The sequence below is a fragment of the Echiichthys vipera genome (assembly GCF_963691815.1).
Source record: "Echiichthys vipera genome assembly, chromosome: 20".
NCBI lineage: Eukaryota > Metazoa > Chordata > Actinopteri > Perciformes > Trachinidae > Echiichthys > Echiichthys vipera.
The window spans coordinates 14854976-14999154 of NC_139845.1; the positions used below are offsets into that span (position 1 = coordinate 14854976).

General features: G+C 39.5%; 1 protein-coding gene across 1 annotated transcript; it reads right to left on the bottom strand.

Moving 5' to 3' along the window:
* Positions 1-26664: 26664 nt before the first annotated feature.
* On the bottom strand, positions 26665-118781 carry tafa5a (TAFA chemokine like family member 5a; the record flags this gene model as incomplete). The annotated part of the gene is made up of 4 exons (XM_083934727.1): positions 26665-26763; positions 36517-36644; positions 79428-79577; positions 118691-118781. 4 exons carry the CDS (start codon positions 118779-118781, stop codon positions 26755-26757), a joined length of 378 nt encoding a protein of 125 aa, XP_083790853.1. The 3' UTR covers positions 26665-26754.
* Positions 118782-144179: the final 25398 nt, after the last annotated feature.

Sequence of the window (144179 nt, forward strand, 5' to 3'; positions counted from 1 at the left end):
TATTAGATGGATTACAGTAAGATATTTCACTGACATTCATGGTGCCAAGAGGATGATACCTAATGACTTTGTCATTCTTTTGGCTTTTCCTCTATTTCCAACATAAGGTGGTCATCTGCAATTTTGAGAGAAATAATTGCTTTGGCATTTGTTCTAGACATTCTTTTTTCTGTCAGGATGATTTCAAATGACTTGACCTGACTTGTAATGATCCATAAACTCCATTCATGAATTTCTCCAGCACTTGCAAAACTACTGACAATGAGCCTCAGCTGTACTGCACTAAATTAGCACTGATTGTTAGCGTGATAAGATGCTATACTAAAATGGTAAAAAATTATACATATTATGCCTATTTAATATCAGCATGTTTGTATGCTGCTGTTAGCTTTTAGATCTAGCCTAACAGAGCCTCTAATGTACCTGTATGTCAAGTTGCTTGGTTTATTCAACTCCTGTCAGTAGATATTCCCTCTTTGTGCTTCCCTCAATCACAGCTCAGCACTGAAACACAACAAGATACACCAAAAACAAATTCTGTGACTGTGAAAGACACCCACTCAATTTGATTTAAGTCCAGTAGTGTAGTGGCATCTAATAGTCAGGTTGCAAATTGTTACAAACCTCTCTTCCTTTTAAAACTATAGTTGCCGAGGCATAAACACCAGAGCCAGTGTTTGGTTTGTCCATTCTGGCCTACTGTAGAAACATGGCAGACTCTGTGGAATGTAGATATAGCCTCACATTAACATCACTTAAACTTTTCATTGTACTTTTTCCACATAATGAGGACTGAATTAATGCCTGCATTTCTTCCATTGGAAGCGTGCAGCAAGCAAAAGCTGTTAAAATGTATATATGAACACGTAATTACTGTTTTGCTGCTGTGACCATATCATTTTAACTCTTTTGTCCCTCCCTTTTTGGCCCCTTTTTGCACCACATTGCATGTCACAGAAAAAAAAAAACCCCACTGACCTGCCCATTCTGCTTTCCTCTGCATATATGAAAATACCATGAATGACATTCAAATTACACACAGTTAAACTCTGCTTTATAATTTTATCAAATGGAATTACAGCCATGGAGCCATTAAAGCAGAAAGCAATCAGAAGTGATTGAAAAGTATACTTCCAGATAGGCTTATGATATACGTAGTTTTACATAAAGCCCTGTGTTTTTCTGACAGTCTCCAGCAGTGAGGGATATGATGATGATTATGATGGTGTAATGATAATGATATTGGATCTCTGTACTCTGTTATTTTGTCAAATAAATAACCCAAACCCTGTGGCTTTCTCCTATCAATTTAAGCTGAAAAACATATTGTGCTGAATGAGCACTTAACTACCAAACGTCCAGAGGGCGGAGAGTCTCGTGGCTTTGCACAAACCATCACGACAACCGAGTGAATTAAAGTCTGATATGAAATTTCCTGCATAGCAAGACAAAGCGGAGAAACGTATATGGAATTACTGAGATAACCGAGGCAAACAGAAACACGGACTGCCTGTCGCTCTCGACGAAGACAGAAAACAGCCATTATAGTCTGGCTGATGGGCCATTCTTCTTCATAAGCCATTACAAAGACAAAATGCAGAGATCCACTTTGGTGCAGTGACACAAGACTTCTATGTTGCTGTGGAAATTACAATTTGATGCGAGGTCGTACTTTTGAAGTGATTATGGTGGTTTGACAATGCTGGAATAGAGTTGTCAAGCTCCTGACCCCATTATGGCTTGAAATTTCTTAACAAACTTTAATCCTTTTGAAACATTGGAGAATGACAGTGCGATTTAAAATGCTTTGCCCGTGCTCATGGGGATTATTGACAGTAGTTGAAGCTTGAATTTATAGACTTCTATTGAAGTAAAGAGCTCATGCTGTAGCTCCAGGTCTGCTTTTATTGAGCTGCTCCTTCCATTTTAACATTTGTGTTGCTCTCTTGTGTAAAGTAACATTAGGTCATAAAACTGTTTAAAGGTGTGTGTGTGTGTGTGTGTGTGTGTGTGTGTGTGTGTGTGTGTGAGGACAGACTTGCGCAGAGTCCTCCTCATGAGCAGTTCCATTATAAATTAGCAAAAATAACACATGTAACAGTCTTGCCATTATCTCAAAGAAACAATTAAATCAGCTTCAGAGGTTTTGCAGGGAGACATTTCAACTATTCAAGAAAGGTTGTCACCTCATGAGATCTAATTATAACAATACCTAATCAGGTCACCAATAAAACAAGTGTCTGTTATCAGATGACTGCACAATTGATAACAGATTTGGAAGGGTCTCAGTGCAGCTATGCAGGATTTTATGTTAGCTTTCCCTAGCAGAAAGCTTTTATGAGCCTCAATTAAATCTATTTATATGTTTGCAGTCACCTGACAGCTGAAACACAAAAAAAACCCTGAAATCTGTGATCATCAGGAGCGTTTGTGTTGATTTTACTTTCTTAAATATAAGTACAATTTAGATTCTATTAACTGTAAATATTATTTTTAAAGTTGTATTCCATAAGAATTGAGACATGCTGTTTCTAGTGACCTCTTTGGCGGTAAAATGAAACTGCAGGAGAGTCTGTTCTTTCAGAGCCCTCCATTTTGTCACGTTCATAGTCACTATGTGTGTCGACTTTTTTTTTGTGGTCTTTGGTTAACTTTATTGAAACACATTCACCTCTATACTGTACTTCCAGTCCGTCCCCTATATGTTTTTCCCTCATAAATACACATGCATGTTCCTATAACACTTCTGCCCTTACTGCAAGCCAGACTCAGAAGTTGGAGGTTTCCGATAACAAGTGAACGCAGCATAACCATCTGGGCCGACAGACCAACCGCTGTCAGCAGCGTCACTAACATGGCAGCATGTTTACATCAAAGCAAAAAGGCAAGTGGTGCTTACATTAGTGGGCCATATAATCAATTGTTTAAACTCACTCTTTGAGAGATAGTAAATTAAAAAAAACAATGATATAGATGAAAATTACTCTAGCCATGGAAACTGAGAACCTACAGATAACATCACTGACATATTACAACTACAGTATGACTATTTGGGTGTAAATGTAAGCCGATACTAGGTCCCTCAAACATTTTTAGGTAGAAAATAGAAGCTGACGTTGCACAAAAGCCCTTTGTATAACTTTAGAGCGTAAATCAAGATAGTCGACTACATGTTCTTACCTTAGTTTCAGATATCATATAGTAAGTAAGTAATGCAAGTATACAAAATATACAGATCATAAAAATCACATGTCCATACTGGACTGCTCAAAGCCCAGGATTAACAACTAGATGGAAATGGGTGTGAACCGCTGTATCATCACCTGTAACAACGGGAACAGCCGAAAGAAGAAGTAATAAAGACCAGTCATTTATGTAGCCTGTTATGTTCTGTATAGAGAGGCAAAGACACAAATTATCGTTTGAACTGACAAACATCACATGTGTAATTCATGGTACTAACAGGATTTAAAAAAATACCGGAACATGACAAGATGGAGGGCTCTGAAAGAAATGCCAAAGAAGTCACTAGAAACAAGTTATCTCAATTCTTATGGAGTACAACTTTAAGTACACTTCTTGAATAAATGTGCTTCATTACTTTCCAGCCCTGGGGGACATGCTTGTGTGATTTGCTTCTCAAAATATTGATTTTATGCTCAGATAATTAGAGATAATTCAGAGGAGACACTGAAATATGTGATTACATTGATTACTTGTTATGTGTTGTTTTGTTGTAACTTTGTGGAAGATGTGTTCAGTGGTGCGCACACATTATATTAAAGAGGCCAGACTTGCACACTCAGACTTTCAGTGGCAAACATCACAGTGAGGTCGTATAAAAAAAAAGAAGTAAATAAATAAATATTTCAAAGGCTTAATCGATGATTTATCAAGAAGTTGAATACAAAACTTGAATCACTTAGTGTTAATCTTACTTATACTAACGTATGATTAAAAGAACAAATTGAACAGAAATATGTTTTTGCTTCTGTATTTAGCTCCCAACCTGCCTGCAGTTCTTCAGTATATATTCAACTTGCCCAACATATGCTCAGAAAAATGCATACACCACACTCTGTAAGAAAATCAATGAAGTATTATGTTAATCCATAAAACATGCACCTGTAAACCATCATGTTAACACTAAGGGTATTTACTGGTAGACTTGTCAACAGCAGTGGCAATAATATCCATGACATCTTTTATTTGGTACAAGTCATTTTTGTGCTGCAGTGGGAGCTTGAGCCTTTACATACAATAGAATCTTGGACAGAGGGTACGCCCTGCAGCTTGGATGTCCTCCATCTGCAGGTCCCTGTGGCTCTGTGGCAGAGGGAGACTCGGTGGTAGGATCGGGCAGCAATTATTCTCACTTCTGTTGGTCAGTCATATTTCATATACACAGGTAAGATCAAGTTGTAATTCACTCAATAAAGACAACTTCTGATGGACATAGTCAAGATAAATTAACGACAAGGATAGTTGGTGTTGGATGACCTACTTGTGCATTACACCACCCCGTCTGGGCTTTGGCATCCCTGCCTTGTTGAGCGCAGGCTCTTCTTGGTTGATGCTCAAGGATGAAAATAGCCTTTTTGTTCAAAAGGCAAAAGCTCAGATACTTACATCTCTTGAATCTTGCAACCTAATCAATAATCATAACTAATGGGAAGTGATGAGACACCTACCTGATGTCCTCCTCTGACAAGACATTGTCCCAATGTCTTATTTTCTGTGGCTTCACCTGGGCACCAATGGACAGTTGAGTGGTTATTTTGGGATCCTTGTGGGCTGGTGGATACAGCTGCTCACTTATGGACAGTCTGGCCATGGCAACCACACATGCATCTATAGGATCACTTGTATCATGGTGACAATCCTAAAAATAGAGGTGGTTTGCATATTAGGTCATTTCATCTTGCAGAACTATATAAAATTAAATATTTGCAAAAATATTTTACAAATCAACGAAATGAATCAGCTTACCATGTTATCACTGAAGTTGTCCTACTTATTTCCAGACAAATAAAGGTTTTTAATGTTTTTGGAAAGCTTTATCTGGTGTGTACACACAGGTCCAACTTTTCTGTTTTCCTGTACTGTGAACCACTGTAGCATCGCTTTTATTCTAGAACTGTCATGTCATAACATGGAACATGAATGGAGCCCATCCAGACAGTAGAATAATTAAAGTCTAAAAGAGTGAAAACAATATATCAACCAATTATTAGGTACATTTATAGAATGAATGGAGCTGCTTAATAAGTACAGGATCAGTAGCAATATTGCTAACCATCTAGCTAGCATACAACTACATTGGTTGCTACTGCCAAATAAGCCTACTTTTTATTTAATTGGGCTAATAAAATGATTCGAGTTGGCTTCTGATAATTAAGGTTACTTTTTGTAGCATTTGCAGGGTTTCCCTTATGTTCTCATCCACTAATAGTAATACGGTGGAGAGCTCAACAGTCAGTGACCTTTAGATATATATGTTCATACATTTTTTTCATTCATTCATCTTCAATCGATTATCCCAGGGTCTGGGTCGCGGGGGGGCTGGAGCCAATCCCAGCTGCCATTGGGCGTGAGGCGGGGTACACCCTGGACAGGACGCCAGTCTATCATAGGGCACATAGAGACGAACAGAGACAGACAACCATTCAAACCTAAGGGCAATTCTTAGAGTAATCAATTAACCTAACACGTGCATGTCTTTGGATTGTGGGAGGAAACCGGAGTACCCAGAGAAAACCCACGCTGACACGGGGAGAACATGCAAACTCCACACAGGAAGGCCCAGGCCGGGATGCGAACCTGGAACCTTCTCGCTGTGAGGCGACAGTGCTAACCACTATAAGTAAAAACGTTTTTTAAATTACCCAAACAACATTTTGTTGTTGTAACAGTAACAATACAACAGAGGACTGCAGGCATCTTAAGACTAAAAACATTTTCCTCTCACACTTATATCCAGCTAGAGAACACAACTAGGAGGCTCTGAGGCTTCAGGGTAAACCCAAAGGCCATTACTGATAACTTATAGTGTTACTGAGGTAAAAATGTTAACTACAGTTAGCTTAAATACAGTCAACAGTCGTTAAAGTAAGTCCATGTAACATCCTCCCTTTAGTCCTGTAAAAAGTTTAACATTTTAATCCTGTAAAAAAAATGTTTTAATAACACACTGACAGGGAGGCACAGCCATGGCAAAATGCTACATGATTACACTGACACTGCCACAGCACAAAGTACTTTCAAATCCTAATATTACTACCTAACATAGAATATATTGCTTTCTAACCCTCAAATGGTAAATATTAAAAAAGACTATAGGAACAGCACTGCAGTCACCTTGGCCAAGAAACACTCATGGAACACTGATTTACAGCTTTTCCAGTACATACGCACATACAGATGTAAGATAACACGAAAATATAACGCATTTCCATTTTTGGCAGGTAAGGGAAATTAAGATTCTTTATAGCAAAGACCAAAGCTAAACCCTTTTAAACAGTATATAAATTATAGCCTTAGCCTATACACTTGAGCATGAGTAAAGTGTGGACTAGCACCAAAAAACAGTTCAAACAAAAAGCAACCAGCACCTTCAGTGAAGACGCTATTGTTTGAGGGAAGTCAGCAGTGTTGCTTTGGGGTGAAATACGTACATGTTGACTGTCTTTTTATCCAAGCTCTAATTAGCCGCAATAGTAATGAACAACAAAGCACAGTAACTAATTGATGAGTCCAAAAGTTTGGGCTGTAAGGTTTATTCACATTATTGTGCAGCAGCTTGTCAAGCAGCTCTTGTTTTATTTTATTTTGTTTTATCAATACACTCTGTATTGGTAATATTTATATAACTAAAATGGAGGGTGTCTCTGTCTCTGTTTCCTGGACAACCGTTCACCCGGTTGACTTCACACTTGGTAGCTGTATTGCTGAGGACCCGAGGAAGTGCAGTGTGCAAGTGCAAGCTCTTGTGGGAACTATTTATCAGCAGTGTGTTAGGTACATACTGTGTAGTGTATTGAGAAGGGACCCTGATCAACTGTACTGCCGAACGGCATGCTGGGTACAGCTCGCTCACCATCGCTCAACAAAATACATTCAAGAACAGATGAAGAGGGTGAGACCAGAGATGTTACTTTGTAGCAAACTCAAACATTTCAAGCATCAGCCATGTCTCTGTAGCAGCAATACTCGAGGCCAAGCAATCGGTCTGTTGGTTGGCTGAAAGTAAAAATGTCAGTCCATTAGTGTCTGTAGCATTTCTATCTTACAGTGGTATATATTACAGTGAAACTTGATTACAGTTGAAGGACCAAATGAAGAAGCCACGCTCATCTTGAAATTCAATAATGTTTATATTGAAAAGCTGTAGGTGGTTTTACCGAGCTTACGGTGGTGATAAATCCTACACTGGTGCCACTGACAAATGTTGTCCTGAGCCTATAAAATAATCAAACTTGTGTACATCACTGACTTTGAGTAATATGGCTTCCACAGGTTGTAGTTTTTCAGTAATACAAAGCTTTGGAAGAAATCTATTTTCCCCACAAGAAGAGCAGACACAATGACTTTATTTACAACAAAGACACATAGCAGTGTGCCATGCTAGATGTTTTAAATAACCGGACAACTGAATGACTCTAATAACCAAATAAAAAGCAGGCTGTTATCTTGAGTTATGTTGAAGGATGGGGCTCATGCACCACCACTATTATGCCTGGGCTCCAAGTCATCAATCCTGCCTATAGCACTAAATCCTGGCCAGGATCTATGAACCCCTATTGGTATTGGATTTCAGGACAGCCATGAAACCCTCAGTCAAAGCTTTAAAGCATCATCTTTGTCTTAATCCACTGATCGATAGGTCTGACAGGTTGAAATAACACAATAAAGTAGATTTAGTGGTCGAGCAATGTGGGGACATTTCATACTTCAGATTAAAGGCTGGTGCATTGTGTTCTGAAAGAAGAGGTAAAACACTGTCACTGCTATCGAGAACATCCTGAATTAGACCGTTCTAGACGTCCAGCCTTTGAAAAATATGATGCAGGATGTTCTTTAACAAAATGATTAATAGGACATAATTCAAGAAGAAGTAGTGGCTGTGCATTGGAGAAAAGGTTTATGTTTCTATTATACTACATATATTAAACTACAACTCAACTTTATATCTTGAAGCAATTCTTAGTCAATATCTGACAAAGGGAAGATAGGATAATGGGCTCTCAAACAACCTATTTTTTTCCAATAAACTTTCCCCATTTGTCCTGAGCAGTTGACTGTAATTATATTTTCAGAAAAGGTGTTCCATCAACATCTTGCTACATGGTACATTTACACTGATGATGTGACAAAAACATAAACATTTCTTAAATAACTGCCTATATCCTAAGGAAAAAATAAAACTTACACTTATGACTGCATTAAAAACACAAAAACAAGACATTTTCATATCTAATCAGAATATTCTTAGTAATTAAGTGAAAGGAGTCACCTATAGAGGACAATTTGTCATCAGATAGGGGTGCATACTATTGTACATACAACATTAATGATAATCCATAGACCAACTGTGTTGATATTCTTACATAACGGTTGACCAAAGGCTATAAAGAGGAAAATAAAAGCTCAATGTTTTAGGTGCCTATAACATCTTATCTAAACCTAGGGACCAGCCCATACTACATACATAAAACATATAAAATGTACTTTCACATTTTTGATGGAGGGATTAATCAAATTAAATAAATTAAATCCATAAAAGTGTAACCAAGACATGCAACAAGGACATCCCACTGTTAAAAAAACATACCTGCCAATGCTATATTGTTACTTAAACCTCCTTGAAGCACATGGGATCTGAGAAGCAGTACTACAGGAAAGGCAAAGGGCTTTAAAACACTTCAACTGATATTCTGCCTTAATCCTAAACAATCCCACATAACGGTATTCTTGAATGTCGCACTTGACAAAGCCTTTTCCGCTGTGACAGAAAGCCAAAGAGATTATCCGAGGAGGTGGTCTGCTGCTATTAGCAACAAGCTGTCTGTCATCCATGTCTACTTGATCAATTCACCATATACATTCCAGGCGACATAACGTTGACACGTAATCTCACGTAGATGTAAGTGCCGCTCAAGAAGATGGATTGAGACCGGGGCCCCAAGATGTTTTTTTCATATAAATTACCCTGCATGACAAGGTGCCACCACTGATAAAGGCCCATTTAAATGTATAGAAGGGCGTCATGTTGAAATTTGTCGCCGGGAGGTTAGGGAAGTTACTCTATCAGGAGGGTTCCCCTGGGGGCAATAAGAAGCTAAACCACTGAGTGCTCACCCTATGAAGCCTATTGTTAGTCTAATGAACAGACAGGATTTGATTAAAACATTTCAAACATCATTTGGCCCACGATGCGGTGCCGAGAGGCTCCCCCACCAAGCACACTTAACACCCCGATGATCTGAGGCGGGTGGCCTCTTACTCCCCACTCAAAGGTGAGCCCACAAATCACTGTAATGCATTCAGCAGGGGTCTCTCACATTGCCTCGGTTTCCCTGCTTCCCTTCTCTTTGCCACTCGCGATGCTCGTCGTTAAAAATTCATTAGACACTGTTTGTATCGCCTCTTCAAGGATGTCACCCTTGATGGCCGACTGTGTAGGAATAGGCAGTTTCCGCAGGCCGGAGGGGATTGATGGAGCTCTTGGTGTGTGCTGGGGTACTCTCTGTGGCTTTGATGTATGCATCAGATCACAGTGTTACATACATGCTTGGAGTTTGAATGAGACACACAAGTGGTTTAGAGCATGACCATAGACTGCCCCCCCCCCCCCCGTGAATCAAACACTTTGACCCAAAGTGCACTTGTAGAATGTTTGGATAGCAGTGTTTTGGAATGACTTATGTCATGGTGGGTTGTATGCACTGTCAATGTATGCAATTGACAAATAGATGTCAGATCTTCAAAGACAATGGTAAAGTGTGCGATATATGCGATGATGAGGAAAGTAAATCAGTAACTTCAAGAGAAAAGTTGAACTCCTGACTCATGCTTTTTCTAAATTGAAGAGAAAACAAATGCTAATGGGAAACACTCTCACTTGTGTTTAGGAAAAAGAACAGAAAGTAAAGTGTAATTTGGACTGTATTTCTATTTTGAGAAGCTGAATCCACTTGCTTTTTCTCCTTCCCTCCTTCCCTCCCTCCCTTCTTTCTTTAAATTCTAACCCCCAGCAGATAATTTATTCAAGGCTCAGCATTTAGCAGGCCTAATCCTCTCTGCTGATGCTTTTAGGTGCGCATACTGTACAGTAATTGTATAAAAGAGCAAAAGTGGGGTTTCAGGCACTCTGATAATCACCTACTCTTTGCCAAGAGCACACCAAAGGTAGTGTGGAAAATGGGAGGAAAAAAAGAGGGAGAGAAGCCAAAAAACCTTGACACAGGAGAATCAGCTGTCTACTGGACCGGTGAGCTGGGTCAGGCTGATAGGAGCTCGGCTGGCATGGTCGGTGCACTCAGGCTCAATCCTGTCCGGCAATTCCAGTGCAGGTCTCCGGCCATAATGGAATCTGACAGGATGTAAATTAGTTTTTAAAAGAGCTGGTGAAAGCTGGTCATTTTTCTCATTTAGTGGTCCAGTGTGTTGGCTAGTTCCCCAGCTGTCACCCTGCATCCATGCCTTTCCGGGTATACGGAGAGGCACTCAGGGTACAGTAGCAAACCTTGATTACTAAAGCCATTAAGCAGGAAATATGCATGTCACACTCCTTATGTGTTTTTATTGAGTCATTTATTATTTATTTTGATTTTTAGGAACATAGAGCTGTGGTTTCTAGTATGAGGTACAGGTACATATAAAGTACCTTTATACCCCTTTGACACCACTCAAACATGCTCCGCAGATTAATTGTATGGCTACTATTTAACGCTATTAATTATATAAAATTGTATATTCTTACAACCAACATTCAACAATTTATCAATTACTTTCTAAATTTTTAAATAGTCTAACTGTACATCCAATACTTTTAGCTAAGTATATAAACTGTTTATCCATTATTTTTAATCTTCACATATACACTGTTCTTTATTTACATTTAACTAACCATATAAATGTCATAAAAAACGTCATGAAGACCATCATAAAGATGTCTATAAAAAGGTGATCATATAATGTCATATGAAATGTCTTTTTAAAAAAAAGTAAAAATATATAAATAGGTTTGTTTGTTTGTTTGTTTGCTTTGCTTTAAGTCCTTCCCTTGAGGGGTTCTCTGAATTGTCGCTTGGTCATTAAAACTTTGAGAACACTTGATATTGTAGTCATAAAAATGTCATTAGAATTGTCAATATGTCATGTAGAATGCCATAAAAAGTCATAACACAACAAATTGTGACAAAAAAAATTGTTTAGTATGCCATAAAATTATAAAAAAAAAACAAATAAAAGTTCCCAGTAATATGTCATAGTAGTATGTCATATAAAATGTCGTAGTATAGTATTGGAGTGGAGAAATAAAAATAGCATTCCATTAAAGATTCACAATATAGCATGCCAAGTTATGATGATATAAACTGTATACTTTTAGCTACGTTATATAAACTTTATCATTAGTAGTTAACTTTATCATTAGCTGTTTGCTAACTGCTGGTTAACTACTTCACCTTTTATTTATAAATTACATTATTTCATCTATTATTATTTACTTTTGGCTAACTTTCAACTTCTCTCCTTGTTTTTTAACTGACAGTCCCCACGCACTTTCAATTTCAACATAATCTTAATGCTGTTAGGCAGCTGAAAAATGTTATATTTTGATTTATATTTTCTCTTGTAAGACATTTCTAAGTTTAGTTGGTTGGTTGTTAATTAGTTGATCTTTCCACGCATCCCCCTGGCAACTATAAAAGAACCACCCACCACACCCCCGCCTGGATGGGAATGACTGGCATTAAGGACTCTGTTGTGAGGCTTCAAAGATTCGCTGCTGTCCTATATAGAGGAAAATCAACAATAGCTCTTACCATGATTACAGTAGTCCTCATTATAATAAAGGTTTATGTTAGCAGATAACCTCAATGTGACATGCTATTACGATTATGTTTATGCCATTAATTGTGTAACAATAGTATTATCAAACCCCTGCATGGTCTTATCAGTTATACATGGTGCAGTCCCCTCACCCTGATGCTCTCAGGGCTGCTCAGCAGTACCAGTGCAGTATTAATGAGCAGCGATAATGACTAAAGGCAGTTAGTTAGAGTTAAATGGAGCTTGAACACCCTGCTGACAATGAACCATTCCACCACAGAGAGGTTGATCAGGGAGAGTAAAGGCAGAGCTCAGGCCCGGAGCTCTGGAGCTTAACCTGAGACTTCACATGTCAAACTCTACACAGCAGCAAGGCTCTCAATGGATCCAGAGTGAGGACAGCACTATTGCTGAATACATACACTAATTAAGGTTCTGATACCAAGTGTTTTAGGGACAGTTTTAAATAAAATAAAGTTGTATTTATTCAAGTTATTAACGTTGTGTATAATGTGGGTTTATATATATATATATATATATTTATACATTAATGGCCCTGTCATTTGAACAGTCATTATTGATTCTTTCCAAAAATCACATTTAAACAAATATATTTAGAGTACCTTTAGGGTTTTTGTTATTTAACCCAATAAAAGAGAATATTGCAGCATGTCATTGTTTGAGGATATGTAAACGTTGAACCTCAATGCCTCAAAGCAACCAGATAGAACCTCCAAAGTCAGGAAATAGTGTTTTCATTCACACATAAAAACAACATGCCATATCACCTTTTAAGTTGATAAATGGCACATTTGTAAGCATACAGCATACGCATCCAGCAACTGAATAACATAATTAATAACCATTATTTTACAAGTGCTCAAAGCACAGCTATAAGTCTTCTGCCTGTTAATGACACCGGCAAATTATTTTCTAACTCTGTGACAGAAAAAATCAGCAAGGAGACTGTCGGAACATCGGCAGGTAGCTAGGCTAACGTTACTTACCAACACAGTCTCACTCCCAACGCCAAAGGCCCTGACCAATCTTCAGTATTTGACGCGTTGGGAGTGAGACTGTGTTGTACTTACATGTTTAGGTTGTAGGTCATGTTTGTCGTGGACGAGTTATAGTCAAAGTTTTTCTTGCAAAGTTTGCATTTGACCTTCTTGGGGTCATGCTTGTTCTTTTCCAAGCGATCCCATATTTTAGACATTGTTCCCGACATGATTTCCCAGATTTTCACTAAATTTCAGATTTCACAAATTTTTTTTTTCCTGCGACCAATGGACTAATGAAATTTTGGTCGGCTAATGAGTTTTTGGTCGACCAGTGCTTGGTTGACTATTTGAGGGTAGCCCTAAACGGTTGTCATGCTGATAAATTTAGTGATCACAAAGAGTTATCTCCAGGTTTCCCAAAACAATCCACTGTCTCGCAGGCTCAACATGCACTGTGAGAAAGGTGCCTTGGAACACAAAACAATGAATGCAGCCAGAGTTCACACATTACGTATATAGTGTTCTGAATTTTTTCATCACTACACTAACTCCTGAGTGGAATGTCTTGCTCTGTTAAATGTTCAGCAGCCAGCAGCTAGCATTGTCTTCCTGCGGTTTGGTACACTTTGCAGGTGAGCATACAGCGGCCTTCTCAGGGCTTTTAAGCTGAAAACAGATGAACTGCAGAGTTGGGTGATAATTATCTGTGGGATTGTCTCTACGAGCACACCTTTTCGTATTACTCACAGTTATTTTGGCATAAAAAATATAGATTTTAACTGCTTTAAAGCGTTTCATGTTTTAATTAGCATTCATTCTCAATCACAGTGAAGAAACAACAATAAAACCAAAATGAAAACACAGCTGACACCTCCAATAACTGCCATTACAGGAAAATAAATTATGTATAAACCCCGTCTTAAAACCAAATGAATCTGGTTTAGTCATTTGTACTTATGTAGCCAGCATGTCACCCACTGAGGTAATGTTTTGTCTCTCATTGCCCTAACCTTGACAGATTATTGGCCGTGCTGAGAAAACCTGAACCGTTTTATAGGTTGAAAATATTGGCAGGGGAAGGCATCCTTGTGAGGTAAGCAGCTGTGCTGGCCATATTGTGTATCGATCCACCTTGTGCCGTGATGGCTGCACTTAATTAGATTTATATTGTAAACAAAGACTCACAGTATGAAATTTGAATTAGCAGATAAATGCTATCCATCAAAGCAAATAATAATATTTTGTGCAGTGTGATGCAGTATTGGTATTTCTGAGATTTATCTGGGCTGTAAAGGGAGGGAGAATCTTTACCCTTAGGGTTTACTGCCGGCTGTATAGCTGCATAGCCTCTGTAATCACTGCAGGCGTTACTCTTTGACAGGCGCATCGACCGACAAGAAAACAGAAACATGCTGGAATGCAAACGCATAGGCGTGCTCTCCTATTTTTTCCTAGAAAAGAGAGATATGTGAGGCTTTGAAGCTTAAAAAAGGAGGGAAAATCCACCCCAGGCACCAATCTACTCACTCCATAACAGTTGCCCCGCTCTGACTCCCCCATTGTGTCATCATACTCTGCAGGGCTCCTTTTTAACTGCACCTTCTTGTAGTTGTGGCTTGAGGAAACCCCACATTGTCCTGTTCTAATCAAATTAAAATGTGTAGAGGCTGACTCCAAACACTATCAGAAAAACCTCAAGGATATAGTACAGATTATTGGAATTCAATCTGATGTAATTAAACACTTTGACTAACCCTAACCCCTCAGTCTCTTACAGAGACTCAGTTATTTTGATTCTCATTTCCGGCTCCAGATTTTCTTCTATACACAAAGTTATAGAGGGTGAAACGTGTGAGAAATGATCCTGCAAGATCAGTCTGTTATCTCTCACAGTATAAGTCATTTGTGGGTGAGCATAATTTGTCAAACTAAGATTTTGCAAGAGAGGCTGGGGTTACGACCTTTGCTTCTCTGTGTTCATAATGGAATCAAAGGAATGTTTCCTGCATGAAGTCAGAAGGGATTCCGATGGATTTCCTGCTTCTTGTTTTTTTATAACTTAGATCTACTACTGCGTTGTAGAAATACGAGGCTTGGACCGGCTTGGACCTGCAAATCATATTTTGAAAGGGCGTTACATCAAGACTTAACAGCTGGACATCTGAATGGGCATTTTGATATCAAGCACGGTTCTCACGTAAACACGGTTTTGGTTTTGTTGAATCTTCAGGCTGTTTAAGATTTTATAATGGTTGTGTATGTGGTGGAATGTTCAGACCTAGAGTGTGTGACATCACAGCTAGAGTGCGGAGGAGCCCTAAAATATTCTGAAAAATAATCTCAACAATTTTCCCTCTTCTTACATCAATTGAAGTCAAAACATAGGGAATGTTGTGCTGGTCACAGACATGTTACTATAGGATTAAACAGGTGTACACATTTGATCCTATGGGCCTCCAAGCAACAGGACTGCCAACCATAGTCTGCCAAAATAGTCCGGATGACAGCAGAAAGCCAGGTTTTTAACCTGGTGATAATAATATTTTGGATATTGGATATTGGGTTTTTTTATTTAAAGATGTTGTTTGAGAGGTGTAATCGCCATTAAATGAACTTTCTGACCCGTCTACATAATTTGCTGTCTACCTGTCACCATGGAAATCAGGGCTGCAACAGGTGACTTTGATTGATGGAGACAGTGACCCAATGACTTAACAGTTGCTGGGAAAGTGGAAGACGGATTGAATCTAATTTGACATTTCCAATAGATCTCTGATTGGCACTTTGTATTTTTGCTTGGACTTTATATTGCATCAGGCTGATGTAAACATTAAAGTCAGCATCTTCAGTAAAGTCTCCTCTCATTCACAGTAAAATAGGTTTTTTGATAAGACTTTTGGATTTTGAGCCAAGAAAGTATTGTTGATGATGCCTAAGTGCCACAAAAGCTATCACGTTCTGCGTCTAGACAGATTTCTTAAAAGTTAAACAGGGGGTGTCCAATCCTGCTCCTGCAGTTTACTGTGACTTTTTTTTGGACTATTTTTCAAGAAATTATGCCATGACTGCTTTAGACAGGCTATCTTAGGACTGATTCAACCATTTTTTTAACCATTTTTAGGACATATTATATTTAGACTTTTTTTGGCTTATTTTTCGGACACTCTTTTCTATTACTTTTTCTTACTTTTTTAAACAAATTATGTCATGACTCTTTTAGGTAGGGGATCCTAGGACTGATTTAGATTTCTTTTTAGCACTGTAGCCAGACTGACAGAGCCACAGCTCTATTGAGCCATGTATTCCTATACCCTCATTAGTAACGACTTCATGACCTTCTTAAATGACAAAATTATAACTATTAGAGACAAAATCAAGTCGCTTGGCACCAATTTTTCTTCAAACCAAGAAACTTAGAAACAACCGTACAACCCCATATAATATTGGACTGCTTTTCTACAGTTGACCTTAACAAATTAACCTCATATGTCCTTCGATTCTCACATAAAACTAGCGACAAGAACTGCTTATTTTCACCTGCGTAAATTAGGAACATTGTGTCTCAGAAAGATGCAGAAAAACTAGTCTTTGCATTTGTTACGTCTAGGCTGGACTATTGCAACTCAGGCTGCTCTAATAAGTCTGTTAAGAGTCTCCAGTTGGTTCAAAATGCTGCAGCTCGAGTACTAACTACAACAAATCGAAGAGAAATATTTCTCCTGTATTAGCCTCTTTGCACTGGCTACCTGTAAAATCTAGAATATAATTTAAAATCCTTCTTCTTACCTACAAAGCTCTTATTGGTCAGGCTCTGTCATATCTCACAAAGCTCATAGTACCGTATAACCAGACGATCACGCTCTGAGAATGCAGGGCTACTTGTCGTTCCTAGATTCTCAATATGTAGAATGGGAGGCAGAGCCTTCAGCTACCAAGCTCCTCTCCTATGGAACCGACCCCTAAGTGGTATTAGGGAGGCTGTCCCCATATTTAAGAGTAAACTCAAAACTTTCCTCTTTGATAAAGCTTACAGCTGGGGCTCACGAGCCCTTAGCTATGTTGTCAATTTCAAACTGATTTTGTCAAGACAGATGTCCGTCCTCCACAGAGCTGGGTCTGTCTGACGTTCCAGCCTGTTATAGGGAAGGTTTTCGTTGCCACCGTACTCTACGTACTCATAGTTTTTCTATGTAAATCATAAATAAGTCCTAGAGTGTAGTCTATACCTACTCTGTAAAGTGTCCTGAGATAATTTTTGTTTTGATTTGGCATTATAAATAAATTGAATTGAATTTAAGCATTTTTTGGACATACTGTATTTTGACTTTTTTTTACTTTTTCAACATACTATACTATGACTTTTTAAATTAATTTAGACAGGGTATCCTATGACTGATTTAAGCATTTTTTGGACATATTTGACTTTTTCCTCATTTTTCGACACACTATACTATGACTTTTTAAATTAATTTAGACAGGGTATCCTATGACTGATTTAAGCATTTTTTGGACATATTTGACTTTCCCCTCATTTTTCAACATACTATACTATGACTTTTTTTGGCTTATTTTTCAAAAACACTTTTTATGACTTTTCCTGACTTTTTTCAAGAAATTGTATAAAGACTCTTTTAGTCAGGGTATCCTATGACTGATTTAAAGATTTTTTGGACATATTATATATTGACTTTTTCAACATACTATAGTGTGACTTTTTTGGCTTATTTTTCGGACACACTTTTCTATGACTTTCCCTGACTTTTTTAAACAAATTATGCCATGACTGCTTTAGACAGGGTATCCTATGACTGATTTAAGCATTTTTTTAACATACTATACTATGACTTTTTTTTCTACTCATTGTGTGGATACACTTTTCTATTACTTTACCTGACTTTAAACAAATTATGCCATGACTGCTTTAGACAGGCTATCCTATGAGTGATTTTAAGCATTTTTGGACATATTGTATTTTGCCTTTTTTGGCTTATTTTCCGGAAACACTTTACCATGACTTTTGTCCAAGAAATTATGCCATGACCCCTTTAGACAGGGTATTCTATGATTGATTTAAGATTTTTTTGGACAAATTATACTATGACATTTTCTCCCCCTTTTTTGAGATAATATGCAATTACACATCGATTTTCTACTGAAATGTATGATGTGCATGTGTACTCTTTTGATACAGGTGTCTCTTTCAGTGTGTACCAGGATTGGCTGAAGTCCACTGTGACTGTTGAGCCCACCTTCCCTCTGATGGTCTTCTCTGCTGTTTGGTTGTTGAGAAAATAGTTAGCTTTACCTGACTGAACCATCTTTTTTTGGCCTTTGTTAGGCCCACAACCAGAACCACTTTTCAGGTGGCTTCCTTCCAGTAAGTTAGAATAACAAAAATCACCTTTAGCATTTGACCTGTTTATAATGGTGCTATAAAGAGGTCACAAGCTTTTGGAATAGTTCAGTTATAGAAGGTTAACAGGACATAATTATGTACATGAATACCCCTCAAAAAAGGAAGACCACTTTGTCATATTTTTTTAAAAACACGTTCTCCTAATTGGTCGAGTTGTTCATTAATCCTGTATGCCCACCACTCATGAGAAGAACCACTGGGGTTGGGTGGATTTACCCTCTCTTGGTTCTGGAACGGTATAAGGGGTTGGACCCTTTTCTTCTCTGTTGCCCAGGGTGTCAGAAGCTGGGTGGGTGTGGGGATACTCACCAACTGCATTGTAATTTACCCCGGTGGATGAAGTCGTCACCTCGCTATGACAGCTGTGTCAGCGTTCTCAGTAGTAACTTGTACTCGTTCCAGGTGGGGATTGGCCTCCAATAGGGCTGCGCTACATTACTAAGAATATTAATACAGCAACTAATCAGGGAATCCAGAGTGATACTGGTAAAACTGATTAAACAAAGCAAAACATACGCACAAAAACAGTTATGTACTTTGAGTACTTCCTGTGCAATCTGGACACACTCAAACTAGTACTACTTTTCTTGTTTTTCAAGTCTGCAATTCTTTTAAGAAATCCACAAAAAGAGCTTCCAGTTCACCAAAAGATGCTGAGCAGGTCCAAGCTACTTCTATAAAGATCACCCTGCATGTTACATTACTGTTTTTGTGTTTTTCTATGTTACCATCACTTAAGTTTTATGTTATTCATTTGCCCGAAAATAGACCAAGCCACAGCAAAGTGTGGAGAGAAATTATTTGTAACATAAGTCAACATCACATTAACATCAGTCACAGGGCTCTGTTTACTGATTGGCTCGCAATGCACCATCAAAAGTAAAACTTTCTCCACCTTTTAGTTTAGCTGCAGCTCGGAGTGGTGGATGCAGGTTTCCCTAGATATTACATGGCAGTTCACCCCAGGCTGCACTTGGGCACAGTTTGGTGTGTTTTTGGCGTGGGCATTGCTGTTGTTGAAAGTGCACTTCTGTTGTAAATGGACGTCTCAATGGTTTGGTAGAGGCTCAGGATAAAAAAAAAAAAAGTGGATAGTTGAAAACCTTTTTCCCCCTACTGTTATTGTGCAAAAGAACTAAGAAGATATTTTCCCACTGAGCTTCTAAGGACAGTCCAGGCATATGGTCATAGACCCACCTGAGAAAGAAAAAGTTACTTTCATTGTGACGGAGCACATAGTCATTAAAAGTAAAACAAGAATAAAATCATTTGAATTTTTGTTTGATGACCTTGAACACCAAGACCATCAAAATTTGCAGGGGACGTTTCTTTTCATGTATTTAATTTATTCTTAAAATATTTCATGATAAAAAATGTATGTAAATGACTCTAATACTTCTGCAATGCTTCCTCGGCTTCTTCTTTCTCTCCTCGTTGTATTCATTGCCATCGGAGAGAGGCCAGATTTGTGCCAGAACAAACACGAGCACAAAAATAAATTAAGAGATCAAAACCCATAGAGAGGAAATGAGTCAGTATTCCACACCGTGTACAATACAATATCATAGCAAATTAGCAGATTTCAATGGCTTTCACTGACTACCATAGATTTACAATGTTCAGTTGGCTGCAGATCAGTCCTCAATAAATTGTGTCACTTTCCTTTTTTTTCATTAATGGTTCTGATAGACAGTGACTTGTAGATGACCATGAAAATAAAGCGGCTACTGAGGTGTGAACAGAAAACCTGGGACTACGAGCCAGCAGTAATGAGAACAACAGCATTTGTTCAAATCCTACTAAACTGCCATTGTGACCACATTTTAAGTCCAATAAGCTTCTCTACAAAGGTACAACATATAAAACTGTTAAATATATAACTTTTTAGGACCTTTCAAAATACATTTAATGACATTTCTTTACTCCTTCTTTTCAGACTTGACAGCATTTATACTCTCTGTAGATATTCATCATCTCTTTGATATGATTTGCGCTCCTGATTCTTTACCAACTCGACATTGCTTTCTGCAAGTTGTCCAAACCGTAGCTACTGAAAAATGCAAATCAATTTTTTTTTTTTGATACACAGTTATACGTATGTAGTATCTATATCTCCAGTTCCAAAATACAGTGGTGGGCTTAGTCTGAGAAAAAAATGTCTGGAAAGTTTTAAAAGTACTCCTTCGACATGTGTACGGTACATGTGCCACCGGACACTGGGTTCTGTTTGCATCGGTCCACTTGCACCTTGTCACTGAAGGGGCAGTCGTTGGTCATGGCGACACAAACAGAAAGTTCATAAAGTCTCTGTGTGTCTTTGCCACATGGTCCACTCCGTCATAATGATCATATTTGTTGTTTTGCTCTTTGGTCTATAAAAATATGGGAGGTTTACTCCAGCAGAAGGCCTATTCACAGCAGAGAGTGCGCAGTTTTTTTTTTTAACTGCCTCACGAGGTGGTCCAAGAAGCAACAGGGTCCAATCCGTAACTATCTCGTCTTTGCTCTGGAACTTCTGCTCCAGAGGCATGTAGAGAGATGTGGGTGAAATCCCTTATTCAAAGCAGTTTGACGTTTCAAACACAGTCCTTCCAATGATGCAAAACCACTCATGGGATTTTAATGGTGTCCGATCCTCCGTGGCACAAGCAGGCGCTGCTATGTTCACAGAGCAGGCAGACACAGTAGAGAAGAGGTGGACGCAACATTTTGACCCAAAGACAGCTAGCAGGAGGGAGCAGTCAAAAACCCGGAGGGGCCAGTCACAGGAAATGGAAAGTGTTTTACAGTGAGTAGTTTGTCCAGTGTCCAGGGGAGAGTTCGCTCCCTCAAACAGTCACTCCCTGGTTATGTCATCTCTGGCTGTGTTATGAGACCTGTGAATCAACAAGAACAAAGCAAACATGAGATGATTGTTTTAGTACTCAGACACTGTCACAGTCTTCTCAGCTCCTTCCAAATAAGACTTTCTTCCATTTTTTCTTAACAAAAGCGTACAAAAATAACTCTTTACGCCGACTTTATCAGTAGTGTTTAAGTAGAAAAAGGTTTGCGTGTGTGCAATAAAAAAGAAAAAAAAATTATAATGAACTTTTATTCTATCTGCCTGTATATTGACTTTGGGTATAAATTACATGTATAGAATATGATTGTGTGCTGTAATATTTCATGCAGCACTGTAGATCTGTTGTTCATCAATTCAGTCATTTGACATTTAGTTTTTAGTCTTTGGAATGAAAGTTTGTCTTTCCAGAATTAATGCAACTTCTCTCTCTCTCTTAAGTATCCCATGCTCTTTTTACATTTTTTTTTATTTCTTTAACATTTTGGGAAAGATGCTTACTTGCTTTCTTGGCAAAAGTTAGATGACAAGATTGGTATCACCCTCATTTCTGTATACTAAATATAAAGCTACACCCTGCAGACAGTTAGCTTAGCTTAACTTACCCTTAAAACTGGAATAGTTAGACAGAACAACTAGCTTGGCTCTCTCCAAAGGTTTAAATGCCTACCAGCTCCTCTAGAGTTCAGTTTCAAAAAGTACAACAAATGTTTTTGAAGGAGTTTGTGCAAGCTATTTCCCCAGTTCCCAGTCTTTATGCTAAGCTAAGCTAACCGGCTGCTATATTTTAGGGGCTTTCACACAAAGGGGCATTGATTTTGATCACAGTGGAGGGACATGAAGCAGTTGCCACCTACATGAATGGATTTTGCTCTACCATCTAGAGTTGCCGTGCTGGACTTGCAACAGCAAGACAGGAGACACTGTTGAAAACACTTTTGCTTTTTCGGGAAACACTCTTGAGGGTATGTGGTTGTCAGGGCCATTGACACATGGTGAGATTTGAAAGCAGCTTTCTGGTACATGCAGAAGAGTTGTATCAACCTTCTCAACCAACTCCTGACAAGAATAAAAAATGTACATATCACTTGTTTCTTCCTGTTTGAAGTCTTTATGCTAAGCTAACTGGATCTAGCTTAATATTTAACAGACAGATATAACAGTCACCAGTCTTTTCCTACTCTCAGCAAAAAAGAAAAACGTTGAACTATTTTTCAAATTAATAAATAAATACTCCATTGCATACGTACACTGTGTGTTGCTAAAAGCCTTGTGTATACCCATTTCTCCTTAATCACATCACTCTGACAGAATCGTAACAATAAAAACTCAACAGCTTACTCGCTGTCAAATCCACTGTTTTGACAGTCAAATATTAAGACTTCTTCAGCGGGTGTAACCCAGTAACAAAGTGAGTCTCGCAGAGCAGAGATTGAGAAACAATAAATCTACCAACAGAAAGACAGATCTGGAAGCCTCCTTACCATCTGGCCCTCGCCAGTCACACAGCCAATTTTGCAGAGGCACCGATGCCTTCCAAGACTACTGAAGTTTAATTCATAATAATGAACTCTTGATGATTTCACAGGCTGCAAATTGCCATGAAAGGGGCAGGTGTTGGATGGAATACTAGCATGTATCACAGACGACAATGTCTGATGCTAAGGGAATAATAAACATCTTAATGAGCTTGGGACTTAATAGAGGTAATGTCATAGGTTTAGTGAAACTTGGCAAAAATTCCCCTTAGTTATAACATCTTAAAGTGGGGGCATGCCTAGCTAACTGCTCAGCTGTAACTGCTGTCCAAACAGGTGTTTGATCCCAATGTTCCCTTTCTCATTGCCTCCTAGTGAGCACATTGAGATCACAGTGGCACTGAATGGTAAAGGGGCTGCAGGTAAAAGGAAAGATGGAAAGAACACAGCTGTAGGAATCTAAAGAGGAATGGAATGCATCCATCCATCTGTTATCTGGAAACGCTTATCCCAGTTGGGGTCGCAGGAGGCTGGAGCTCAGCTGACACAGGGCGAGAGGCAGGGTACACCCTAGGCAGGTGGCCAGACTATCAAAGGGCTGATATATAGAGACAGACAACCATTCATGCTCACATTTACACCTACGGGCAATTTAGAATCACCAATTAACCTCACCTTTGGACTGTGGGAGGAAGCAAAAGAATCCGGAGAAAACCCACAATGACACGGGAGAAAATGTGGACTCCACATAGAAGGACTTGCTGTGAGGTGACAGTGCTTACCACTACACCACTGTGCTGTGTCTACCATGGTAATTTTCTTATATTCCCTCCATGTTCCTCACACCCACACTGTGGCAAATGGTTCCCCATAAATCTCACACACAAATCTCATCTCAGGGAAATGCAGGCCTTCTATTAAAAAGAGGAACGAATGTCAGATGAATATGAGATGAATTTGCCCCATGAATAAAATTCACAGGCCCTAGGTGATTATTACCTCTGGTTTATCAGGAAACGACCATATTACTCTATTTTATATCTTATAACAGCGAGGAAATATTTTACAATTTTGTGCCAGAGGAATGCAGAGTTGAGGGAAATGTGCTGCAGAGTCTGTCTGGCTGTAGAACACATGGACAAACTGTGAATACAGTGGGGTGTGGCTATACAAACAGGACCAGAAAGAGAATTAGACTTTTCAAGTGAGACCGATAACTGCTGCAAGTGTCATAGTAACAGAAGGGGACGGAATCCATCTGTGCTAATGCCCAATTTGTGCAGACTACTCTTGTTATGGAGTGAGCAGGCAATCCACTCAATACATATTGATATGTACCAAGCAGCATTAATTCGAGTACATGGAAAACATTAAACATTTGATTTCAGGGGCGCTAGCTTCCCATCTCCGGGCAAAGCTGAAATGCTTTGATGTATAAATAAACATGCATTTGTGCTGCCTTTCATATACATTTTGCATGTGCATTCAAGTAAAGGTGCACACAGCCACAATTGTTGGAGCTAAGGGAAAACAATTATATACGGAGTCACTCTCCGACTGGGAGTTAAAGCAAATGCACCCGAACACATGGTCGCGGCTTGACATTTCCTCTCTGCGTGAACTCTTGCTGACTCCCTTCGAAATGTCACAGTGCTGTGACCCACGGTGAACGTGTGAATGGGCACGCATGAGGTAAAATTGATCTGCTTTTCCTCTCCAAACTCTTTACTAAGGCTCTGATGGATGTGAATAATGCAGAATCTTAAGGAGTATGCGGTTGATTAATTGATTGGGTGATTCTGTACATTCAAAATGTCAGCTAAAGGAGTAAAGTCTTTTATGCTACTGCTTTTTGCATCAACTTTTTTTTTTTTTTTTGTTTAACAGTCATTACTGACTTTCCATTAAATCTGAAATGCATGTGTTTGCAGTGTATAATGAGAATTAGAGTGTGAACAATAAAGATAGCTGCATTTTTTCAATGCGATTACAATTATAAAAAAAATACCCTATCAGTCGCTCCCACCCCAACCCTCCCCACTTGTCTCCTTAAGTCCAAATCTTCAACGATTATCCACTGAAACATTATTCCAATCAAGAATTTCAGATGGAGTAGATGCAATATAGCTCAACATATATAAAGTATTTCTGATTCTGATTCTAAATGAAAAATAATTTGCACAGAGGGAAAATATATTAAGAAATAATGACTGTTATCATATTAATTACTTAAATAACAATAATAGTAGCACAAGAGAAGCAACTACTACGCTATTAAATGCTGAGCCTTGTGCAGCTGAGAGCGCTTCCGTTTGGATCGGAGGATGCAAGCTGCACAATAGCCCACCCGATGAATATTCATAAGTGAACTTGTAGGTTAGGAATGATCCACAGGTTAATAAGGGATAGGAAATCGCTCATTACATGCTGTGAAGTCGGATAATGCCCCGAAGCAGACGCTGAGATCAAAATACATGAACATGTATGCAGGGGGGCCTCCAGACACTAGGCCCCATTCCACATTAAGAGAGAGTTCAAAGATATCTGGGGTGTTGTGTCATTATCAACCCTTTCATATTGCATTTCTTCAGAACATCAAAGCTAACACAGTTCACTATCTACATTCTACAATATGATCAGAACTTTAATGCTCAAGAGGGAACATTAGGACAGATTTAACAGCTTACCTGAAAGGAATAACAAAGGCTGTTAATTTGTTTTAGATACAAACAACTTAAAATGTCCACCCCACCCCATGTCTCGCAATACACTTATGTATAGATTATATCTGTTCATGCAATGTGAGCTATTGTATTGCAAGCCACTGCATGATGATTGACGGCTATATGGCATTGTTGTCCTTTATACAGCACATTAAAGCACACAGCAACATAAAATGTTTAAATCCAATCTTAGATAGCCTTAGCCCTTAGTAAATAGACAATAATCTCCTATAGGATGCACTGTGCGGGGATCTGAGTTCACAGCATGCATTCCACCCTGTGTCTATTTATAGTTTAAATCTACTGAAGACTTGCTGTCTGGTCCGAAAAGCAGCCGGATCAGATTTTTTTTTTATTCTGGAAAGCAAACCATGGTATTGGCCATAAATGCTGACAATATTGACCGAGAGGGGAGCCTGGTTTTTGAGACTCTATGAGACCAGGCATTTTTATGACTTTGGCCTCATCCCTTTTATTGCCCTGTACGTTAAATTTACTACATGGCTACTCTCGGTTTCCCAATCACATGCATTAATATCTGTCTGGCGCCTTTTTTATTTCAGTGCAGAGACGTCTTCCAAGGCAATACAAAGCATGGCAAAAAACAAGCTGAGAATGAACCGATGGGTTTTACTGGTATTGCTGCACACATGGATTTTCTGTGGTTAAACACACACTGGGGACCTGGCGAGCTTACGGAAAAATGAGTAAGCCAAATAAAAACATCAAACAAGCAGACGGTTGTTAAAATTGATTCTGGATTTATATATTTGCTTAAGTCTGTGCTTCCTGTTTTTTTGCATGTTCTACACAATCTGGAGGATGGTGTGTTTGTTAGTTTCAATAAACCAAAGAAATAAATAACAAATAACAGATATACCTCAATTGCCAACTCTATCAGCCCTAGCACATGAGGAAAATTGATTCTGGAAAATTGTAATGAAAAAATATGGTATGACTAATCCCCCTTACCTCACTATAAGAACTTCAGTCACAAATCAAGGGGGAAGGAGCTGTCTGTTGTACCTTGCTGCCTCCATGAGGCCCTGTGTGTTCTGTAGCTGCTTATGTTGCTTCCTGCCTTTGCGGGACCAGGGTTTGGGTAGAGTTGTTGTGATGTTGGTGGTGGTGGTGGTGCCGGAGGTGGTATGGTGCTGTTGGCAGATGGTTTTTGGCTGTCTGTCAAGGGGTCATCAGTGCTCTCCATAGTGCAAGAGTGTTGAGAGGGACTCTTGTCGCGTCATAGAGCCTGGGGGGAAAGAGAGGGAGAGGGGGGCGGTATGGTTATCAAGCTTATAATGAGGATGCAGTGTTTTATTTTAGATATTTTTTTTTCCAGATTTAGACACAGTCACAGCACCACCGCCATTAGCAATTTGTCTCACTAAGGTGTCCTGACAATGTGCCGGTTTGGCTTTGTACAAACCCAAATGAGCTGATCTGTGCTTATGTGCTTAAAGGAAACGGTTCCGTTCATATTAAATATAGAAGCGTGGGTATAAAACATTGTATGATTATGCAGTATTATACAGTACAGTAGCCCAAAAGGAAACAAAATAACAAAGATGCCTTGTGTTTTAAATGACCATTGAATTCTTAAGCAAATAAAACGTGAAATAAAATAGCAATAAAATGAATCATTAAAGCGTTCATACTTCATTATTTTGAAATAATTAGTAATTTTCCATAACTACTGAACTATTTAAGTTACCTTTCCATCTATAATGTTTGGAAGCCACACCAACAGTTTCCTCCACTCTGAATAACACTAAAATATCTAACTATTGGATGGATTGACATGACATTTGGTACAAACATATATGCTTCACAGATCATGATCCCCTGACTCTTCCTTTAGCTCTGATCAGGTAGAAACATGTATTTGTCTAATACAATGACCAATATCTACAAAATCTCCCTCAGCCTCAACTGTACTTTAGCTAATTAGCAAATACTAGCATCCTAACATGCTAAACTAATATGATCAACATGATAAACTTTGTACTTGCTAATACAAGTTAGCATTTTTAAAGTGAGCATGTTAGCATTCTGATCAGAGCATAGCTATTCAATAGAAACAATGTATTATTAAAATTGGGGGGGGTTTGAATTTTTTAGCTAACAATTGTTACATGACGTCACATTATGGAATGATACAAATATTTAAAAAAGCATTGGGTTATCTGAGGAAAAACGTGTAATATTGTCACAAAGCTGAGAACAGTGCTGTTTTCTTACGGACAGATAAACAATATTTCTTTCACATTGAACATTGAACTTTTTTGTTTCAATTACTTCCTACTTCATGAAATCAATTACCTCTTTGGCCACATGGGAATTGCTTAAATTCCGTAACTGGCAGAGTATTACACTTAGGGGTGCTTTTGTTGGCTAGCAGAGGCTTTGGGTTTGAGCAACACTGCTCACTTAGCAGATCAATCCCACAAGCTCTTAGGCTGTTAATAAGAACGTAAAAAAGGCAGACTTTCTTGTTTTTATTGTCTATCCTTCTCTCTTGCAAACAGTCCAAATATATCTCACAGCTTTCCAAAATGGAGGATTTGTTTTTTTTTTCTCCACGCCAAGAGATTTTGTGCTGACTTGGCTCCCTCTAGAAAGAAGCTGGCAGTCACAGCTAATGGTTAGCAGTAACATAGTCCCCTTCTTCTTTCCCCCTCTTCTCTGTTGGCCTGTCTGGGGTGGCCAAGCAGCTGTCTTCTTAGTAGTGATTCTGTTCAACCCACTGTTGGATGTGACTGGAGGGCCCAGAGGGATCAATTACCAAGGACGGTACTGACCCACAACCACAGAGGGGGCGTGGTGATGGTGGGACTTTGGGGGGATCCCATCAGGCCCAGCCTGAACCGGATCCACAGAGAGAGGAAGAAACAGAAAGGAAGAGATGGGAAAGAGGGGGGGGGGGGGGGGGGGGGGGGGGGGCCTGAGCACTTGTTTACAAACCCACAATCGAAATAGCTTTTTCATACTCTGCCGAACACATGCTGTCACTGGCAGATGTATAAATGCGTAAACACTCTGGGAGCTTACAGGGAGACATGGACTGGCCTGGGGATTGTCATGTGTAAACTGTACCCTTTGGAGAAATATTCTGTTTGAGAGAGGGTGAAAACAGCATTCATCTTCATGCATATAGTTACACACATGGCACCTCCAGAGTGTATATAGCATGCAAGAGCTCAGAGTTTCAAATTTTATGTTCATGCTCAAACATTTTCCCTTATTCCTTTATTCCCTCTCTCCTCTCCAAAAAGGTCTTGATTACAGTAATCACATTCATTCTCTCAGGAGGTACGGCTCCTGACATTTGTCTTCTTTCAGAGCCCTCCATCTTGTCACGTTCATGGTCGCTTTTTTATTGACACACATTCCCCTCTCTACTTCCGGTCTGTCCCCTATATGTTACCCTCTTAAATCCACACACACACACACACATACACACACTCACACTCACACACACACACGCACACACACACACACACACACACACACACACACACGTTCCTAGTACACTTCTGCTTACAAGCCTGACTCAGAAATTGGAAGTTCTGATTACAAGTGAACGCAGCATAATCCGTTAGTGACGAGCGCTAACTGGCAAACCAAGTGTCAGCAGCGTCACTAACATGTCGGCATATTTACATTTAGAGAGGGAATGTCGCCACAGACACTCAGATAGGAATACTCGGCAAAGAGGCAAGTAGAAGTGCTTTCATTAGTGGGTCATATGATCAGTCACCATTGTTTTGGTCATAGATAGTACAGCTTTAAAGATTTTTGGTCATTTCAATGTTTCTAATTTCTGGGATTTTGAGTCACTGTTTCTTACAATGTCTGAAAAAAATGGTAATGGATGCTTTGTATACAGCATGGCAGCAGTGAGAAAAAGTATCTTCCCAGTTTTTTCCTGCAGTGGGAGTTTGAGCAATTACAACTTAGTGAGAGAAAAGCTGCTTATACTGCTTTTTAACAAGAGCCACTGCTTGATGCACACCAGCTGACTGATATAATGTTTTACGTCTGACTGGCCCAAATCTTTCTCTGTCTTTCACTCACACTGCTCTTTTCTTCCCTCACACTGCCTTTCTGTCTCCTTTCTTTAAATTGTTCGTCTTATCGGGCTGTCACAAAAGCCTCCAGATAACCCGAGGTGATTCCGTTTTCTCCTCTAATGGCGCACTCACTCTGCCTCTTTCTCGCTGAGCTCCCTGCGTCGGCACATGTGGAGAGAGATAGCTCCTTGCGCCTGTTTCATCTGCCAGTTTAAAATGGTGGAGGGCACAATGCAGAGCATCCTCCTCTCTGGAGAGAGACGGCGGTAAGCCTTTCACTGGGAGAAGGAGGTATAGGAGATGACTGCTGTGACTACATATCGCTTTGCCAAAAGAGAGTGCTTTAGAAAGGCAGCAAAGGCAGCGATTGACAGTGGTAACTGTGATAAAATGTAAATTCAAATAGTTTAGTGTCATTGAGGGAGGAAAGTATATTGGGAGTGAGGAGTTAACCCATGGTTGTTGCTTAGGTGCATTGGTTGCAAGTGTTTCTCTATCTGGCAATTTATTGCAGATGATTTTTCCAGGGAACATGGCATATTGTGTCGTCAGGAAGCTGTGACTTTCACCCGAAACACTAACAACAACTTTAGATAAGAGCACAGTGCTTTGTTCGCACTACAAATGATTTTGCAGCTTTGGCATAGAAAACTGAAGATAGATGTCATATAAATATGTTCTCAAGTGTTATAAACATCTGATTCGTAAGGAATTTTACATTAATTCAGCAAGACCTTCCTGATCTCTTAGTTTTAAGTTTTTTATTTGACCTTTATTTAACCAGGAAGTCCCATTTAAAATCTATTTTACGAGGGAGTCCAGGCCAAGGTAGCAGCAAAACAAAATAAAGTATGTACAACACCTACATGATATACAAATGAACAACAGAACAGAATGATAGCTATTAAAGCCCAATGGCCTCAAGAAAAACAATGACATTCCTCCCTAACTGCATTCTTTATGATACTCTTAAAATCATAAATAGATATGAATGCTTTTAGTTTTATTCCATGACCATGACCATAAAGAAAACACTGTTTTGCTGTTAGTTACTTTCATAGCTTTCAATTCCAATGTGCCATGCTAGAATGGAATACACCTGAAAATGATACTTATGCCACTGGAAATTTATTTATTTATTTTTTAATCAATAGGTACTCAGTCTCACACAAGAGTACCGCTTGCTTCTCCCCTGTAGCCCATTAAACTCTGTGAGTTGTTTAAAAATGTCTGCATTTCCAGCTGACTTGATTTATAATGTAAACTTTGTATAAGGTTCTGAAATATGCACAATGTGACTTTACAGTAGAACTAACATTAAAAGACTGAGCTAGTTAGCCCTGCTAATACAGATGTTGCATAATTTGAAAGATTACAATACAAGAATGTACCTCCAGATCTTATTGACATTTTTATATTAATGACATGAATATTTTCCTTCACCAAGGGCCCAGCAGTGTGCAGTTGATCACTGTTACAGCGATCACAAGCGGTTTCCACTGTACTTGGACAGGCAACACAGAAGTATTTCAATGCAAGTACAATGCTTTATTTTTACAACAGAAAATGTGTCTAATTATAGTTGCCATGCTATGATTGAACAATTGCTTTTCAGGCGAAAGGTTTAGTCAACTACCAGAACACTTGAACATTTGTTATGTTTTTTGACAGATCCCTCCAGCCAGTATTTCTGTAAGTGATTATTTATCATTTTTATGCCCATATGGGCTGCCATAAAGCATGCTTTTTGGCAGACATCAGCTTTTATGTAGTCGGGTAAAACAAGAAAATAAAATAAAGTGGTTACTGATGTACATGCAATTGAGTGTCCCTGCACATTTTATTGTTGCATTAATACAGTTAAGTGAACCTACAGAGCTCATTTATGATCTTAGAACTTGATATGGTTCATCTGAGGAATTCCATTTTCTGTTAGGTCAATTGTTTAGAGGAGAAACTTGTCACTGTACTGGCGAGACTCTTGATGCTGTAATAAATTATGTGCCATGGCTTCACAAGTGCACCTCTGTTTGATATGTGTCCTTTTCAGCGGTCGTTGTGCGCCACTGATAAAAGTTACCTCGCTCAACACGTCACTGTCAACAATAAGCAATGTACATATCAATCTTGATATGTTTTTTTCTGGAGCCAGCCCTAAAAAAAAAAAAAAATCCATAATGTGTTTTTATTGACAGGAACAACATGTACTCTGTAAAGTAGGGTCAGACTAAGATGAATGCACGGAGAGCGGGACAAGAGAGGAGAGAGAAACTAGAGACAGGGAGGGATTAAATGTGATAGACTGAGAAGGAGTCAAGCATAGGTAAAACAAGTATGTAAGGAAGTTATTTTTGAACAGAAGCACATCAAATGGTGGCCACTGAGAGGGTGAGATGAGGGAGGTTGAGGAAAACCACGCAGACTACATCCTATGTGGCTCATACCAAGCCGTGCTGCAGACGAAATGTGGAGATGAGGTCAGCGGTGTCACCCTGAACAACAATCTCCCTCTGTTTGACAAGGAAAACACAAACTCTCAAACATTTGACCAATACACGCAAACCGCCTCCTGACATTTGTCCAAAATAGCCCTTTACGGGGCTATGGGGCTGAGTCAGATTGACTTGGCTTAGTCAAATGCCCCGAGGGACATGTCTGTTTGTCTGCATTGATGTTTTCGCACAAACACCTGACAGACAGGTCAGACATACTCACTGGACTGTGGACAGTCAGCAGTCACCCTACGGCGATATTGGGGCGGCTGCAGTTTGGGTTTAACCTTGAAAAGCCTTAGGGAAGGGGCCATTTGTTCAAACTTAACCAGAGGGAGGCTGAGGAGTAAATTGTTTGTTTTGTTTTTGCCCATCATTCTCCCTTGGGTCAGTAGATAACAAGAGGTTTATGTAATCTTTGTTTTGGGGGAATCAGCCTTAACCTTTAATGCATTTCAGGCATTTTTAGGCTGCATGCATGGTTGTGAATTCCTGAGTTTGGCCCAGATTAAAGGGAGCGGTCATTAGGCCATTTAATCCATCCCATAATGGAGATTTTTAGAGAAAATTTCGACAATGACCCCCAAGTCTGCTTGTTGCCAGTTGTTAGAATTCTTGACAGTGAAGGCTGCTTACACACACACACACACATGCGCGCACACACACACACACACACACACACACACACACACACACACACACACACACACACACACACACAGACAGGCACACGGACAGGCACAGATGATTGCACATAGCTGTCCAGCCATTTGACTAGCTGTCACCAAGCTTAAAGTAGCCAATGAAGCAAGCAAGGAATACCTGTCACGTCTCACATATTGTCAGCGTAAGCCGATGAGAGGTACATTGACTGACGTTCTAAGCGGGATTTGAAATGTGCATGTAGGCCAAAGTGTACATGGCAGGAAAGCAGAGACACATATCCGTAACTTTGAATTTGCACACAGTAAGAGCATGTTAACATACATATAAGAATGCACATGCATTGCCTCTATTAGTACAGTGACCACCTCATTTGCATACTCAGCCCTGTCCAACATGGACACACACACATATATATATATATATATATATATATACAGTATATACCTGTCAAATATAACAAATGGATCCAGCTATATGTTACCTATGAGTGTGTGTGGGGGCTATCTGCCTGCCCAGATAACAAATTACATTGTAGGTGGAACATGTCACGGCTGTCACCTCAGTCTCAGCAACCAGGTATGTTCAGGTTGGTGTCAAGCCGTTGAGAGACTCACAACACAGTAAGAGCACAGAGGCAGCAGCTGACTGATAACGAACCATATCATCTGGGTTCAGCATTCAATGTGTGCATCTGCTACACATTTGTGTCTATGTATGTGTTTGCCTCTCAAAAGGAGGGCATAAACAAGTTAGTCAGCTGATGACTAAATCATGACAGATGCATTAATGAAGCCCCAACGGTCCTCAGTGGTCACCCATTGACATTTACAGATAGGGCAGATGTGCTGTGTGTGTGTGTGTGTGTGTTGTGTAACATGTTTCTCAGCTGAGACTTCTCTAATTGCTGGAGTATAGATTGGGCATACAGGCGTGCTTACACTGTTTACGGCTCTTATAAAGCAGTGGGAGTATGGTAGGGCAGTGTGTGTGTCTGTTTGTGGGGGGTGAAGTAGAGAGGAGGAAACTTCAAGAGCTGAAAATAGGGTTTGAAGGACAAACTTGAATGAATGGGCGCCATCTATGCAAATACAAGTGGTGGCTCTCCATCTGCTGCCGTCATTAACATTAGGAACGTCCCTAATTTGAGCTAATTGCTGGTGACAAGGAAATAAACAAACGGCGTAGAGTTTGTAGAGATAAGCTGAAGACGGGAGATAAACAGGGAGGGATTGTGAAGTGACAAAAGGGATTGTGAAGTGAATGTTCAACTGGTTTTCTTGCTGTTATCATTGTACTCGTGGCTGACAGTGTGCAAGCTGTTACAAAGTGAAGTGATATGGCAACAGTTGGTGATGGGGCTCAAAGATTCAGTCAAAAAGAAGTAGCAATGATGGTATAATTTTCTTGTATTGCTCAAGAATCTAGCTGCACTAGCCAGGACGAATGTTCTGAATGATGGTGTAATGTAAAAAGAGAACTTTAGCTTCTTGTAGCTCAATGTTTTGGTTTATCAGCCACACATTTCCAGTGAAAAAAACTTTTAAACACACATATGCTGCCAGCCGAGCACCAGACAGCAGATAGACAAAGTTAGGAGCTATTTGGTGATCATCGCAAAAACATTTATCGATCAATTTTGAGGCCAAAACAGACTTAAAAGAGGAGTGAATGGACATCGGGTGGCCAAAGACATGCTTACACGCTAACACACTTCCGCATCAACATAAAAGGTATAACAAGGGATGTCGGCATAGCAATATTTAGATTTTGCTAGCATTAGCTAACATTAGCCACCACAAGCTATTGGTCATTCAATTCATTACACTCATTAGTGATTGGAATTACGGATCTTTGATGGGGGCCGGATCTCATGGCTCGGTTCCTTTTCATGAGCCGCCAAAAAGAGTGTTTCGTTCTTTTTTAATACTTCTTACGGGGGTTACTATTTATCTGCAAAAATGTATCAGGCATTGTGCACTTGTGCCTGCCTGTCACACATGTTGATAAAAGTGTCAATAAAAGCATCTTTGGTGTGCTTTCAGTGTAACAGCTGTTTGCTCGTCCTGGCGCTCGTGTCTGCTGCTGTCACTGTCACAGCCACAGCAGGAGGCAGAAATGCCACAAAGTGCTTGCGCAAGCGTGAACCCAGCACTGTGGCTCTTGACTGGATCAATCTATGAATCGATTTTGGGCTAAATGATAAATAGAACGGCTGTCAAGTACGACTTCATTTCAATTAATAAATGAAGGGGACAATGTACAATATTGGACATTTCAATTAATTAAAAAAGAATTGCACAAAATTTATAATATCTGTCCCTTTGCCAGATGTTACTAGCTAGTTTCTAAAACAAAATGCTAAAAAACATTACACATATTATCTATAGGTGAATACAATAAATTGAAATTACAGAAATAGACGGAGGAGAGGAGGGTGGGGTCTGTTTTCTGTGTGTAAATGGAGTTTGAGACTGCAGCAATGCAAGGTACAGTATAGACAGACCATTACTGCGGTGGCGTCTCCCTCCAGTATGCACGATTGAATGGGAGCTGTCATAAGTGTATCTTTTCTACAACCTTCACCTCAAAAAGAGTACTTGTGATTACTTACGTCCATCACTGATTAACTCAGCAACTTGATGCTATTCATTGTGAGATTGACAAGTGTTAACCAAAACACCCTCTGTTAATATTCTTGATCCACCTCTGGCAAACATCTGAACGCTCAGGGAATCGTTGTAGAGTGTACGGCCTCAGACCAGGGTGCTCTTCATGAGGTAAAGGTTTGTGTAGTCGCATTCAGTATTTTCCCCACTGCTGTTGGAGCAGCCTAAAATTGCACAGGTTCTTCCCGACTTCCTAGACATTGTTTTTTAAAAGTAATGCTCCGTAAAAAGTACAGGTAAAAGTAGAAAAGGTACACTTCTAATGACAGCTCCAATTCAAGCGCCCGCATACTGGAGGGAGAAGCCACCACAGTAATGGCAGCGCTGCTAGATGGCAAAACACACAAACAGCTCGCCAGATTCGTCCATACAGTTTGTGTGGTAGTGGTGCTTACATATAATGCATGATTGGTTGTCATCGATGGGGGTTAAAGTGTTTTGTACCAAAGAACTGCTCAAAAGAACCGTTTTGTTTGCAAACGTCACATCACCAACACTCAAGGGTTGGAGTAACAAAACCCATTAGTGTATTGAATTGAGTAAGTTGCCTTTTATTGCTTATAATTTAACTTTTTTCTGTGAAAGAAAACTGTGTTTCTTTCATCTTTCAAAAAATGGGGCATAATCTCACTTTACATTGTTTGAACAAAATAGAGATTAAATAAATTTATGTTATTAAAGCAACATTTTGCAATCTGTGATTACACACTGTCATGTCAGGCAATTTGAGAATGAAAATGTTTTAAACCGAATACATCTGTCATAAAAATCACCACAAACTCAGTAGCAAAACCAGCACAGTAAAAAGGCTTTTATACTGAATGCCTCAATGAGAGCTTTTTATGAGGGCCAATACTCAAAAGTGTTTTTATTATCCTGAACAATGATTCGGTTTGTGAAAATGTCCCCTAAAGAGTATTGTTTGGCAAGAAAAATGGGTTAATCATTGTTAGAAATACAGAAAATGTGTCCTTAGTTTGTGATTTACATTCCAATTGAGTTTCTATGCAAATGCTTAATTTTCAGCACTTGGTAATGTTGTTCTCAGTGCTACTGGTTTATGAGTGGTTTGTGTAACATGGGGTGCTAAAAGAGAGCATGAACTCACCGTGGTGGTTTTGACTCGGCCTCCGGGCTGTGTACAAGTCCAGCCAGATTTATTGACTAACAGGTCACAGCCTTCGTCCTCCAAACATGGCACCATCTCACACCACTGCTTTTTCCGAACAATACCAGCTGCAGAGAACACAGAAAAAGAGAAAAAGGTTGGTTAGAGAGGTGAGAAAAATAGCAGGAATGAACAGATGAAGTGAAATGATAGCAGAGGTAGATGCTGAGATGTAACGATTTAAAATAGAAGGAGTGGGTTGAGGAATGACAGACTACAACAGATATGGCCAGAGATCTAACAAGATGGAAAATGATGGAAAACAGGAGATTTAAAAAAATACCGAAATACATGCAAATGGATTGAAAAAGGGGTGGATTGGTTGAGAGATGAGAAATACAGGTGGATGTGAAGCAATAAGTAAAAAGACAATGGAGAGATATGGGATGATTGAGAGATGAGGGGAAGATGGAAATAATTAGACAGATGGAGCAAGCTGTGATCAGTCAGGTAAATAAAATCAAACATCAAAAATGATATTTAGAAGGTTTAACTACATTTAACAAAGGAATTAAATATGTTGTAGCTTCTACAACAAGGGACAAAAAGGACTTTCATATACAGTTTTAGAAATCTGTGAAAGATTTTGTCATAACATTTTGTAATCTAAACTCTGTTGAGTAGTCACATCGTCTGCTGTAATTCAGGTCTCAGTTTTTCCTCAAACAGCTTTAGGCTTGGGCGTACTGTATTACACTCAAATGTGCTGTAGGCTTTACTTACAGTCTCAAACAGGACGATACTGATATATACGTCTAAAATCTAAGTTCTTTTTCAGTTCAAGGAAAGTAATTTTGTAGCTGCAATGCAATCGTTCAATTCCACACATTTATTTTGGTTTCCTCCAATGTTTGTGTAGGGAGGATGTGCATTGCCATGTGATTCCTACCTTACACACCTTCTTTTCACCTAACAGCAAGGCGATCCTTGGCCTACCGAAAAGGTACCAGTTGGTACCACCATACCAGTTGTATGTGTGATTCACGGCCAAGCTAAATGCATGCAAGCATGTAGGCATCAGTAAGCTTACGATTCTGCCGGGTATGAGACCAAATCATCATTTTGTTGCTCTCAACACTGTATCTGACATAAGTTATCAAACATAACAACATGAGGCCATGCAGACAACTACATTATCTTATTTTAGTTTTCCACATTAACGAGAAAAACCTAGACGGACCACCAAATATTTTTTTAAACTCTGATTAAATGATTTAGTGTATTTTATCCTTTAGGAAAAAGGTATATGGTGGTTTAGTGCTTTGCTAAAGTGAACATTGATCAGTATTTATATAAGTGTATAGGAGTGGATTCCTTATTATGAGTGGATTCCTTATTTTTTTCCCTGCCCAGATTTTAACTTACATCTCAGAACAGTCCTAGTGAAAACACCTAGCTTCTAGAGCAACTATTTCCAGGGGGTACTCCCCAACCAGAGCAATTGCCAGGGTGTCTATGGAACAAATCAATACCCACATATGTGTTTAAGAGAAGAAGTTGAAATAGAAAGCTAAAAGCAAGGGTTACAAGGTTTAAACACCCAGTTTCTGCCTCTTCATGTGGTATTTATAGTACTGTTAACTCAATCAACATCGACAATTGAATGATGACTTGCATAAAAAAAAATTACAGTAACAATTTCCACTTTTATAAATAGCACATAATAACAGTAACAACAGCCAGAAAGAAGGCACAACTCTAAATATACAATAAATCATGTTGCCTCTTTAAAAACATTAAAAGGTACCATGTGGATATTTTATTATTTAGCATTTTGTTGAGTTGATGAAAATTAAGGGTGTTGGGGGGAAAAGTGAAAGTACATTTAAGGGTCATTATGTATAAAGGGAAATGAGGCGCTTTTGTGATATGAGAAACCCTCTCAAGATAAGGTGTGTAATCACAGCCAGTCTCGGTTGACTCATCTTGACAAATCATGAAAATGCATTAAAATCAAAGTTTTAAAAATAAAAAGTAAGCACCACATGACCACCTGAATAGGTAAATCACAAAGACAGAAAAGTAAAACTAGATTACCTGAGATGGAAGGAGAGACAATGAAGACAAAGCACGGCCCAAGCATATCCAGATAACATTCTTGACCATTACAGAAAATGTGCAAGATAATGGAGGACAGATACATACGTGCATGTTCATATTCATATGCATTTATGGATGGAAAATGTATTCTTTAATGGATAACAGTGAAACCCAGAATGAATTATAGGGCATACATTCATCATATTATCTTTGCCATGAAGTTCATAACAGGCTGGCTCTGGTATAAAGCATATGGGAATTGTGCTTGGTTCCATATCTATAAATTTGCTCTAAGGGCACCTTCAATAGCTGTCATATAAGATCATCAGTGAGCAATGTACCCAAAGCTAATGTATGTTCACCAGAAACAATATCTGTATATCAATCAATCCATGAAATATGTATACCTTCTCAAGCATTACATGGCTAAATAATAAGAGCACTATGAACACTGTCAGCCCAGTGAAGAGTGAGCTGGAAATTGACCAATGTTAGGCATTATTATTGTTGAGTGCATTTTGCTGACAGGCTACTTGAGGTTGAATTGCTACTGTAGTTTCCCTTAAGGCGAGCCACACAAAAACAATTTAAAACGTGTGACTTGAATATTCTCACTACAGGGCCCCATGAACCCAATTCCCCTGCCAGTTCCAGATAGACAGAAAGATTTCAAAATGTATTGCTATGGATGCCATACAGTCTACTCATCAAGTGGTTGGCTGTCCATTTCTGGATATCCAGAAAGTCTAAGCAGTTGACTGTCCCGAATATCAGCCCCCAAGTGGGCTTTACGGTGTGTTTTACGTCCCTATGAAGTTTGCATCCCTAACTGCTTCGGTATGCTTGAAAAAATGAAGCACAACGCCTGAAACACTCTCTCATTGCACCTTTCTAACAATGAAATTGGAGAGCTGCTGTGACAATCTTTCCTAAGACAAATGAGAAAGTAGGAAAGAGTTGAGTTTCTCTTTTTTTTTTTCCTCACACAACTACTTCCCTCACTTTTCATGTATATAACTGATTCCAACAACATGAACACTTTCAAGAAAAGATTGTCCAAAAGTGTGCGCTTATCCACATTTGAACAATTGTACTGGGCCTCACCCCTCTCTGTAATGGCCAGCTTTTCACTCAAGAGTGGCCATTTGAAACAACTATAAAAACATTGACCTTCAGATATGGTTAGACAACACTTGTTACAAACGACTTTGTTAAAAGCATACTCTGGCCTTAATACCTTTCTCTGACTAGCTTTTTCCAAAAAGGTGGTCCTCAAGAATGCGTTCTACCCTCCTCTACTTCTCTCCATACACGTTGATGTGGTGTATTGTAAAACTAGTGATGTCTCCCTCATTATGTATGCTGATGATATTATCCTGAATCCCAGTGGGGTTGCAAACAGAACTCCTGCTTGCAAGACATTGTAAGCCTTCCTATATCCTAAAGGTCACAAGGCGTTGTATCAAGAATAAGGAATGAGGGTAGTAGGTTCTACCTAAGTGCAAGCCAATCAACATAAAAGGACAGGGAAAGGCAGTTTTCAGATGTGACCATAGATCATTGGCCAAGCATTTTCTTATCTCATCATTTCATAATATGGAAAGACAATCAAAAGAGCAATAGAGTTTTCCAGTGACCCATTGTTTGAATTAACATATTAGATACTGCCTTCAAGACTCACACTTTCAAAGTTCAAAACACCCTATATTCCATTTATTGTGACTATTTTCAACAAGCATCTTTCAAGCACTACCCCTTGAATACATCCACACTCACTATGCCCCCCTCATCTTTTCCCTTTTTAAAGAACCTTTTTTTAAAAAATAATTTTAACATTTTATCACATATTTATTCATCTATTATTTGAAATGTGTCTTTTTTGTGGTTTGTCCTGATGTGTTATGCCAGTGCCAAAGACAAATATCCATTTTATGCAAATCTAAAGGACAAGAAAGTGTTGTGAATCTGCATTTACAATCAGATGTACTTCACCAGCGTTAAGTGGTGGTGTAGGGTCGAGGATGTAAAGCAGGCTTTGTAAATGAAAAAAAGGGAAGCAAGAAAGCACAAGAAAATATTAGAGGACATGAGGTGAAAGAAGAAAAAAACTTGTAATAGCCCATGGTTCGTCAGCTTTCTCAATATTTTTTTTCTTCCTTTCCTTATTTAATCCATTTCTGTGAATTTATCACTTTGTAAGCAAGGTCACATATACAATTCACTAAATAGATTTGTTTCACATCTAAATTACCATCTAGTGGGGTGACCCTCAGTTGATGAAGATATATTGCAACGTCAGGTAAATAAGAATAGTAAGGGAATGAATTATGTTATGTGTATGTACAAGTTCTCCTCTATGCACTTAGAGATGTCATTTTTTGACTGAAATAACTATAACAGCTCTTTCTACAATGACTTACGTGATTCAGTATTTTATTTAGTAACAGTCTGCTGTATTTGATCCACAGTTTTATTGTGGTTCTTAGATGAAGTTCCAGTTTTTCACAAAAACTAAATGAAGAAGGGGCTCACACAACAGTGTGAAAACAACTCATTAGCTTCAACAGATTGTAAAGCTAATTTTTTTTTTTTTGCATGATTACGACTCTGTAAGTCTACCAATAACTTGACTCTCACCATTTCTTTTCTATATCAATGATGTGTTTGTGTATATTGCTTTGGACTTAATTGTCAGATAATGTGATCGAAAAGGCAAAGGAAGGTATGCTTTTTTCCTGGTCCAATAACTGTGATTTACCATATGAGCAATACAAAAACGTAAAAAGACAGCCCTTATCTGTCACATTATTTGGATATGCGCCACTAACTAAACTCATCTCCCAGCAACATCTTGGCTGATAGTGACACTATTTGTTACCATTCGGCCATATCACTGCTGTGCCGGTGTGGGGGCAGTGGCTTGTGTTGAAACTTATAAGATTTGAGGTTGATTTGAAATAAAAATATCCCTTTTAACACGCGCCTACACATCCAGGCAACCAGGCACAAACACAACAGTGAGCACAGTTAGGCAGGCCTGGACAGAAATAAACATGCACACAGGTTTGATGCTATGTGTAAGGGGAAGGTATCTGCCGTGGTTTCATCAGCAGTAGATAAGGAGTAGAGAGGGAGAGAACATTATTACACCCTCCATAGGACACTTATCTTCCCACCAAATGGTAGATCACACTCATGTCAACAGCCAGCATCTTGGCCTAATAAATTCTCTCTAATGCCATGCCAAGTTTGAGATGGTAGGAGAAAGATGTGTCTGATTGTGTGTGTGTATGTAAGAGAGAGAGAAAGAAAGCACAGGCAGAAAGAAAGTAAAGCAGCAGACAAGGAAGACAGAAAGTAGACCTAAAGACAGATCAGATCTTGTGTAATAAATGTTGTGCAGCACTCTTCAAGAAGTGCTAAGATAAGAAGATGTGCTAAGATAATTACAAACTGTACAGATCAGATATGGCCTGGGCAGGTAGCAGAATCAGCAGTGTGTCAAGGGCTACTGATGTCGGACACCAGATACAGCTGGATTGCACATTTTATTTTAAAGAAACGCAACATTTTCAACAAATTTTAGTGAATGAAAATGTGTGCATACAGCAATTACTCAAACCATTTTCACCCAAATAACAACCTTATATGTCAATTGTGCAAGGAGGTTATGACACCCATATTTATGTTTGTTTGTTAAGTGGCAACCTCTAGTGCATGGGTGTCAAACTGATCCAGTAAAGGGCCGTGTAGCTGCAGGTTTTCATTCCAACCAAGCATTACTCAATCACCTGAACTGTCTTCACACAGTTGATTTGTTGGATCAGGTGTGTTTTTGATTGGTTGGAATGAAAACCTGCAGCCATGCTCTAGTGGCTGTAGTAATTATCACCGGAGCAAACGTGGAAGTAGACCAAGACCAAGAGGCCCAAGACCAAGAGGCCCAAACTCCACGTAAGGAGGAAGGTCGAGGTGGTGGATGGGTCAAACAAACACAGCACTTTCACCCACAATCCGCTGAGTTTGTGTCCCGTGTGAAACCAGTCAGTGGCCCGATCGGGCATGAAAGTCAGAAGAAAACTCCAAAGCACTCACTTTTAATTAAATGCAATTAAAACGCCTTTCTTACAATGACAAAGTCATGTTAGATCTAAAAATCCAACACCGGCGCATTTTTTTAAGTTAACTGAAGTTGGCTGTGACATAGTTCCTCCTGTAGACTGGTTTTAAGCTAATCCATGATCTTTTTCGAACCCTAACCAAGAGTTTTTTGTTGCCTAAACCTACATAGTTTTGTTGCCGAGGCCTAAGTAGTGCCATTTTGCAACATTAACTAGAACAGTCATGTCCGGGATCACATTTCATAGCATTAAACAGATATGTCTTATATGTTGTTTTTGGAGATCACCTTTATTCAGTTGTTTAGGTATATGGTTATGTTACAATACTTGTTTATTTCAGTCATGTGCGGGATCCTGACAGGGTTGTATTTTGAGTCCCATCAGCTAGTGTGGTGGTGCACAACACTCTGTATGCCTGTGTGATTCTGTGCAAGGACTGAACTGCTGTCTGTCAGAAGATAATCAACATCACTCCTGACTCACTACAATGAACTGGTTACAAAATGGAGCTCTCACTCTCTCTCGCATGCACTCACACACCTCATACACATACAGTAAGCATTCATATGCATTTTCTTTCTGCTATTTGTCAATTCGCTGTCACTTCCGCCCACCTTCCCCTCTGTCCATGCTGCTCAGGCCTCCCTGTGCTCAATAATGGCAAGTCAAACAGCCTTTTAAGCAAATTCACTGTCTTATTTCGCAAATTAGTACAATGAATCCGTCAAAGTTTTCTCCCCTATGTATATTTTCTTCATTTAAACTGGTGGGAGTTAGGGTGTCGGCTACAACACACTTTGCAATTTTGCAATCCACACACACACACACACACACACACACACACACACACACACACACACACACACACACACACACACACACAGAATAATCTCTTTGCAGACATGTCAGGCAACAAAGTCAAACAAAAGACGGCTTGAAAAAGCCCAGCTGAGTGCTATTAAGACTTCAAGATTCCCCTTCATCATGGAAATCCCCTCCCTTGTCTCCTTTTACAGTGGATCTACTATCTGGATAATTAACTTTACTATCTGACCGGCCGTGGTAGGCAGACGTCCCCTAAACCTGAATTGAGCCTGGCAGGAATTAGGAGGCGGCTCAGAGGAATGTGAGAGGAAAAAACCCCAATGCAAAGAAATAAATCCCTGTGCTTTGTAATTAGCCACCAGCTCTCCATCCCCTTTCCTCTCCTCTCAGCTAATTTTCCTTCGTCTTGCTTTTCTCTATCTACCCCCTCCCTGACAACCATTATTCTCCTCCTCCTGCACTTTTATGTCTGCCCTCTATCTCTACTCTTACCCATCATCTTGTCTCCCTCTCTCTTCTGTTTTTCTCTCTTCACTTCTTCTTTCCCTTCCATGCTTGTTCCTTTCCAGTCTATTGCCTTGCCTGTTTTTCACAAGATCATTCCACCAGTTTGGCGGTCCTTATGAGTATCTGCACACTAAAAACTGTCAAGCCCCTTTCTTTAAAAAAAAAAAAAGCCTACGGTTTTTTGTTGAAGTGAAGTTGTGTCCCAAATAGCTTCTCTGCACTCATGAAACTTCAAGAGGCAGAAATAATGAGATAGCATGCTGACTGACATTTCCAGACCTCAGCTATGTGTGTGTGTGTGTGTGTGTGTGTGTATGTGTGCTTGTGTCTCCAGTTATGTGGGCTTGTGTCTCCAGTTATGTGTGCATAAAAGAGAGTCAATTAATAATATTTTACCACTATGAATCTTACATCTGTTGTAATGAACGAATAAGAGTATGTTATATATGTTCTTTATGGATCTTTGCTATTTTAAAACTTTGATATTTCAAAGATTTTTGAAAAAATGAAGAAAAATTAAACAGACGCTTTAATGTGATATTCATTGCTCAAATTTTTCCAAAACTGAGATAACTGCTATCAGTCTTTTGATGTGCTAAATTAACTTCTTTCATGGGGAAAGGCGTCAATGTTTTGCAACTGGTTTCACTTTAAGAGACTGAAATTAATTCTCAGTTTTCAAATTAAAGTAAAGTCTGCAACATATCGTTGCTCTCTATCTGATTCTCTCTATTTTCCTTTTCCTTTTTTTGTCCTTCAGTCTTTCCTTCATCCTTGGTAAATAAAAATGCTAAAATTTGTCGTAACAGTTTGCCTCATTCCAACAAGATACATTTTCTTCATTATGGGGGCATTATTCCTGATGGTGGCACTGGATCAAAATCATTAAATGAATAGTTGAGATTGTTCGTTTTGTGTCCCATGCGAATGGTATCAATCGTCACACCTTTATCTCGGCAAGGAAGTGAAGATTTCCCCCAAATGTTAGCTATTCCTTTGATCAGCCTTTGTGGCAACTTCCACCAAAATGTAGGTCTGTTTTAGAGGAAACTTTTACAAATTGAAAACTAGCAGCCTATTCATTTTTCAAGACTGAAACATCAGGTTATGTACCACCATAAATATTCCTATACTTACATTTTCATTTTCTACACAAAGTTATTTTCTTTTATTCACTTTGAAATTCAACATTGTGGCATATTTTTGAATGTCATATTCAATTTATGAATACTGGAAGTGTCATGTTACAAATAATAATTGTATGACAAGATGATGACTATTTCATTTTTTTTTAAAATCTGATATGTTTTGATACATACAGAATGACACATTTGATTATGCATTTTATTTTGAAAAAACAGAAACTTCTGCCATAATAAATTCCCCTATCTTCCACCATTTCCAAACCTCTACACTAAAGTCCAGTTGCCACATTGCTGCCTCCAGCTACATCCTACATAGCTGCATACTATTTATGCTAGGTGCCATTGTGGCACATATCTGGCAGATTTTGTGGCGTGCCATTGCTCCGGGCTTGTTTTCCTTCAGTGTGTGTGTGTGTGTGTGTGTGTGTGTGTGTGTGTTTGTGTGTGTGTGTGTGTGTGTGTGTGTGTGTGTTTGTGTGCACAGGCCACCAGGTACTGCTGATATCGTTCGTTCGCAGATGTGCTCTGACATTTCCTCACAGATGAATGCCAACAGCAACCCCCTGATTTGTGGACGGGCACACGCGCATGCACGTGTGTCCACCAGACACACACAAACAAGGAGAGCCCAAAGGCATCAGCCAGAGGAGGAAATGTCACTGTGAACAGGAGTCTGTGGGAAAGAGATCATTTCACACTAGTGTCTACAGAGACACCAGTACATCAGCAGTGAATAGTAAACCCATGACACCTGGAAGCAGCTGGCAGACACAAATTCACCCATCCTAATCTCTGATGCAGAAACAGTTTTTTTGCATTGCATTTGCTATTTTAACAGTGTGATGTATTCATGAACAGATTATTTATTTTAAAAAGGAAACTGTCACAATCTGTCCTGAATATGATCAAAAGATCAGGAACACACACACCAAGCTGCTTAGGCATTAATTGTAAATCCCTAGAATTAAAAACCTTTTTTTCCCTTGACCAAATCTGCCAAAACTAAGAGAAAGAAAGAGCCACATATGATGACCCGGCACACATTCAGTAACGAGAAAGCAGTGTAGAAACTACTGCTCGTATGCTTTGCGTGAAATAATGCTCTCATCTGATAGTCTGTCACAAGTACTTACACAGGCCTACACAACATTTGCACAAAACAGACATTCACATACCCTGTATGTGTCGACCTACTCTCAAAACTGTTCTCACACAAGCAGGCATGCAAATAAACATCACTTGCAGTCATACAGGTACAAAATTAAAGCTTGGGTATTTCACAAATAACCTAACACTAAATCCACTTCTTTGAGTTAGTAAATTATGTGTACATTATCAACCGATTACAGCAGAGGTTATTTTCATACTTTTTCCACAGAAAATCCATTGATTATGTTTATTTTGAATGGATCACACAACTAAAGTGAACACTTCAGTCCATCACTATATCATTACTATTTTCAGTTATTTTTTCTATCTCAACCTCTCGCCTTGAGTGATGTGCCAAGACTGAAATGCTGTCTGACAGAGGCGACTTATAATAAGCGAAAAAACAACAACAACAAAGCACTGTTTTGTTATACTGACATTATCAGCAGCTGATTGAACAAGACACAAACAATGCATGGAGAAAATGTGACAAATGGACACATATAGCAGCACGCCTTAGTATGGTGCTGTAATGATGGGTTATGATGACAGTTGTGATCAAGATGTGGCCGACGGTAATGAAGGTGACTACGTTGAAGTTGATGATAAATGACTTGATGGCATACTTGGACTAAAGTAGAACAATGGCTTCGGGCTGCAAACAGAAATAAACACAGATGTAATTAGTTCGTATAGTATGCCTTCTGTTACTTCTCGTGTGTGCTGGTGTATGAGTAAGGTATGTGTGTATAAGTGCGTTAATTTAAGCTAATGCATACTCCTGGATGCTTGTAAGTGAACCTTAGCGTCTGATAATAAAGAGTTTGTACAGCTGGTGGAGGCCCCCGGACCCTCAAGACACCCCTTCTCCTTCCTGGATGTTGATGATTCTTGTCTATTTAGCCTCATTGACCTCTACATCCAAACTAATCCGCCTTAAATTATGCATAACCTTTTACTTGGCAGAGCTTCCCATAAATCTGTTTATTCCCTATTTGCTCCCTTACAAAGCCCGCTAAACAAATTCCATTAAGCAAAACAGCAGTACAGCATGAATGATAATTCAACTTAGTACAGTCCCCAAAGCAGATAAGAGCATAATCATTGCCGTTATGTGTAAGGCAGCTTATAAAAGACTGTTTGGTTTCACTCCTATCTGGTTAGTGCTTATTATTTTCAGGTCATTTGGTCTTTGTGAATACTCGGTACTAAGTATTGTTTGTGCATATGGACATATGCATACCAGGGAGGGCAGACTTGTAAAACTACTTTATATATTAAAGACAGTATGATAAATAACAGACAGATGGTAATTACAAAATGTGCACTGAATGGCAATTGCATAAAAATATGAAAAAGTTTTTTTTTTTTTTTCATCAAAATCTTAGGGACTGTATTAAAGTTATGGGGCAAGAAATTGCCACTCTCTCCCCCTGATAAATTGAATTAAAGTGCTGAATTGGTACAACTTTTTCATTATTAATAACTAAAAAGAGATTCCAGATTAATTCCAGATGCTTCAATCTAAATAAAACCTTATATATTAATGGAAAATAATTTTCGCAATTGCCATCAATGCAAACATTACAAATGGACTTCCAAATCTATGGAAAATACAACACAATAGTAAATATTTTACTTTTTACTATACTTTTCTTGTTTTGGTAGACCTAATATACATTTAGATCCAAGTGTATTCACAAAACTGAAATACTGGTTCCCCTACCTAATTGACTATAATGAGAAAATAAATCCTGAGTCAGAACTGTTGTTTTCTGCATCTGGCAATGAAAACAAAACATAAAAAAACATGTTAAAAAAAAAATCCCACACAGGAGGAGGCTGAATTATTAATTTAGGGTGAGAAAAAGTTTAAATACCCTCTCCCTGCTCTCCCAAAAAATCAGTCTACCCTCCCTTCAGAATAAAATAATGCATACACAACCCTCCCCCCTTTTATAATGTCCCCCTTCTAAATCTGTCTTTGACCAAAACTGCTCACTGCAAATTGTTCTCATTAAAAGTGTCAGCGAAATGCCATGACATGGCATGTGAAATATGTACAGAATGTGATATTTACTGTATTATTGAAACCCCCCCAAAAAAGTTTAAAGCATCTCACTCCTGCCTGAAGCTTGTTATTCTGGCTGCAGGCTTGGCACTGTGAGTAGGGACAAGCAACTCGATGGCTCTGTAACGTTCTCTGCCTTCAGGTTTCTTTTTTTTGCTTCTTATTTGCCACTAGCTAAAAACGTATTAACTATTCAGCTGCTACAGTGTATGATCATTAAATAATTAGAGCAAGAAAACAAAATGAAATAGTAATGGAATATGTAATGTTTTGAGATGAAACACTTCCCCGCTTAAGGTAATTACCTTGATCAAAAAAAAAAAGGAGAAGCTAACACTGGGGCAGGCACGTAAAAATCTTTTCAGCAATTAATCTATCAAATGTAAAATATGGCCAAACAGAAGCTCATCATGCAAAATGTAATATAGTGAGTAATTAAAAAAGTAGCTGTACTGTTGTAAAGCATTTTTTTTTTACATCAATAGCAACTGTCTGGATATTGTTGTTTCTTTCTTTCACTCCATTTCTTTTGCTGAAGTATTGCATATTGTTAAGGAATGCATACTTTTCTGAAAGCATGGACTCATAATAAAGGATTGCAGCTGTATTCGTTTTGTATTTTCAAAAGGACAAGTTATCTTTCATCATCCCTAACTGACTGTTTAAGAAAAGTACTTTTTCACAGCACTCTAGCTGTTGTTGTTCGATTTATGTAATGCAGCGTCTGAGTGTTTTTTTTTCTGATGATTCATTTCATTCTTTAAAGGCCCTTTTCTTCCTCTACAACAGACATTTCCGACTTCATTATCCAACCCACTTTCAAAATTGCACCTTTTCTTTCCTCTCTTTTACTTGTTATTAATTTCCTTTGAGAGGCATTAGCTGAAAAGGCCAAGAAAAAAAAGAGTGCTTACAGTTTTTTTTTTGTTCTGTGAGAAACAGCAGCATTTAAAGGGGAACTATGCCCATTTTCAAGAGTCATACAAGTTATTCTATGGTCTTAAACAGTGCAAAAATATGAGTAAACATGAATTCTCTCCCAGATCTAATAAATACAGAGCTTAAACTTAGATTTGTTATTGGGTATAAAGACTGGAACTGCTCCATAGACAGTCTTGTGGGAAAGATGTTACAGACAACACTGTGAGCACCCAGGGAGTCAAGTTTTGTCAGGCTTCCTCCCAACATCCAAAGACGTGCATGTGTTAGGTTAATTGATGCTTCTAAATTGCCCGTAGGTGTAAATGTGAGTGTGAATGGTTGTCTGTCTCTGTTTGTCTCTTTGTGCCCCACGACCCCGATAGGGACAAGCGGTTGAAGATGAATGAATGAATGATGTCCGAGTACAGGTGAATGCAGCATAATCGACAGTGATGACCTCCACCTCCACAGGCAGACCGACAACTAATTCAGCGCATTTGCATGTTGGGAGGACGGAATGTAGCCATAGACACACAGATTGGAATACTCAGCACAGAGGCAAGTAAGTGCTTTCATTAGTGGGTTATATGATCAATCCCCATTGTTTTATCTCACCCTTTTTTTTTTTTTAAGATTATTTTTTGGCAGCTTTTCACGCCTTTATTAGATAATATTTATTAGAGACAGACAAGAAATGGGGTGGGAGAGAGACGGTAGACATGCAGCAAAGGGCCGCAGGTCGGAGTAGGAGTCGAAGCCGTGGCCACTGCCTCGAGGACCTTCAGCCTCTTTACATCGGGCGACTGCTCTAACCACTCTGCCACCAGCCGCCCCTTTATCTCACTCTTTGATAGTTACTTAAAAGACAATGAATCAGATGAAAATCTTATAGATTATATAAGTGGTGTTCCCTTTTAAGGACTGACAAGGAGCTTCATTTTATTGTCATGCAATGAAAACTGCCTCTTTAACACGTTGCCATAAACCAAATTTTGTGTCAATATTTGACATATTCAACAGAGAAGAAGTTAGAAGTTCACATCACACAACAAAATAACTCAAAAAGAAGGTATTGACTCGAGTGCATCCACTATGCAGCAGGTGTCCTTCAATTGGAAGCGTGTGTGCATTTCAAAGGATAAACGGTCCAAATATATCTGTCCTGGTACTCTGAATTTCCAAGACCTCTCTCCATTAAGTGTGAGCGATAACAGGGCCCCAGCTGTGCTTTCTGCCACCACCGCTGCTCCAAAGACAGAGCGAGAAAGAAAGGGAGAGAGAGGTTGAACTGATCTCCCCCTCCTTCTCCACCCCAGCGGTCCTGACCCAGTTAAGACGGTTCTGTGACTGATAACCGATGCAGAGGCCGTCAGACAAGCTTTATTGAGACAATAAATGAGCCGGGACTATAGTTGCACAGCAAGGAACATTAGTTATGTATTTAGAGTACTGCTTGGCTGGGCTCTGTATCCATCCTCCATCTCCCTCCACTTGTCCCTTTCCTCTGTATCCTTTGCTCTACTCTTCTTTTTCTCCCTATTCTCCACTGATGTCTGATGTCATTTCCTCCCGACCTGGCATGGCAGCCACATCAGGAAGAAATCTGCAGTAGTTCTCACTCTGACACAATTCCTCCACCCCCGCACCTTCACCCTCATTCCTTGCCAAAAAAGTGCTGATTTACAGATCAAAATCTGGCCAATCTCCCCATAGTCTTTATTCTATCTTTTTTTTTCTTTCTGTATCAAACTGCCAAGTTTAGATTAACATCTGAACTTTCCCCAATCCAAATTCCGATGCATTTTAACCTCTTTGTGCTGCAGGTAGCCAAAGTGAGGAGGAGAAGAAGGAAAAGAAATGTTGCTTGTTGGGTCTCAGACGAAACAAGCGGGATGTATTTGCATTGGTGTAAAGTAACTAAAAACATTTACCCAAGTACTGTATTTAAGTGAAATTGTTAGATACTTGTACTTTACTTACTTATTATTTTTACTTTCTGCTACTTTCTCTTCTGCTACTTCTGTGTCATTTCATTTCAGATTAAGATTTAAGTTCAAAGATGATCGCCCAAAACAATAGTATTTGTCGTTCTACTTAACGTTGTGAAACGCAGCAAAAAGCAGTTTTAAACAAGTGCTTAATAATTTGAAATGGGACTATTTAAGTTAAGGCTACAAAAACAAGGTCTGCGTAACAGATTTGGTTAACTTAAAAAAAAGTCACCATTAACTTTTGGTTTAACACGGGTCACGAACACTGGTTGAAAGTGCTGTGTTTGTGTGACCCATCCACGACTCTGACCGCTATCCCTACAAAGACTTTGGGGCTTTTACATGACATCACCTTACCTCCATGTTTGCTCCCACGATAATTAGAAGTTGCTGCCTAAGAACCAACATAGATATGGGTCATTATAAGCTGCTTGAACAATCGACCTTTATGGATGTTTTCGTAAAACAAGGGGTTGTGAAAACAGCTGAGATTCAAACATAGTCTGAAGCACAATACAAATGTATGAAGCAGAACTTTGTTTTTTTGTCTTCTTTTCCTAATATATACCTAGAATTATAAAGGTTGGGAACCACCTGAAGCTCCTTACAGCGTATACCACCACCTCAGCCAGCTACATTATCAATCAATCAGTATAAATCTAATAATGTTATACATGATTATTATTATTATCCAGGTTTTTTTTTTCAGCAGCTTTCAAACATTTCACTAGATAGGGCAGAGAGAGAGAGAGAGAGAGAGAGAGAGAGAGAGAGAGAGAGAGAGAGAGAGAGAGAGAGAGAGAGAGAGAGAGAGAGAGAGAGAGAGAGAGAGAGAGAGAGAGAGAGGAGGAGACATGCAGCAAAGGGCTGCAGGTCGGACTCGAAATCCTCTTTACATGGAGCAGTTGCTCTGTCTACTGTGCTGCCCGCCGCCCCTTTCCAGGGTTTTTTAAGGAAATTTATAAATTTGACTATTGTTTGCCACTACTACTGACACAGTGCCTTTGAGCCAGGCACTCAACCTTAAATGGCTCAGCACACCACTCCATATAATACCCTTTAAAAGACCTGTATGTATGTTCGAGGAACAAAAACCATACTATTTCACAGTCTTGTGTAAAACAGCCAATGAAGAAATCCCCCTTGCAGAAGCCCATTGATGGTAATGAACAGTATTATGAAGACACGGAAGAATAGACTGAGGATTATGAGGCTGATAAATTATTTCATACCCACAGACATATGCAATACAGCAATAACTATTGTAATAAGACATACTAGACACACAATAATGTTGTCTTCTAATTACAATTTACAATTAAATAAAAAGTCCCTCTCTTGTTCCCTTTCTCCGTATGTGTGTTTTGTCTTCCATGTTTGTGTGTGGGCACTGTGTTTAGTAAGTGTGGCTCATGCTTGTCTAGTTTTTAACCTTGACATTTCCAAGGATCAGCAAGGATCAATAGAAAAGGTCAGGAAAACAATAACCTCCAGCTTGTTGTGAGGCTTGATACAGAAAGTCTGCCCGTGGCTGCACTGTCAATTGCCTGATGCCTTTATAGTACTGTATATCCTTCATCTGCATCGATTGACAACTATGCTGTTTTTCGACACAACTGACAGGCAGACATTGAGGATCTTTTGATCCTGACATGTTCCTTGTATTCACTGAAAATGACAAAACATGTGGAGGGTGCAATTTAGGTCTATTTGGTTTCTGAGAGTGGAGAAAGAAGTAGCTGTGCTGTTACCTACAGTCAGGGTCGAACAACAGGGCAGCCATGAGGAGCTTGAAAACATCCATGAAAATACTGATCACCTAATTTTGCCATGTAATTCTATTTTTCTTTATCTTCATCATCATGGTTGATGTGTAAAACTAGGCTATTATTATAAGTATTGATGTATGATCTTAATAAAGATGCTCCATAAAAATGGCCATAATCAGTGTTTATCAGCCTCATAGTTATCTGTTAAAAGGTTCCCGCTACACCCACCATTAGGTTCAGAAGGCCGTTATCATCTATTCACATAGTAAATGTCACCATTAGAACACCTTGGCGTCACTTTATAACAGTCTGGGAGTCGTGCTGTGAATTTTTTTGCTTGGTTGTGGTATATGGTTAAGTTTAGGCAATATAACTTTGTGGTTAAGTTTAGGTAATACAACTATGTGGTTTGGTTTAGGCAATAAAACTATGTGGTTAGGGTTGGGAACTGATCGTGGTTTGGGTTAAAATAGTAAAGTTGGGTCTCCCGAGTAAAAGTCCGGTGTGTGTCTGACCCTTTTACAATTTTTGGTCTTTTAATACTTCCAACTATGTCATGATACAGCACAGCGATTGAGCAGTTTAGAGTGATACTAATAGGGGATTCAGCCTACCATAACAATAGATGATAACGGCCTACTTGATGATAACAGCAACTAGTGGTGAAGTGGGGCCATACCACCTTATAATATATTGTAGTAATAAGTAACTCATAAAATAAGAATTTCCCTGCGTGGGATGATAAAGTTGATCTGAATCTGAACTGAACTATCAATAATTCTTTGCAACAACAAACAGCTCCCCTGAAAGCCATGGTATAGTTACACAAGTCGCACAAACACTTGTGACTTGCGACTTCTTCCTCAACCTTTTTTTGGAGTTCCTATCAGAAACACCGTTGTCATTTACAGAGATCATTTGAGGTGTTTGAAGGCCTGACATAACAACAGGGCTTCACACAGAGTATTGTAGAGGGTGTTCTGTGGCCAGGACCGCTGTCAGTTAGCGGGGGGCGGCTACGGGGAACCTCTGAGACCCGGCCATTATGAGGTCCATCATGCACACTGAGGGGGCATTGTGCACCCCACATTGTAAACAACAAATCGATAGGCTCATTTGTCATTTGGTTTGGAAGGAAACAAGTTTTTTGGGGGGGGAGAGATCCACTTTTCCAATCCAAATGAACCGATCAATCTTGGGCTCTCTCCTGGGGCCTCCTCGCCTGTGAGCAGGGTGGGGAAGGAGGGGGGGGGGATGCTCTGTCTCCCTTTTCTTACTCATTTCTTTCCCGCGTCTTATTTCCTTTCCTTGCTCCTCTCTTTTCCATTGTCACTAATATTCGCTCTCTTTCTGTCTGTTTTCCCTCTCCGAGTTCATCCTGCCTCTCTACAACACCACCCACGTTGCTTTCTTGTGGTGAATTTGTAATCCAGTGAGGAGGAGGAGAAGGAGGAGAAAGAGTGGAGAGGAGAATGGGTTCTACTGTTCCGCACTGATGGTATTTTGTGTTTAAGTGTGGGGCAGAATGTTCCTGCCAGAGTGCTGCTGATGCTGAACGGGACTGGCAGGTGGATTATACCTTGTACCGCTTTGTCCCTGGACAAATTTAAAGGCAGCCCAACAACTCGGCACCATGGGAGAATGTAGGTACAAGGGAGGCTGGGTCTGTCTTTCACCTCACCCCCTCTTTTCTTTCTCTCTTTTCCTAAGGCCGTGTAACTTTTATTGCAACATCTGAGGTGGATATCTTTGCTTGCAACAACCCACAGATCTAATGTGTAATTTCACTTCCTGCTTAAACTCCCTGCAGGTACAAAACGCTGCTTTAGTTTGTAAAAATAAATGAAACTCCACTCTCTACTGTTCTGAGCATGTGTTTTGATATCTGCACAAGAGCTTGTAAGTGCCGAGGTCAATTAGCAGCATATGAACATGATAGTTATGTGCAAAAACAAGCCAAAATACTTTTAGTGCTCTTGTGTTACGGGTGTTAAACATCCAAAGAGCCTCAGAAATTCAGGCTATTATAGTGAGATGAAACAATTCCTGTAATTTAAGTGCTTTTTGTGATTTTTCAGTGTAGGAATATTTTATAAACCAGAAGAAACTGCTATAGTCATTTATGTTTTCATGAAACCCAAACCCAATTTTGATACTATTTATGGTCTGTATTTTGCTGCAATAGTCATCCAGTGTATTTACATTCTGTAGTTACCTTTATCTATATTAGGTTTTATGGTTAGTGTCGGGGTCCGCCATACACTTGGGAATCAACTTGCTGATATCAGCCTGTTATTGCACTGTAAATGGATACCAGTTGTTCTTTTGTTGTAATTCAAGATTTTAGCTCAAGGGTTGTTTGCTTTAGTATTAAACCACACTTGTTGTCACCACAGTAACCGTAAGTGTCGCCAAATCAACCAGAACTGTCTTCATGTCAAAACCTTTTAAATACTTGAATACAGCAATCAAATGATGGCATTCCAGTAATACATTATCAATTAAAATATATTTTGATTGAAATGAAGATTAAAGGTTGTTTTTTTTTCAGCCCAAAAGCATGTAATTAGTGAAAATATGAATGTCATGACAAAAACACACGTTAAACCATACATATCTTCTGTAAATGATAAAAAGTAAAAACAAAAATGTGCTACCACGATTGTGGGATAAACTGACCACTGTTTCAGAGATATGTAAATTCCCATTTAAAAACGAACCTATGCCAGGTAGAGAAGGGCAAATGCAGTTTGTTTAAACATTGTAGATACATCATGGTGAGGCAGAGTTAATGGACCTCTGAAATGCCGAAACAAGAGGCTTTTAAGCGCCAAAGCACACAGAAAAATTTGTAAGAACACATTTGGGCAGGAGGGTTGAGTGACACACACACACACACACACACACACACACACACACACACACACACACACACACACAGACACACACATTCACACACACACTCTCACACACACACACACACACACACACACACACACACACACACACACACACACACACACACACACACACAGTGTTTTCAAACTATACACTTTTAACAAAGAATATTTGTGTCAGTTTTGGTAGCATTTTAATTCAAACTTGTGGAGATATAAATGGGAATTAATTTAGCATATTTTGAAAAATATATTAGTGACAGACTTCTGAATTGACCATAGATTGCAGTGAGGCTAACTTTTGTTACTGTTTATTGGTTGTGCTGGAAAAAAGGTTTAGGTCTATAGAAAGCACAGGTTTTTTTAATTACATTTTGGAATATTTTGTGCATAGAAAGTTAGATAGGCTGTAACCTATTAGGACATGACCCTGTATTGTGAAAGCCGAATTTCATATGAATACATGCAACCAATAACGAGATATAAACTTTTTGCATTTGACATGCCCCAGAGTAAACATAAACAAAAAAAGTGAACGTAAACCCAGTGAACATTTGTCTCAAAATTAAAGTAATATATATATATATATATATATATATATATATATATATATATATATATATATATATTGACTTGGTAGGTTTATATAGGATATGTTTTTAAGAAAACTGAGGAAAAGTCACAAGATTGCACATTTGTAGAGCAGAAGACCATTGGAGCAAAGATGCAGATTACAGACATTACGGTGATGAAAGATTTTTCACTTTAAGCAAGTCATTTTCCAAATAACTACTAAAGATAACTTGAATGTTACAGTGCCACCTTGCCCTCAATAAGTGTAATATTTTTTGCACGTGAGTATGTGTAGATTTTGCAACCCACCTGCCAATTTGGGTGACTTTTGGTTGAACGTTGTTTGCAGGAACACTTTTAGCGAAGAAGAAGAAGAAGAAGAAGAAGAAGAAAATAAAACCACTCAGCTGTGGAATTTAAAGTGTCACACAAAATGGGCTGCAGTACTGTTCTTATTCTCCTTAATGAGCTGCAAAGAGGTTGCTTTAAGTGCATGTAAATCATTAGATGAATGAATAAATGAAACACCTTCCACATTTTAAAGATGCTTTTACTTTTTATAATTATTAATGTTAAACTGCTGATGCAACTTTGTACAATTTATTAACCTGCATGTCATTAAAAAGAAAACTTATTGAATTACTATCAAATAACTGGAAAACCATTTAAAAGGTTGTTAAGTATACACTCTGAACTGAGCCTCACTCTCCCTGCTGCTTGTTTTTTTTCTATCGATATGCACATACTGGAGTACGCACACATACTGTAATGATGTCTTTCCAGAAAGTCAGTTCCCAACGGATAACAGAAGTTTTTGGCTTCAAATTCTTGATTAAATACATGGCAACTAAACAGCATAAGAGAATTTATCACTCCCATACCTGTGTATGTGCCTGGTTTTATGTGAACCAACAGCTGTGTGAACCGAATATACAGTTATCTCTCTCTCTCTCTCTCTCTCTCTCTCTCTCTCTCTCTCTCTCTCTCTCTCTCTCTCTCTCTCTCTCTCTCTCTCTCTCTCTCTCTCTCTCTCTCTCTCTCTCTCTCTCTCTCTCTCTCTCTCTCTCTCTCTTCGTAGAAGTCCGGTCTCTAGTGGCCTGCTCCCTTAGGGTGCCGTGTTACTCTCCATATTGACTTTGTCCTGTCTCAGGAGATGATCTCGTTTCCCACAGGAATCCCACTTTTTATGCACATCCACATGCACATACTGCAAAAACATGCTCTCTCACACATATAAGGGAAGTGTTAATTTCAGGTGGATGCAAAATCACACCTCTATTACAGTACTTGCATGTTTGATGACAGTGTTTTCCATGTACAGTTGTAGCTAATAACATGTATAACAGCATAATCAATCAACGTGTTTAACATTTAACTAATACTGTAGGAAAAAGGGCAAACAAATGTCATCTCAACCTTTCATTGAGCCACTCAAACACAGTCAATAACTATTATGTTATGTCTTTAATGAAAAATTATAGCCTGGCTGGGCATGGGCTGCATTTTGGTCACACTAAGCAAGTATAACCAAATCACCACATTTAAGGGATCAAAACACTGTTTATGTTGTGTGTTTATTTAAAATAAATATCAGATATATTATCATGATTTTGTTTTTTAATCTCTAATATTAAACTGTAGAGACAGGAATGATCAAGGAAGATCAGTTAGCACAAACACAATTATTCACATGAAGTAGCCAATTCTTGTCCCCTATGTCAGCAAGCATCCCCTCTTGAGTTAAACACTCAGCATCAAATTTACTAAGGCACAGAAAAGTATATGTTGTTTATAGTATATTCACCAGGAAACAGTTTGTCATGCTAGACTGCATGATTATGGAGTTGTGAATTTTGTTCACTGTTGCATTTTGTTCAGTTTATTGAATAGGGAAATAAAGCTTTCTAAGCTAACAATGCTTGCTAACGGCCAGTTAGCAAACTTGTTAGCTTAGGTCAGTTGCTAACGGGACATAGTTTACTCAATCATCATATTTGTATTATCTACTCCTGTCCAAGTTTTTTACTCCGACAGAGGAGGTTCTGGTGCAGCACAGCTAAGCTAAGCTACGCTACGATATCTCCCTCTTTTTTGGACTCTCCGGCTCTTAGTCACCTCAGAGATCGGCTCTGTCAACTACATGTGATTGTTCAATGGTATACATTTGCGTGTCTCTCTTTTTGCTAATTAATTTAACGGAAGATACTTTAAAAGTTCATGAACAAAATAAAACTAAAGGAACAGATACATGTCTAACTGATGTGTGTAAATACAGGCATAACTGCATGCAAACTTCTTTTGTTGTTGGTTTCAGTGACCTTCCTCTCATGTCCTCTCTACCACCTCCAACATGCACACATATAAGCTCATAAATAACAAACATTCTGTCAACATGCAAATGAGCTCGTTAATATTAATGATTGTAATTAGTGCCAATGATGAGGGGGTAGGACCATTGCCTGACTCATTAGTTCCATCCGACACAGCTGGACTGCATATAATAATATATATGTTTTGTTTGTGTGTATTCCTGTACTTCTATTCTTGTGAGAACCTTTTTTTATTTCCAGATATTCGGACTGAATGTGTGTTTTGCCTTGTCAGATTTTTTTTACTGGATCTTACATCATCAAGGTACTATTTACAGGTATTCAATAAATTAACTCAATGACTGATAGATTTACTAGCAAAAAAGCAAGTTATATTATCTTGGGACCGGGGCAGGTAACCATTCAGGTCACCCACCATGGCAGATTTTTCTCATGTTTTATTTGTAAAAACTCTCTAAAGCATTCTACATAGATTTTAGAGTGGCAGACAAAGGTCATTTTTGAGGGGAAAAAATGTAATTTCCGACCCTGAGTCCATTCAAACTTTAAAACATCCCATACTTTTCAACTTTTAAATCCCAATTAAACTTTCTGAAATATTCAACGTTCTCTGAAGCTTATTATAAATGACCTCAGAATTTTCTCTACCCATTGACTGCTTTTTGCATTAAATAGCAGTCCACTTTTACAGTTTAAGTACAGTCCACAGTTTTAGTACAGTTGTTTTTCTCTGATGTGAACCGAGTACACATGAACACGGATCAATAAATCATTGCCGGGGACGGGATACAATGTTTATAATGAACATGAACAGAAGTGACAAGGATCTCTCTATAAGACGGACAAAGCAGAAAATACCAGTTCTCAAACCTGCTTCCATTCTCACATTTTTGACCAAACATGTTCAGCAAAATATTCTCTCTCACATGATAATATTTTGGCAATTGGCCTAACAGTTGTTTTATTATTCCACTTTTAAAGATATGAATTCAGTTCAGTTAAGCTTCAGATTTTCAATCAAACTTAATCTTTTATACATTATTATTATAACTTTTAAAGCCAGCAGTTCAGTTTAACAATAGGTTTTTAACCTTTTTATCCAGCATTCACAACACACTTTCAGAACTTTCCTAGAGTATTTTGTTGGCTTATCTTTAGTGGCTGGTATCAGTTAATCATTACCACATGCATATACAAAAAGTAATATAATTACAAACACATTTGCCAGGGAAACTGGCAGTCTTTCTATGATGTATATTTTTTATTTTTTGGTTTAGGGGCACTACAATTTCAAGAGGAATGTGCTCACAATTATGGCACTCTTGTGGTACCTTCAAGACACAGAATACTGCTGATATTCTAGCCTGTGATAGTTAATTGCATTCACCTGACATCCCAGGTGTAAAACTGTCTCTGATAGGACCACTAGAATTAAAAACAGCAAGACTCTGTGTCCTGAGGCACACTGACTGCTCTTCTGCTGATTGATTTATACCACAAAATACGGAGTGTGGTTTTCTTCAAGCACAAACAAAGGCTTTGAAAATGTAAAATACGAAAGTTATTTTAGTTCTCTTGAGTCATGTTTTGTAAAAAAAAAAAAATGAACAGTGTTCATGGTAGGACTATGGGCAGCCTGGTATTTAAACCATAAGTTGTTTCCAATACTTAAGTATCATAAATTGATGGACATGGACTATGCAATTAAAGAACATTTCTATCCTTAAAAAGTCTATTCTGCTCAACAAAGGGACACTCTGCAGCTTCAGTGTATAAGTTAATATAATGAATAGTTTCACAACTGTGGCCTGTTACAAAACCAGATAATATAAAATCAGAATTCTGCAAACGCATGTCAACAGCCCTGGCCATTAAAGTGCTGTATCTACGGCGCTCATACAAAGTGTTGTTCCCTCAGGACCAAACCTCTGGCCTCAGTTAAGTCTCAGAGAGATTTGCGGGGAGCAAGGTTTGCTTGCCCGCGGGTGTGCATGCAACACACAATCACCTTATGTGAGGCTTTACCTCTTTCTCTTCCATCTATCAATCAGGACGTGCCCTCTGCACCCCCAAATCAGTCTAGCCTGGTCCCATTACACCACAGTTTATCCATTTTTCAGCGAGAGAAAAAAGGTAGCAATTGCCGCGCTTTTATGGGTCCAGAGAAGAAGTGTTTGTTACTTACAATTTGTAACCTTGGATGCGATCAATATTTTTGAGTCATGACAACTTAAATGTATATGCCAACCAGTGGGGTAGCACTGGTTCTATCAATCACCTCTTTTCAGTCAGAATTGTGTCCACAGGGGACATTGGTGTGTATCAGCCAACATAGCCATGTAATGTGGATATGAAATTGTGAAATTGTGGTCGGAAATCTGGTGCACCTAAAATGCTTTTCACAACGTAACATTTTTATTGCGTTGGAAGCTTTAAATTGCTAATAAATGGCAGATATCTGGTTTGGGTGGAATGTAGTGGTAAAAATAATATCCTGAGGCCAAGATTTTCCCATGAGGAAACTTATCTTATGCCCCTTAGTCTACATTTGCCAGTGGGCACATGGGTCTGAGCATTTTTGCTCACTTAGACCAAGCTTACATGGTTGCAGTCATTACAATTCCCAACCTTGTGGCAATTCACGCTTTTGCCATGACACATACACATGCCCTCAGATGTACCCATTCTGTCTTCTTATGAATCATCCATTCATAAAACGTCACATTTCCCAGTTCCCTCTTCTTCATAGTAGCCTCTGTTCTACCTGTGGACAAAGTGTCCTGTCCGTCCTTGCATAGTCTCACTGCTGTTTCCTCTCTAGTTTGCACGTGTGGGCTTACCTCCATGTTTGCATGTTCAAAGGGGTGTCAGGAGATTTTTAATCCACACTAACATCAAGATGGACAACTGAATGGAGCTGATGGAATTAATCAAAACATGCAGATGGACATGGGTAATCGTGTGGATTACTGCATGGATTACTTGTGCCAAAAGGGAAACCATCAAATTGGCAAGCAGCAAGTGAACCTGTAGAGACAAGTTATGCAAAGTATGGTAACTACAAGAGGGATGAAATCTAGTGGTGTGATTTATAAAAAAACAGAGTGGTTGTATCGTGTTCATTTTATACCTGTTTAGGTTGATTAAGAACTTACATGAGACCTAAAATTGCAGAAACGGCAGTCTACCTTCGAAAAATATTTAAATAAAACATAGAATATACAAATAAAACCCTTCTTTAAGAAATAAACTTTATTGTGATTATTTAAAGTCACAGAGCTACCAGTATGATTGTTGTGTAATGTGTCTGTCTGTATTTATAATTGCATTTCCAGTATACTGTATTAAAGTCAAAAATCAATGAATCTACAATTAACTACATTTAAGTATTTGATTTAAAAGTAGCTTAACCAAACCAAAAGCACAGGAATTTAACTGAACAACTCAGATGGCAATTAGCCCCTGTTAAGCTAGCAATTTTAAGCCGTTTGTTGTTGTTTTTTCTCTTCTTCCTTATTTAATTATGTGGAATAACAAACTGAAGTACTGAGACGTTTGTTTACCAAAGTGGATTTTTTTAAATTGCAGATTAATGACAAGTAGGCCAGGTTTACCTTAAGGCTACAGCTAACTGTGGCCCCAGCTTGCTTTCACATCAAAGATCTCCTCTCGTTTTTTGTCTCTTAGTTAAAATTCATAAAGGCCCAAATGGTTGCAGTCACAAAAATGTACATTTCTCTGGCACAATATTTTTTATATATGTTAAAACTGATGTTTTCACCTTAATTTTTCTAAACTGCATTTTGGCTTTGTAGGGCAGTTGCTGTTGAACTGAAGGTCAGTATACTTACATATGAAAGGGTCTAATACTAAAGGGTTGAAAAAGATTCATATAGTAAAATGAATGGATCCCATTGACTATTACTATTAAACCCTTACTTGCACTCCAAATGATATCACCCCTAAAATATCAAAGGTACACACCATGAGTCAATACACTTTAAAAATCACTGTATTACACTTTTACTACATCAGGAGAGCACCGCAGCAGATATTTGAGAGCTTTACGTGTGTGTGTGTGTGTGTGTGCTCTTTAGTTACCAGTGGACCACATAAGTAAACATAAAGGCATGTACACACATTAAAAATTGAGGAAACAAACACACCTAAAGCATCATGGGTGAGCATCTCCCTTACATAAGTGAGATAGCAAGGTCCGCAGCAATTCTCCACAGTGACATTATAACACCTATTTAGAGTAAACACCTGTTTTCCCCCTCACCCTTCTGGATGGATTATTAATACAGAAGGACACACTTAAAATAGCTAACTTAATCATATGAAGTGAGTCAGAGAATGAAAGGCAACAAAAAAGAAAGGAGGAGGCTGTGTGTGTGTGTGTGTGTGTGCGCGTGCGTGCGTGTGTGTGTGTGACGGCGACAGAGAGAGGGAGAAAGAACACACCACATTAGTCCACATATGATTTATTCCCCCCTCTAGGTGAAGGAGACACCATTTGTATTCATTTGCCTTTATTTTTATCCTAGATTCATCTTTCCTTCACATGCCTGTCCCCGCCACACTAATATTATTTTGGCCATGTGATCTCCCATAACTGGCTCTTATAAAAATTGCCCCTGCGCGACAGAAGAAAATAGTGCACGTTAAGCAAGGGGAGGGTTCAATTTTACTTCATTCATCAGATTTTATTAAATTTTTTTACAGGGGGATTAAAAGGTTTCCCCCGGACAGGACGGTGTGAAGGGTGGGGATAATGATTTCTGTCCTCCTACTGAGGGACACACTAACACTCACGCATGTGCGCACACACTTTTTTATGTACGTGCGTACTTAACAGAAGGCCTTTTTTTTCCTTTTTTGTATTCCTGGCAAGGTGAGCCAGTGGTGCTCCAATCCAAGGACAAAGACAACTGTGACCACAATCCTCCTCGCGGGGCTTTGCAGAACAATTAGATGAGAGCGTAGGATGGCTGCAGTTGGGTTTCAGGACACACATACACACAAGCGCGTACAAAAACAGCACAGATGAGGACACAGGGCATGTGAAAAACCGTAGCAGGCGCACATGACGCACAAACAAATATTAAAGGGGTTGTTTGACATTTGTGACTAAAAAATGTGAATTGTCATTTTTATATGGATTATGTACAGACTAAAAACCAATTATAATGTGTTAATCCGCAACGTTTACAGCCATTGTTAGGCAGATTTTGTTTCTTACGGACAGAGCCAGGCTAGCTGTCAAGTAGCAGATTCTTTAACTAAGCAGAGCATGGTTTAATAATCTGTTTCAGTGCAGATAGAGCAAAGAAGTCTGCACACTAATTTTCTCTCTGTCTCAAGCAAGACAAGCCTGAGTTTAGCTATCCTGCTACATGACAGGGACCGTGTAGAGTGTTCAGTGGACCCCCGTGGCCTCCCCTCTCATAACAGGTGGTGGCATGTCGTGCTCACAGAATCCTTTTTTTAAGACTGTCCTCTATTAGATGTGACTGTAAAATTCACTTTAACAGGAGCTAGCTATCCACCTGGAGTCATGACAGTCCTGTAAACTGTGGCAGGTGTATATAATGCAACCATTCACATCACAGTTTAAGGGGCCGCAAATGTAGCGAGCTGTGTTATCTTTTGACTGATAATCTTTCTGTGCACAATATAACTGGATTACACATGTTACACCTTGTGAATTAACAAAAAATGTAATTAATCAAATCAATTTGATATATAGCCCTCTTAAGATCAAGACAATGCGTACAGAACCTTTTCCCCTTCTACTTTTAAATCCCTCTTTCTTCTATTTTCTCTTCTCTTCCACACCGAGTCCTCGCATTCAGCCGGTGCATCCATCCGGCTGAGTGCACCCAGCTGCACGGCAATTACAGGTGGGGTTTGGAATGGTACACAAACAACAAGATTCATACATTATTAAATGAACCCATGTTCAGATGAAATTGCTAAGCCAGCCAATAAAGGTAAATTACAAAAGACAAAACACGGCAGCAAGAAAAGAGAGAAGGCCCTGCCCCGAAATTGCATTGCATTAATGAACAACATCATTCCTGAAAATGGAGAGGAAACACCAACTTGCACCTATCAGCACAAGACAGAGCGAGGGTAAGAGAGAGAGATGGAACACAACATTGACTACCTAATTATGCATTTTATCATTTCAGTCACAATAGAGTGCCTCCCTTCTTTAGCTGCCCAGTATACTCGTGCAGCTGTTCCTCTGCTGCTTTAATGAGGAAGATAAAGAATAATCACAAGCGTGTTATATTTACATCTACCGGCCACCAAATGACTTCCCTCTGCAGCATCACCCACACAAACACACACACAGCCAAATCATGTGAAGGCCCCGTGGTCACAGTCGCCTCATATTTTAAGCAACAACATACAAAAATGTGTAAAAACAATCCAGTTGGGCTTGTTTTTGTCCGTCATTAAAGTGCACATCCAAGTGTGCTGAAAATGAGCCAACATGAACTTAATAGCTTGATACAAGGCAACGGGTAATTGCTTTCACTGTGTTGTTCCTTGTGTTTTGACACTGTAGAAATAAAGAGTAGTGCAGATCACCTCCCTTTTTCCCCTCTCCTATTGCCTTTCACCTCACGTCCCTGGCAGTCAAAGCTAGCAGCGATCCTTGAGTCCCGGGTGAGCTGTAATATTATGTGGCCAGTCCGCCACGTTGTGTCCCCTGCATCTATCCATCAGTCCATCCATACGTCCAACTTAAAAAAAACCTGTGACCCCGATCATCTGATTTCCTCAGGCTCTTAAGAAAATAAAAAGTAACTGTAATCAAAAGGAATGGATGAAAGGATGATAAGTGGGTGCAGCAGAGTGCAGGGGATGTACAATGCAGGGCTCTGACACCAATCATATGGAATCAGTACCTTGTGAGTAATGGGGGTTAAAAAGGGAAAGTGCTTTCTCTCTCGGAGCCAGATGGGCTTGTGTGGGTTGGATCAGAGCTGTGAAAGAGTGACTGAATGAGTGAGTGAACACTCGCAGACCTTCTTGGCAGCCCCTCTGCCGACAGCAGAAATCAAATGGCAAGAGGACTCGAGAGATGATTGGCCACCTCGTCCAAGCTTCCATCAAGAACTGGCAATAAAAAACACTTAACAATCCAGCGTGAACCTGTTTCAGCAGCACTGTCACAGACCGATATTTAGACAAATACAGGGAAATACTGAAGAACAAGCTGTCTTTTTACATATCGCATCTCCATGTTTGCCAGAAGGGGAAATATTTACATCTATCAGAGTTGGCACAATGTGCTTGAAGTGCTCAAATTTAAAAAAGTCAAGTACTGGATTACCTTGAATTAATTGATTCAAATTAAACATGACATTGTTGTATATTTACACCAAACTTTTGTGCATCAGGTCTTTATAATTGAATTGCTCAGAATCAGAATTAGCTTCTTTTTTTTTTTCAAACTCATGTTTCACCGTTTTCCCTCTCTTCCTCGCTTTGAAAAGCTCGTTAGCAAAAACTAGAGCTTTGATTCTCTACCCAAATTGAATCTGCTGGGTTTGGGTCTGGTCTTCTGGAATTTCTAAAAATTCCCTTGGGCTTGAATTCCAGTCAGGTTCATGCAAAGTTCCCCCTTTTTTATTTATTAATTGTTCAATTGCAGAACTTGTAGTCTGTGTAATGTCATGAATAATGTATGGGTTTTTTACTGCCATCCCCTGGATAAAAAAAGCAGTGGAAAATTACAGTATGTCTTAAATCCGTTTGAGTCCAAAACTGCTGACGTTGTTGAAACTTGGGTCGGATTTGGACAGAAAGTTTGTGGGTTCACCAAAAACTAAATATGCCAGGGAAGAGTAAATGTAATCCAGGGAACTTTTAAACAGCAGGTTAACAATGCTGGTGTCTTCATGCTTTGTGTGAATGACATTAAAAGAACTGGCTAGTATAGGGAGGCTACTCACTACCACATTAATGGAGGAGTAAATTTCAAAAACAAAATCTTTATATTCTACAAGCACTTTCTCTCAGAAATTTGTCCTGACAAAGAAAAGCGACACTGACATAACCACTGTAAAGTGGCAGTGTGACTGTGAGGAAGAATGCCCTCCTGCGTGTGTCAGGATGACGGCTTGAGAAGCACTCGTTGTGGGGGTTTGAACCCTCTGCGATATTTGTCAGATGTTATATTTAGATTTGGTTGTGTTTGTATCCGCCTGCAGCTAATCTCGAATGCTACTGACCCATCAGCCTAATATTTCTTTGTGCACGTAAATGACCATATGCTCAAGGACTTTGCATGGTTGTGGTGGTTCAAAATTTCTGAAAAACCTATTTAATAAACTGCTCTGTTTTTTTAATAAAAAGTCTGTGACATAGTGCTTGAAGGTCCTCAAATTTAATTTTGTAATATCTGTATGAAAACTCAATGGTTATAAATGAATAGAAGACACAAGCCTCCAACAGCTTCACTGTCAATATTAATATAAACATGCATAAAAACACACACACACACACACACACACATACACACATATATACACTGCCAAATTCAACTACATCATGTCTTAAAAATAACCTGTTACATTAATAATACAATATTTATTCCAGCACCCTTCGCCCTCTGCACAACTGTACTACTGTCTTTTCTAAAAATGTCATTGTTTGTTCTCTTTTATACATATTTTTATCAGCACAACAGTCAATGGTTCCGTTTCCTAGTTCAGCTTTGTTTTTAACTGTTATGTCTATTGCCATGGAAGTACATTGAGAGTTAAATTTGTTGTTTTTGTACACACTTACATGGCCAATAAAGCAGCTTCTGATCTTGAGACGGTTTCACCATTATGCAATCACACTGTTGGAGACTACAGACTCACTTGACGCCCTCCTCCAAATTGTAGCCTGGGCCCTGAGGGGTCTGTAGAAGCTGTAATTATTAATTAATTGTTCATCTCTCATAGCCTCAGGAACAGACATAGCCTCGTGGACTTGAGCTCATGGTGGCAGAACTTTTCTCTTCCAATTAAACCAGTGAGGTGGAGAGGGTGAGAGCACGGACCATCAACCACTGAGAGTGGACTTCTGGGAAACAGGGAGCACAAGCGGCAGGCGTTGAGGAAGGTGCGGCGTGCTGAGCCGAAAGGCTGCGTTTGCCTCCTTGGCTGCTGATGACAGTGTGACAGGGATGAAGATACAAAGGAGAGAATGAGAGCAAAAAAAAGCTGTCTTTTCTTGTATTCACAGTTGTATTTCATGTGTGCTTTTATGTGTTAGTGTTTTATGTGTTTGTTCTCAGAGGATGTAAAAGACAGGAGTGAGTGACAGTTGAGCTGAGACATTAGCTCTTGAGGATTTGTAAGGCCGAAATGTTAGGATGACTATGATGAGCTTACCAAGTGATTGGTGTATGCTGGCCTTGCGAAGAAGCCTGCTCTATGAAGAGCTACGTAATACTTCAACACAAGGGCCTGATGGCTCATTTAAAAGCCTGATGCAGCTCATGAAGTCAATATACCGAGCCAACATCCCTCTTCATGAACACTTATTGCAGAGTTGATCTTCAGCTGAGTGATTTGGCATTAAATCAGCACAGAACGTAACAAGAATTTTACATAAATGTTTTTTTTTTACCCCTCTTCAGACTCAAAGTTGCTTGGGTAACACTTACGTTTTGCATCAGAATGAACTCATCAAAGCAGCAGGAAGAAGACCCAAAGTGACTGAAGGCTTCAGGTAAATGCAGGTAGAATTTTAAGCTGCTTTTTTATTATATTCACACATGCTTATCAAGCACTTTTAAGCAAACTTTACTGGCCTCTTTCTCATCCAACCCGGATTAATTATAATAAAACACAGAGAGCACAACAATGGGGCATCAATAACCTCTGACGTTATCATCAACTCAGAACCTTGGAACACCTGGGTCCACTTCATCACCTTGCGCCTGTAGATTTATGAACATAGAGTGCAATGGGTTCCAGGCAGAAGGGACATGTGGATAATGCGGCTTCATTAAGAAAGAGCATAACGGCTTGCCTGAATGCATTATGGCATCTGTATGAGCTATATCATCTGATGTATTAAATATTTACAGTCAATGTATGCATATGGAATTACTCCAGCACTCACACATCCAGCGGACCACTTATTCATCTTTGGCTGCATTAACATCTATCATTTGGAGGAAAAAGGAATGGCAGCAATCTGTTTTTGCAAAAATGGCAGAGTGCATCAAAGTAAGGCATGATGAAATACTTTAGCTCAGTTATCAGCCATTTAGAGTCTGTGCTGGCACAGTTGCAACCATCTTGAGGATTACAAAACCTCAATTTTATCCGTATACGTTGATTAAAGTGAAAGGGAATTTTCAAAATAAATGTAACCTCAACCTCTTTGATTAAGGTATTTGATTAAAAAAAAGTCATATGTACATTGCTAAGTCACCCTTTATTATAAAAACAGGTCTTTTTTTTTTTCGAGAACTGTGAAATGGATCCCCATTTTTGAGGAATTCAGCAGGGAGGAGGGCTCCAAAGCAACATAACGCAAGGTTAATGGTTGGAAAACTTACTACAACTCTGCCACTGAATGAAAACCTGGGCAGACACTTTGCATTATTTTTATGCTAATGCGCACCGCTCGTCATTTATTTCAGCCTGCGGGAAAACACAAGACTTCTTTATATTATATTTCTGCTTTTCATACTGCAAAACACAAACCAGCTCAGTATTTCTGCATGTGTAAAACCCACAAAGAAGCTGTTTTGATATCAGTCACTCTGGAGGGTAAGCTCAGCACTTATATTTCCAAAAATTCAAAGTGCCCACAAAAAGGGGAAAGGAGAGAAAGGAATTAAAAAACAAAAAGATACTCATTTGGAACTTTGCTTCTCGTTCTCTCTCACACTGTGTAAAGGTAGTGGCTTGACAGTTGGAGCAATCTGCCTCAATAATGTTCAGGGATTTCAAAGGGAAGGAGAGAAGTGTGTCATGTCCAACTGTATGATAGGAAAAAAGAAAAATCCATCGAACGATGAAGCAGTGTAACCAAACAATAAACTAAACTAAATTTATTTGGCTTTTGAACAATGCAACATTAATTGAGTTCTTGTAGTTCCTAAAGTTCCTAAATTAAAAACCTAGCACTACAAATCTAATCTCTAGATATCACTGCCCGAAGCAAGGCTGGACCTTTCTTCATCTCACTCTTACACTTTATTTTCTGACCTAATTCACAAAGGGAACATAAAATTGAGTTCTTCCCTCCAGAAGTTATGTTGTTATTTTTAACCTATAGCATCAAGTTTAATGTCACAGTGTCCCATCACAACTAAGCTGTTGCATTAGCATTTACACTTAAGTCTACTGTGACCCTAAAAGCAGCCACTTGCAGCCATGTGAAATGGTGTCCTTTTGTTATTTTGCCTACTATGTGACATCTTGTCACTTCTGCTTTGCTTTCTTTCTCTATCACCAGATAACTGCAGTTATTTCGTGAAACTATTTCCCAACATCAGAGGCAAGAGGATGTTGATATATCATTTCCACCTCATAAAAAACAAGAACACGGATACTGGCTCAATATACAACAGACTGAAGCCAGAATGAAAAATGTTCTATCCAGGCACTATTGCACTTTTTTTTTTTTCAAAGTGTTTTCTTATATGTGGAACATTGTAAAAACAGTGATTTAGCTAGCAGAACGGTTATACACATGAATCTAAGATTATAAGAAAAGGATTCATGTCCTTTAACACAAGAAAAGAAATCAAACAGCAACTGAAAAATCTATTATGCCAGCTTAAGAATGAAGATTTTTGGAGTCGAAAAATGGTATTTTGTCAACAGCGCCAGTTAGATTAGGAAAAGACAGGAGGCAAAATATAATGGGTGTGATCTGTATATAAAAAGCGAGATCTATGTCCTGCTCCAATTTAAAAGCTACAGCCCCCAAACAAGCACACCCAAGGAAACGAAACCCACCTCAGGCTGCGGTCCCCATCTGCCTACCCTCTCCCCCTCCTCTCTCTGTGACTAGGCCGTAGCCCGTGGTCATCAGTCTTCAGTCTGCGCCGTTATGTGTGTATGTGAAATAGTAAGAAAAAAGGCCAAAAGAAGAGAAGCAACATTACAGATTCACCATTGGACCATCTTTTCGTGTCCCAGTCCCTCTGGACATGGGCTGCGGTAGCGGCTAGCTTGCTAACTGGCTGGCGGAGCTGACATGACATGTTTCCCCAACAGACCGCGGCCCCCTCCATCCCTCCCTGGATCAAATCAAACCAGTGGGCTGATGCAGTATGATTGGAGCGCTGGTACTGTCTAATAGCCCAGAGACTGAGTCTGACGCATACGGTCTCTATCATTGCCTGATTCACTGGAACAATCCTTCATATGCAAGCTACCCAGGGATGTGCATCTAGCGGGATGAAAGCAATTCCCACAGCTTGCAATGCGGCTTTAAAGATATGACGATACAAGTTTTGTGTTAGCAGAGGTGGGACTCAGTACTCAGATCCTTTACTTAAGTAAAATTAGCAATATCGCACTGTGGAAATACTCCATTTCAAACATAAATCCTGCATTCAAAAGATGACATAAGTATTGTCAGCATAATGTGCTTTAAGCATGAAAAAAGTACTCATCAAGCAGACAAAATGACTCCTTTGATGGTGTTTTTCTGTATAAACATGCATATTATAGTATATGATTATTACATTAATGTTTACTGTATGTAGTCTTTCGAGGTGGAGCACATAATAATTATTTTATATACTTGTATTTATGTAATTATGTGCTAAAAAACATATTTTCTTAAAATTAATGTCCAAAAGTCCATAACATATATTTGTTTTGAAAATCTTTCAGTGGCTTGAAAAAGGAAAAATGAAGGCAAGAAAAATGTAATACTTGAAACTGTTTGAAAGAAAGAGCAAATATTCTTACTCCATTGTCAGATTTTTTTGTTTTACTTATCAAACAACAATGTGAAAACTATGTGACAATATGAAATGGATATTTATGAGCCTACAGAGAATTATCTCTTGATCTCTTTATCTCCCCTCAGCTTTACGGATTGTTTTTTATTCATCTTTCAGATCATTGTTTCGGTTCTTCCAGCCTACAGGTTTACTGATTTACTGCTCTTATAGCGTCATTTTCAAAAGAAAAAAGGCTCTAAAACCCCACTGTACACTAACTTCTCAGCACCAAACTATAGACGCACACTGTTAACGACTAGCGGCCGTTGCATTGTGAAGAGTCAGATCCTCCCCATCAGGAGTTGGTGGAGACCAAAAACAGACTTAAAGGAGAGTGAATATTGGACATAGGCCTCCAGGGGCCTAATTAATATGGCTTGCTGCGCACAAAACCCCTGCATAGACAGGCACAAATGTGCGGTAAAATGTGCGGTTGCAAAAATTGGTATTTATAGAAAAAATTATTTGCCGAGAAGCGTGCATATTCCTACGCCAACTATCACCTGTGAGTAAAGCTCCCGCAAAGCTTTTCTGACTCAGGAATCACTGACACCTGATGGAAACACCATGGAATACAGCTCAGTCAACAGAAAAAAACATATAAACTATTGAATAATTGGCAGCAAATGTATTTTACACGGTATAAAGCCTAGTTGTTATTGTGGACAGGCTATACTAATATAGAAGTATACTGTTGGCACACAGTTAAGATGCAGTTTGAATTAATAATCAAGTCCACATGTTTCTATTATCATGTTTAATTGAATCTTAGAACTGCATACGTCAGCAGGTGTGTCCGTTTGGCCGAAGATGGGCAATAGTTTTGTGAAAAGATATGGCCTACAATTATGAATTGAAAAGGCACATTTCGTTAGATACAATCATTTATTTAAATTTAGGAAATTATTTCATTTATCATTTTTCAGTAAAATTTGACCCTGCTGAGATAGAAAGTGGTTGATCTTACGTGCCGCAAATAATGCTCTTGAATATCATCCTTTATTTCTTTTCTCACTTCATACATATGAACACATTAAGACCTGCCATAGTATACCCATTTTTTAAATAGCTCTCGATATTTTACATATGAATATGCTAAACTTCCTTTCAAATAATAACGGTTGAGTTATTATCGATTGATTCACAGCTGGGGTTATGTTGCCACTTGCTCTGTTTATATTTATTTGTTCCAAACAACAGCTTTTTGCGGTGCTCAACTTCCTTAAAGCACCTCCATTTCCTTTTTCAGAGAACCTTGATTTTTTCGCCTTCTTCTGTGTCAGTTAATGTAATGTCTTCATTAAGATAGGGTGCATATTCATGAGCTATATAGCATATGCCATTTATGGTAGATAGTGGGAGGAAAAGTTGGATGACACTGGCCGGATGTCATCCCTGCACTGGGATTTATTGGTATTTATAAAGGAAAGATTGCGTACAAATATGCGCTGCACAGTTTTATAAATCTCCCAACAACATTGTGCAGCACATTTATGGTTTTGTGCGTACGCATTGTTTTGGGAAGGATTCTACGCACAGTTTTATAAATGGATGCCCCAGGTGATCAGAAACCCATCTCTAAATAAATGATGATTTTAATCCAGATCTGTATCATGGCAATGTGGGCATTGTGTTGATTAATGTCAAACATGTCATCCGGCTGATTTGGGCCCTGTTGCATAGGGACAGGCCAAACATCACTCATCTGAACACAAAGCCCACATTGCCATGACACAGACCTGGATTTAAGTATCCCTTTAACTGCTGGATGTGTAAATAAGCAACTATTTGCCAACATCTTTGTAACAAGGTGGTGGTATGTCAATGTTGTGTTAACAAATTGTTTATTCTGCCCCTACGTCGCCAAAAAGTCAGTTATTGAGGTTGATGCCGGATAAAACACTACTACTTTACCATATTTCTACAATTTACTTCATATTTTGGTGTATCACTATTTTTTAACTTTAATTATTAAACTTTTATCTTACTTTTTTTGTATTGTGTAATGGAAATAATGTTTTTTCTATCCTCTCTCAAACTTTAGCCTATAGGATTATAAGGGGAGAACATCGTTACTGGTCTAGACGGGAATAGCCTCTCAAAACTGGTCACCTTTGAGGCTTTCATCAATGTCAGCATCCCAGTAAATGGAGACCAAACACAAACACCTTCACCTCAGGCAGGGACTCCCCACTGAGCTATCACTGCCACTGCCACAACCAGTGACCCTCAACAAGCTCCTCTACGTCTCTGGAGTTGCCCTCTTCTGCAGCTCTGTCACTCTTTACTGCAGCCAGCACGAGTAGTTTGCTCTCTGTGTCTCTCTAATAGCCTCTCTCGGTCTCTCACCCTCCTAATAAGAATCAATATCAGCTCTCTTAAAAGTCATCAAGCACAGAGGTAAAAAGGCTCAAGAGCATGAAATTGCAGAGGAGAGAGGGTGTACTTATGCAACACTAGGCTGCGATATAGGCCTTAAATGGGTAGAGTCATCAAAGACATACAGTAGAGAAGGAGAGAAAAAGACTAGAATGTGCGAGAGATCTGGAGGGAAAGAGAAAAAAGCAAAGAGAGGAAGTGTAAGAAATGTAGGAGAGAAAGGGTCAAAGGGAGGAAGCATTTCATGCGGCAGAGATGAGTTTCGTAAATGTTTTTAAAAAAGAAACATTTATGGATGCGCACATCAAACAGCGCTACAGAAAGCTTATCATGTTGACGGCTTATCTCCCATTTTCCCCTCCTCAAAACAATAAACACACAAAGAGCAACTGGAAAATAGGAACTGCACAACAACAAACCGTGACACTTCAGGATCAACGGATCCCTGTTTTCATTACCACATAGTGTCCTGGAAGCCAGGTGAGTCCGCTGATGGCGCTGTGGATTATCCCGCATGCATGGGATGCAGAGTCTGAAGCATGAAGGACACAGATCGTGTCAGCCAAGGAAAAAGGCATATTACAACAGAGAGCAGACCTCAAGGACTCGAGTAGATTAAAAACTGATTGAAATCCAATTTGTGGCATTTGGGGTCTTTTATGTCAGCTTTTTCTCCTGCTCTCACTCTCTTCCGATGTCCCCAAAGTGAGCAGAGTCTGAATAAACAAATAAGATTGAAATTTTGTGAAGCATCTCAGATTTGCATGGCAATAATATTAAGCTGTGGGATATTGTTATATGAACAGCAATAAAGGTGTGCATACGCGGGTGTGGGTCTTCTTTTTTGATGGGAAGGAATGTTACAATATGGGAGGAAATGGTAAATTATTATCTGACAAATGTGCACACACATAATTGTGTACATGCATAATATTGGTGTTGTGCTGTCTTGGTAGGTGGGTGGCAATCTTATTCTGCAAAGTAACTAGTAGCTGTTGAATATATTTAGCACAAAAAATACAATATTATAAGCATAAAGTAGCAGAAAATGGAAATACGTAAGTACAAATACCTACAATTGTTCTTAAGCGTAGTAGTAGTGGGTTTGCTAAAGCATGTTCATCTTGTATTTGTAGTTGTGCATGTACACTGTTAGCTTACTACCAGGGATGTGCAACTCCGGTCTGAGGCAGTTGTGATACGATGAATTGCCAACGATTCGCTTACGATTCGACATGATTTGATTCTGCTCGTTATGATGCGTTTTGCCGCGATGCTAATTTATGATGCTATGCAATTTCAGTGAGTTTAATATTATTTCCAAATCCTTTTTACTGTATATGTGTTAATCTCTACTGAAATTGAGTGAGCAAGCATTTCATTTCTGCCATCTCTTTTGTAAAACGACACTTGGTCCTTTCACAAACAGGATTTTTATTTATTTTTTTTACAAGTCCTTTATAATAGCAGTGTTCTGTCTCCAGTTTACAATACAGTATACTTTTAATACCTCACACAATTAGCAGTTTAGGGATGCTCAGGATTACCAATGGCAATGCAGCATAGTGCAATGTGCAATGTGCCATGACGACTGCCAGCAGATGGATATGCTTGACGGTCTTTTGGTATGAAGGCCAACTCAGAAAGCTGGTTTCTATATAAGCAATCCAAAATAAAAAGAACCTTGCACAAACAGGTCTTTCATAACTGCTTACAAATAAAAAACAATGTAAACTATTATTGGCAGTCACACCGCTGTAAACACCAGCCTCACTATCATAATCAGCGGAGTCATGACTAGGGCTGGGTACTTCGGCACCAGAGCAATTACACCCATTGTATCATGTATCGGAAAATGCCTTGTCATTAAAAACTGCAATACCTAAGGAGTAAATTAGCTTCAGTAAGCCAATAAGCATACAGAAAACTTGGATCAAGTTCCAATAATGCTGGTGATTGGCTGTCTGACTATACACGTTAGAAATGGCTCACGTGTGTGTTGTTTTGTGTTTTAAGAGGTTTGACTACAGTCTATGTCGCATAGGTGTAAATGAGCTAAAAAATCAAAATCAAGAATTGTACCATAGTCTGTAATGTTGTAATTTCTTTTTGTAAAAATTATTTTTTTATAAAAAAGGGTAATGACAAAAGTTCAGGAACCAGAAAAGAAGTCAAGTTATCGGTATCGAAAACTTGTGGAACAATACCCCACCCATTCATGGCAGTACTGCCAAAATAGCAAGATATGATGAAACAGATTGTCAGAAGTTAGAGTAGCGTACAGTAGTTCTAGCAAATCAGAGCACAGTAGGGCGGGACGAGGCAGAACACTCTCGGAAAAAGGAATAAAGCTGTTGTGACACACCTCGGTAGTCAGTATCTGGCGTGACAGCACGCTCGCTAACATTTTTTAATCTGTGCACGTGCATCGTGTACTTTTATTTGAACATTGCGAATCACAGAATCCTACCATCCCTACTAGCACCTAGTATTTATTCTGTACTCATCCATTTCATAGCCCCCCATGAGGCTTGCTGGTTATGGGCTGACAGTAAGGGAAGAGACTTTTGTTCCTTGAGTTTATCCTAAAGACAGCTCTTTTAGTCACCTAGGGTGGTACACTGCCTGGAAGGAAACTAAAGACACCAAACAAAAGTCTTCCATTTGCAGTTAACGGCATGGATTGCATGACAGACTGTGACATGATTGGCTGCATGTCAATTTCTAAATGTTAGATTTCATCCAGGATACAGTAGAAGCAGTTCCCTTCTGCTCAGGGATTGGTATGCGCTGTATAACAGTGATTATGCACCACTACACCTTATTAAAATAATAACACATACAGTGTCAATTAGTAGTCCAAATTACATTAACACCCATGAGTGATTTAATGTACAATCTCCAATCCACTTGTATGTTTTTAAGCTGTAATCAGGAACACTCATCATAAACCAAGCACACTCCACACAGGTGGAAATTCAAAACTTGTGCCTCCTTTATGATGGCATCAGTGTAAATAATCACCAAGCCATTTATTCCTAGTACTTAAAAATAAAAATAAATATTTATTGGGAATGATTATGATTATAGTCAATTGTCTTGTGTAAAATAAACTTGCATATGAGAATTAGAGCTCATTAAAGGTTATATATTTAAGCTAAGTCATTAAAATAAAGACAAAAAATAAAAAGATTCAAAAAGCTCATTTACCAGAGTTGAAATTATAGGACCAAAATGCATCTTGGACTGTTATATTACCATATAAACCCTCTCTTCCTCTCATCATCTGGTAGTAATCTGCTAACTCTTCCTGGAGTCCAAATAAAAGTTATCATTATTACCTATCTATTATCTGCTCCGCTGTTTTATCTTGTCCATTTCGATCTTAAATGGTTTTATTTGCATTTTAATGTTTTACACTGCATTTCCTTTGTGTTTTTATGCATTATGTCAAGCACTTGGAATTGCTTTGGTGCGAGAAATGTATGTACATTATATTTTATATTTTATACATATATATGTATATATACACACACACACACATACTTATTTATTGTTAAGGTAGTTCACTGCACTTCGAACCTCAAAGTCTACCTTTTCAGGTCTCAGCTGATAAGCCTAAGCTCTCTTCAGAAAAAGAGCAGTATTAAGCCCACACAAAATGCCACAGTGCTCCATGGAGCCCACGTTGTCACAAATACCTCCTGATATTATCTGGATACTGTGGAGTTATGCAGCATCCAAACAACTTTTCCACTGGCAACAGAGGCATGCATGAGGGCAGCAAAGTGACTCCACGGTGTGAAGCTAGGCATGCAGTCATGTCTACAAGATCGGATTGTTCTTTATAGGACAAATCTCAGTGTGAAGAAGTTTGGCCAAAGGAATAAATTGAATTTGGAGAAAATCTCCAATGTCATGTTCATCCCTGCCTACAACACAAATAGGTATAAGCCTCTGTTGACTTGCGCAAAGCCTTCTCCTCATATGATCAGCAGGTAAAATCAGTCAAACAGCACACAGACAATCCTCCAACTGGAGACACAACTGTGAAGGCCCAGTTGAATGACAGACAAAACAATATATATAAAAGGTACAGTTCACTGCAGGTCTTTCGTAACTAACAGAGCTGTTTATTCGTTACTTGTGCACATAACCTCTCCTCCGACAAATCTATTTAATTTTCTGAGACATTAATTGTCACACAGCTGAAAGCACGATCTTAGATCATTAAAAGCTGACATTTCGGTGGTACATGATTTTTCAGTTTTAACAGGATAATATTTACATTTAATGTGTATCCAAGTAAATATTTTTTACTTCCCCTTATATAGACCAATTAAGTGACTGTTAAAATGACACCTGACTATAAATGTGCATGGAAAATTTTAATGTAATCTTACTTTGGATTTAATTATCTGCTTATAGTTTGCCATTATATTCTTAAATAATTGTTTGGTCTAGAAAAATGTAAAAAAGAAATTGTCTGTTTTAAATTGTTTTCAGAACTAACTGACTCACTACCAAAAGTATGGAATTTACTATAAACATATTTGTATAATACTAGACCTAAACAAACAAAAAATACTTAAATGATGAATCGATTGTCAAAATAGCTTCAATTGATTTTCTGTTAATCAAGTAATTGATTAATCCTGTAATTATCCGTCCTAAAATCGAAACAATTATAATAATAATAATTTAAAAGCATACTGTGTGTGCGGAACCAGACTCTATACCAAAAATAGTGCCACTATTCCATGAAATATGATCTGTTGGTAGAGGATTTAGAAACTCCCCTGTAGCCACTTGAAGAAAAAAAAAGATTCAACGGTAAATTGATTTGTTACAGCCTTTGCTAACATTACAAAGACAGCCCTGTGATCCATTCTACTCCACATTGTAGGTTTATCCACCTTAAGCCCCTTCTTAAAAAACTGCCAAACCCTAACTGCCCTGATTACGTGAATCAACACTTTGTTATAGCTGAATTTTACACCTAATTTCTTCATCGACATAATCCAATGTAAAAGTCAAGATATGCCTCAGGGGGAAAAAAAGTACTCATGCTTGAGCAGTTTTCACTGAAATAACCCCTTAAAGCGAGCAAGCTAAGCCGGGATCCCTTGTCCCTCTGCCTCTTACCGTCCACACAGGCAGGTCTGGCTCTTGTAGTTCCAGCGATCTGGCCCTTCTTACAGGCACAGCGGGCTGTCTGCCTGGCGATGGTCCTCCGTGGTTGGCTGCTGTCCCTGTCCAGCGTCACAATCTCACATGTCCCCGCTGCCAGCTGGCCTGCAAATGACATTGTACCACAGGATGCGAGGTCAGAGGGATGAAATCATAAAAAGGGCAACATAATGTTTCCTCTGAAAAATTTGGGATTTATCACATGTTCAGCGGAGAAGCTCTCTTTTTTTTAATAATCCTTTGAATCCTCAATTGGCACAGCACAAACATTACCAAATTCAAGGTTTTGGGTCTCACTGGAACCAATGACTGCATGAGGTGCATGTATTGTCATCAACCATTTAACTTTTGCTTAATGGTTGCCAGTTTGGCCAAGTGGTATTTACAGGATAATAACAAACAGAATTACCTTAAATGATTTGTGACAAAACCATTGAAATGTTTATCTGTGACTTGTTAAAATGTGGTGTCAAAGTATATTCATGATTATTACAAACTGATAATAGTCAGTTAACATTTATAACAAGCTAATTAGCTGGCATTAGCCACCAATTAGCTACTGGTAATACCAGCCCCGTCCAGATAGGCTATAACAGCAAAAACATTGATTGTGTTGAGTTGAGTAAGAGTGCCTTTTACTCTTCATGAATTCAACTGTTATATTTCTGTCAGCACATTTTTGTTATTTCATCTTCCAAAAGTAATGTAAGTAAGTAAGCAAGTAATGACAAGGTTGAAGATGTGAAAGTCATATACCCCATTAAACCACAATGGATATTTGGTGAGGATAACTTTTTGAAAATGCCACATGTACAACAGAGGACACGTGGATTATTTAAAGATTAATTGAGAGGACCACTGCTTTGGTACTGAGCAGCTCACAGTTGTGACTACATGTGTGAAGGGATTTTAAAAGACAATGAGGAAATTACTTTTAAATTTCAGCTACCTAAAGATTACCCACAAGCTATTTCTCATTAAGGGCCACATCCTATCAGAACACCTCTTTGAAGGTAAAGTACCCATTAGCCATGGGTGAAACATGTGAATACTGATGAACTTTGTAATTGCTGCCAACCAATCCCCAATCTTACACATAAATGCTCCATGTATTCAATCAGGTGACCTTTGGCCTCGTAGCTGAGCCCTTGCTGCGCACAAATTAACCTTTGTCTGTGTGTGAGGAGGCCCTGGGGTGCCATCCTGAAGAGGATTATCAGGATCTAATTGTGATTGGCAAGAGGATGGAAGTTGTGATTAAATCTGGACTTGAGTCTGGAACACTTGGGTGACTGACTTAATGAACTGAGCTGTGAGGGGTCACTCTCGGGGTAATGGGGATCTATCAGGATTCATCCACACACTGCGGTGGCCATGGCCACAGACAGAGACAAATGTCTGTGTGCATATGCGATGTAGCCATTTTTTTCAAGGTGTGTTTTCTTAAATACAGTGCATGCTCTTCTTTACCATAACGCATCCCGGTCATGAAAACAAAACATTACGAACTGAATGCAACTAGATTAACATGAGCTACATCCTGCTTCGACTCCCCATTATGTTTTGCATCTACATAGGAATATAATGAGGAGAAAATAATTATACAACAGCAACAATGCAGTGATAAACCACAACCACAACACATAACATAGGGAGTGGATGAGTACAGGGTGGGTTTGATGGGGGGTGCAACTACAGTACAATTCCAAATAATCAAACATACTATTTAGTTGATTTTCTGTACTGGTGATGAGAGGGTCTAGGGGAGCCAATTTAACATGTATATAACAACCATGTTATAACTTATGGAGCCATCGCTGGCCAATGAAAGCCATGTATCTCCATCATCTCCAACATCAAATTTTCTATAAAAAGAAAGCAGTAAGTTTTTCAGCTTTGTGGAAATTCTAGGGTTGTGAAGAGATCCTCATCTCACGAGAGAATACATAATATTGAGTTCACGAGAATTAGACAAGACAATATTTGAACACTATTTTTCTTTTCAGAATTGTCTTTAAAGGCGAGGTTGATTTTAGCAGAGCACTGAGGTGGTTCTGCAGGTGTATTTGCATAGTGCTTGTGTTAGCCGCGGTGCAGCCTACGGTACTCACGCCGGTAAAGTACACAAGACAACTTGTCACCTCGACGCAAAATATTGTCACATTTAATATAGTGAGATCTCGTGTGCTGATATCTCGCTACACCTTGAGGGTATACATTTTCAGATAATCAGATGGGTTCTTGAATTAATATATATAGAGATCTTAAGAAATAGGGTATTTTTCTCAGCTTATAAATTAATACGAAAAAAATCAAATCAACTAAAGTGGAGACATGGCTTTCACTTGACAGTTTCAAGATTGTGCTAATTTATTTATTTTTTGCTGGAAAGAAAAGGTGTTGAGAGCAAAATTAGGTTTTCAAAAGGACTGACTGACATAATGTAGCAGTGTGACTACTCGGTAGCCAGTAGCCAAACATTAGTGTTATGTGTCTATAGAACACTACTAAGAGAACAAAGGGAGGTTATCTTTGCTCAGGAATACATGCTTACAAATCCAATATGTCATGCATTTGCATTTAGGAGATCAAGAACAAACTCCCTAGCTTCACAACCCCTTTGCGCTCTGTCTCTTCTTTTGTCCTCCTTTCTTCCTTTACATCTCTTGCTCTTTTCTCCTTCATGCCTTCTCACTTAACTCCCTGTTGCAACTCTTCTGTGTTCTCCGGGTGATGCCGGATAATGACTTGTCACGTAAGCTCTTGTGTGCGTGAACGTGAATCTGTTCATGCATGCATTTACTTCCTGCATCCTACCCCACCCGCCATCTCTGCATGTCTCCTCGCTGACTTCTTCCTTCTTCCCCTCTTTGTCAGTTCCTTCTCCTTTGGAACTCTTCATGCAAGAAGTTGAAAAGACTTTGTGGATGTGTTATGTAATCGTGTGGATCGCTGTGGCACTGAGGCTGGGTGATTTGATGTCACGATTCTCTGATGAAATGTAGGCACTTAATGAGCTCAATCGAGTCAAGAAAGAAGAACAACAAACAGGGGCCTTGCTTAGACTGTCACAGCTGTAGCTGCAGGGAAACTGAATTCATTTATTTTCCACGTTGTTTCTTCTATACAACTTCACTGGCTGATAAAGACTCTTCTAATTTTGTACACCGTATAAAAAGAGAATTGTGCCAAATGAGATGTTTGTTGCAACACCTAATGGCATCATCTGTATAGGTCCATGTTGAGGATATTAAGTTGATATCTAAATGTTTCAGCTGGTGACATTAACAATGAGGTACTACCTTTGCTGTAAATCACCATATCTTCCAAATGCTGAATGTAGGGTTGTCAATCGATTCAAATAATAATCGCACATTAATCACACATTGTCGCTATAAACACAAGTTTATAGGGATATTATTAAAGTTGTTATACTCTTAACAACATGGGAGTGGACAACTATGCTTGCTTTATGCAAATGTATATTCATTATTATTGCAACAATGACAAAACAAAACAATGACAAACACTGTCCAGAATATTCACCAGAATAACCTTAAAAGGTGTTATATGCTCAAAAAATACGCTGAATATTGACATGAATGTAACATTACTTTGTAATACTAACACAATGTAGTGCAAACTATCCAGTTTGGCCTGCCTTTGGCAAGGGGTAGGAGGGACCTCTGCAACAGCTGTATGTTTGGCCAGCTAGTGGAATCTGAGACTTGATGTACTCCAGTGGAAACTCAATTAAAACAGACAGTAAAGGCAGATAACTTTGGTCTTGAGGGCAAAGTCAGGGCTTTTAAACTTGCCATTCAAAAGAGAAACTACTGCCAAACTACGAGGCAGGCTAAGGGTCACAATCCCAGAACTTGCTTTAGTCGCGCAACAAAAAATGTGTTCTCAAACACAGTTCATGTATACTCGGGTATGGTTTGCAACACGTTTGAAAAACAATCTTATGTCAAGCTATTTCTTCCCTTTTTGCTATCTCCGCTATCAGACTTAGCGCCGGCCAAGACGATTGTGATTGGTTTAAAGAAATACAAACAACCCAAAGCGTTTTTTTCCCCCCAATCCCAGCATTGTTAAGCAGTGTAGCTAGACAATAATCCAGCACTGTCACAGCCCTGTGGAGGTCTGGCTTTGCGAAACTACTTTAGTTAGGACTAAAGCACATTGCTGTCTCTGGAGCCCTGCTGCTAGCGTGGCTAGAAAAACTAATCAGTGCTATTACCCTGAGGTAGAAGTTTATCTAGGCTGTTCCCCAAACAAACTGACATATTGTTCTTACAGTATGTGTAATATTTAGGCTGTGAATCTCAAGTATTTGGGATAATAGAGACATAAGTCTGCAGAGAATTGCTGAAGATAATTAGCGTTTTAAACAAGTTGGTTGCAGCTGCAAGCATTCTAGGTGTTTTGCAGTTTTTCCAAATATAATGTGAGAGAACTTGAGGACAAGCTGGTCTCAGTCCCCCTAAAAAGCAGGAGTCGACTCCATTCCTTTTTTTAAAAAAAACAAATGGCTCCAAGCGTCCCCGCGGCTCAGCCTCCAGAGCGCAGTGCCAGGGACACCGCGTACATTTCCACTATTAAACATGACAAAACTAAACAAACAAAGTGAACAGAATCAAACCTTCCCAACACAAAAAAACAATTCCTCACATTTCTGTTGGCCTAGAGGGAGCTGCAGAAAAGGTTAGACTATATTACAAGTCTCACAGCTCTAACAAGGCAGTTTCCAGACAGCGAGACTACACATTTGGTCCCAAAAAATAACTTCTATATTTTTGCTCAGAATTAAAATGGCATAGTACGTTACACAAAAGACGCAAGACGTAGTGCAATTTCTTCAGTCATCCTGTGAAGAAATTGCACTGTGAAGAGAGGAAACAGTAATCCTATTTCCTGGAATAGCCTCATGAATAGTGGGAAAAATCTAAAACTGGCAGGTGTTCTCCGAAACAAAACCAGTAGCGCTATGATTTATCATCACCCTTATCAGCTTCTGTTGTAGAGCAGTTGTCAGCTTGGCCAGCCAAATGGCTGATTAAAATGTATGTGTGGTCACCCTAGAGTGAAATGAAAGCTCTGACTGTGGCAGAAGATGGATTCATGTGGCAGAGCGTACGGCTTAATACAACGTAATGTTATTGACATGCTCCCATGCTTTATTATTTCTCCTCCCGCTCCTCAGCACATTACGATTGCTCTGCCATACACGGCTATTTGACAAATGTCCAGCACGCCTTCAACGAAGGGAGACGTAAACCCCCCACCCCTCCAGCACCCTCATCTTGTACTTTTTGCCCAGAAGGCTGAAAGCATGTTAAGAGGCTCTTTGTCATTCATTTTTTACAGATTTTTTTGGTGTTTTTTTTGCTGCTCAAAAGATTCCAATAAAACATATAGAAGTCTCAATTTGTTGAATCAAATGCTTAGATATTTATAAAATGTGTGGTTTAGGCTTGGTAGGGAGATGTATTTTTTTCCTTTTTAAATCTGCAGTGTGCAGGAGTCATGCTGGGATTGCATACTGTGCTGCATAAGAAACAGCTATTTCCCAAGTATTTGTGGGAAGTGTCCTTCTAAATTTGACACAAAAAACATTCTGCCAGGGAATTTACTGAAGAACTGCAGAATGAGTTTTTAATTAGCCCTTATTTTTACAGTAATACTCGTAACAGCATTGCCTACTTAAACAGAGACGAAGGCTCACAGCCAAAAAAACAGCAAAGAAATGTTTGCTGATGGTAAATCAACTCAGCAGGTCCTATGCTATGCAATAAATTATATTTATTTTATTGCGAGGGGAAAGTAAATACTTACAGTTGAAACTGTCTGTTTAACCACCAAGCAGTGTTATTCTCATATTTAATTTTAGCTCAGTATTCTAAGTAAAATATATATTTGTTTTAGTTTACATTTTAGACATTACGTATAGTTTTAGTATACAAAAGTAAAGTCATAGAACTTTTACTGTAAAAAAGGAAGCTACAGGGTTAATCTTGAGATGCACATGTCTTTTTTTCTGAGAAACATTTGATCTAATCTCAATTTCTAAAACATTTGAAAATAGACTAATGGGCGTGGGGCAATTTAGTGATAAGAGTTGAACAACCTTGCTAGCAACCTACAGAGCTCAAAAGTGACCGCCCCAAGTTTTTAAACAGCTCTGGTTCCAGAAGTAAAATACCCTTTCATGCACTCCATTGATATTTTTAAAAATCCTTGTACAAAGAGCTCTGAACCTGGAACTCGGCCAACAAACAACAAAATTGATCATGATCATAAAACAGTTCAAAACAGAAGAAAAGGCAAAGGTACTGTAATAACGATCACAGGGTTCAGGGGTACAGTTGCAACTCACTAGCTGTTGGCAGGTGCGGTAAACATTTCAATGGTAAAAGTAAGCCCCACCAATCAGAGATGTTGCCTAGAATTGTGGGTAGTGTAGTTCTTCTCCATGACGTACAAATAAAACATGTTTTCCTTTCAACAAGGTTGATATCATCACTATTGCATAGCTCATGTCTACCCTGACACAAAATATGAATGGGATTTTCACTTCTGGAACCTCAGTGCTGAGCTCAATAAGGCGCATGCTGCTTCCTACAGCCAGACCAATGTTGTTTGAGCCAACCAAGTCACTGACTACGGCATCCTTAGAATACTGTGATCTTTGCTGCCAGGGCTAAAAATGTGCAGTGCAAGGTGAAGAACATTAAATGCTGAAATATAAAATATTGATTTGTGTATTAAGCAAACAATACTGTCATGATGTCTCTGAGGAGCCGGATTACTCCTGTGTGTGTGTGTGTGTGTGTGTGTGTGTGTGTGTGTGTGTGTGTGTTTGTGTTTGGCTGTGAGGCAATATGTATTAAAGCCTTGCATACAAAAATGTTATTTTCCACATATTCACCACTTAACCCAGAAACACTACATAGCAGCTTGATGTAGTTGGGAACTAGCATCTGTTCTGCTGGAGAGTGCAGTGTGTGCATGTGAGTGTGTACATGTTAAACATTGCCAAACTAAAATGCTGTATCATTCCAGCATGCTACAGCTGTTCAGAATGAGAGAGGAGAGTCCGGCGCCAAGACTGCAAGTCTGAAATCCTATTTTGGATCCAAATGCTGCATTAGTAGAACCTTGATGTCATCCCTCTACCCTGAGGCCTGGCTGGCTACTTTTTAAATGAATCCTTTTAACAAGCCTAATCAGAGGCTTGAAGAGCCAGCTGAACAGCATGTGGTATAACGGGAAGACGAGTGGAGCGGACAAAATTACAACTTCAGGTAAAAGAGCCCGATGATGTAGGGTCTGAAGGAAATTTCAACTTGGATTTGAAGGACGAGAGTGAGACACAGAAATAATGAAGCACTTACTGTACATGTACTACAATTTATTTGGAGTATGGACCACAACTGTAATTGAAAGCAGTTTAAAGAGGGTGCGTGGGGTGATTTTTTGCAAATGTGATGTTCTAGTCTTGAGCAATATGTTAGGATGAATGGAAAATATTAGAAGAAATTCTGATAAAGTTACATTTGATGAGTAATTATCAGTGAGCGCAGTTATTTAATGATTTATACAGTAGGAGGAGGGCCACATGTTTCCTGCAACACCCATCTCTTGTTTTGAAGAGGTAGGTCGGCATTCTTCGAAATATTATTAACCGCCTTTGTGCAAAGTTAGGTGGAAAGACTGCGACTCTGGTATCTGTCTGTTAAATTTGAAGGTTGAGTCAGCAGCTGGTTAGCTTAGCTAGCATAGAGACTAGAAATAGCTAGTCTGGCTCTGTCTGAAAATAACAAAATCTGCCTACCAACCTCAGCATCCTAATTGTTTGTTTCACTTGTTTGTTTTAGCTGTAAAAGCAACAAATTGGTCTTTTTAATGACTTTAGCTTCTTGCTATTTCTTGGTCCATAGCAGTGACTTTCTGAAGAAATGGTAGTGGCATACACTTCACAGCTAGCATTAATCTCTGAGACAAAATAAAACATCATACAAAATGTGAGACCTGGTGAAACAAGGATTTGGTAAACTTCGAAAAGAGCCAGGCTTGCTGTTTCCCCGTTTCCAGTCTTTAAGCTATGCTAACCGGCTGCTGGTTTCAGCTTCATTTCGGACCGACAGATACCGATCTGTCTCTTATCTTTTACTGTTTGAACAAGGCCAATACCTTAACTGGAAATATTATGATTCATTGAAAAAAACTGAATGCTGTTGTAGGCCTATCTCTCAGTAGACTGCTGTTAGCAAAACTCAAACTTCCTCCAAACTGCCTCGACAAAGTAGACTTAGTAGATTAATTTTCCCCTCCAACACTGACCAAAAACTCATCATAAAGCCTTGGAATTATTAATACCCTGCCTATGCTGCCATGAGTCAGAGAAAGTTCTAGAGACAATTCTCATTGGGAGCACTGTCTCATCATGACAAGGGAGAGAGAGAGAACTGTGGTCTGGCTGATCTATCTAGGGTAAAGCAAGCTGAGCTCTTTGCTTGCTTTGTGACGCCACTCTTAAAAGTGATTTGATTTTCCTTTTTTGCCCTTTTTCCTAAAAATGCTTAGGAAGCACACACACACACACACATGCACGCACGCACGCATGCACGCACACACGCACACACACACACACACACACACACACACACACACACGTGCACTAATCACATGCACTTAAAAGAATAGAAGCACAAATGGAGCATATAATGGCCAAATATAACCACAAGATAGACCTCAGCCCATCTTCCTCTATCTCACAGGCACAAACACACATTAGCTAAGTGAATGTTGCCAAGCAACCACAGCTACAACTTTCAAATTTCTTCTACCTCCTACATGCTTCATGAAAATAATTCTCTGCTCCAATCATGTTCTCAAAAGCACAAGACAAGCACACAGGATGACACAGAGCTTTTGTTTTCATGTGTTTGGTGTATGACTAACTACGGCTCTGTTTTAAATTTGCGAATGTTAGCATACAAACGCGTAAAACTAATGACCAAAATTTATGGGGCACAGACGCAGTGCGGTACATCTGCCGCATGCCTGCAGCATTCATTATAATCACCTGAGGCTGCTACAAGGACCACAGAAGAATACACTCTTGCGGATATCCGTAAAAACTACATAGAACTGTGTAAAAACGGTTACAACCTGTTTAAAAATGATTAAAATAAATACCCTAAGAATACAGGCAATGTAACACAGTAATGCAACCTTGTGGTGTTTTTACATTTCACATTATTGAAATAATTGAATGTAAATATACAACACACTGTGTTTCCACACAGATTATTATTACGGTTACGCAATGGGCTTGTGCTGTGGATGCAATACAAATGATTTTTCCAAAAAAGAATAAGCTGCTCATTTTAAGAGAGCTGTCTTTTGTTTATTTACTATTGCTCTTTAATTAAGTAAATGTACTACGCACCAAATTGTTTTGGACTGCTATTTGGACAAAACAAGCAATGTGAAAACCTTGGACTCTATGAAACACTGTTTTCTGATTTTTTTTTTTGTGTGTTTATTCAGTGTATTTTAGTGTTTAATTCATTAGTAAGGGCACACCCAGTTGGGAGAGAACCACAATCCTACTAATGTCATAGGATGTTCATTCAACTATATTCAAAATATGGGAGCTTTGAGTGAGACATTTTCTTACCAACTGAATGTTTGATTAACATAAATTCGACCTAATAGAGTTTTCAAAATGAAGCTAGGACCTTCATTTTACTGTGACCTTGTGTAAATCACATAAAGAATGATGTTTTCCCTTGAGACTCCCTCTTTTCCCCAGCGTTAGTGTTTTAGAATAATGAACTGCTTAATAACAAGGTGTTGGTGTGAAACAATGAATGATCATCAATTAAAATGGTGGGAGAAAAGGGAAAACAAATGACCTCAGTAACCCTTGGTAACACAGGAATGCTTATGTGCGTACACACATGAATACCAGTGCCACTTCACTACTGCAATTAAGCACATTTTTCTCCCCTAGAGGATGCATCACAACAGGGCTATAATGATAAGTGAAGTCCCTTAAATGTTGGTATGATTTTGCAGATAAAAGACCCCTGGGTGAACCATGTAAACATCCAATAATTTCAATATTTCTGCACCCTTGGGGGACAAAGGCAATGTATGACAGACAGTGTTAGGCCTGATCAGTGCCCACTGGGCTCCACTATGTGAAAATATATAAAGCGCAAGTGTGTACAGGGTTGTGTGTGAACTTGTGTGTGCCATAGGCACAAATTCTCTTATGCATCCATAGGAGATAGTTAATTGCTGTTGCCATTTTACTTTTAAAACTCGCTTTCTTTGAATTTGCTGCCCCCCCCAAAAAAATTGGTGTTTTCCAGCTCTTTCTTCCATTTATTCTCGCTACCACACAGAGGCACTCAGCAGGAGGCGGGACATACACAATTTACAACCTCTCCAGCTCTTTGCCAACAAAATATCAGATGAACAAAGCTTTTTTCTTTTTAAAGGAAAGTCTTTATCCCCACCTCAGAAAGGTTCCCTGATTGTTGTGAGGATATTTTGGATTCTGAGTCGAACGTGATGTGAAGGAGAATCCAGAGCCACATTGATGGCCAGGAGGAGAAACAGAAAACCTCACAAGTCAAAGTCACATGGAAAGAGTAATGGACTTATGTTTCTGCATCGGGGTGTAACAGAGGGCTCCTTAGCTCTGCTGGAGGCACTGCCAGAGATGAGGAGCAACTCTTCAAAAATGTATCTGCAGCTTGGGGCTAAGTGGTCTGCAGACATGGAGACCAAGATAACTGCTACTGGTCAGGTTGCGCTCTTGTTTTCTCATATTTGCTTCTCATTTCGACATAGATTGAGAGTACTGCAGATAAAATGGAACAACTTGGAAGATGTGCTAAGGTATTTACTCAAATTATATGACAAATTTATATTTTGTGATCTTGCAAAGTCATTTTAAGTTCAGATTTTGTCCTCCCTGGACTTTCTCAAAATGAAAAAGCAATGTAAAGATGATAATTAATCCCCAACATAGCCTGAGAGAATGTGACATTAGGTTTCAATATCACTGTAGAATATCATCAACTATAACAATATGTATTCCTTCCCTTTAGCTATAGCAGTGACTGTACTGTTAAGAGGAACTGATGCTAAAATGACATCATACATTTTTAGTATGATTAATTATCTGTTTTTAAAAGCAAACTTAGATTATGGCAAGACATTCAGCAAATAAATCTGTAATCTCGCAAATTTATCAGCTTATAATCATGGGAAACCTTCACATACCACATTCATCTCGTGCTGTGGCGGCGCTGCAACAATCAACAGGAGAAATTTTACACTATATAAATCTGTTCCTACGCTAGCGGGAAGACCTCAACAGAGAAACATAAATCCAACTAGAGAGATTGTGACATTAACAAGACTGGTCCTATATACACACATTCACACATTGACACATGACCTGTTAAAAAAAGACACTGAATGTTGATGAATATTTAATATTATTAACATGATGTCGAGTCATTAATCTGATACTTTTTGATAATCGTCCGGTAAAAATCTGAGCTCACGCCAGCACAAGTGTGTAGTCTGTGCACTTGTGTATGGGAGTGGCAGGGTGCATGGCTCCTTTCACTGCAGCTTGATCAGCATGCAGGCTGAGGTGTGTGGGAGAGCGGTGATTGAATACAGAGGCTGCAGGCCCCGGCACTGCCTTTAATCTCCCCTCCCCATTTAACTTGGCCTCTTTGCTGCTGCTCTGCTGAGGCTCAGCTGGGGCATAAAGATATACACACATAAACATCACTCCTTCTGCCTGCCTCTCCCTGTCCTGTCTGTCTTCTGATCTGTCTGTCTTTCTGTTGGTGTGTGCCCCCATAACTATACTGTTTTCACTCTTTTATCTGCTTTTTGGTGCTTTACATCTGTTTCTATTTGTCCTCTGCATAAACACACCTAAATAAACAAAATATATCCAAGAAAATAAACAACAGGCTCCAATCATGAAGCCCTCACTGCAATGATGGGATTCCCCTTTGAGGTGCATGAACCATTTATATTATGTTATAAGCCAAAGCGGAATATAGCAGACTGTACATAAGATCAGTGAGTGTAGTTTTGGTTAGGTCGAGTCCCATTTATCTTAAGCAAGAAAGCACTCCTTTATAGGATTTAGGGATCATACTATTGCCGTATCAACACTTTTGAAATCTCATAATTTTAAAATGAACTCTTCATCCTGTATCACAAGTGTGCAGGCGGCCCCACTGGCGCGTTGAGACTTTTGGGGTGATAGGAGGCAGGTTGGAGAAGTGTGTTACAATTTTACCAACCAGCCACTCGCTCTAAAAATTGCCTTTGTGAAAGCGTTTTCATCTTTCATAACAAGAATCCTTATAAAGGAAGTAAAATCAACAAAACAGCTGCCGTACAAAGATTGTTTTTTGTGCTTCTTATTGCTTCTGTCCTTGGAGCAAGTACAAAAAGGCATCTCTTTTTTTTATCTGCAGATTCCCTGCCCTCTATTTAATTTCTACTGACCTATCTGTCAAAGTGTATCTCTTTTCAGGTTTCAAGAAAAGACTGATTCCAGAAGTCCCTTTCTGAACACAGTGCACATGGCGAGCAGGGTGTGTAGGTGAAGGTGAGGTTATTTTCAAGGTAAAGACAAACCGGTGCTACAAATCTTGGAAACGTTCACAAATGCTCAAAAGTTTAGAGTCAAGCCAATGTTTTCGAGACTAATTCCCTCCTCATTGCTTTTGCAAAGTGCAAAAGGCTGCATGTGGAAATCCAGTTTACTGATGATGGTGACCCAAGCAGGCAGAGCGAGAGGATAACGGTTCTTGAGCGTTTAATTATTTAAAGGCAGAGTGAGTCAATATATGAAGAGGCAACCCCAGACTTCATGGCCACGAAGAAAACAGCTCCAGCAGGCAATCTGGGAATTCTAATTTACTCATATATAGAGCTGCAAAGATTAGTCAATTTAATGATTAGCTGTCAACTATTCAGTTAAACGCCAACTATTTTGAAAACGAATTAATTGTTTTGAGTTTTTTCAAGAGAAAAATGTCCAAATTCTCAGATGTGAATATTTTCGAGTTTCTGGTTAATCCTCTTTGACAGGAATTGAATCTAAACTTTGAATTGTGGACAAAACAAGATATTTGAGGAAGTCACCTTGGGCTTTGGGATACACTGACCAACATTTTTCAACATTTTTATGACATTTCATGACCCAAACACATAATAGTATAATCAAGAAAATAACCAACATATTAATCAATAACACACACACACAACTATATGCCTCCAGTCTTAGAACGAGAGGGAGTAGAAGTGTACAGTTTGTCTGTTTTTATAAGAACACTACCCCCCAGCCCATGTCTGGACAGTTTGAACACCGGGCAATTCTTCAGGCTCAGCGTAACACGTTTAAAATAGTGTATGAGGTGACTGACCTCCGAAAAAAGAGGTGGCAACGCTGCCAGAACCCAAGAGATACCTGTCTAAAGCAGTCCCGATGACAGACAGAATGCGCCATTAGGTGCAGGAAATTGGCAGCCACACTAGGCTGAAAGTTAATATTTTTGTGTCCCAAATGGAAAAAGATGCTTTAAGCACAACTTGGGATATAGGAGATGAAAACAGGGATGCGGCCCTTCAGAACCTCAACTCTCGCTGATGGGTCTCGTTTTTTTGGCTGCTTTTCAGGTGAACCTTTCCAGCACTGTAGGAGGACCTACTATTTTGAAATGCTTTGAATACACGGAGTAGCATCTGTATGTAAGTAACACATTATGTCAAACAAAGATTAAGGCTGTAGTAAGAGCGATACTCTGCATTTAAAGTGGAGAGATCACAGCAGCCTACTTCAAAGCCAGAGCACATCATTGACTACCAATACCAGTTTGTGCGGTTACAGGTTATGTTAAAAAAAAAAAAAAAAAACTCATTCAAGACAAGCACATACTCTGTGTTGTTTGAAAGCCTGTCCTGAATGAGTTTAGGATCAATAACTCTGTCCAGCTGCTTATCGGATTTGGGATGGTTTAAACTCCAGCAAAACCTGCCAACGTTACCTGAGATAGCTTTAGCTACATTTGGTTAATCTTTATATATCAAGTAGTGAAGGTGTTGCTTTTTTTCCTGGCACACACAGCTTTAGTCTCAATATTTTAGCACAGTTTCATGCAAGTGCATATTTCAACAAACAAAAACAAGTTGTAGCTAAGCCAGCAACAGTCATTTGGCTCTATGTCGTAATTTCAACTACTCTATGATCACTGTTACACAAAGTTACAGGGTCTTTCGAGTGATAAACTGCACATGTGACACATGAGAATGGAAAACTTGACAGACGTCGAAACACTAAGTGTGTTGGGGTTTAGAGACAGTCAATTACCACATGCCTTCGGCTCTTTCATGCTGAAAAAAAGTCATACTACCAAAAAAAAGAAACACTACATGCTCTGCCTTATTAGCAGCTCACCCAATTACCGTACAGCGCAAAGTTAGAGGGCCAATAAAAGCCGGGAAGACAGTCATAAAGCATGCAGCTGTCACTTCCTACAGACTTCAAAGTTTGCAATTTGTGTTCCTGTGTGGAATGTCATTGTGTCTGAGAGGAAGAGTAGGAAAAAAAAAGAGACGATGGACACAGAGAGGGCAAGTTAGTGATGGAGGGGAAAATGTAGCAGAGGAAAGTGAGGGTGAGATCTAGCAAAGACAAAAGAGAGACAGAAAACCAGGGGGAAAGATAACTTGTGTGGTCCGTATCATGACCTAAGTTATTCAGCCATATTCATCAGTCCTTACTTGTCCTCTCCCCTCCATCTCCCCTGTCTTTTAAATGAACTGAATCAAGATGATTCTCTCATCTGAACAAAATGCCTTTTCCTAATCATCGCAATAATGCCACTGACAGCTGACTGACTGACAATGAGACAACTACACAGCATGAAGCACACAGCTCATCTCATGTCGGACCATTGTTAAGGGGTGGCTTTCATTCACACACGCACACACACACACACACACACACACACACTCATAAGTACATGCTACGCTCCTTCAGAGCTGCGTGTCAATGACTGCGACAGATTTTGGCTTGTTGGAAACTAAATTACCCACTCTAAGAAATACTAACTGATTGAAAGATGTAAAAGAGAGGAGATGCTTTTTCCTCAGAATGTTCCACAGATGAATAATTTGGTGTCCGTATGATGCCCACTGTCGGGGGGTGGGGGAGGGTGGGGGGGTGCAAGCGAGGTATATTAGGCTGTCAGATGTAGGGACAAGCTGTCAGGCATTTTGTCATAGTCACAGAACAATATCCAATATCTTGATTTTGGAAGACAAGCTTCATTTCTGTGCTGCTGGTGAAATAAACCATGTGGCCTATTAGTGAGAGACTGTCAAGTGTTTTTACAAGGTCACATTTCAAGAGCTACTGTTCATTTTCTGATTTCCTGCCCACATATATTTTCTAGAGTTACTCTCAAATGAGCTACAGCTAAAATAAAATTAAAAAAACAACTACGGATACAAGAAAGATCAATACGAGATTGATACAGTATAATAGCCATAACCATTTGCTTAACTTCTCCTTAAAAGTTTATAATTTGGAATTAAGAATAATGTTGTATAAAGGATAGTTTATGACATTGTCTTTTGTTCTCACTGATACTGATACTGATAGTCGCTGATACGTTACCTACCAACGCTAGAGCACAGTACTAGTTGGGTCATCTCCAGCATTTACTGTAAAGCAAAGGTACGTTTCTCAGTGGATTTGTCACCTATGAAGGTAAAAAACTAACTTAGCTAACATGATATTCCGGAGCTGAAAATGAGAGGCCGTCTTGGATTTGGAAGTCAAATCATCAAAACATCTTAAAAACTCCCAAACAAAATGTACCCATCTATCATGAAACCATTGGAAAGAAAATGTCCAACATGGCCGATGATACCACTTTAGATTTGAAGCTCTCACAAAGTAAGCCCACACTTTTTTTGAGGGGCATGGGGTCAAAATTTGCTTTTTAACCTTCAAAGACGACAAATTCACTGAGAAACAAACACTTTGACAAAACAAACCGCTTTTCTAGTACTTGCAGTACTCCTTTTAGATTTTTAGACACTTGTGTAAAAGCTATCTTAAAGTAGTTGTTACGGTAATGTAATTACACTCAATGGATCATAATCAATGGTAAAGGACTGTATGGTATATATATATACTTTATGTTGGAGGCTGAAGTTAAATGCAAGTGTTCATTCATTTTCAACCGCTTATCCTGGGGTTGGGGGGCTGGAGCCGATCCCAGTTGACATCGGGCGTGAAGCAGGGTACACTCTGGACAGGACGCCAGTCTATCACAGGGCACATAGAGACGAACAGAGACGGACAACCATTCACACCTAAGGGCAATTTAGAGTCATCATCAATCAATCATTTAACCTAACACGTGCATGTCTTTGGATGGTGGGAGGAAACCGGAGTACCCGGAGAAAACCCACGCGGACAACATGCAAACTCCACACAGAAAGGTCCAGGCCAGGATGCGACCCTGAAACCTTCTCTCTGTGAGGCGACAGTGCTAACCACTACACCACCGTGTAGCCCCAGCGTAAGAAATAATAATAAAAAAAACACTCCATATTAAGCATCAGTGTAGAGGAAGCTTTTTACAAAGGAATTCCCTCAAAGCCTTATTTTTGCACGGCATATATAATTAAGTTACTTAGTTACCGCAATTTAAAAAGCCCAGTCATTTTGTTCCGCTAAGTTTGAATCATCAATTTTAAAAAAGGGGCTCATTGATCACTATCCAGGATGTACTCTGTGTTGTAACCAAGAGGAGGAGATGAAGTAAAAGGTTAGATGACCATTAGTAACTCTTGTACCCATCATTACTCCTAATGTTAGAGATGTGAAGGTAAAGGTTAAAAAGTACAGTATGGCTTTAAGTAAGGTGTAAATGTCATAGCAGATGTCACATTTAAATCACTGTGTGTCATCGCTTAGTCTGTGGAATAAAACGGGAAATTTGGGGGCAGTTTACAAATATGCATTTAGTTTATTCTACACAGTTAATTTATATTTCTCTCTCAAACATATTTGAATTATGTAGAATTAATTTCCTCTTTGGGGGATGTAAAGCGTACTTGTCTCAATCATGCTGACATTAATCGAAGAAGTTATGTTTTTATTCACAATGTATAGCCCCACATGCCGGGAAAAGTCCCAACTGTGTGACTGTTATTGTTACCCCGATGCATTCTTGTGATTGGATGCTATGATGCTATTCTGAGGAGTTTCCTGGTTCAAAGTGAAGTTTAAGAATCAATCTGAAACACGACCTCCAGCAGCAAGGAGTTAGTGTTAGCTCTCGGGTTAAAGCAGCCCCAGGTACCTTCATCAGCACAGGGAGCTAATGCTTTTTTATTAATTTATTTTACATTTTATCTTGAGACACATGCTGTTCAACCAGGTTCTAGAATACATGTTTTGAAACCAAACATTCTCATTGTTTTGAATGGAACAAGTGTGTAATGTTTTTTATTTTATTTTTTTACAATTATGAAAACATGTAATTGAAATATGAATATTAAAATAACAATCATTTCTAGAGTAAAGTGAACAAACAGTGTTTGTTTGATCAATTGATCAAATTTCGTTGGGGTAAAATGATCAAAGTGTTTAGTTTACTTAATTTAAACTAATTTTAATAACTTTGATCAAAAACGGTTTGTGCTAATTTAACACAATTCTGTAGGTCGCTGCCAAAGCAAAACGTGTTTGCAACCTATTTCCACTATTGAGTGGATCCAATGTGAAAAATGACAGCATTCTGACTACCTGGCATTCCTCTCCTACCATTCTCTACGTCCTCCATCAATCTGCTATGGAGTTCATTCAAAATAATAACTGAGGTGAATAAATGAATTGTTGTATTGTATTGTATTGTTTTGTTGTTGTTGTTTTTTTCTTTATCCGATGACATCTCCAAAACACAGCGTTCTCCTTTTTCTAATTTCCACTGTCTTACATGAAAATCAGAGAGAACTAGGGTCAATACCCACATTACTTTGGATTGGACTATTTTTGATGCAAACATAGATGTGATAGAGTCTTTTTGCAGTTGGAATGCAGATAAAGTCACAAGGGTGGATCGAAAGAGGTAAGATCTCCAAAGTAAGTCCAATAAAAAACGAAAGGAATCAGAGGGACACATTTTAGCCAATAAAATACATTGAGTTTACGGTTTTGTTTTGGTTGTAAGAAAAAGTTGTGGTGATGCATCTGTAATTTGCATGGTAATATGTCATTTATTGTTGTAAGCATGATGTATGTGTGCCATCTCTGCCAAATAAACCTATCAAAAGTTGTTATTTTTCTCCTTCAACCACCAGCCCTTGGACAATTTTGAAGAAAAGAAAAGAAAAGAGGCAACTACCTCAGTGAAGGCGTCTGCAGAGTCGGAGGAGGGATACTTCAGCGCCCATAATTCTCTTTCAGACATGCAAATATATCATCTCCTACAAAACTCCCCACCCATTGCTACAAACAGCAGCGAAAAACAAGCACATAAAAAGGCAAACTGCGTCTTATATTTCACTATTCTGGCGGGGAAAGCTATTTGGTCCAGACATTTGCTCATGAATATTTACATGGTGGCGTTATGAATATGCATTAGGACGCTGGAGCAAGCACTATCAGCACACAAATATATGAGCTAGTGTAGGAGATAATGATAAAGGAGGAGATAACCTGGCTACTGGTATGATGAACAGAATGCACAGAAGCGAAACCCATGCATGTGCAAGAGTGTATACAAATCCCCCATCTGGTCTAAGATGGACTATATAGAACATAGTAAATCTGAACAAAACCAAGCAAACGGAGCTGAACTGTCAGCGGGGAAATAATATGAAATGGCATCTCTGTCATCTTCAGGTGTGTGGTTTGTTTCCCCTCTGCCCCCGAGGTACACCGAGAAGCATAGTGTCACAATCTTTTTTTTTTTATCTGTGCAATGCAGTAGCTGTACGTGTGTGTCATGTGTGCATTTGTGGTGTCCCTTAAAGTATGTCAAGCGATAACACACCTTACTGCCCATCCCGTGGTCGCAGAGATATCGCAATCTTGTGCCTCAGGTGGCCAGGAGGAAGGCGAGAAGACAGAAAAATAAAATACTGTTTATACAATAGTTTGGAATATTCCCTACAGGAAAGAGGTGCCAATTGGCACGGACACCATGATGGGAGCTCCAGGGTACAATTTCATTTTGAAGAGAATGTTTTGTTGTGTACAGCTCTAATTTTCTGGATAGCCAAAGTGCTGCAGTTACTGGCAAATACAATACAATCATGAGCATGCTTTGGCAATATTACAAACACTGTGAAAGATATTCTGTTCCCTAACATTCACCTCCGTAATGGTAAATATTAAGGTGCATTTGGATATTCTCCGTAGGGTAACCAGTGAAATTCACTGCAAAATATGTGACGTAGCTAATAAAACAATTTTTCTTTGCAGCTCGAGAAAAAAAAACTATCTAATTTCTCATGTATGTGAGTCACTGTGACATTATTTGACTTAGCTTGTGCAACCTTGTTAGAGGGAGCTGATTTGACCCCCCTCTAAAAATGTCAGAGGAATGCAAAATTGACTTTCAAAAAAAAACTCTATCATTTTTAAAGACTGCTGCTGATCAAACGTGGTTGCCATGCTAAATAACTTCTGTTAGTAGAAGCGCAGCCAGGAGTTAATGTAGCAAGTGAGTCTGGTTTAAGCTGTTGTTCAGCTTTTTTTCAAGTGGGATTGTATGAGGAACTTGGTTATAGTCAGTGTCTTCCCTACAGTGGACGACGCTTAGTACACTGCCAGACAGTACGGACACAGAAGGTGCTGTGGACGGGGGCAGCAGCTGCAGCAAAACATACTTTAGTCACTTTATAAAAGGACTACCGGTTTAAGTGTCGTTATATTTAGAATATATTTTTACCACTTTACTTTGCCGTCAGACAACCCTCTCCTTTGGCAGGTTTCCTTTATCAGCCGGAGTTTATGGAAGAAATTCAGCAGAAGGAGACTGAACAGATGAAAGAGAGCGCAAACTGGATTAGAGTGCTGTCTGACAACTAGGTAGTGTGGAAAATATTCAAAATGTAGTGTACCTTTAAACTATCTTTAGGTGTGCCTTTTTCAGGTGGTTAAAATATGTGTAAATATGTGCAAAGTACCTCATGCAAACCCACTTCAAATTAGTCAAACCATCAGTTTAAGTTTCTGGTTTAAACCGAGTCCCATTAGTATCCCTCTCTTTAAGTTGGCGCTTCTTCTGTGTTTGTCAGAAACCCGCCCCCTCCTCTTCACTGTGTCTGCATTACACTGCAAACAATGTTATTATAGACTAGGCTGGTGGCTCTACAAACTCACAACTAATTGATCAAGAATACGCATACAGCATAATTTACCTGCCACGGTAATTCTAGCATTAGCTACTAACACTACTTCCATAGCACACTGGCCCCGCCACGATGAAGATAATCTGAATTGTCAATTTATTGAGGAGGATATGCGCCAATATTGCACTGTTGAAAACAACCCATTTAGATAGGGGTGACCCCAAATAGTCGACTATACGGATTACATCCGAGGAGCCTGACTCGACTGCCAATCTCACAGTCGAATTGTCGCAAAATGCGCAAAATGCAATTATGAAACTATTCCATTCTGGCTCTGGGGGTACTGATTGTTTGATTTTACATATGGACGCTTGGTTTCTCCCAATAAACCATGAGAAATAATTTGGGTATAAATATAAGCCTATTAATAAATACTGTTACTTAAAATGTGAAAATAACTCATGTACTTTTAATCTCTCTCCTTGGTGTGCAGAAATAACCCTCTGCCCCTCTTAGAATAAGTTGTACTAGCCAGGATCCGGCACCGTCAGAGCGCATCTTGGCTGGGCTTTAAATCTATCTGGGCACCAGAAATAACAGTCTGCTACTGTTTAATCACCAGCATCATTTAATTTGAATATTTGCCCATTTGTTTGTTTTCATTATGGATGTTCAATCCGAAACAGTCTGTCACAGAGCCGTAAAAGTGAAACTACAGTTCTAAATACACCATCAGCTATTGTCAAAGACAGATACAAACAAAACACATTGATGTTATAACAACATTGATGTTATAACAACAAATACTATCAGAAATCAGAAATCACATCTCTCAGCAACCCTCTGCCTGACACACGTGACTGCAGCGCTGGACTCACGTGCACCCGCCGCTGTCTGCTTCATGTCCTTGGCTCGCCACCCCGGATCACAGGGTTTTTCATGAGAAAAAAAAACAAACTGATACGACGATCAGTCGACTATAGGCAAGATGTGACGAATCCGATTCGACTTTGAAAATTTTTAGTCGGGGACACCCCTAAATTTAGATCATGGATGTATAAGCCATGTTTATTTATTTAACTGAAAGCATTTAGTTTAAAGGGCAAGTGTTTGTGGACTTTTAGAACCCTCAGTTTTGCTTCTCAGCCACAGCCCTGTTTTTTTTAGACATGTTGCAGTTTAGAGCTGCTCAGACTAAGATTGTGAGACCCCAGTTAAGTGGTCTTGATCTCGAAACCTCGGGTCTTACTCTGATTTAGGGGCTGTCCACACGAACGGGGGTATTTTTGAAACCATGTTTATCTCTGCACAGTTTGGCATTTCCTCCACACATAACCGCAGTTGTGGGCTCCTGAAACCAGAGATTTTTTGTAACAGGGGGAGTCCAGGGGGAACTTTTTGGAAAGGTTTGGTTTCAGGAGTCATGTGTGGACTGGAGGAGGAGTCTTGTCGGCATTGTTTGACGTCACACTGTGTGACAGTAAACAGTAAGTTGTATCCATAGAGACTTGTGGAGCGCTCTGGACGTGAAGAGCTGACAGAGGCGGATTTTGCGGTTTCATGTAGACAGAGATATTTTTTATCACACCGGTGGTGTTAATGGGAATTTTTTTAATCGGGGGCCATAAAAGTTTGGTTTCAATAATACCCATGTTCATGTGGACTAGGCCTTAGACTCTAGGTTTGGGATGTAGCCAACGGATAACCGGGCCAAGACTTCCTCTTCTGTGCATCAGTCATCGTTTACAGTCCCAGCTGATACTTTTTGTACCTGGGTGTTTTAGGTCTAGGCGATATTTCTGTTAATCACTATAAACGGATATCTGCACATGAATACAAATAAATAAGACATTTAAAAAGCTAATCTCATTTCATCTCATCTTCAACCGCTTGTCCCTATCTGGGTCGTCGGGGGCTGGATCCGATTCCAGCTGACATCGAGCGTGAGGCGGGGTACACCCTGGACAGGACCCCAGTCTATCACAGGGCACATAGAGACGAACAGAGACAGACAACCATTCACACTCACACCTACAGGCAATTTAGAGTCATCAATTAACCTAACACGTGCATGTCTTCGGACTGTGGGAGGAAGCCGGAGAATCCAGAGAAAACCTGTGCAAACACGGGGAGAACATGCAAACTCCACACAGAAGGGCCCCACCTATTAAAAAGCGAAATTGTACATGTAGAACCAGAACTGATACTGAAATCTTGTCCTGTTGCATTCATATGAAAATGTTTTTGTAGAGATTAAAGTGGTCTTAACTCTAGCCCTACTAGAAATAAACCCTTACCTTTAGGATTTGAATACATTAGGATGCTTTCTAAAAATTAAAATTTATTCTAATTGGCTTAAGTTTGAGTACAGAGTGATGGTGAAATAATTTAGCTTAACAGAACTGCTTAGCTTAATCCCACATGTCGACATGAAGTCAGCACATTAACCTCTGCAGTTCAGAAAAATACATAATTTCATTGTAAAAGCAAAGTCCCATGGAGGGGAGGTGGACAATAACTTCCAATGCAGCAGAGCATGTGCCCCCTACACACCTCATTTCACAATAACTGGACGAGCAGGAGCTGATGGCTCTGCAGAATTGCTGCTTTTTCAAAGCAAACAAAGTCTTTGTGCTGTCACGAAAAAAAAAACTGCTGCTGCCATGAAGAGAAGGAGGCGAGAGAGGAGAGAGAGATACAGGAAGGCTTTGTATATCACAGCAAGTAGTAACACAATGTTAGTGCTTTGGGAGTTAAAGAGTGCACTGCTTCCTTCGTTGCAGCTCTTCTTGAGCATTTCAACGTCCAGCCTTCCCTTTCCTTTTTTTCCCCTGAGTTTATCACAACCTGAATTATCATCCCGCACTAAGCTTTTGGCAACACACTCTGCTCCTACAGAGGAAACAGCGCCGCTTACTTTAGCTACAGCACTTTGAATAACAAAAGGATCAGGAAAAAGAAGACAGAGCATGTAAAGCAAAGAAAGTTCTCCATTTATGAATATGTGCGCCGGTACAAATATGTCTGCGGTTGTATGTCCACATGTGTGTGCATTAGTAATAAAGCCAGGGGCTAGAGCTGGAGCACAGATAGTCAGTGTGCTTTAAAAGAGACTATGCGCTCACTGCGGTGCGGCATAAATGATAAATTATTCATTGGCTTCAACACAAGAGCTATCATCAGGCCTCCGCTATTATTACCAGCCGTTGGGCAGCCATCGCTTTAATGTCATAGAAAATGGTCCTGGACAGTAAAGGACGGGGAGTGGAAGATACACTGTTATGCTCACTTCAACTGCCAGTTGTTTACTGCCACTGCCAGTTGAAACATACAGTCCCGTATTCTGCCCCGTTTCGTCTGTCCCTTCACTCTCTCCCCACTTCCACTTGTCATTCTCCTATATAATCAGCTATATCCACTCTGTCCCCCTCTTTGCTTGCATTCATCTCTCTCTCTGTCCCTCTTTGCAGCCCCCCCCCCAAACTGTTGCTCTGTCTTGCTCCCTATTTCTGTCTCTATCTCCAGTGGAGGAGGTGCCAGGCCAGTGTAATTGGTATTCAGGCTCTGTCAGAGTCAATGTAGCGCCCTGTTAGCAGAATAAGAGTGGAAACATCCTTATCTGGATTTCCACGGTAACCGGAGGGTGGGTGTGTGGGACACTCAGCTACACTTGCTGCTCTTATTATTTTTTCTTTTTCTTTCATTTTTTTGTCTTATTATCCCTCTTGTTTTCTCTCATTGTCTTCCCCCTGCTGTCTGTGCTAATTATTGACTGGTTGTGTTGCAGGCTTCTAAGCACACGCGTACGCGCACACAATAAATAGGATTGCAAACATTTACTGTAGTCTGTAATGACACAACTATATATAGGCACACATATATGCAAGGAAGCATGGAGGAACAAACACACACACACACACAGTGTCCTCTCCTCTAGCTCCTCTCAGTTACAGAGGTCTACACCACGGGACACATGTAATCGCGTACCACCGTTATGGACCTATTTTGGGGTCGTTGAGTAAATGCGACCGGCTCTCGACTAAAACTACTGCATCCTCATGCACGGTCAAATGTGACCAGCTTGAAGGAGAATTCTTTGAGAAAAATATTTATATATTGGCATAGAGAAGAATAAGCAAAGTTTGAAAAATCTATATTTCCGGGTAAATTCAAATTTGTATATTACTAAGCTCGGCATTTTTATCTGAGTAGGTTTTCAAATAATGAGGCACAACCAGGAGCAGTGCATCATTAATGTATTTGACCTTTGACCCCAGTGTAAAAGGATCTTTTTCTACTCTTAATGAAAGCTCAGGACATGCAACAGTCCAGATAACAATGAATATAGGAACAATGGATGTTATGTTTGACTGGGATTTATCAGTTAAAGAATATCAATAGTTCTTTTTAGGATTTGATGTTTTTTTATTCTGAAACTTTCACTTAAAAAAATGGAACTGATGAATTTTAATGGTTGCTTAGGGAATTTGTAAAAGATGCAAATAAAAGTATACATGTTGAAGCTACACATTAAAAAAAATGTAATTACTGTACTGGCAGCTCCATGCTGGGTTTAGATGTGTGTGCGGGGCTAGTGTTTGTTCAAAACAACAATGGTGGCTCCTAAAGATGCATCAGTTCGTCAGTCTGGCCTGAAGAGTATTTTTTCATGAAAGAAGGGCTAGGAACAGCACTAAATGTTTTTCTTAATGGAAAATGTGTTTTCACTTTTCTCCTTACTGGATTCGCCAAGAGTTTGATAGACAGATGTTTCATCCTATCCCCTTCCAGTTGTTTTTCTATGTAACAAACCATCCAAACCATGATGAGTAAAGTTCGGAAGCACCAACGATATGCGGACATTTTCTAAATGTGCCACAGCTTTTCAAATGAGCAGCAAATACGTTACAGAGGGTAAATAGCCTAAGTAATAACAATATTAGCACCACACAGGCAGGCTTAGAAAAATTTTATATGAATATACAATTTCTCTGTGTTTAGACTCAGAGCTAATAAAACAGTTGTGTTAATGCTAAAAACCTGTTTAGGCCTACCTTTTTTCACAACGAAAATTGATTAGGAGTTAATGAGGAAACCATTAAATAATTAGACTGAAAAGCAGGATCCATAATGTCACTGGTATCAGTATCTTATCTATTCCCATTTACTCCATAACATCAAAGAGAAATACTGTACTGTATTGTACTTTCATACTTGTAGCTAAATTTATGTGACAACTTTAGTTTCCTTAGACATTAACGTTTGACAGACAAAACATATGATGATCATACAAAATGTGTATTGTTTTAAGTTAAACTACACAACTGTTTACATTATAAGATAGTTCAAATCAGCTCCACCTCAGTCAACTGCAACAGGAAAATGCTACTTGGACAAGAATGCATCAGCAGTAGTAATCCAGTAATATAATATGTAGTAGTATAACAATCATATGGACCTGTATTTCTGAATTATGAGTTTGACTTTAAATACTTGCTTATATACTTAGCTACTTTTACTGAAGTTTTCAATGCAGGACTTCTGCTTGGGATGGAGTTTTCTTATATTGCAGTATTGCAACAACCCCAGTTTAAATATAAAACACAGGAAGTATTATCAATGTTAAGTAAACTGCTCCAGCCTAAGGTTTGCCACAAAGTTTGCTACAAGCAGAAAAAATGTGTGACCTCTGACATGTCATTCTCAAAATAATGCCGGCAATAAGCATTTTAAGTACAGATTAACTCTTAGCGCCTAGCAACCAGTATATTGACTTCTTTTGCAGAAAGGAAATGATAGAAATATGAGTAATAAACTCATTTTTTAAATTATATCCCCTCTCTCTCTCAGCACTTGTACAGGTTATTAGCACACCCAATCCCTGTCTGACGTGACCTGGGTTACCATGGCAACCTTCCCCCCAAAAATAATTGATTTCAGGAAGCAACCCATAGGCAACAACCTTTGACTCTCTCTCTCTGTCTGTTTCATTCTCTCTCGCCACTTCCTCTGTCATCATTGTACTCTTACTTATTCTTTCACACCCGCATATATACAGAGGAAGAAGAGAGAGAGAGAGAGAGATACACAGGGTGTCTTTTCATCTTTTCCCCCGTCTTCTGTTCTGCCTCATTTGCTGTCACAGTCTGTCCATATTTGGCCACTGGGTTAGTTCATTTGTAGCTACAACCAGAGGAAATGGTGCATCAGGCCCCTTCACTGGACTGTTATCTGTACTCATGGTTGGAGCTGCGCGTGTGTTTGTGGATAAGTGCGCACAAGAGAGGGCAGATCTATGGGAAGTCTGCATCCATGCACATGTGTGTATTTATGCAAATTAGAAAATGCAATTGTGTGTGTGTGTGTGTGTGTGTGTGTGTGTGTGTGTGTGTGTGTGTGTGTGTGTGTGTGTGTGTGTGTGTGTGTACGGGGGCCTGCATGTGTAACCGTTTGTGCCAATTATTTCATTACCAGCTGACAGATTTTTCTTTACACTATTACTGCTCCCCTAGCCACAGGCATCGGCAGAAACCTCACACACACACACACACACACACACACACACACACAAACACACACACACACACACACACACACATACATACACACACACACGCACGCACACACACACACACACTCACACACGCACGCACACACACACACACAGTAACCAGTTCAAGTCCATCAATTAAGGAGGCAATTTGCTCAAGTGGCTCCACCTGGGCAAAAAGGCAGGTGGGTGGCTATGCTCTGTTTACTTATCAGACACTATTAAGGGTGAGATGTCACTGGTTTTACTTCTGCCTTGCTTCCATGATGTCAGTTCTGCCTTTGTGTGTGTGTGTGTGTGTGTGTGTGTGTGTGTGTGTGTGTGTGTGTGTGTGTGTGTGTGTGTGTGTGTGTGTGTGTGTGTGTGTGTGTGTGTGTGTGTGTGTGTGTGTGTGTGTGTGTGTGTGTGTGTGTGTGTGTGTGTGTGTGTGTGTGTGTGTGTGTACATACATGTTATACGTCGGAGTATCAAGCTGCTGGCATGTAAAAGATGCTTCTTTTGTTCACACCATAGGCTGTATAATAGGGATGGATGTAGATTTCAGGTCTGAAAATTGAAGTCAATGTGGAAGTACCTTAAACCTGCATTCTTTCTAATGCCCTACAGCGGACGACTCAACTGTTTGCAAAAAGTTGTCTACTTGTATAGAAGTCACTTGATTTATTAACTCAGTAAACATTTTTCTAATGAGTTTATGGCCTCCATTGATAGTTTCAAGTCTTAGAGTTTCAAGGCTGTGTAGATTAAAATATCTTTGAAGTTGTTTTGGAGTCTTGTCCGTATTATAGTCTCAGGATTGTGACCCTCTCACAGTGTATTTTCACTTCATTAAAGGAAGGGAATTGTAACGTTGTGGTTGCATCATGTCTTGATCAGAATTCGGTTGCACCTTGCTAACAACGCTAACATTAGCTGACTTGGGCTAATGGGCAAAAGTCCGCCAGACGACTTGGGTCAGTCGGGTAGGAAAATGGCAATATTCCTCTTTTGCATTTAGCTTAGCGCAGCACCGTATAAACAACAGCTTGTTGCAGCGTGAAGCCGCAAAGGCTAGTCCACAGCTCCATCCTGTTGGCCAAATACGGTCCTGTCTGGTTTCAAAAAACAAGATGGCAATGGCCAAAATGCCAATCTCCCGGTTCAGTCCACAAACCAATGGATGATGTCACAGTAACTACGTCCGCCTCTTATATACAGTCCATGGTTCACACACATCTCCATCTGTGACAAAATTGCTTCAGTAAACCCTTGGTGTGTGTGTGTGTGTGTGTGTGTGTGTGTGTGTGTGTGTGTGTGTGTGTGTGTGTGTGTGTGTGTGTGTGTGTGTGTGTGTGTGTGTGTGTGTGTGTGTGTGTGTGTGTGTGTGTGTGTGTGTGTGTTTTAAAAGGGGTCTGTGTGTATGTGTGTGGGCTCTGCAGCAATATTTCATCCTTTCTAGAGTCCCATAAGAACCTGCCTCACTCTTCATGTGTGTGTGTGTAAATTTGCTTGCGCAAGTGACCCTTTGCCATGTATGCATATGTATGTATACCCGGCTGCCTCAGTGCCTGTGTGTGCCCATCTACACTTGCTTGCAGCATTTATTCACTATCTTGAAGGGTAGTGTGTGTTCAGAATGCATGATAAAACTTCACACACACACTTATCCCGCCACATACTCATACAATCTGTTTGATAAATTAGACTTGGAGCTATGAATTTGCTTTGCAATGTACTAAAGCAAACACGAGATAGTGCATACAGTGTGTCAAGCTCCTGTGTGTGTGTGTGTGTGTGTGTGTGTGTGTGTGTGTGTGTGTGTGTGTGTGTGTGTGTGTGTGTGTGTGTGTGTGTGTGTGTGTGTACTATGCATATGACCTGATTTGTATTTGTCGCCACACCTCTGCATGTTAACGCACACAGGCGTTTGGGGGCCACAACGTTTATCTGCACAAAGAGCGAGGCTGCGTGTTTACATGCCGACCTCATCGTACAGATGTGCTCCGAGGCACACGCAAGAGGTAAATCGCACCAACAGGACCGACATGTCAATGTTTCCTTCTTCTGCTGTTTGATTTAAGCAAGGACATTCTGTTTCCTGCATCCCACAAGCCCCATTTCCTTTCAACTTATTGGATGTGGTATTATCCTTGGGCTTATGTGGTGGTGCACAAGGTATAATTTATTGTCTGTTCAGCAAGGCAAATGTGCAAGCCTGGCATATTTCATTTGTTGAATACATATCATTATTAAAATGTGATTTTTTTTTCCCACCCTTTTTTGTGTTTCACGCTGTGCGGTGAAATGCTATCTAGGCTACGTCTGATTCATGCCCTTACTGTGAATTTCTTGGTGATAATACCCTCTGAAATATGAATAACGGGTATACTGTGAGAACAGACGGGGCTAGCTAAGTCACTGTTATGAAAGGGAAACAATGTGTTGCAGAGTCAGATCTCGTCAATGCACATCAATACATACCAAATAGAAAAATGCACATTACTTCTCAGGTGATGAAACACTGGGTTTGAAAAAGCAGCGACCCACCTGCACCCTTATACATACTTCTGTCTGAACTCAAACAGATAGCTGCTGTAGCACCCACAGCACTGAATCTGGCATAACTTGTAAATTATTGTGCATACTATATATATTACTTTTAAGTGAAGAATGTGGCTTTAAAAATTCCCTAGCGGCACCAATGTAGCAACACACTGCTACAGAAAGCTTTCTGTATTCATGAGTTTGGTTTTAACAGTCCCTGCAGGTACAATAATGAAGTTCCCCTCCCCCATGTGGAATGGACCGTAATGATTATGAAAAAGCAGAATCACCATCTGCCCGCTCCAAACCACAACCTAGATTAAGAATTCCAATATGTCATTTCCATGGCCTAGGAAAGTTCGGTCAATATTTGGGAACATGAGCTCCTCTCTCTCAAAGCCACAAACCAGAGATGTAAGTCTAAAACTTGTGCTGCCATCATGTATAGAGTCTGGAGGAATTAGTTCTTCTCCTTTCTTGGCGGAGATACAGGTGCCCCTGAGTAAAAAGCAATACGTTTAAGTTTTCGTTTGTTCCAAGTGCAATAAATGCGCTTAACTTAACTCAACCAGCACTTTCACATGGCTATCACTCGTATAGTCTAACTCTTTAAACAAACTGATTTTTCTTTTTTCTTTTTTTAAATATGTTCTTTTTTTGGTTTTCCTTATGTCCTCTTGTATGTTGTGTTTTTGTTTATGGCCACTACTGTAAATCAAATTTCAAATTTTTAAATACCCAAACAAGCTTTATTTTATTGTAGTGTTCTCAGTTGTGAAAACAGAAAATGCCCCTATAAACTCAGAACATTCCCCCTGATGCTCCCGGTTAAGACTTCTGTGTGTTCATGAGTTTTAAGTCGTAATGTGTAAACAAAATGGGTGCTAAAAAGAAGATGTGTTTGCTAAGAATGTTTAAACAACACATTGATAGCTGTTTCCAATTTGCATTTCCAGTCTGAAGCTTTATTTTAGTGAATTTGTCCCAGACGTGTTGCTGCACCACAGCATTCCCTAAGACCACTAAAATACTGTTTTACCTGACATATTATCAGGTTAAAAGCTAATGAATATTTTTTATACCTAATTAGACAGCAACTTATGTTATAAATTACATGTGAGCGAAAAAAAATGATACGCATTATGTGAATTTATTTGAAGTGTATTACCATTAAACCCCAAATTTGGAATTGTTGGGTCTCTTGTTATGTTATAGAACTATTAATAAAACTGAATTAAATTGAATTGAAGTAAACTGAACTGAATTGAATTAAGCTGAACATTTACCTTCGTAGGCCATCTTTCTGTGTAATATGAGATGTTAGTGTGTTTAGATAATTTTTGCCAGTTGGGAACTCATTTTATCCACCAAATTTGAGTTTTAGCACTCTAGTTCATGGATTAGAGAGATGTTCATGTTTGGACTGTTTTAGATGATAGAAAAAACATAAAAGCATTTGAAAAATGGGCGTAGTTCCCCTCATAGTTCATATTTGAGTGTGTGTTCTACAAGACCCATCAATCAATTCTGGAGTGATAGCAGATCCCGGTTCTGTATTTCATGCGTCAGAGATTCTGCATTCAAACTACCTCCCAACTTCACAAGACAAAGCGGTGTTCCAAAACATGCAATCATTTGAATAATGTTATTCAAGCGATCTGTTGGATTACGACTTGACACTGTGATGCTCGCCAGCTACCTCAATTATATCCATGATGATCACCATAAGTGCAGCAAACGTGTTGAGTTATCTCGCTTTGTTGCATGACTAACACCCATGTCAGCACCTCTCCCCCCCTGCACGCTATAATGGCATTAAAAGATAAATGAGTTGCACCGCTCGTTATGACCCATAATGTTATGGCTTGTCCTTTACAGTGGGCTAAACACATTTTCTCTTACTGCGTTAGATCGAGAATAGGAATTTGAACTCCACAAGCAATCTATTCATGGGTGCAACAAGCTAAGGGGATGTGACGTGCCAATGTTTTTTAGTGATTTTCATTATGTGTCATTCTATTCTAATTCATTTTCAATTGGGCCATAAGAGCTGCCGCCGTAAGCGGTACAAAAGGCAGGAACGGACAAAGGAGGATCTTGTTTAGCTGCAAGACATCCCGAGAAAGAAAATAATGATCTTTATAAAATTGCTTTAGACACAATCTGACAGCCGAGACAAAGCAAGTGGCTGGCCTTGTTCGAATCGATAAAGCCTCCATTAGTTTTTTAAAGAGTAACATACAATTTGTTTCGGTGGAGCAGCATAGCATCGGTAATATTCTGCCCCTTTGACACAAAAAGCTAATACACTATAGCCAAACTAATGTAAGATTAAACCTGCATTTCTGTCAGATGGAAATAGAAAAATGCTCCGAACGCACTGGATCCATAAAGCATGACCAAGCCTGTTATCACAGACACCACATTTGTGTCACAACGGCCTCCGGGGCTGAGCTTTTGTGAAGAGAGGAAAACCTTGTTTCTAAAATCCATTCAGATGACTGTGATCTCACGCACAAAGAAGATCAGACTTCTTAAGTAGCTATTGATCAGCCTGATGAACAGAGACGAGGCGATTGATCGAACGGAGCGATGACCTCATCGGCCTTTGGCGCACCTTTGACGCAGCAGGAAACCACAAATTGAAACCACAGAAGGGTAAGCACACTTCTCACCCTTCATTTCCTCAAGAGTGTGCGGACGCATCACACTCGAGCAGCCCGTTGGGCCGCAGAATCGATAGTCTGGAGAGTTTATGAATCGAATGGACAGAGGCTGGGTTCCCTTAAATCAGCACTCTTTGATCTTGATGAATACACAATAAGCTAAGGGTTAGATCATCCAAGGGGAGGGACGATCTCTTTGAGAAATGGTCGTGATGGACATGTTGCCAGTATTGCAAGAATGAGCCCAGAGGAATCCGCCCCTCAGAGGAAAAAAACGCTGATCAGAGAGGATCTTTCTCCCACTAGCTGACAAGCCGATAGACAAATGGCCTCGCTAGTCTCTAACCTCTCCAACCACTGGCCCTCCTTTCTTTTGTCCTACCGCTCAGAGTGTGTGTGTGTGTGTGTGTGTGTGTGTGTGCGCGCCTGTGTCTGTCATCTGCCAAACTCTCCTCCTCCGTTCAATCTCGTATATGTGCATGCACACACACTCACATGACTAATTTATGGAGCCGAGCTCTATCGCAGTGACCAGAACACATTCCCTGGCTACGGCATGAAGTTTTAATTAAAGATACAGCTGCAGTTATTCAAATCCCCTCGATCCTTAATGCAGTTCCCCCACATCTTACATCCAGGAAGAGCACAATCTAGCAATCTGCGCCAGTTTGCTGATCCGTGCCACAATTTACTGCATGTGTTACTCATTTTATCAGCAGCATCTGTATTACGTTAATGCACCCGAGGATGTGAGACGTAGCATCGCATGTCCTTGCTGATTCAAGGTTTTACAGAGTAGCTCAATTCTATGTCTTCAAGCTTGGATTGGTAGGGCCTCGGGGAGTTTTAAGACGGCACTTCACGGGTGGAAGGGCAGGAATGAAGTGTGTTAGGTCGATGTCTTTCTGACATCACTATTTCCAGAGGCCAATGAGTCTCTGCAGTAAAAAAAACTGGAAACTAGAGAGGATCCTCACGGCCAGCTTTTCATTAAAGTCTGCCTTTTTTATTGTCCCACAGCACTGCCAAAATGGAATCAATAGGACTTTAGGAAAACTGGGTGCAAAAGTGCACACTTTTTACTGGCCCCACAATCAATAGGAACTGTGAAAACAGTGCAATGAGTTAATATTGGAGGTTTCACACACACACACACACACACACACACACACACACACACACACACACACACACACACACACACACACACACACACACACACACACACACACATGAAAAGTGCCCCTGGATGCAGGACTCGAGGGGGTCGTGCAGACGAGGCTTAGATTAGCTTGAAAAACCACCACAGGTTGCTGCTGCGACTGTGATTGATTCATCGAAGTGAATTAATTAACAAACCCTTTAAGTAATGAATCAATTAAGCAATTGATTAATGTGCATTACCCTTATGGATTACAGCTGATACTGACCATTAAAGATAAATTGTGCTCAAATTAAATCAGTTTACAGCAGATTACATGCGGAGGAATGCTCTGCTTACCTCAGTGTACCATTGCTGTGAGGGATTCAACACCACTGAGGATTTGCCAAATTAAAAAAGTTGATTGTGGCATTGCTCCTGTATGCTAAAGGAGTATTACTGCGGCATTAAATAAATACATTTCATCTTTATGTCCCATGAGCCTTAAGATGCTTCTTCGGGGCTAAATTCTCTGAAATCCCTCCTTTCTGCAGATAAAAGATGCTTAAAAAGGAAGAAATATTTAATGACTTCATCTGTATAAGTCATATTCAAGTCAGCGCGCAAACTGCAGCTCGCTCAGGCCTTGTCTGTAATTAAACAATCCACATATTTTAGATGCAGGTGATGCTTGGCAAACAAAATACGCCTTTTTTAACGACTGTGCCTGAAGTGTACTCAGCATTCTTCTGTAGCACAAACACATTTTATATTCCGGCAGAAGAAAATGAAACATTCACAGATGGCACAATGAAATCAGATAGTTGGACTGAAATCTTTGCAATCAGACAAAAAAAACAACAACAAAAAAAAAAAAAACAGGAAAACAACATAGCGTAGCGTAAAGAGGAAAATACAAACAACTGTCAGAATAAACAACAGTTGTGGAGGAGTCCTTACATAACCATACACTGTTTTTTGGCAACACAAGTGCAGAAACCATGCTATGAATTAGCAGTTTTGGAATTAGTCCCATTCCTGCAAGGCCTGATGAATCTACTGGTCATTGGCAGGTAATGAGGTCATATCTGGAAGGTCGGCACTTGACAGCTGACCGCGTTCTTTCAGAGTAGACAATCAGGCTTGGGGAGTAATGAAATACATAGAATGGCATTATAAAATTAGGATACAGTCTGTTAAAGTAATAGAAAAAGACATCAGATTACTGTTAAATTTAGTAAAAGTTTTAAAATACATCTTAAAATAAAGAACACTATATTAATCGCTATACACAGATATCTGCAACAAGACAAGCTTTTAGTACCTGAAGCTTTCAGTTTCCATTTGTAGTCTGAGTAGTATGTACTTGAGCATGCTTTGGTTTCATACAGGTTAACAGTCTGTGTAGAGAGTAAAAGAGGCGGAACGCATTAGTAGAAACGCAATCTTGGAATGTGATGATTGGATGGAATGTTTTAACTTTTTAACTGCTTTTTGTATTAATTTATCTATGTTTAAAAGCAAATATCTGTTGAATTTGTCTGTCAACCTCATTCTCTCTAGAGGAAGTCTTGGCCCGGGTATCATGAAATATAAGCTGTTGCCCCCAGACGCTGAAATGTCATCAGACCGACAACCGCTGGGTTCCAAGGCTGAACCAAGACGACAAACTCTTTATTCACTACCAAACTGTCAATGGCAGCACATTAGAGCTGTATCCCTTCCATTCTTACCTTTCACGATAAAAGCTCCTTGCTGAGAGGCAACTCAACACTACCATGCACATACACACATTGCAACACTTGACTATGTCTCACACATCCCTCTGGTCTCGAGTGAAACCAGTGTGGGCATGTTTCGTGTACTTTAGTTGTAAATCTATAGGCGGCCGTATATTTGCTTCAGGAAAAGTACGTTTTTTATTAAAAATACACTGAGAAGAGGACACATTTATAAGTCTAAAAGTCTTGGTTTCCCCTTTTCTTTAGTTTTTTTAATTGTTCTGTTGTCTCACACTTTATGTTACTTTAATATTGTGATACTTGGATTATGTTAGGTTTTTCAACACTATGTAATAAATGTATTACAATACATTTTTTAGGAAACCACCCTGTAGGCTATGGAATTTTATTTTTGTTTCTCTCTCTGTTTTTTTTAGGAAAAGAAGCTTGGGCTAACCAAGAAATAGTGACAGACAGAAGCTACTTGGGAGGGCAGACTTGCGGCGCCTTCCTTTTTTAAACTTGTGTTGAAAGATGTGACGGGGCTTCCCTTTTCTCCATGGGCCACGTACGTGCATGACACCAAGCGTTTGCCACTGCTTGACCCAAATCTGCCTGAGGCTGCCCCGAGCAAAGCTGTCATGCCACCGAATGCCATTCTAATCCATCTCCCTCTTTTCTAAAGAGGATCCCCTGACACGTGCTTCTGTCTGTGGTAAATGAAAACGGATTTTGGCTGCCTGGCACAGTGTATGAATACACATATCTCTGTCACTTTGGCCCATTATGGCTCACCCTGTGGTTTACCTGAGGATCAATAACTGCAGTCATTAGGCAGACTAGTGGCCTGTTTAGGGGTTGGTAGAGGATGTTAAGAAGCCACTTGGGTGTGCAGACACAAGGCTTTATGAATGAATAAAAAGAAAATACGCGACAGTACTCCAATTGAAGTTGCCACAGAGCAGTTTTAGGCATATATGCCTCTACTTCCAGTATGAAACAGCAATGGATTTTACTGGCAAAGGGAGTTACAAAGGAGTTTAACGGAGGGATTAACCAGAGATTCTCTTTATAACACACACACACACACGTGTAAAAGTGCTGGTTTATTTGAAATAATTGTCTCCTCTGTATTATTAAGCCTTTTTTTCCCAAATACTTATAACGATTGTTTTTTCAAAAAGCCAAAGCACTCAAATTGAATTCGTTGAACAAGATGTTCATTGATAATAGCTTATCATTCAATCTTAAACAAAGATAACTGCTTTAGCCACGGTGCCACGTTCATCAAGAAGCAGATAAAGATCAATCATTCAAAAATGATTCCATTTATCTCTTCTACAGCCAAGGGCCCTAAAAACTAAAATCATATGATTTACAGCACTTAATGAGAGGATTTTCTACAACAATGTTTTTCATTGACAGGAAAATGTTCTAATATTTTGACAATGAATCATGCCTAATGCTGATTTTCATGCAACTAAATTCCACTGAGGTTTTCAAAAAGCTGCTCTTAATAGCGTGACTAAATATTTCATATTTTTATATTTCAACATTATAGTCATCTAATTTTTTAAAACTAAACTCATTCTCTTGCCTCAGCCTGTGTTCTAACAGATTCCCCTGGATTACCCAGAAAGTTCGAAGAAACTATTCTACGAACATGTCAGTCTCTTTATTGCGATCTGACAAATATCTCGGCCAATGAAGAGCAAAATGGGATTTGCTCCATTGCCTGAATTATTGAAGTGGACAGTGTGAGAAATTGATTGCGCAAAGTTCATTCACATTCCCTATGCATAATGTTTTAACACGTTTCCATTCCCAATCCGCCCCTCCCCACATCCTCATTTTTCAACGCATGGATATGGTGTGACATTATGCAAGAGGGTTGACACAATGACGTGCATGACTCCCCAAAAATACATTTGCTGACGTCTTTGGCAATCTAACGGGTTTGGCAGAGGGGGTGACACTTTATTTCCCATGGAACATTCCCATTGCCAAAAAGCACCATCCTGGATCTTTTGCTAGCTAGCCCTCCCACCTTTACTGATAACGCAATATGAGTGTTTTATTCAGATAACACATCAACCGCACCTGCACCACCAGGAATAATACACACATCAACAAAACGCAGATACAGATGACCAATCTGTGGCATGATAGAAAATAGACTAATAAAGCACATGATGTCTCTTCCTTTTGTTCTGTACTTGTGATTCCCATTGGAGCGGCTTGTGTTGCACAACCCTGATGCTCTTATGAAGGAACATATGAAAGGAGATTAAATGGGTCTCTCTGTCTAAGGCCCCTTGTGCATGCATTTCATTACCATCATCCCCCAAAAGGTTGTCACTAATGCAGTCCTTTGAATCCACTTTTTATCAGTTTGTATTATTAGCCCTCACAGCTGGCTTTGACCTTGGCCATTCTTGTAGCCTTTAATGTGAGCATATTCTCACCCTTCCTTTGTGTGCCTCTTTCTCTAGTAGATTTCAATGGGGACCTTATAAACTATAATAAACTTCAATTGTAAATTCTCGCCACAAATTGTAAATCCCCCCCCCCCCCCCCAAAAGTTAAAGGCAAGTTCGAAAGCGAAGAAAATGCAGGCTTAGGGGAAAGAGAAAAAAAAAAAACCCACCTCTGCGTAAAAAGCACAACATGATACAGACAAACATCTCGGCCGGTGAAGGTCAAAAATATTGCCTTGCCTGTAACAAGCTAAACAATGCTGATGGCCTGAATCTAATGAGTACCTCGCATCGACACAGGCCACGAACAGCACTTTTCATATTGTTAGGTGGCCACACAATCCTCTTTCTGACCTCTGTGGAAAAAAGGTTATAGTCTGCCACAGTAAATTAAACCTCTGGAAGGAAAGGATTGGGGATATGTGCCAGTACAAAAAAATCCTCCACTCCTCCCTTTTCTCCCATTTTGGCTGACAGACAAGTTTTTTCCTGCCCCCCCCTTCTGTAAGGCTGGACATTCTCCTACCCCACCATGGACTCACCACGGCGGGGAGAGAGAGAGTTTGTCACTGCTTGACCTGAATATTTGCCCAGGGCTGGAGGCAGGGAAAGGGATGGCAGGCCATTCCAAGCCACTCTCAAAAACCCCGGCACAGAGGAAACTTGTGACAGTTCTTAAGTGCCAAACAGACACTAATCGCCCAAGGGGTATATATGTACAAAAGGGAATATTAAGTGCTTTTTTAATGCCAGGTTCAGAACAGTTATTCCCTGGATTACGCCATATGAGTTCCATCAGAAATTTGAGCAGTTATGTGTACTCAACATCTGTGTGAAGCTCTTCCATTGGACATGTATGTTGTGTGTTCATTATGTTAAATTCTAGGAGGAATTATTGATTTATTAGACACAAACATCAGGTTGGATTTGGTTTCTGTTGCCCCCCACAGTCATTTAAAGAACATTTCATTCATTCAGCTAAATGTATGCAAAAGAAACTTGATTAATCACCCCCCAGAAAAAAAGCTGAACCATTTGTCACAAGGCAGTCCATGTCAGTCGGGCTGTGCCATATCCATACAGCATGACTGCTACTGTATGACACACAGTGTATTAAAGCGTTGAGCCTGTGATGATGTGTGCGAATGATGATTGGGGATTGAAAGTATCCCTGCTTGAACATAAATTGGCCAGAAAACACAATAGAAGGTAAATGGAACGACATCAGAACCGCTTGACCTCAATGTTACCCTAAAGCTAGACTCTAGTGCCATCTATTGAAAACGTATTCAAACAAAAAAAAACATAACGTTTCTATTCAAACTGGGAGCTGCTTGTTTTAACACTATTATTACTACCATTTCTTTTGGTAGATGGCACAGCTTGCACTTATTTCTCCGATTGATCAGAATGGATCAATCGATCATGCTCTGGAGAATGACTTGTTGATAAGGAAACGCGAGGGAGCGAGATCACATCTGTGCATCATGCAAATGAGTCTGCTTTAGTGCTGTTGAGATTGGATTTTTTTTTATTTAAAATAAAAAGGAAAGGTCGATATTTGATTATGATCGCGCCGAAGACCATGGACACACTCCGTATTGTCGCGTAAAAACTTCATATGAACTACATAGAAGGCGATGGCGCATTAAAACAGTATAAAAGTGGCATGTAAATGTGACGGAGTTCGGAATGGTTTACCTTCTTTGAGCAGGTTGGAGTGAATGAGGAGAAGGAGAAAGCAGCAGAACGCCGCTCCGGTCAGTGCCCACGCTACTCTGAGCAGCTGCATCCTGGCGTAGGAAGGTTTGTGGCGGACCGAGACAGCCGTGCAGCGGGGAGAGACAAACTCCACCTTTAGCTCACAGACACGCGCTGACTCATGTTCTCAGCATTCAATCCTTTCATGCAAAAAAAGGAAAAAAAATCCTCACTTGATAGTCCGTTTTAGATATGATAGAGAGGGTCCCGTATGGCAACAAAAAAATATGCGCTCTTGATTCGCCACTGGTGCGTCAAGAGTGGCTCCAAACAAGGACGGCGATTAACCCCAGATCACCGTCTGGAGGGCTGACATGTTTCCTCACACCGCCTGTCCCCTCGGCTTTTTTTCTCCACGAGTCTGTCGCTTGGCGTCTCACTCACCGCGGGTTCGGCAGAGAGAGCGGGCTGCGCCCCGCGTTGCGTCCCGTCTTCGAGTGCGCACGGCGGTCCACGACGATGCGGCGCGCAGATGATGATCACCGCTCTCCGCTGCATGTTACGCGCACCTCTCCCACTGCTGGGGAGGCAGAGGCAAACACTGCACACCAAGTTCTATCTCTCTCTCTCTCTCTCTCTCTCTCTCTCTCTCTCTCTCTCTCTCTCTCTCTCTCTCTCTCTCTCTCTCTCTCTCTCTCTCTCTCTCTCTCTCTCTCTCTCTCTCTCTCTCTCTCTCTCTCTCTCTCTCTCTCTCTCTCTCCCCCCCTCTCCCTCTTCCTCTTCCTCTCGATTCAGTCCAATGCAACTCTTCCCATTTACGCACGAGGACTGCCAGCTTCACGTGTCTCCTGGTCTGGATAATCCCTCTTCTTCTTCATGTGCGTGTCCAAACCGTTCTAATTTGGTTCCAAGTCACTCTGGATGGCAATTTCCCCCCGACTTTTCTCTGAGGGGAAATCAAAAATCAAACTGAGCTAAGACCTGGCTGCGCAGGTTCTTTCAATCTAGTTTGTTCTCCCATCAGATAATCTATAACGATCAGCACAGTTGCAGGCATACCATCACAACCCCCCCCCCCCCCCTCTTTCTCTCTCCCTGTGTGTGTTCCTCATACAGAGATCGGCTGTTTTTATCTCTGCTTAGCTCCAGGTTACGTCACAACTCCCCCAAATAATCTCCTCCAGCTACAAACCATGAGATAGTGCTGTCATGAAAGGCTGTTTCCATCGATGACTAAAAGTGAGCAAGGGCTGCAGGTATTCATCATGTCAATCAAGTCAAAATTAGAAGTAGTGAATCATGTTCAGTTTGAACCCACAGTTATGTCGTAAAGATTTATTTCAGGCGAAAGAGGTGCGCCTTGCGTTCAAGGAATCTGGAAAAAACATGCTGATTTCCGATGAATTTCCTGCACCTCATCCCAAAGAAAAGTGTACTGAGTAAATTCTGCACCTCCTGCACTATTAGCCAAGCCTCCTGGTTATTGAAACGAGCAATAGTCTTTTGGTACCCCGGCCCGAGGCTCATTTTCCAAGAATATTCAACACCCCCTGAAACCTAGTACAGATGTAGCCTTAAATTTCATCATATTACAAACATAAAGAATTGATGCCGTTGCAAATTCTTAAAAAGCCTCGTCTGCTGTGTTCCCAGTCTCAAAAAGGATATCTTGATCCTTGTAAAGCAATGACTCTGGAGGAGGACCAATACTGAACAGCAAAACAATAGCTTGTGTAATCGCCCCCCTCCTGCCGAGTGCCAACACAGCCATTGTGTCTGTTTTATATATATTTCTATGCTGTGTGGCTCACAAGCTGTTGGATATCCATTCAACAGGAAGTCAGTCAGTCATTTGAAGGAAACGGGTCAGTTTTTTTTGCGCACAATAACCCACATGGCTGCTCAAGTGATCACAGCGTTTTAACAGTGGCGTTTCCTCCTTGGGCTACTTGTGAGTTTAATCCCTGCGTCTATGTATTCATAATTGAATCAAATTGATATGGCTGGGCAACTGATGGTGCCACTCAAACCAGGAAACTGTCACTGCAGTGTCGATAAGGTTGGCCCCTGCAGCTACAAGCACTAATTAGCTGATAACCGTCTCTGCCGAGTGGCATGTGTGCCAGATTGTGCATGTGTTTGTGTACATGCTTTGAATCACTATGAATGTTTGCATGTTGCTGTCTGTGTGTGTGTGTGTGTGTGTGTGTGTGTGTTAGAGATGGCCTTTTTTCTTCTTTCCTGACACCTCCCAGCCTCTTCTCTCTAATGCTGTGATCCATTCATCTACTGCATGGAAAGCAATTAACAGAGACTTGACCTCTACAAGGATTTGGGAAGGGAAGACTGTTTGTGTGCTTGTGACTGTGTGTGTGTGTGTGTGTGTGCACGTCTAACATTATCTGCTGAGCCTACATGTTTATGACACTATACTCACCGGAAGAGAAGCTAACTAAGAACTGTGCATGTGCATAAAGCCTAATTAAAAAACAGTGAGACAGGAATGATACCATTTGAGATGCCAGTGGAACCAATTATAACTATTCACAAGGTTGCCATCTTTGATGCACTCTTGACATCTCGCTAGATGCACTTAAACCTGTAAAATAGTCCCAAAGCAACCAAACCATATGTACTGTGTTTGGAACATCATTTAAAAAAACAACAAAAAAAACACCAATTTAAGGTGACAATAGCAAATTGTGTAGCTGTGTGGACATATTTAGAACATGAAGAGAAGGCAGCTACTACTACACTTACCAGTAATTAGGCTTTTCTGTTGAGTTATTTATAAAGTAGGAATGTGTGGATCACTCTCACGAACAACCAAGAGAACAGAGAGCGAATGGTGCTGGAATTCTGCTGCTTTTATGCGTCTGTGCTCCTTCCTTATAGGTCAAGTGTCACCATGAATTTTCAACAAAGATAATGCAACAAAAAGAAGGCAAGCATGGATTTTTTTGTGTTTATGTTATTAAATTATTTAATTCAACCGGTCTCTGTCTGTCTCTATGTGCCCTGCAATAGACCGACGCCCTGTCCAGGATGTACCCTGCCTCACGCCGGACGTTGGCCGCGACTGCGTCAGGGACAAGCCTCTGCAGATGATGGATGAGGGCCAACCCTTGTGTTTGTTAAGGCTGCATAGATTTACTTCCTCATTGTTTCTGTATGTGTTATAATAATGCTTTCAAAAATAATCAATAGTTTTCTTTTGTAGGGAAACTGCCGCATTATAGTAGTGCAATTTCATAAATATGGGGAACTTGGAAAAGACATAAAAAGAAAAACATCAACAGTCTCTAGAACGGGGAAAGCTTTAAAAATACCTGATTCTACATTTCCCATTATGCCGCTCAGTAGTCTCTTTCAATAACCCAGATGATATCGTTTTAAAAAAAAACTTTTGAAAGCTCCCTCAAAGCCTCCGAAACCATTATACTCAATTTGAAAAAGCTGTGCAAGTTCACACTAAAAAAGAGCTACCTCAAAAAAAAAACAGTTCATACAGATTAAAATGAGATAGTTCACATTCACAGATCATAATATTGAATATTGAGCTATGTTCGTCTTCCCAAAAATGAACTAGTTCATGTTCATTCCTTCTGATTTTTTGTTTTTTTTAAATGAGCTGCTCCAATGTGGTTGATGTTCGGACTTTTTTCAGACCGTGCATGCACAATTTGCATAGAAATATTTTTTTTCTGTTGAAATCTATTGTAAAGTTGAAGTAGTTCCCCTGTTGAATAGAGTTTCCCCCTCTGTTTAGGTCAGGGTCAAGGATAAGGTTTGGTCCAGGTTTAGGTAGGGGAAACGTACTGTATCCAAGGGGGAACAATCTTCGACACACCGGTAAATTCTCGGGTGCCGTAAAACACAGTGTGTGAGTGTTGTTAACCCTTGCAATTTATAACTGTAGAAATCAATGCACTTTTATTTATGAGCATTCAACATACTTAAAGCATGGGAGGTAGTGTAAGAGTGTGAGGCTCTGCTTAGGGAGGCAGGTAGGGTCGGACTTGTTGTGTTCCAAAACAAACAAAGGACTTTCATCCGGGCGACTGGAGTTCGTGTTACATAAGTACTAGGCCAAACCACAACCATAGTTCTAATCCTAACCAAGTCACTTTGGTGTCCAAAACAGTTGTTTCCCAAAACTCTAAATAATCGTAAAACTGTCTCGGTCCACTTAGAGTTGATGTTTCAAAGAAATTTTTGTGAATAACTTTTCAAGAGAAATCATATTAACCTGGTAATGAGAATACGTTGAGTAGTTACATGTGTTGTTATTGGTAAGCTGAACTTCATATGAAGTGCTGCATTAAATATATATTTTTTATTTTCTTCTGACCTTATTGAAACCAAAAATATAACTATTCAAAACCTCTACCTTTGCTGTAAACTGAGCTGATGAAGGCGACACAATATGGAAATGACCACAAAGCATTATTATTAAATTTTATGCATGAACAAATATATATTATTTTTGTTTGCCAAAAAGTAACAACACATTCTGATGTTGCTTATATTTTGGCCAAATTAGACCCTTGAGTGAGAGTTAATAAAACTATGTTAAGTATGTTTATTTTTAGCGGGTCCATGTCTCCAGGACCCAAAAGAATTCAACTTCATGTTACCTGCACAATTCATGTGAAAGGTTAAAGGAGCTATACTCGACATTCAGAACATTAATATAGCAGCAAACAAATATTTCCCATGTAAAGAAATAGTGGAGAAATGGTATCCTGTGTGTGTGTTGTAATTCGAGTTTCTCTGTTTTGATAGCTGGTCCGATCACACGTGCATGTCAGCCATGTCTATTTTTGTGAACATGATATCTCAGGAACCCCTGGAGGGATTTTCCTCAAATTTGGCACAAATGTCCACTTAAGGCTGGCTTTGATTTAAGGACGAACTGATTAGATATTGGAGGTCAATGGTCACTGTGACCACACAAAACACATTGTTGTCCATAACTTCCTACGTTATCATTTCACACAATACTCTAATAGGGTAAAACGATGAAGTGATGACATTTTATATCCAAACGGTCAAAGGTCAACTTCACTGTCCCATCGGAATGTTTCTGTCAACTGTTCAACGCAATAACTCAGGAACAGAAGGGGAGACGTTTGGCCAGATATTAAATTGGTGAAACTGTGGTGACTGTATCTTCTGTGCTGTCAGGTTGAAGATGTGTGTACATACATCTATATTTTCCTTTTAATTCAATTCTTTCAAAGTCTTCCATACATATATTATGTAAGTCAGGACAGACATGGGTGTAGACTGCAACTTGACTGGGTAGCGGTGCATCCAACTGCAGGGCAGTAATTCTTGTTTTGTATCTCGAGTAAAGCCCTTTTAAATCATAATTATTTGTATGTTAGTGTTTTACATCCCACATTCGACTCTGAACTTCAGTTTTATCATAAAGCCTTGGGGACTAAATATTCTGTCTAGACACCATTATAAATCCCTGTTAGATGTTTGTATGTTTTTTTTCGAACCCCCTTTTTTTAGATTACGAGATATGTTTTGGAGCACCATAAAATTCCTCTTTCTTTCTTTCCCTGTAAATTATTAAACCATTCCCTTCCCCACTATCCTCACACCACCCTCTTATGGTGCTGCCACATCTCCTCTCTCACTTTCTCCTCCTCTATACTGCCACCCCCTCACCGCTGCTTTTCCTTGCCAGGAGCCAGGAGAGGCGTGACTTGCTTTGTCCTCTGTGCAGGTCACTGGCTGTGTGCCAGACAGAGCCCATGCCAATAAAACCCATGAGTAATGACCTGAAACTTCTACATTCGCTGTGTTTCCCATTATTTCCCATGGCCAATAAATCTGAAGGAGGGCTTAATCAAAGGGAAAAGCTGGAACATACGGCTCATGTCCAGCAGGGTGTCCAACACAAATATACTTACAGTTTAATCAGAGATAAAAAGTTAAGGTGGCAGCCACCAATATGGCTTCCCTTGTGACCCACTATGTCTTCTGACAGGTGGAGCCATTATTGTTTGGGCAGATTCCTGCTGTCTGTCATGAAAAACAATGGCCCCCTCTGGGCCTCTTGAATGATATTGGCTCTAAATAAAGTCTTTAAGGACCTGATAGACAGATGATTAAATATATGTTTCATCATCCATGAATAACTCAGTGACAAATCAAAGTTTCCCAGTATGACTGGAAAGTCAGTATACAACAATCCAAGAAGAAATGTACACTATCGAGGATTTTTAAAATGCACTTGTTTAATGTTATTAAGGATGAGACGTTTTTATCCAATTGCATCTTCATCTTATGATGTCCTTGATACGATCTTATTATTGTGTGACTACACCTATATCTTATATTCCCATTTATATTAGAACAGGGGTTCACAAACTTTTTCAGCTCAAACTCTAAAAGAGAAATTTGGTGTCTCTGCATCTGAGCTGAACTCAACAGTCAAGCAAAAAAAACATGCTCTTCTTCTATTTTAATCAGAAAAAGAATGCACATATCTTAGCATCGTTGTGCATTTTGCTCTGCTCATTGGCGACCACATAAAAATGGATCCATAACCCATTTTGAGTCCCGACTCTTACTTTAGGATTTATTGTATTAGAATATAAAAAAAACATGTTTTACAGAAGTAGTTGTGTGAAAGTTGATCAACTTCACAAAAATTAAATCCACAGTATCACATTGTTGGCCACTTAGGGGCAGCTATGAACACAACCATAACATGTTATTAGAACCAAACTGATATATTGCTCAGCCAATATTATCTTCCCATACTGGCCTATCACAGACATATTGGTATCTATCATTTTCCGAGATGCGCCCATATGAAAACCTGTTTTACAAAAATATGCTTTGAGTGATTTTGAAATGGTGTCATAAAGCTAGAATTTCTAAATGTATTTAAATGTTAAGCAATCGACTAATACTGAACATACATACGTTATTGAGCTATTTTCTTTAATTATTTATTTTAATGGTCAGCAACTGATTGATTCTGAACATGTTATTCAGCCATTTTATTTTCATTTATTTTTTGTTGTTCATTTAGAATTGGTTGACAATGTAATACATTTATATATAATGTATAATAAGTATAGTAACTGCAAAAGTTTTTTTGTTTAAGAAATCAGTCCTCAACAGGTACTCAACCTTTGCAGAGTCATATCAATGCAAAATCCACACAGAAAAGGTCTATTTTAATTCCAACTCAAAAATTTGACTATATCGGCTGCCGTATCGGTGATCTGTAATGTTCCTCTCTAAATGTGGTATTAAAAATCCCACATCGGTCAGACCCTTACCTTTAAAGTTGGTATAGCAAACTTGCTAACATGCAGTTGCCTATTTACGCATCCGGACACAGCAGAACATCCCGGTTCCGCAAATGCTTCTTCCCACTGCAATAACACTTTTAAATGCACAGTAACACCCTGCGTACGCATAGTTTCTTTTTCACTGTAATAAATACGTCATGAGTTAGACGCGATGGATTTTCGTTCCTACTATGCACCTTTCTGGTATTTTTGAAAGACAAAGAATCTTGAATCTCGAAACATTTGCACAGTTGCTTAAATTGCCTGTGAGCTCTTAGGTGCTGGGCAGGAAGTGTACAGCTGTTTTTGTTTTTTTAGATTTTACACTGCTGCAGAGTCGGGTGATTCTTCCCTGTAGGGTTCATCACCACAAACGGTCTCGTTCACATAACACTCAGTTATTTGATGTATTGTTATTATAAAAATATTGATTGGAGCCTCTTCAAGCATCGGTGCTCTTGAAATAGAAACATCGAGTTACTGCTACAACACAAAAGTAAGCTAGTGGAAGATAGCAGCAAAGATTGTTCTATATGCTCATTTTCAGGTTCACACTTATATTTTGTGTTTTTTAATTGATCATGTTTACATGATTCACTGTTCAAAATACAAATTGCTTTTTGTCATACTGTCTGTGTTCAGTCGCTTTCTGAAACATCCCCTTTAATTAAATATCTGACCTGTCAGGACGGAGAATTTTGACTTGTCTAGTCAACAAAAGCAACCAAATGGCAGGTCCACATGAGGTCAATACTCTTTTCTTTCTGGTCCCCCTTATATCATCTTGAGAAAAAATCTGCACACAGATAACAGATATGTGGAGACACCATGGATCAATCTTCCTGCAGGAGAGGCGTTTTGATGCCAGTTACACTTCTCACTATCAAACACCACTACACTAAAGACATACAAATCACCCGAGAGAAGTAATTCACCAGTTAACACAAAGTGCCAATTTGGCTTTGTGAGACTTTCTGTTTAATCAGTATTGCCTTGTGATTAAATTGAATATTCACATAGCATTGTGTTTTCTTTATGCTTACTGTCAATCAACTGACAACCACAGGGAAGCAAGAAAGTGTCTCTGCCAGGAAATAATCAAAAACACATCACCTCATCTGTCACATTCATGTCTTATTTATTTATGCATTTCGGAACTATCAGTTAACTGGGACGTCGCATAATTTTCCACATCATAAAGTTTTGTGTGCTTTTAGTGAATATGCCTAATTTCACACATTATATAGTTCAAAGTGAGGAGGAGAAATCTAAAGATAGAAATAAATGAGCTATAAAAACCACACCAGTGTCATTTATGGCTCATTTATTTCTATGAAGGGCTTACTATTAGCCTTAAAAAGAAAAGACAAAATACTTTGTTTATAAAAAGGTTTCAAGAGTTGATAGAACATGTACATTGTGGAGGTGTCTCTCAAGGTTTTTCCAGCCTGGCTTCCATTTGTATTGTCCAATGAGTGACCAGCATATCTTTGGTCCTAACGTGTTGCTTCTCGTATTTCAAGACTCAGTCCAGAATCTTAAGAATTTTAAGGAAAATATCATGACATGACAGGTGAGGAAATTTTCATACATTTCAATCATTTATCATAACATCTATAAATGCTTAAACATCCTGCTCAATTTAATTGGAAGCAGTGCCACTCACATTGACTTAAGCAACAAAGTTATTATACCAGTCATTATTAACTTTGCACACACAGAGCACACATTTAATTACGTCTTATTATAGGAAATGCAATATATTGAGCTGACAAACATTAGATAGACTCATCCTCTTGAGTCTCTCGCACTAAGCTTCTTACATTTCCTGTAGTCAGACAAAAACAAACAAGCACCCACATGCACCCACCCGGGAGCTTCCTCTCCATTTAGTCTCCATTTGCCTGATCTTCATTCATCCATCATCCCTCTGCATTGAAGGCTCATCTGGCCTGATTCCATTAGTTACCAGATGAGCGTTACACAGGCTGCATTAAGTTTACTTCAGTATTAATTATTAATTTCCTTTTCATCAGTTTTCACCTGCCGTGTATCACGCAAAGTGTAGAAGCAACCGCTTTGTCAACAATGTAAATCCATGACATTGGTGTCAACAAAAGTGATACAGTAAGTATAGAGAAAATAAAAACCAAAGCTGATGCACTGCATAAATGCCAACATCTGATCTTAGTTGAAGTCATAATAACTAACCAAGCTTGTCTCTTGCTTCAACACAAGCGACTGCATCAAGACAACATATAATCTTAAGCTCCATCTTTTTTAGACTATGTTTGTTTGCACAAATTGGCACCATTTAAGTATGCAAGAATTAACTATCAGCGGTTTCTGTTTACAGTGTACCCATAGATCTACAAACAACCATAAAATGGATTACTTTGATATAAAATAAAAAACCTAGGTGTCTCAGTTCTGGAGTTAAAGAGCCTATTTTTTAACCTATGATTTTGAAGCAGATTTCTAAATGTTAATTCCTGATGGTTGAGCCTGTGCCCAATTTACAAAGGCTTAGACAGCCTTTATTATGCTTCAGCAGCCCTGGGTTTGACTCTTACCCTTTGCTGCATGTTCCTTTGTTAAATAAGGGCAAAAAATCTTTAAAAACAACAACAAAAAACCCTTATGGTATAGGCAAAACTCTCTAGCTTGTTTCTATTCCTTTAAAGCGATCACAATTGTCTTGGGAGGCGGTAAGCCTGATACCGTCGATAGCAGAACAGCAGGAGAATGCCTGACATCACGCTCTGGATATCATGCTTTATAACCGAACTGTACATCCATTGAGCCAGACTAGACTTACTCCAACTTATGGTGTCACGAGTGAAAATTCTAAGGACAAATTAAGTTTAAATGTTACTCAAAATTACTTAGTTTTCTCAACTCTTTGCTTTTCATAGTGGCTTTAGAAAAATAAAATAAGGCGCCAAATTGATAGCTTATTAAAAAAAAAATATTTCTGGCTGTGCTGCACACTCCTGCTGCCTGTTTATCTGTCGTCTCAGGAGACAAGAGAAAAAAGAAATCAACAGCACTGACAATTACATATTTATCAAGAAAGTCTCAGTTGGTGAATGATAGCCAGAGGACAAAGTCTAAATGCGCTCAAATAGCTAGAAATAAAATCAGACTCCATCTCAATGACACACAAGCAAAAAATAACAAACTAGAAACTTCAAGATGTACTTTGTAAGATTTATACTTCATATTTAATTGTGTTTTAAGTTCCTATCTATCAAAGAGTGAGTGAATGATCACATGACAATGGTGAATGATCACATGACCCAGTAATGAAACCACTTGTCCTTGTCTCTTTGCCGGGTATTCCAATCCGCGTTCAATTGTAATCAGAAATTGGGAACTTCTAACTTCGGAGTCTGGCTTGTAGTAAGGGCAGAAGGGTGATAGGAAGGTGTGTGTGTGTGTGTGTGTATGTTTGTTTGTTTGTTTGTTTGTTTGCTTTTGTGTGTGTATGGATTTAAGAGGGTAACATATAGGGGACGAACTGGAAGTATAGAGGTGAATGTGTGTCAATAAAGTTTACAAAGGAGAACATTTTTTTTTAAAAACACGCATGGTGACCATGAAAGTGACTCTGAAAGAACAGGCTCTCCTGTAATTACTTACAGCCAAAGGGCCACTAGAAACAACGTATCTCGTATATGGAGCACAACTTTACTCAACCAAGCCTAGTTGCTCTCGCAACTAATCCTTGCTTGCTTTTGCCAGGTTTGTAAAGATTTCTTTTTTTTAATATGAGGATAAAGATTGTCGACACTACCTTCGAGATTGAAATCTTTGCAAAACAAGTTTGTTAAATTGGAGGGGGTATGAAAAGTTGTCTGTGCTCCTTAATCCATTTTATACATTACAGCCTGAAGTGGTCAAAAAATAATGTAATATCTGAAATATTCAGGTATCCTCAATATATCAGTAAAGATATTAGATTGCTTATTTTCTGACCACACTTTGGAATTTAATTTTCTTCACTTACAACATGGCATAAATACGCTTAAAAAATAAAACATTTTGCAAGATGAGAAGTGGTAGTATAAAAAATAAGAATGATGCCTTATATAACAGTGAAATTAAACTGTTTTTTCAATTAGTGTCAAACCAAATTGCAATCCAAACATCGTTATTCACCATTTTGCCTATGTTTCACTTCTTTATAGCCAAAACAATGCCATCACTGATAGATTGCCTCGATTACAGAGTCCACAAAAGCGTCTCACATCAGTGTCAACATCTCACTAGTTCTGGCTTCAGCTCAAGTTCAATACAAGCAATTCAGGAAGAAAGCTGACTTCATCATTTAAATATTGATCAACTTTTATAATGAGGATGTCATAGTCAATCTGTTAAGAAGTAATTAAAAATCAATATCCTATCAAAATTAAATGAACCACAGTTTCTATTTTATTCTGAATCGAGGGAGAACATTAATTTACCCCAGTCACAACTTTCAGGTGGTGTTAAATGTGGTCAATATCTGCTATACTGGCACACAGAGGAAAAGATCACCAGGCCTCATGGAGCGTTGGAAGAAGAAAGAAAAAAGCTTTCAAGAAGAATGTCTGGCCCTCTGTATGAGCTCTCGGCATACAGAAGGGCTCCTCTCAGAGCGCGGTGAACACAACAAGAGACTGTGCATACACAAGGCAGGCAGGAAGATATTTGTATGGAAATGAGCAAGGAAGCTGAGAGAAAAACAGGGAAAGAGGTGACACTGATCCAGGTGATATCATCACATAACATCACTTCATCACCTTAAAGCACAGGGCATTGTACAAATGGACAGTGTGAGTGCATACTAAGTTCCCGGAGTTTCTACCACTTGCTTCATCAGCGCTCTTGCTGTGTCAACATGTACATTTGAGCTTTAGTAGGCCAATGTTACTTTTTGACAGAGCCAGGTTGATGTTTCCGCTGATTTTCAGTTTGTATGCTAAGCTAAACACTTATAGCTTCAAGTTTTTTGTACAGACATGAGAGGGGTATCGAGCTTGTTGTCTAACCATAGAAAGTCCGTGTCCCTCCCCTTACGGTATTCCCTCGAGGACCTTACTTACGTCTAAGTATGTGGTGATTAGCATGAGACAAATCATGTTTGTATTGTTTCCTGAATTACACATAATAGATACAATAGAAAATTTAGCATGTCAAGAAATACACAGTTGCTCAGCTTGTTCGCTGGCTAACTTAGCTATGTTCCACAACACATGAAACATTATCTTACCTGATGTGTTTTATCCAGCAACTCTTATTATTAACCATATGAGTAACCTTACATCCCAGTGTTAAATACCCACACAGCGATCTTAGCTTCAATGAGACTTCACTTACACAACTTTTGGGTGAGTTATCTTTCTTAGTATTTATTTTCTGATGGAAAAATTTAGAACACTATACACCTATAATGTGTGAACTGCATTCTTTGTTTAGTGTTCCACTGGGAGAAGAGGGACCTTTCTCACAGTGCATGTTGAGCCGACAAGACTGTGGATTGTTTTGGGAAACCTGGAGATAACTACTTGTGTTTTCTAAATATATCACTGTGACAACCATTACTGTTCAACTGCATGTTAAATGACTTGGCTCAGGAGGACTGCCCTCAGAGTATGTGAGACACTGATGTTGAAGTGTTTTATTCCCCATGTACAAAGAAAAATGTAATTTTATTATTTTGTTGTCAGTTAGGTTTAGACACCAAAACTACCGTTACCTGACTGGTTTTAGGCCAACAAAAGAAAAGTTAGAGTTAGGCATGAAAATTACTTGGTTAGGATTAGAAAAAAAAGTTGTGGTTAAGGAGGCCAGGGATGAAGTGGTTATAGCAGTTTCCTCCTATAAAGAGGCTGATGGTCCGCAAGGCAGTGGTCGCAGGTTCGACTCCAGCCTGCGGCCCTTTGCTGCATGTCCCCCCTCTCTCTCACCCCATTTTCTGCCGTCTTATCTAATAAAAAAGGCTAGAAAACTGCCAAAAAAATTATCTTAAAAAAACAAACAAAAAGGTTGTGGTTTGCTTTAGTACGTCTGGGACATGAACGGCAAAGGTGAAACAAACCCCACTCACCCAGGTCAAAGTCCAATCCACCACCCCAGTCTGCCTCCTTAAGCGGAGATTGGCAGTCTTATACTACGTCTCCTGCTTAAAGACATGGGAAATGCACAAATTCCTGCTCATTCATTTTCATTGTTATATAAACGAAAAATAAATGAGAACACCTGGTTTAGATCATAGCACAATTCAAACAGGATCAAAAAAACGATTTGTCTTTCACTGCCATACATATTTTTTTCTGAAATAAGATTCCATGATGGTCCACTGGAGGGGAAGGGACTTCGCCTTTCTATAATGTCTATGAACCTTGGATTCACACATAACATTGCTTGCATACTGATTACAACTGCACATGTGCTTCACAGTACATGCATACTGATTATTTAAAAGGTGTGGTAATGGTTTGGCTTGTCTGTCTTTCAGCAGGCTTGCAGAAAAACTTCTGGCCTTCTTGAAACTTGGTGGAAGGGTGTAGCATGGGCCAAGGAAGAAGCCGTTACAATTTGGAGCAGATACAAATCGTGGGGCGGATACACAAAATATTTATGAGTGTCATTAACACTGCAAGATAGGACAGGTCTTTGGTGGAATAATGTGGAATTATGACATATATTGTATTTTGTATGCTTGGTGGGTCATTTACTGTACACTTTGTTTTTATTTGAATGTAGCTTGAATCCCCATTCTAAATAAACGATGCACAGTCTGTTATACCTGTTGCTGGATGAAAAGAAACACAATGGAAATTGAAAAGCAGCAATAGATTTAAAACAGAAGAGGCTGTGGCCTCTGTGGCCAAAACAAAATTTAATTGTGAAAATAGAGTAGATGATGATAATATTTGGTAGCAACATTGTCTGGCAAGGTAAAAAAACCAAAACAAAAACAAGAAACAAAAAAAGAGCAGCCGCTTCTCCCAATTGCTCCAACCTTGAGTTACAATAGCATGCCTGCATTCATTATGGAAAAAAAGACAGAAATGGAAAACAAATATGATTATTAAATGAGGGCGTGTAGAGAGAGATTAAAGTGGTGGCAGAGTGGAGTAAGAGAAGCATAAAGTAGAAAAAGAGAAAAGAGGGAAAGGGCTCAGACAAAAATATTTTTCGTCTATTGGGGCATAAGGATGAGAGGGGGTAAAGCGTATGGAATGACATGAAGGCTGAGATGATTCACAATTTTGCAGCAACGCTTGAGTAGAGAGTCAGACACTAACACAGTCTGTCTGTCACCACAGGCAGCTGATGGACACACATTACTGGATCCTCATACCACCTCTTTGCTCAGTTGTAGTTCTTCACTGTAGACACATGGCCTTCAGTTTAAGCTTTTATATATATATTTTTTTTTTTTTAAATGTCTCTTACTCTGATGTACAGCATGTTGTCTTATTTACACATTGAATGGATACTGTAGAGCTTGATTATTTATTTGGAGTCATGTTTCTGGACACTAACCAAATCCATGCACTTTAATAGTTCTTATCACTGGTTAGCTACGTTGGGCAAATGTTAGCTTTTAACAGACACCTTGAAGGATATAGTTAATCAGAGGCAGAGATGGGGCAAGTCTACTTGTGTGTTCAAATTTAAGAATAATGTTTTTCAACATAAAATTATAAAGAATTTGGGAATTTCCTTGTTCATAGCACATAATACCATTAAACGATTCAGAGAGTCTTAAGAAATCACTGCAGCAATTGGTCTCCTCAGTTTACAAACACTTCCCAAAGTGTTGGTAAAAGACGAAGGTGATGCAACAGAATGGTGGACTTGACCCTGTCCCAACTGTTTTGAAACATGTTGCTGGCATCAATTTCTAAATGACTATATTATTTAAAAAAAAACAAATTCAATTTCTCAGTTTCAACATACGATATGTTGTCTTTGGGCAAGTTTCAATGAAATATGGGGTTTAAATGTTTTGCAAATCATTGCATTATGTTAATATTTACATTTTACACAGTGTTTCAACAGGGATGTATTTATTCTGGTCAATTAAACTACAGTATATCCAAAAATCCGTATAGAATGTATAGAAAAGTGATCAGCAAATAATGTATGTCAATCAAACATGAATTTCACTGAAATGGGCCTCTAAACAGAGGCACTTCTGACTGTAAGACTAATATATTGGCAATTATTTGACAAGCCAACCTTAAATGAAGGTGAGAAACAGACAATAAGAGAGAAGGAGTGTGGCAACAAGAAAGCTATAAGAGAAAAACAGATGGACATGGACAAAGAGACAGAAGAGAGTGTGAGTATGAAGACACTGTAAAGATATAGTACCATCCTCTGGCCTCTCAAGGGCTCAAACTCCCCCTGACAGAAACAGCAAGACAGGGGATCAACCCCGAAGCCAACCAGGCTTTGTCTCTTTACACCGTGAAAATATGGCCTGGAATCCCATTATCCCCGGCTACAGAGATGCAAGGGTTCCATCTTCATTTCTTATTCCACGGCACAGAGTGTGTGGCACCTCCTGCGCTGTATATATCGGAGCTCCAGCCTTAAAAAAACAGGCTCTCACCCATTCTTATAGACTCGAGAGGCTCTTTAGTTGAAGGGCAAATAGAGCTAGAGCGGAGAATGGATGACACTCATTTCGAGCAGCAGCCACATCCACAGTCTTCTGTAACTTTGGCATACCGACGTAGGCCCTGAACCAGATTTTCTCAGGAGTAATGTTTGGAATAGGAGCACACAAGTGAATGTTCATTCCCACACACACTTATTGTTGCTTTCATGCACACACACACACAGATCACTTAGAGAATTGAGTCTGTGACAAGAGCTAGATTTGATTTTATCCTCTCTCTGCCTCCTCGGCTCTCCTTAGGGCCGCCACACAAACAATCTCCCAGCAGCAAAAGTAGATATGAGATTAGTTTTGCGGGGTGTTGGCAAATGCCACATTTGCTTGCTGGCCTGCCTCCCCTGCAACCTGTACATGTATCTATTTCTATGTGTGTGTGTGTGTGAGAGAGAGAGTGTGAGGAGGAAAAAAGGAGAGAATTATCACACACGAGAATTTATAGATCAGTGCTCCCGCCCTGATGTAAAGGCGCAGCGGCACACAAGGTTGCGTCCTGCATGTGTCACATAACATATTCATCATCACATCTCTCCTACACACTCACACACACAAACACACACACAACACACACACACACGCACACACACACACACACCTAAATCCCTAATAATCATCTCCCTTTGTAGCCACCAAGGGCACAAACGTCCTGTCTTGCTTTCACCGTAGGGGCTGATGAAGGAGCCAAGGCGGAGTCAAAATGGAGTCAAATGTTTCTTTTCGTACACAGACACTTCAGTGCAGAAGCAGGTGATGACATCAAAACTGCTAGTGTGACTACAGTCAGCTGGCGGAAAAAGAAAGAGTTTTGTTCATCAAATGTATGACAGAGGAACATACTGAGTTAGAGAGAGAAAGACTGAAAGAAGAGAGAGAGAGAGAGAGAGAGGGTTGATTAATTGGAAGTTAGAGGGACAAACAGATTAAGAAGAGAGAGAATAAAGAGAGTTCATGTCATGAAAGCTCCCTCCAGAGGAGTGCTATCAAGCAAGGCTCTGACTCTGATCACTCATGTGTTTGCATCCAAAGTAGGCCCAAACTGCTTGGAGGGCAATGGCGATGTTTCACAGCAGCACTGAGCATTTACATATTTATACTCTGACAATTTCCTGCTCACAAATGTGCGTTTTCTTTGCCACCCCCCCCCCACACACACACACACACAAACACACACACACACACACACACACACGCTTGCTTTATTTATTGATTGATTTAAGCGAAGTAAGCGTTAAAAAGAATGCATAAAAATGAGCTGAGGCCTGAGTTTCTTCTTTCGAAAGAGCATTTGCATTCCAAGCACCCTCCTCCCACCCCATCCTACTGTACAAATAACCCCTTACCTATATCTCTGCTAAACCTGCTGCACACACACACGCACACGCACACTCACTCTCACACACACACACACACACACACACACACACACACACACACACACACACACACACACACACACACACACACACACACACACACACACACTGTGAGGTGCTCAGAGCTAACAATCCAATATTCACATATACAAAACCATAAACATATAATAGCCCACACACCTTAAAATTCCCAACACAAAGCCTACATCTTTCGTACACACACATAAGGTCTGTAGGCTACTTGGCTGGCGCTGGGCAGTGTTGGGCTCCATCTGTGCAGGGAAGTTGGGCGCCTGGCAGCCTCCTCAGGCCGCTCGGCAGATCCATCCGCCCCATCCATCTCTCCCTGCTTCCACCCGACAACCCCCCTAACACTGCTCCCCCCGATTTTCTCCCCTTAACCACAACCGTTTCCATTCTGCTTCCTATCATGTGAGAAGCGGAAGTGTGGCTGGCATCCACTGCTGTTGTTTGATACAGTGGCAGCGTGATGCCTGACTGCCTGCTTGGCTCACACACACACACACACACACACACACACACACACACACACACACACACACACACACACACACACACACACACACACACACACACACACACACACACACACACAGGCAGCTTGTGCTGGCTTCATGTGCTACCACCTATTGAGTGGAAATCTCTTCTAAGAGGAGGAAACACTGGCGGCTTCGAGGGTCTCATGTCAAACATAGAAAGAAACACATATATTGTATACTGTTCACTGGAAAATAATATTTCCCCTTTCCTTTAGAAAATAATTTAGAAGTTTCAAAGTGTCAAAGTCCCTTGTTTTTGACCCCCAACAATCCAGCCGTACTATGGGAGCCTTAAGTGCTCAATTTTAGATAAATAAATATAGCATTAAAATTAATTATTAAGATAAATTATATACAGACAGAACATTGAATAGTTAATTTAAGAAAACAGATGAAAGCCAAAAAATAATAAATCAAAAATAAAAATTTAGATGTTTTATCAACATAACTATAACTCAATTATAGATTGAGATTCCCTGGATTGGACATAAAAAAACATGATTTAGTAAAATAATAATAAAAGAAGAGATATCTGTGGAGAAATAATCTAAAATATGTTTACAACTCAATTTAATATTAAGAAATGTTGAATGAATTTGTATATAACTCACCTTTTAAATTATATTAAGGTTTAAAAGTATGAGTTATTAAGGTCATGACCACTTTGGTGACAGGTTGATCACCGCAGCTCCATCCATGCTCCATCTCTTTCCACCTCTGTTGCCCATCAGGCACTGCCAAGATGGCGACAGCCAGAGCCACCCACACTGAGTTCTAGAAACCTATGGGTGATGTCACGCAGACTATGCCCATATTTTATACAGTAAATGGTGAGAAGGCCATTTCCCAATGACTATTTTATTACACAATTGCATTTTTAATTAAGACAAAAGGCTGTTGCTTCTGTCTGACTGGCTTGGCCCTGTTTTTCTAAATTGAAAGTAGCATTGTTAAAAAAGAATGAGCTCTTTGACTCTTTTATTATTTGACTTTTTAAAAACTATATCATTCGACTGTATTTAGTTTTGTGATTTTTTCGTACCCTGCCTCACGCCCGATGTCAGATGGGATCTGCTCCAGCCCCCCGCGACCCGACAGGGACAAGCGGTTGAAGATGAATGAATGAATGAATATTCCATACACAGCCTCTTCTATATGACTTCTATGCAGTAAAAGAATGTCACAGTGGATTAGATAACCCATTGACTGATTCAGACAGCCCTCCCTCCGAAACATATAGTCGTTGTCGAAACAAATGAATGGCGTGTACATGTATTTTTTATAGAAGACAGGGTTGTTCAACGCAAATATGTGACATTTGTTGGAACCCGTGATGGAAGCCCATCAGTTAACCTGTCATTTATACCATTTATACCTTTCGCTTCAGTGTGACTATTTCTTGAAGCAAAACACCCTCACGGTTTCCTGTAATGGCAATCGAAGTGCAGTAACCAAGTGACTGTGTTATTTACGATCCATGCCCCCAAGTTTGCCTTTAAGCCTGTCAGGTTATTCCTCTCGGGGACTGACGAGGGTCCATAATCAAAGTAACTAACCTGTGATTTACTGAGCCCTGGGGTAAACATCTGCCGCCTGTCATCTGGACTGCTAACAAAACACGACTATTTACATGCGTTTAACGGTGGAAGGCCTTTAAAAAAAGAAAAAGACAAGTGAAGATTTGTGAGTCCTCAGCAGGTCTCGCTACTACTCTGCTAACCTCATCACCACACCCTTCTGTGCCTGGCGGAGAAGGAAGATGGAGAGAGATGCAGGTTTCACTGCCTGATCCCTGATTCATCTTAGGGTTTATTACCCTACCTGTTCCCTCCTTCACATCATGCCTCTCAATCACCTGACAAGGCAGGGGAAGATTATGACAGGTTGTCGAATGCCAGAAGAGAAGAGGAAAGAAGGAAAGAGCACGGAAAAATAAAAAAAGGTTAAGGGGAGTGTAGAAAGAAAGTGTGGTTGAGGAGACGGGATAATGAAAAATAAAAAACTGAAAAAAAGAAAGCATACAGCTACATTCAAACATAACTTGTGCCACTTTCACAGCCTTCTTGTAAGGGGCTGTATGAAAATGATTATGTGTTTATTTTGTTAAAGTGAGGGTAGCCTATTTTTTTCTACCCTTTATTCATATTTTATCTATATGTATAAAACAGAACAAATAGACTTAGCCATGTCAAAAGATGGCTTTCATGTGCCCCACAGCTAATCACAATTAACCAGTAGCTAATAGGACCATTATGCACAGTTAAATACATGCCTATTTATGTACAATGAATATAGATCTTATTTGTGATTGAATCTTTTCTAAAACAAAAAGCGTAAAATCGTTTCCAAAGCTCATAATAGAAAAAATATGTTCTTGGTGTCCTTTTATTCTTAGATATTAAATGCTATATATATATATATATATATATATATATATATCAGTACTGCTTGGGAGATCCTTGCCTTTTTAGAAAGTTAAACATAAGGCTCAGCCCCCCCCCCCTCCCAAGGTCAATCATTTTACTAATAAAGCACAGTACCTTCAGAACATCCTCTCCTTTTTCATTTGACTGTCATGCTTGATTTCTTCCTCTTTACTTTCTCATCTTTTTCTCTGCAGATGCCTCAGACCTCACCATCCAAACTCCACGCTCCTTCATACTCCCAGTGTCCGTCCCCTCACTCACAGAGCTAATGGTGACAGATAGAATGAAGGAAGGCTGCCACCAAGCTAATCGATAATAGGCAACTCTATTACTATCGCTACTGCCAAGCCCCTAGTTGATGGAGCGCACGACAGTCAACAGGAGGTAAGGTGACGGGTGGGTGGGGTGTGTGTGTGTGTGTGTGTGTGTGTATGTCTGTGTGTGTGTGTGCGTGCGTGCGTGCGTGCGGGGGGGTTGAGAAGAGCAATTTTGATGAAGTCCCTTTCAAAGCTCTGCGCCAAGTTGAAAGCTTTTGATAGTCTCTCTTCATTGATTCACTCTTGATGTCTAGCCTCTCTCGCTCTCCCTCTCTCTCTTTCCCTTTATCTTTCACTCTCTTGCACTTTTCAATTGTATTTCCCACCAAGCTCTGTCTTTATTCATGGCCATGTCTTCCCCTCTCTCTTAATCTTTTCAACCATTCGCGCTGTCATCAATCTCCCTGTCTACCGCCGATGTGTATAACAAACACTTATCAGATGAGTGATACAGCACATTTAGAGGAAATGTGTAGTCTAATAAAGCAACCAAAGCTCCAGCATGCATGATATACAGTAATCCACACTGCCATGGGCAAAGTGACTCCCACATTTAGATAGATTAAAGCTAATCAATTAGTACACACAATCTTCAAAATATAAATTAAATTAATCCCAGTAAAATGGGCTCAAATCATTAGCTTTCTCCCCTCTAGGCGAAATCCAATAATTATAATTGTCAGTTTGCAAATTCAAAGGCCGAAAAGTATTTAAATCATGCAGGAAAACACTTGACGGGGAGGGCCAATTAATTACACTATTCCAACAATTTATTTGCCACATTTAAGCTGAAAGGTTTGTGTGTGGTGCTCCAATACAAGAATAAATCAGCTTGCAAATGTGTATGGGTGAGCCTCCAAAAGCAACAAATTCTCCTGAAAATTACAATCCTATACCAGAAAATGTTAAGTGAGTTTTAAATTGAATGAAATCGCTCTGTTTTATGTCCAACTGGCAACGTTCAATCTAGGAAAGGTCTTAATGCAGCGGTCATAGGGAGGAGGTCAATGTGGATGTAAAAAGAAGTAACTTTGACACCAGAGACTGGGGCTCATTAAAAGTTTTCCTCATTGTTGATATAAAAATGTAATGAAATTAAAACATATTTGGTGACTCAAATCACAATTCAAAGGGTGAAAATCTATTGACCACTATAATGTTGTATTGTGGTGTAGGCACAAACCTCTGAGATTAATATTTCAAAGAATGGGCACATAACACCAAAACTATCATGCGAGATACACTAAAAGTGAGAAAATGCAACTAGCAGAATATGCAGATATTTCATAATTATTGCATGTAGTAGAGGCGTGGTATTAGAAGTGTTAATAAAATAGAGAAAAACCAAAAACCAAATAATGGATAAGATGAGGCTGTTTTTAAAAATCTATTTTTGTTGTTATCCCCCTCTCCCTCTGTCATTCAACCTCCATCCATCTTCTTGGCCTAACCCTGGATACATGCTGGGAGCCGTGACCTGCTCCTTTATCAACAGAGTGCCAGTTGCATTCTGGGAGCTTCCTGCTTGCCCTTTATCAGCATTGGCTACAGAGATGTAAGTCTAGTTTGTGTGTGTTTGCTGGACACGGGGGTAGATCACATTTTTTTGGGTGCTTGATTGCGCGAAAGCAGATTATGTGTTTGTGGATGTGCCTCCATGAATGAGAATATGTGAGTATGTGTGTATTTGTGTACTGGCAAGTGTGTGTGAGCAGAGGGATCAGATCCCAAGCCTCTCCCAGGGGACTCGGGGAGCCTGTCACTTCAAAGGGCCACAGGGTCTACTATGCCAGCTTGCCCGCCAAGGGGGAAATCCTGTTTATGTGGTGGGGTCTCGCTTGGCAGGACCAGTGGCTAACACCACAGCCTGGCAAATGCACAAGACCGTCACCACCCATGCATGTTTAAATCCTGAATAGTGATGCCACAATGATGTTCAGCCCCTTCTTTCTTCACAGGCAAATATGACTGAATTAGACAGGATAATTTTACGGAAAGGAATCAGCGCTTTGATTTAAGACCTCAACCTTGTAAACAAAAGGAATAAATGATAAATACAGTTTCTTTCTGAGTGTTGAACAATGAAAATATCTGATATGGCATCACTTCTTGTGTCTGATACAATGACTGTATGATATTTTGCCTGGTGGCCTCTTGCAGCTTCATGCTGTGCCTGCAAAACGAGGAGCCCACTTTATCACCCTCAGTGTAGACAGCTAACGAGAAGAAAAAGAGAAAAAAATTCTAAGCCTTCAATGTGACTGACTGGTGAGACAGAGAGGGAAACAGCTTTGCCTTTAAAACGTTTTGAAACACTTTTATCTCATCAAGCTCGGCTGATCACAAAGGAAATTGATTTGTAAGTTCTTCAATGCACTTTGTACTCCTCAGTGATTTGCCTGACAGGTTCCTGCTGAGGGATTTAGTTTGAAAAGGGTTTTGATGAGGCCGACAAATGATGTTGATGTGACGCAAATATGCTTAAAAGAGTTTTTTTCCCCCTCAATAAAGATTTAAGACTTTTGGCCAGCATTTTAGCTTAGGATCCTCTCAAGTCAATACCATAAATCAGGTGTTTGGTCTAAAGGGACTTTTGCTTGATTTTAGCACAAAATATAATAAAAACTGCAAGCTGTGACATTACCAGTCAAACATTAGCCACCTCCATTGGGTAAGGACATGTCCCCCCATATTTTGGTCAAACACAGCTTTTGGCAACAACTAAAAATAACATACTTTACTTCAAAAAGAAGAATACAATGAGGCAATAAAGCCCCCCTGTGATGAGTATTAATAGTGTGACCCAGTAATGTCAAACTACAACACATTTAAAGAGGTTTCCTACGGCAAAGAAAATCACTGGGAGGATAATTTATGACAACTCTGGATTATGATTATCTACTCTGAATTTCCTTCTGCTACCCACAACCTGAATGAAATCCAAACAGAAACTTAGTGGACTAGAGACAGAAATGTGCCCTGGGCTGCACGTTTCCTCTCTGCTTGTCAGAGACAAGGATATTCTTGCTGGAATCTTTCGTCCTCAACAACACACTGCTCATGACTCCTACTGGAGAGTTAATTAATTAGAACCATACACAATTTAAATGGACTGCTGTTTCTTAATTGTATTTTCCAAGACGCACTAAAACAAAATCAGTGAATTAATTTGCTTTGAATGGGAGTTCTACCTGCTGGAATGATCTGGGTGCAAAACCCAAAGATATAAGCGTGAGCCTGGACTACCCTAAAATGTATAGATTCATCTCAATCCACTTTGACCCTGAACAGATGAAAGTGGGCATAAACACAACAGACCAGTCAACTTTAAAACTGGAAAACAGGTTTGAAACATTAATAAATCTCAATGAGACAGAAGTGGAAATGGTTCCTGATAAAAGCAGTAATGGGAGTATTATTTATATGTGCTAACAGACAGAGTACTGATGGACTGATGCAGCATTTTTAATTGTCTGCAACAGCCATCGTCCAGCAGTAAGATGATGCAGCCTGATACGCAGAAGCCTTACTGCCAGAATGTTGACAATCAGCTTATGGATCGGCCTTCTAATTCAATCCCTCCTTTCTCCCTTCACTCTCCCTTCTCTCCCCTGCCTCACCCCTATTGGGAATGACTGATAAAATGGAGCACTGGTTAACGCTGGCAGTAAATTTACCCCCGGTCACCACAACCAAGCACATTCTGTAACACCAACCTCCCTGATAACGAAGATGACAAAATGAGCGAACAAGTCTCTCTGCTGCCCTGGCTGATGAGACTGATAAGGCCAGCAAGGTCACAAAAAGTTTGCCTCATCAGTCTCTCCCCACCTCCACTCTAAGAGACATGTCTAAAAAGCTGAGATCAGAGATTATGGTACTGGATGTGATGTTAATGGTTACCAATAAACTGCACTTCCACATCTCGAATCAGCGGCATTCAATGCAACACGAAACAAATCTGCCTAGCATCAGTGCAGACAGGAGAGAAGATTCCTAGGACAGGGAGGGTCCCTGTCTCACTTCTACTAAAAATTAAAAAAAATTAGATAAGCTGTTATTTCCTGTATAGGGTCTGTATTGCTGGTTCATTTAAAACTAATTAAATTATCATGATACAATTATCAACTATCAGATATAAAACCTTAGAGGAAATTGCATAACATCGAAAATCCTGCTGCCTCAATAATGTCTTTTATCACTTTGCATGGCATAAGATCTTCTGCAAATATTCAACATTTCCCACCGGCCCTGAAAACTGTAATTAATAAGCCACTTTTTAAAAAGTACAATGCTGACAACTGACTATTTAACAATAGCAACAATTGTTCAGTAAAACAACTGAAAAGGGGGTTTTTCAACAGCGTAACAAGAATAGTTTTGACTGCACCGAAGCACAGACACTGCTCTTGTTGAGCTTTTAAATGAATTCTTTTTGGGACTACTTTTTATTGCTTCGTTATACAAAATGGAGTGGGGTTCCCCAAGGCTCTATTCTTGGGCCTCTGCTGTTCAAAAACGAAAAGCCCACACAAGTGCACATTATGGAATCCAACTAAATAACTTACTATAATTTTGCAGATATCACCAGGTGACTATGGCCTCATACAATAACTGAATAGGCTTTAAACAACTTAATGATTGTATGTGCAAAAGTTTCCACCAGTTAAAACAAAGTTAACAATGAAATGAGGTCTTTAGACAAGCTTCCTTTTTCTGATCTATTGCTCTGCACCTCACATAGTCTGGGACATGTCCGACTCAAACTATTGATTCATAACTTCCACTGCACTGTTATTCTCATTTTCATTTTC